General features: G+C 35.0%; 1 pseudogene; it reads right to left on the bottom strand.

Annotated features, from left to right (window-relative positions):
• Window positions 1-29,385: 29,385 nt before the first annotated feature.
• Window positions 29,386-121,236, bottom strand: LOC110596090 (annotated as a pseudogene).
• Window positions 121,237-144,179: the final 22,943 nt, after the last annotated feature.

Raw genomic sequence — 144,179 nt, 5'->3', positions numbered from 1 at the left:
TCAATTTGTTATTCATTTCATTCATAGTATTCTTTATTACTGTTATCTCAGATATCAGCTCCTTCCTAGTTTCTTCTTGTGTCTCCTCAATTCTTTTTAATCTCTCCATTATTGTTTTGATATCTACATTTGCAGTTTGAGACCCTTCAATCTGGGGACCTTTCATTGTTTGCATTCCAAAGTCAGTTTTCTCATTGTCTGCTCTCCCAGGCGTCTGGGAGAGACTCATACTCTTCTTTTGGTTTTTCTTCATTTCTGTAGATTTTTCTCCTTCTCCCCCTTTCCCTCCCCCTCTTCAATTCTGTTTTTGAGGGAAGGTGGGGTTGCTTTTATTTCTCTTCTGCAATGACCTGTTCTTCCTTATGAGGGTCTTCTGGCTTTGTTCACTTTTCCCTCTGCTTTACAGTCTGTCTACTCAGCAGTATGCAGTCTTGGTCCCCACTCACGGTGAACATTTCGGGGCGGTGGAGCTCCACGGTGACTTGAGTTCGAGGGTGGTGGGCGTGACAGGACGGCCCAGCGGGGCCCGCGTGAGGAGAGGGCTCCAAGCCGGGAAGGGGCACGTGCGGCGTGGGGTTGCAGGCACCCCGCTGGCATGGGCTGGAGGCTGCAGCGCGTCGGCCCAGAGGCGCCATGGCCCAGGAGTGAGAGGTGGCGGCGCTGCCCAGCACGGCGGGAGAGGAACTGGCTGCCTCGGGGCTCGGCCGAGAGGTCCCAGCCACTTCCTGGTGGTGCTTGGATTTGCATACTCAATACACAAATTTTTATAAATATATTCTGATTTTATTTTGGGTCTCTCTTCATACACAAAATTGACCCTTGAACAACACAGGTTTAAATTGTGCAGGTCCACTTATATGCAGTTTTTCTTCCACTTCTGCCAATCTAAAACAGCAAGAACAACCTCTTATCTTTCACCTCAGTGAATTCATTGTGAAGGAAAGGATGAAATGATTCACTTTCACTTAATGAATAGTAAATACATTACCTCCTCTTTATGCCTTTCTTAACATTTTCTTTTCTGTAAATAACTTAATTTTAAGAATGCAGTAATAATGCCTGTAACATACAAAATTTGTCTTAATTGAATTTTTATACTACAAGAAAGGCCTTGGTCAACAGTTGGTTATTATTAGTTAGGTTTTTTGAAGTAAAATATATATGTGAATTTTCAACTGTTCTGGGGGACAGTGTTCCTAACCCCTAGGTTGTTTAAGGTTATATATATATATATATATATATATATATATATATATATATATATGTAGATATAAGCAGAATATATATTTAAAAATAACAATTTTCAAATCTTTTTTAAAAAAAGTTTTTAACATATTCCTCTTCCAATTTGACGTTTTTAGAGGAAAGAATAAACTACTGAGAAAATAAGGAGTTGTGATGAATCATGTTTCTATTTAATTAAGGGGAAGAAAGTAATTTATATATATTATTACCATAACTTTATATAGTACCCCATAGTGTGCTTGGTACTATAAATAATAATGTTTTCTGAATCCTCTGTGTTTCTGGTTAAATAAGTAGAGGAAAATAAGTGTGTTTTTGCATCAAAGAAGTCACAATGTGAGAAGAAAAATGGATATAAATGAAAAATATTCATTGTATTAAAGTGTGTAGGATGGAGGCCAATTTTTCTGCAGAAATTCAGAAAAGGTATCACTCAACATGAACTGGGATAATGAGAAATCTTCATGAAGCATGTGTTAGAAGTTAGCATTAGGATGCAAAAAGAAATATGACAACAGAGAAGCTTAAGGAAAACAAGACCTTAGAAGGTTGGTGTAATAGTGCATGATAGATGGTTTGGAAGGAGCTCATCTAGAAGGCTGAGAGACCTGCTCAAAAGTTCCTATGATGGTCCGAGGGTGAACTGTTGAGTGTTGAGATCTTAATTAGGATAGAAGCCTTAAGAAGAAGAAGAAAGGGCCAAACCAAGTTCTCATCAGATTTGTAGAGGCAACACCCAAGTACCAAATACTAGTTTTCTTTCCCGCTGGCCTCTGTTGTCAGTCAAACTCTCAAAGTAAACATTTGAGAGCTCCAGGACATGTCATTTCCTCTGACTGGGAAAAAATTGCCTAGATATTCCTATGCCTTTCTCTGTCATTATATTCGTATCTTGGCAATTTACCTAAGAGGTCTTCTCTGTTGACACTGTCTAAATTAGCACCACCCATAGTATTCATTGCCACATGATGATATGACCTATGTCTTGTGTTAGTTTATTTGGGCTGCTATAACAAAATTTATTTTTCACATTTACTGCAAAGTCTAAGATCAGGATGCTATCATAGTTAGGTTCTAGCAAGGGCCCTTTTGGGGATGCAGACTGCTGACTTCTTGCTGTGTCCTCACGTAGCAGAAGGGATGAAGGATCACTCTGAAGTCTTTTTTACAAAGGCACTAATCTCATTCATGAGGGTTCCACCTTCATGACCTAATCACTTCCCAAAGACCCCGCCTAATACCATCATCTTGGAAATTAGATTTCAACATACTCACCTGGGGGGGGGCGGCGCATAAACAATTTAATCTCTTGCATCTCTCTTTGCTTACATATATAATTTCTGTTTCTCAACCAGCATATGAACTCTGTGAGAGCAAAGAATTCATTTTATTTTCTAGAATAAGAAGAAAGTTTAGAGACAGAAGTAGGCAGGTGAAAATGTGGAATTAGGATTCAGAAACAAAGCCAGATCTAGGATGTAGGGAAGGAAATCATTTGTACAGGAGAAGGTGGTGAAAGCTTGAAGGGGGAGCTATCTATAATAATTACATGTAGTTGAGAACCATTCAAAGTCTCTGAATCTTCATTCACACTATGATAAATATAATGAGGGATTGAATACTTCTTTGTTGAAAAAGAATAATAAAGTCTTAGGGTAATCATTTTGAATGTCAATTCCAATCATTAGTGCTCTAGATGAAGCAGGTACAAAAGAATGAGGTGTGTGCATACTGAGTCCAAGATACATTGAATTATTATAATTTGATAAATAAATAGCATAGACACATGTCATATGGTTTACCTGTTTTTCTCAAAAATATAGTAAGAAAAAACCTGGGTATCTGAGAATTGTGGTTATTGAGTTAGGGTTACTATGACTAAGATAGAGAAGATATTTTATATTAAATTTGGAATATTTCCTGGGTTTTATAGAAGCAAAATAATCTGGACTCTTTGAGGGCCATGCGTAACAGTTTGAACTTTGGAAAAATCAGAAAAATAAGACAAGTAAGTTGTTGGTAGACCACAATTGATAACCACTGTTTAGATTCTTTAAACTGTTGGAATCAGCATCACCATGGCCAGTATCTCCTGCCATTCTGCTGCGAGTGTTCACTACTTTGTCCAGATGTCATTCTTAAACACTTAATCAGATACATTTTCCCCAAACCAAGGTACTTGGACCATATGGTTGATGATTTATCCAGAACTACTGATTGACTTAATTTTTTAAACTTGTATAATGGAGGCGGCTGTTATACCAACTGACTAAAAAGGATAGACAGATGGTAAAAGCCAGATGAAACACAAAGGTTAAAATATTCATGACCATGATTTCTCATGCAACTGAACACAAGTCCAGATAGGATCTCCTGATAGATAGTACAAAGTTGGAAACTTCTCACAATCGCTTCTAAAATTATATTTATCATGTAATCTCCATTTTTCTCACAGCCAGAATACTTCCACTCCAATCAGATTTGTTCCCTGTCTGCTGATCATTCCTTATGTAGCCTATCTTTATGTTTTTGTCCATACTACTCTTATGATGGTATCCCTCAACATCTTCACTGATCCAGATCTGACCATCCCTTCAAGACCAAATTCAGGTTGTGGGTCTGTTGAATTCTTCTTTGATCACTATGGACCACTGCCAACCCTTCTCTCCTGTAAAACATTACAGTACTTGTTGCCTATATATACCACTTAGTGTTTTCATCATCTGTTTTATACAGATAATTTTTTTTATTCCCATGGCTTCTCTTTGCAAAAAATACCGCATTCTTTTCTGTTCTGTGTGTTATGCTTCCTAGAACTCACAATATGCCTAGCTCTTTGTCTTCAATAGAGCTGGTATTCAATAAATATTTGTTAAATGATGGAAAATATAGTTAATAATAGTTATTTCTAATGAAAACAAACTCATATTTAAGGGAATGTAATGATTTTTTTTTCTTAAACAAAACACCATGATGTGAATACCATTAACGGTGGCCCTAGGGGCTGCAGTTTTATACTGTATTATTTTTCTGTTTAAAAATTGATAATATTGTACCATAGCAGCTGCCTTTTTAAAATTTATTGTCACTGATTGGGATCCACTCTGGGCTATGATAGACAGCTTTGATTTGGAGCTTGGCACTACAATAGCAGTTAAGGGTTAGAAACAAAGTGAAGGCTTTGTCAATAGGTCAAAAGACTGAGAATATAAATAATAAACTGCTATTGTAATTTTTATCTTCAGAAAGAATAAGAGGACATATCAACAAAGGACTTCTCAAAAACTGGTGTGTGGTTGTTTTAAATAGAGAAGGCACTTTCTGAGACATAGACTTACATTACATGAAATCAGAATTAGTGCTTCTGAATATATGTTCCCTTGTGTATTTATTATGCTTACTGAAGTCTATTTAATATGCTTACCAAATATAAAATGTAGGAAAATTTGTCATACCTCCATATACCTGCTTCTCTATCCAGTGCCTCTCTCCCTAGTTCTAATTTTTCTGATCTTTTATTCCCAGTGCCTGCTGGGGACTGTCCTTTCTCCTCACAGATGATAGAGTTTTCTCCTCTCTGTGCATAAGTCCACGCACTCAGAGCAGCTACTTTTTCCAAACGTTTCCAGATCAATCTCTTCCATCATGGGGCTGCCCCATCCAACAGCCATATTCACAGACTATGAATATGCCAAATTTCCCAGCAGCATTTGTATTTTTTTTTTTATAACCCAGAGGCTACTCCATGAGCTATTGCTATTTTTGAATTGTAGAGTAGGAGGAGAGAATTTTTGGAAATTCTCAGATGTTTTCTATAGACCATGGTTTAACATTGATTGGAAATAAAGATATACCTCCTCATACACTAAGGATACAAGCCTCTGGGCTCATGCATATAATCCCAATACTTTGGGAAGCAGAGGCAGGAGGATTGTCTGAGCCCAGGAGGTCGATGCTGCAGTAAGTTGTGATTGTGCCACCATACTCCAACGTGTACAACAAGGTGACCCTGACTCAAGTAAATAAAAAAGAAAAATACAAAAGCATTTTCAATATACTTTCAATTAATTAATGATAAACAAACATTAGGAGTCATCATTGCATTAATTGTTACATTTCACATTTTCAAAGGATTCAGGCTCTAATGCTCTAACAATGTCATTTTTTACCTTAAGCTATTGGTCCAAATATACTACTATATTTGTGGCTTATTTATTGCATGCTAATGCATTAAATTCTTTCAACATTAAAATTACTTTTAAAAAAATAAATTCTTTCTGTATCAGTGTCTTTTTATTTTTTACCCATAATTTTTATTCCTATTGACTGTGGGACTGTGAGAATTTCCCATAGCTGGAACGCAGTGAATCTCTTTACTATTTGTCTAAAATGCTATTATTGCTGGTAATATTTTTAATATACATTTTCTGTGACATTGATAGTACTGACTTTGCTCCATGCTAAGCTGCCATGAACAGCTAGTTGGCTGATTCTTGCTGTTTCCTCTTCTCTACTCCTATTAATTCCTCATTTAACCCATTTGTTGAAGAAAGTGGTGTGGAATTTGTCAGAATAAGTAGTCCATGTGTCAGAAACATCAGATGAAGGGTATGACATTAGAGATGATTTGGTGGGATGCAAATACTGCAGAAGTTGGATGTTGGAAAATTTGTTTTCATGCTTTACAATCTTTAGAGAAGGGCCATAACTTCTCAGTTGGTTTGGCAGAAGACTGTCACAAAGAGAGAATCTGTTGGAACTGTTCTATTTATGCAGGATTCTCTGGTTGTGTCTTGGTCACCACCTAGCAAAACCTGCATATTCTTTTCCAGTGACTCTTTGGTCTCACTCTAAGCAGAATGAAGTCGTTATTGGGTCATAAACTTAAAAACTACAACCTATGGAATGTTTTGGTAAGATCAGCAATGAATAGCACTGTCCATGTGCCAACTTTCAACTCTGGAATCTGTGTTTTACTCCTGTGCCTAGATGTCTGCCTCTGTATCACTCCATAGCCATCACTGAAAACAAGGGTCTTGTGTTTTACTTATTACAGAAAGATTTTACAATTAAGCATCATAGTTATTGCCTCTGAAAAATAATTTATTTTATTGAAGAATAAGTTACTACAATCCATGAGTATCTATTTTTTAATGTTTGTTTTTATGTTATGTTTGAACAATTAATAGCATAATATTATCCTGCAAACAAGGATGATAAGTAGAATTATTTAAAATGACTACTAAGTCAGTTTTTCCTTAAATATATAAATAATCCTTTACTCAGCAAACATCCATCTATAGTTACCACATAGTTTGACATTTATTTCATGTTGTTTGTAAGACTGCTAGTAACTAAAGCTCTTAGAAAGTTTTTTTATACAAATTTTAATATGTATCTTCACTAGTATAGATCTGATGCAAATAGTTTATCTTAGATATTGAAATTTTTCAAAAACAAAATAGAAATAATACATATAAATAATAACAAAAAAACTTCTGTGCAGAGATTGGATTTTTAAAAATTATATGGGATGGTCGAGCATGGTGACTCACACATGTAATTCCAGTGTTTTGAGAGGCTAATGAGGGAGGATCACTTGAGGCCAGGAGTTCAAGACTAGCCTGGGCTACAAGCAAGACTTTGTCTCTACAAAAGATCAAAAAAATTAGCTGAACTTGGTGGTATGTGCCTGTAGTTCCAGCTATTTTGGAACTACAGGAGACTGAGGTTGCAGGGAACAGTGATGGTGCCACTGCACTCCAGCTTGGGTGACAGAGTGAGACTCTGACTCAAAAAAAAAAGCCAAAACCAACCCCCCTCCAAACCATGTCACTTGACTAAGTTCTATGCAGAGTGACAAAAACATAACAATGGTTGTGAGTGAGATGAGGCAGAACATGCTTGATTTTCTATGGTAGTTATGACAGAAATCCAGTAGAGCAAATGCAATAGAAATTGAAACACAAGCAATGGAAATAGTAGAAGGAACAATCTGGTATTGATGGAAAACCAGAATTGAATCATGAAAATCTAGATATCATTTTTTTCTTTATAAATTTACCATTGTCTATGTTAATTTTCCCCAATGCATGGGTATTAAATGCAATTTTTTTTTTTTTTTTGAGTTGGAGTCTCACTCTGTTGTCCAGACTGGAGTGCAGTGGCCGCTCCCGGCCACCGCAGCCTCGACCTGCTGGACTCCGGCGATCCTTCCGCCTCAGCCTTACGAGTAGCCAGAATTACAGGCATGCGCTACCACGCCCGGTTGATTTTTTGATTTATTGCAGAGATGAGGTCTCGCTACCCAGGCGGGTCTCGAACCCTCAGGCTCAGGCAATACACTCACCTCAGCCTCCCAAAGGGAGGGATTACAGGCTGAGCCACCGAGCCAGGCTGCAATTATTTTAAATATGCAAAAACTTAATGACAAAAGCAATTTTCAAGAGTTAATATCAAATAAAGGCAGTGATAGACAATATCTCTATGCCAAGAAGAATAAGTGAAGTGGCCAGGCTGACCTTCATAACATTATTAATTCTTGCACTCTGTGCTAGCTTGCCTCTTAACTTGCATATTTAGTCAAAAATATATTATATAAATTCACAGAAAAATATAACACATATACATTCATAGAAAAGGGTCAAATGAAAAGAGTCAAATTCTCCGTTTCTTGACCCCTCATTTCTCTCTCTTGCTCCACTTTTAATTGTTTTCAAATCTCCTGTCATTAGTGCTTCCTGACTTGTCACCTCTAGACACATAAACTCATCTATAAAATTTGATAAATTGTGTACACTTATCCTACCACCCTCTTCCTTCACCTCTTTCTTTTTTCTCCAACTTATTTTTAATTTTTCTCATGTTTATGCTTATAGCATTCAATACTATTCTTAACCCTCTATTTCTGGGTCCACTGTCTTGACTTGGTATTGAATTTCCACATTGTGAGATAAGAAAAATCACACACTCACTCCTCTATATCTTTTCTTCCTTACCTCCTGACTGTGTTATTTTATATTGCCAAGTTCTGGAACGTTTATATTCTCCCCTGTAAATATATCAAAATCTTCTGTCTCTTTAGTTTTATTCTAAATATTGAATAACATTTATTAGAATATATGATATAATCATGTAAGGGTTATTAATTGTAAAACCAAATAGTCTAATTGGATCTGTAGGAATTATAATCTTGTGTTAGAAAATCTGTTCCACTTGAAGACTGTTCCAAGCATCAAAAGTGGATTCTGTTGGTGTTCCACAAAAATTGCCAAAAATAGTTAAACATTTTGGTTTGCTTTATGCAAAAGCCATTTCACCACACTGTAACTTTTTACAGTTTTTTATTGTTGTTTCTTCCTATTTTTGGTAGAAGAGACACTAACACCATCCTTTTTCCCAATAATTAGAATTCATTTTATTCTTGAAGATATTACCCACTGTAATTTAAATCAAAGTTGTTGTTTTTTTTTTTTCCTGAACAATTATAATTCTGGAGGTTTATTGAACTCTAAGCTTACTTTGACTATTTATTAAATCCCATGTCTTTCTTGGGGTGAATTTTTTTATTTTTAACAGTAGTTTCCTAAGGTTTGCTGCTGTTGTTTCTAAGAAAGGAGTACTGTACATAGGGAATAAACTTTGTTACTCTTTATAAGTTTGAAAGTATCTTTTTGTCTGAAATGCATTGTTAGTTTGGTTATCATGAAGTACTTTATTTACACTCAGAGTTTCATATCAGCATCAAGTATGTTGATAAGAAAACTTATATAATAACTCAGATTCTTGTTTTTTCACAGGCAACCTGTATGCTTACTGTAATCCTTTAAGTATCATTTATTTATTCTTGATATTCACAATTATCTATCTAAATGTGGATATTTTATCTTTCTAGCCAATTTGTGACTAGATTTTTAGTCAATTTTTGACTAAGAGAATGGTCTCTCATTTAAGACTCTGTGTCCAAATGCTGAGCATGCCACTTATTAATTGTGGGACCTTATGTGAGTTAAAAAAGCAAACCTCATTTCACTTTATTCAATTATAAAATAATAAGAATGTTTAGCACTTATGGTTGAGTGAAGATTAAAAAATTCAATATGTTATACAGTTGTTTTAAAGATTGCTACAACACATATACCATAAACAACTCAATAACATTAGCTATTATTCTGTTTTGTTCAGCACTTAGTAGATCCTTTTCATCTGAACATTTTTGGGCCTTTCTTTATCAAAAAATATTTTCTTCTGTTATTTCTTTGGTAATTTTTAAAGATCTATTTCCACAGTTTTCCCTTCTGTGACCTCCTACTAAATAGATACTGCTCTTTCAAAATTGATTCTCCATTCCTATTATTTTCTTTTTCCAAAAAATGGAGAGTTTTTGTCTTTATCTGGAGATTTTACTTTTTTTGTGATCTGACAGTATACGAGATAACAGATTGTCTTTGTTTATTTGGATGCAATTTGTTTAGAATTTCTTTGGGGACACTAACATGACATTCCTTTTTCTTTAATGAAGTAAAGTTGTGCCCCTATGGTTGGTGGTTTCACTTGTTAATCTTGGTTCTGCGTTCTATTTTTTTTCCCCAAATGTGAGGTGTTCATTGAGTGTCTATTAATATTTATGAATGAAGAACTATATTGATTGATATTTGTTAATAGTCCTGGCTTTCTCTTCAGTTGATGAGTTCATTCTTCTCACCTTCCTGTCCCCCTCAACAGGAGGACTTACTATGGGCTTCATGTAAGAGGCTGGGTCTACTGAGAAGCAGGTTTCTCTTTGGAGTTTACCAGTGATAGCATGAAGAGAGACATGCTGTCTACCATATTGATAATAAACTTTTCACATATTGATATTATTCAGTCTACTTTCTCCTGGCATCAGAGTAGAATAGGCTTGTAGTTCAGGTCAGATTTAGTTTTGTTTTTAATATTTTAAATATTTTATAGTGTTCTTTCCTTAACCAACTAGAGCAAGATTTTATACTACTCTCCTGTCCATCTCTTTTCCCAAAACCTCATATTTAGGTGGCTCAGGACAACTATCTAATATGTGGAACTTTCCCTGAGGACTCATTGGGGTGATCTCTTGAAATAAGTACCTCTAGATTGTTTATTCTTTTTGCAGGTTTAGTTGCCATGATGGTAACCAGTGGAGTCCAGAAATTTGTCATTTTTGCTATGATTTTTCTCTTCCCCATCACCATGCTACCTTAATTTTCAGAATTTTTTTGCTTTTAAGTACACTACCCTGAAACATAGTCATATCTTCTTTTGACTTCCGTGGACAAACCTCCTGAATGAAAGCCACTGGCAGTTTGGTTTCCAGCCAATACTTTCCTCTAACCCATTCCCAGTCACTATCATTTGTCAATAATTTTTTGAGGCCCCAGACCCTTAAACTGCCAAAACCACATAAATAGTCAGATTCAATGCCTAGAGAACACAGAAGAGATTTTTCTGCTGGCTCACTACCCAGATCTCCCTCAGTCACTGTTGTGCTGCATTGTAAGTCTTGGGATATGAGTAATACCCCTGTCAGACCTCATTGCTTATCCAGTACTTTGATTGTACCAGCTTTCTTTCTAAAAATATTGAATGGTAAGGAAATAAAGTTTTTCTCCTGGGCATGGACTCAGAAATTTCCAGGAAAGTGGCACTAACTACTTGACCATCAAGCTGATTCCTGGAAAAAAAAACTTACTTCTGACATGCGCATATATTTTTTTATTTATTTTATTTTACTATTATTATTATTTTTTTTGAGTTGGAGTCTCACTCTGTCGCCCAGACTGGGGTGCAGTGGCCACTCCCGGTCACTGCAACCTCGACCTGCTGTGCTCTGGTCATCCTTCCGCCTCAGCCTTCCGAGTAGCTGGAATTACAGGCACGTGCTACCACGCCCAATTAATTTTTTTTTTTTTTTTGACTTATTGTAGAGATGAGGTCTCGCCTGCCTGGGCGAGTCTCGAACCTGCGGCCTCAGGCAATCCACTCATCTCAGCCTCCCAAAGGCACGGGATTACAGGCTGAGCCACCGAGCCCGGCTGACATGCGCATTTCTAACAAAAGAACTATGTTCTGGAGAGAGGGTCTCTAGCTCATTCTCATTGTGGAAAACATTTGCCATGAAGAAGTCAAACACAGAAGAATATTAGACTCAGAGTGACCTTATCAGTCATTTAACCCAAACCTTTCATCTTATGAAGAGAGGCCAGATGTGTTAAGAGACTAACTGAAGGAATTGCAGTTTTTTAGTGACAAAGTCAGAACCCAAATCTTCTGACTCATAACAGGTTATAGTCATATTTATAAATTTGTATTTTAAGTATACAATTTTTAACAAAAGTTATAAGCATGAAGATAGTTGACATTCTTTGATCTCTTACAATAAGGTTAGGGTGTCTACTAAGTATATATTCATTGTCTCCTTCAATTTTTGTGATAGGACTTATGAAGTAGGTACTATTATCATTACCATTTTACAGCTCAGGAAGTTGGTAGTTTGTGTGCTGCAATAATTGTGAGTGGAATTAAGGTTAAAGCCTAAATAACTCAAAATGAAAGTCTAGTTTTTGTTATCACAAAGGGAAAAGGAAGAACTAAAATGCAACCATTATACAAGTGGAATTTATATTTTATTCTAATTTATGTTTGTCATGACAACTCAGTAGGCTGTCATGCCATGAGCTAAAAAAGAAGTTGAAAATGCCTTTGGTGATCATATTTTTAAAACTATCTTTCTTCTCGGTTTTGTCTGGGTTAGATGAAGAGACAGATGACCTGGATTACTGCTTAACATTGCTAAGCCAGGGCATCCAGTTGTTCACATTCTTTTTCATGTCCCTACTTATTTTCTTATCTATAAGTTCCCAACTCTTCCTTCCCAGGCTCCCCTCTCAAGATTCTAAGGCCAAAAGAAGATTGACAGTGAGGAAGATTCATAACTGTGAGTCAACACTGTTATAACTAAGAACTAGTAAGTGGTCTTAGTTATGCATAACTAGTAAGTGCAGATGGGTGTGATTGCTCGATTTGAGTAAGTAATTGCAGATCATTGACAGGCAGTTCTTACATAACTAGTAAGTGCCAGGCTTAGTTCCAGCCTGTTCTTACATAACTAGGAAGTGCCAGGCTTAGTTTTGTTTTTCTGAGTTGGAGTCTCACTCTGTCGCCCAGACTGGAGTGCAGTGGCACCCTCCCGGCCACCGCATCCTGGACCTGCTGGGCCCCGGCGATCCTTCCACCTCCGACTTCCCATTACCTGGAACTACAGGCATGCACTACCTGATTTGGGTTCTGACTTTGTCACTAAAAAACTGCAGTTCCTTCAGTCAGTCTCTTAACACATCTGGCCTCACTTCATAAAATGAAAGATTAAGGTTAAATGACTGATAAGGTCACGGTGAGTCTAATATTCTTCTGTGTTTGACTTCTTCATGGCAAATGTTTTCCACAATGAGAATGAGCTAGAGACCCTCTCTCCAGAACATAGTTGTTTTGTTAGAAATGCGCATGTCAGAAGTAAGTTTATTTTCCCAGGAATCAGCTTGATGGTCAAGTAGTGAGTGCCACATAACTAGTAAGTGCCAGGCTTTATGTCTCAAGTTTTGGGAGAAGACACAGATAACTGTAGTCATTCTGAAGAAACCAACAGTATGTCTAGGACAACTCTACATGCACAATTAAATTTCTCTTCATCTGAAATTTTTTTTTAATTGGCAGCCTGAGTGTTCTGTGGGGAGAAGAGATAGGAGAAGGAATGTGACTTGAAATATGGTTGTGGGTGTTTTTTAACAAGTTCTCTAAAAAAACTTTAAAAAGACCTTTTAAAAAAGTCTCTATGAATTACCTTCTTTTGCCTTAAAAAAATACAATATTCACTGTTTCACACTAGTTTATGAGATACACCCTTTAGGGTAGAGAAGAGTGTTCTCGTTTTAGACTCCCAATAAAAAAACAAAATAATTTATTCCTTTAAAAAGAAACTTCTATGAAAATATATGTTAGGCCGGACTCAGTGGTTCAGCCTGTAATCCCAGCACTTTGGGAGGCTGCGGCAAGTGGACTGACTGAGCCCGCGGGTTCGAGACTCGCCTGGGCAACTTGGCGAGACCTCATCTCTACAATAAATCAAAAACTAGCCGGGCATGGTAGCGCATGCCTGTAGTTCTGGGTACTTGGAAGGCTGAGGCAGAAGGATCGCCGGAGCCCAGCTGGTCAAGGCTGCGGTGGCCGGGAGCGTGCCACTGCCCTCCAGTCTGGGCAACAGTGTGACTCCAACTCAAAAAAAAAAAAGAAAATATATGTTAGATACATTAACATAGGATAACAATTATCAACTTTTACAAAAATAAAGCTTTATGTAAAAAGTTTTGGAGAAAAATCCATTATAATTTCAAACTGACATCTTTAAATTTTCCAAGTTTAATTTTCTGGCCACCCTTTACTTTTTCTTCCAAGAACACTGGGAAGTTGTCGTTTTGAAAGTCAATTCCAAAACATCTTCAAGTTGTAAACCACAGCAAAAAAACAAGAATCTTTAAGCAGAGACCAGAAGACAGTGAAGAATATGTGACACTCACCATGGTGAAACTGCCTGTCAATGATCTGCATTTACTTACTCAAATCAAGCAATCATACCCATCTGTACCTCTTGCATACGTATTTAATGCCATCTTGACATTCAAAGGAGGAATATTGGGGTTTTCACGGCCTGTCCACAATATGGTGGGCTCAATTTTAAAAAATCAAAAATATGCTATTACAAAATCAACATATGGTTCCTCATAAGATAGATATGCCTGAACGTTGTGGTGAGCATATGGTAAAAGAATTTTGTAGACACGGTGCTAGAGTCAAGACAAGAAGTTGACTTTTGTATTGACTGCCTTTCCATTTTCTACTGCAGAAGGAAGTCGAGAGATAATTTGGTCTTAAACACACATGTGCACTAACTGACAAAAACTTTAAGCTGTGTTTCTGTTCACTTGCAGAGTGACATCCTAATTTCTTATTCAGAAACGTCAGAGAAAAATAAAAAAATATGCATGCCTCCTGATAAAATATGGCATTCTAGAAATTGTTCTTCTTCTACATTATTCAAATTGGCATAGTAAACACTTTAGGGTATCTTTACAACTCAAGGGCCATCTGCTCTTCTCCAATACTGAAATCTGAGTCACAGTTTTGCTCTTCACCAACCATAGTCACATTTATGTAATCTGATGCCCTGGCCATACCTGATTACTTATGCTGAGTCAATCTTATTTTCTCCCTTAGAGATTGAGAACTGGGATTGAACAAGAGCAGGTCATTCACTTCTGAGCTTCACCAGCATTGACATAGAAGCCTGAAATGTGTGGGGATGATCAGGAGTTCTCTATAAAGATAAAAAGGAAAGTGAATGGGGAGGGGGAGAGGGAAGATTTCTCCTTTTTTTCCAGATGGCCTTAATATTCCATCATACACTATTTTGTTTCTAGAATTCATTTTGTTTTTTTGCTTTACTAGTCTTCTTCTGGCTGAAAATCAATGCACATAGTATAGTGGTATTCCATGAAGGCATAAGTTATAATTATCAAGATGGGAGGAAGAAGAGGGAAAGTTGGGAGCCTCTGAGGATTGTCTCCTTCCCCACTCCCCAGCTTATTACATACTTCAAACTTCCAAAATTCTTTTCTTTAAACAGAGAGAGCTTCATTAGGGAAAAATATCTTCTTAAACTTCTTTTAAATCCTTTCCCAGCCCTATCAACATGGTCCTAGGGTTCATAGGAAGACAACTTATATTTACTATTTATTTATAAAATACTTTTTAAAATAATTGCTCATATTTCTTTTATTTAGTTAGTTCTTATATAGTTGGGGGGGTCTCACTATGTTGCCCAGGTTGGTCTCGAACACTTGATCTCAAGCAGTACCACTGCCTTAGTCCTCCAAAGTACTGAAACTACATGCATGAACCACTACATTAACCAATTTTCCATATTTGTGTGTGAGGTGATTTCCATTTTTCCCCTTTTTTTAGTTCTCCCACTTCTCCCCCCACCCTCCACCCCCCACCCAGATGAGGAGTTAGGGAACTATACAAAATCCAAAGAGAGGCAAATTTATCATTCACAAGGAATTTCTGCCTTCATAAGGAATATGTCACTGCAGTTTATTGCCCAATGATTGGCCATTCTTGAGAAAGTGCCTTTGCGATTATACAGTTTAGTAATCAATGAAAATAAAATGCTGAAAAACAAATTGTTTTAAAAGTAAGCGCAAAGATTTTAAATTTTGCAGAGTAAATTTATAAAATAAAACCACTTAATCACCTATACTTTATTTATCTAATAAAAAGTCTCCCAATGTCAGACTTCTTTGTGAAAATGAAAGTATTTCTACTTTCCCTTCCTGAAGGATGTGATTATACCACAGTCTAAACAGAGAAACTGCAGCACGAGTTTATCTTAGTGGGAGAAAGGTACCAGACAAAATTCAGAAAATTTAGTGAGAGTAGCAGAACAAATGTGATATACGAGTCACAACAATTTCAGTTTTCTCCGTAATATAAAAAAGACAGCTGGATTGAAGCACTTGGACCACCCACTACTGGGGAAAAAAAAATCTTGAATCCTCAATACCTTTGATTCACTAGTTTGTGGAGGTGAGAATGTAACTCTCACAGCATGTACTAGAGAAGTAAGTTGAATTTCGTCTGTTCATGCCTCCCCACCTTTCGCCTACAGAATATTTCTCATGGGAGCTCTTGCTTTTGCTAAGGAAATGTCAGCCTGATATCTACATAAAGACTTTGTTTATGTGGTGTTTTTGGACTTTTATTCTTCCCTTCAAGAAAGAGATGCATTTTATGGTTTTGTTGGGTTTATTGTGTGTGTGTGTATGTGTGTGTGTGTGTGTGTGTGTGTGTGTGTGTGTGTGTGTGTGTGTGTGTGTGTTTCGTTTTCTAAATCTATGATAGCAGTAGGTTACTGTGTGTTTCTTCCAAAAATATGTAACATAATTTCAGAAACAATAAAAAAACTATGATGTGTTTGCTAGATAACCTCAAACTATAATTCCTTAACCATTTGTTCATTCTATTTTGACTACAGTGGATGGTGCAAAGTACTTCATTTTTAAAACAAAGAATTAAACTTTCACATACATGGCTGCAATTCTTTGTTTTAGAAGTTCATCATTTGCCTCAGAAAAGTATTTTGCCACAAAATAAATTGACTACTGAAGGACTAGTTTCTTCTGCATATGATCAATAGATGAAATTCAGGACAACACCTTTGAGTTTTGCCTCCAAACCTAACTTTTCCTAACTACAAGTTACTCCTGAACATTTTATAAGAACACCATTTGGACAGTTATTTTTGTCTGACCCTTCAATTATTGCTTCTTGGCAGCTTTTTTTTTTTTTCAATCTTGACAACAACTTACTTTATACAGACCTAGGACCTGATATGTCTTTTGAGATGAAAACTCAGACTCTTCACACAGGAATGCAGTCAAGAGGAGAATGGAAGTTGGCATTCCCGGGGGAACAAGGCTCTAAACCAAGTAATTAGTGATGGGACATTACCTGATTCATTTCCTTCACATAAATGATCCATTGAGCCATGAGCCAACCTGTGGTATTTGGATTACAATAAATATATCCTGAGCAATAATGTTCTAAAATAAAATATCAATAATGCTCTAAAATAAAATAAAATATTATAAAATATTAATGCTCTAAAATGAAATATGGATATACTCAGTGAGTAAGCATTGGTATAGCTCCTTCTCCTCATCATTACGGCTTTGCTCAATCTGGGTCTAAGTATTTGCTTGCAATAACTTCTTTGTTAGTCTCCCAAGTCCAACATCCTTGCTAATCATTTATGATATTGTTGCCAGAATGGACTACTACCTAGTAGCAGATCATGTTTATCTCCTTTGATTCTAACTATGGACTGTCGTCATCATCTTCTTCACTTCTTCTCCATCTGTTCACTGGAGAAATCTCTAGCACTTTCATGAAACCGGAATTACACCTTACAGATTTTAGGAGTTCAAGAATTTTTCTAGCTTGCTTAAAAGTGCAAAATCCTTGAGTGGTCCCCATACAAGTAAGCAAGATATTCAAAAGTCCATTTTGCCTTCTTCTGAGCATCTTTTCCTTTTCTTTATGTGCTGGGGGGTTTTTCAGTGCTTATAAGTATGTCGAGAGATGAAAGAAAGTCCCACTAGATCATTGCAACCTCATTACAATAAGTGCGATGAATAAATGTTAGACGTTCTATGCAAATGGTTTGAATAATTGGAATCCCAAGTAAAGAAAATAAACTAAATCCTCATTTTCCATAGCAGTCACCTGTACTACAGCAGTGTCATAATCCATGATAGATACTAAGGAGAGGAATGCTCGTTCCCCAATGATTTGCTTAGTGGAAGGGCTCAAGACAAGTAGCTGAAGTGCTTTGAATTAAAATTATTTTGATTTCCTTAGCCTCATGGGGAGGAGGTAGCGGAGATAATCCACTATTGTACACTAGTGATGCTGCACCCAAGTGGTTCAGGAATGGTGAGTCTTTGTGGCAGAACAGAGAGAAAGATGGGTTTTTCTTTAGAAGATTTGGACTGTATAAAATGAGGCACTTGGCTGGGCTTGGTGGCTCAACCTGTAATCCCATGCTTTGGGAGGCCGAGGTGAGTGAATTGCCTGAGCCCGCGGGTTCGAGACCTGCCTGGGCACCTTGGCAAGACCTCATCTCTACAATAAATCAAAAAATTAGCTGGGCATGGTAGTGCATGCCTGTAATTCCGCTACTCGGAAGGCTGAGGTGGAAGGATCTCCGGAGCCCAGCGGGTTGAGGCTGCGGTGGCAGGGAGCGGTTACTGCACTCCAGTCTGGGTGACAGAGTGAGACTCCAACTCAAAAAAAAAAAAAAAAAATGAGGCACTTTTCAAAAAGATAAAACTGACCTTAAAGTTTTGGCACTTTTCAAAAAGATAAAACTGACCTTAAAGTTTTGGTCCAAAATTCAGGAGTGGAGGCAGGTTCTTTTTCTTCTGCAGCTATCACCTGTACTGCAGCCAACCTCTTTTGTGATAGTAATTGGAAAAGCAACTACTTGCCAGCAGTAGGGTCATTCATAGGCCCCCAAGAATGTACTATGGATTTGTAAATCTACTTATCATGCACATTATCTACAGGCATGCAAATCAGCCCCACGAAGGGGGAGGACTGGGCCCAATACTTGTTACATCACAGAGGTAGAACCTCTAACTAAGACCAGTGTTAAGCCCTCTCAGAAAGGGACCATCTCTTTCTCCCAAAAAGAGTGGAACTTTTCCTTACTCATTTACCCATCTAAGTAGGGCAAACTTCAGTGATTTAAAGGTGGTATCTAGTCCTTATTTGTTCTTTAGCAAGAGATGGCAATGTCTGTTGCTAAAGAAAAGAGCAAAACCAAACCAAAGCAATAACAATGTAGTAATAATGACACAAGCATGGCATACTATATCTTTTAAGAGTTTGCTACATCATGATTTTTATCTCTAGTCATTCCTCCAGCTAAATTCTACTCTTTAACAATGGCATTATCAGTAATTTCAAAAACTAAGTGCTTATCATTGTCAGAATTGCAGCTACTTCTACCTAGTTTGCCCTTTCTCACTCTAGATTCACCTGGTGACATCTCACTTATTTTTCAGGAGTCCGTTGAAGGATATTTTTAGCGTTTACTGAGGTCCAGGCAGATCTGAATATTTTTCTTGTTACTTTTGCATGGCCTCTGTCAATGCATTTTTGTTATATTGCATCTATTTAGCATGTCTGTAAATTCTGTTTGATGTGAATTTTTCAGGGCACAGGATGTAGCTAATTCATCTCTCTATGTCTGTTGTGAAAACAGTACCTGGAATGCAATGAATCTTTAAAAAGTAATGTTTATTCAATCAAATACTACTCATTGATTCAAAATGGTTGAATTGGGGAGAGATTCAGGATAATTGATATTATAATTAACTTAGTAACCTATACACCATAAAATTGATTACAGTGTTTGCTCAATTGCATATAATTATCCAAATACAACATTAAAACTACTTAAGACATAAATTTACATTTTATTAATATCAAGCATGTACTTCAATATATTGTGGGCCTTGGGTGAATACTTTAACTTTCATGCCATATCTGCAGTTGAAAACAAATCTTGCCACTGTTGGCTGTGGTCTATACTATAGTTATTTACACCAAGTATGGTAAAGATGTCTGCTAAGAACATTGGATTTCCATTGTCTCTTCTCATTTCTGGTTCCTCATTTGCTGACTCTATATTCTCTGTTTTGTTGAAAGGACCATGTAATCCCCACTCATCATGTTTCCTTGGGAGGAAAAGCATAGCATCCTCAACCCCACCCCAATTGTCCCCAATGTATCATGCACATTAGAAAAGAGATGTAAAGCACATATCTGATGAGTGAGTTTAGCACTGGTAAACTCAGCCCTGCTGAATTGTCTCTGGTCTGTTCTCCGAAATGCAGCAAGTGTCATGCAGCCATCTAACAGACTCAGGAGCTGGTTAGGTAAAGTTGTCTAATTCACAGATAAAGCATGAGTAAAAACCCTTGACTGCATCTTGTCTTCCATTCCAGATTTGGCTCTGTTAAAAAAATAACAATACTTGGGAGACTGAACCCAGTACCCTGGGTTCTTATATAAGCAAACCAAAACTCAACTCATTGTAAATGGTAAAACAAAACTCAACCAATTTGAAACTACCAACTGACCTCTAATTAAAGATTTTTCACTGGAATGAACCACATAAGGCTACTGCAAAAATTTTCTTTGCCAAAGCCTCTTTCCCTACCCCTATCTTCTTTGTCAGAGCCCAGGAACAGCTCTTGGTCTGGAGCTGACTGATTTTTAAATTTCTATCTGCTCATACTCTTTAAAATTTTAATGAACCTAAGTTTATCTTTAACCAGTTCATAATATAGGTGTTTTTGTTAAATGGTTTTCTGTCTCTTGTGTCTATTTTTAAATTAACTTTGAATTCTGGAGAGGGAAAAAGGTTATAATTCACTTACCCTTCCCTCCAAAATCCCAACAATTATTCCATAGAATTTGTAGTGAAGCAGTTTTAAAATTTTTTATTTTTGGTTTCTTCTCACTATATTTGTTTTCTTTCTAAATCTGCTTCACTAGAGAATTACAGACTCTGTAGTCTGCTTCCCAGTTGAACCTGGCCCATTGACATTGACGCAAACTGTTCCAGACTTATTTTCTTCCAAGAGATACTTAGTTTTTCATAAATGGAACACTGAAAGTTTTACTTGTAAATTCTCTACATATGCCCAATCTTTCTGAATCCTGTAGTTAGCATTCCAGTATTTAACTTTCGCTTATACACACACACACACACACACACAAAATACAAGTTATCAAACTTCTGAATGTTTGATCATGTTTGACTGAAGGAAGTGACAGATTCATTTTATTTTGTGAAAGAGATTTAGTTTATTATTATTAATTAATGATTATAAAGCAATTATTTATAGGGGGTAAATATGCTGAGCACCTTAGAAATAGAGAAGGCAATCAACATTTATCTTTCCCTCCATATTGGACTTTTTGGTCAAGTAAATCAGTCATTGGTGAATCTAATAACCAGTCATGAAAATCTAAGTGTGTAGTCACACTTTTATATACATTTTTATAGAACAGATGGCTAATCTAAATAATGTTAATCTCCCACCCATGGTCATGGAGTTCCTTATGTAGTCCCTAAATCATAGCTTTATTTTTCTTTTATGGAAGAGACCTAGTCTTTCACTAAGTCTGCTAATACATTCATCTCGATCTCATAGTCCTCATCTCGCTCTGCATGAGTGATTTTATTAAGGTAGCTCCTCGGGTCATGGCTGCTCATGGAGACATCAATGATCGAGAAGGTGGTTTTTCCAGAGTGACGTTACCATCATTTCCCAAACGCTGAAAACTCCACTGAACATTTGGTGGTAGAGAGAAACTATCTGTGTTCTTCCTTGGGGAAAAGTAAAGCCCTTTTATTTTTGGTTTATTTTAGGACATCCAAATGTGTCTCCCTCTAGTTGCCTTGGTGATTTCCTTGCTCATCTGTCATCACAGGTGGCCCTTACTTTTCACCTGCTTTCACTCCCCCCATTGTTGCTGAGTGACTTGAAGGGTGATGGTAGAAACACAAGCCGAGAGGCTTCAGAGGTTACACATGACTGTAGGACAAGGGTGATGAAAAACTTTTCTTTGAGAAATTTCACATCAACGAGAATATTCGCAGGAGAACTAGGTGGCAGTGGAGTGACTTTTGATCACACCACACTACTTCCTAAGCCTGCTGGTGGTTGATTGTCATTTGCTTTGGGATGAGAAGGCGGCTATCTATATTGAAGAAAAACATAAGCATTAAGGGCAAGTATTTTAGGCTGCCTTTGGAGTTGATTTTAAGGTTTTCTACATCAACATAACACATTCAAATTTTTTTTTCACTTGTAAGGACAGCCCTCCACTTCAGAGTTAGTATTCTCCCCTGAAAGCAGCATCTAAAATAGCATGTCACTCTTTATTCTCAATGACTGCCCAGTGCTCTTCACCCTCTAAGATAAAACTTGACATTTCTACCCAACATATTTCTCTCCCACATTTTGCTGGGAAGCTTTCCTCAGTTTGGTATTGTTTTCTCTCCCCATTGCTTAGCCAGTGACCAGGAAGAACATTTTTTTATATACAGATTTTCTAACTAGTCTTCCTTTCATCATCTATGCTTGCCTCTATTTCACAGTAATATCACATGAATACTACCAGGCATACCTACCTGGTTTTTAAGTTTTTAAATTTGTATGGGTTTTTAGTAGCTATGATATTCCTCTCTGACAATGTGCAATGGTTTAGGAGCTCTCTATTTGTGTGAATGCCTTTTCCTTTCAGGCCAAGCATTTGGAATATTTTCTTGAGGAAGAATGGATAAATGTTTTAAAAAGGTTGCCTGTAAGTGTCCTTGGCTAGTCTCTCGCTGCCATAATCAATTGAAGCTATCTTCATATATAATTCACCTGCTCCTTCATCTTACAGTGCATTCAACACTGCTTCTATTTCCTCTTGTGTGAAGGTCATTTATTTGGCCCACAAAATATCCCTTTCTTATTAGTTTTATTTTATTTGTTGGCATATATTAATATCCAGTACTTAGCTTGAAATCGACTCATGTTGGGGACTAGCCTAAGGTCTTGGTTTGTTCTTACCTATGAGTGAAAACCCAATCCAGGGTAGGGTCTTTCTGTTTTGAGGTGAACAAAACATGGAACACACTAAGAAAAAATGAGTTTTAATACAGGAATGTTATACCAGAATCAATTTTTCAGAGTTCTAGTTGGAGCCTCTAACTAGATATCTGACTTTATGTTAATCACTTTACCTGTTTTCTGAGCCCCTATTTCCTCCTGTGTAAAATAAGATCATTAGACTTCAAACATTCAGAATAGTCACAAGATTATTCTGATCCTAGTTGTCCGTTTCTAAGCATCTTTGTTGCTGGTGTGGCAAAGAGCCTTAATTTATTACATGTAAAAACTACTTTTGCAGAATAATAAAATCCTTTCATATACTGACTGCTTTTCTATCATATAGATTTTATTATCATGTGGGTCAAGTTGCCTTACAAGTATATAAAGCATAGTGCTGTCTCTAACATTCCAACAAAACCTAGCTCTAATAACATATTTACATCTGTAATCTCATCACTCTTCGCATATTCTCTTTTCACAAAAAGGTTTTCCACGTTGATTTCTTATGACTTTGATGAGAAAAATATCAGATTATCTACTTTAAGCAAAAGGGATAGGGAGACAAAAATTAATGCAAGTTGTTCTTTCAAGCAGTTAAATGATTTCCTATACTCTAGTTTTAACATAAATTCTACAGGTCAAAGTGCTTTTTTTTTTTCCAAGCAGTAATTTTATGAGGGCTTACAACATGCTGCTGGTTATCGAACTGTCCAAAAATATGTTACCCTATAAAAATTTTTAGTGTAGATAACGTTACATCTGAGTAAATTTTCAGAAGTCTCAAATTTTTCTACCAGTTTTAACCAGATATAAATTCAGTTAAGGGCAATTAAAAGAGGAGAATAACTGCAAGTTGGAATAGAAAAAGAAAGGAGTGAATAGAAAGTTTCACTTCATCTCCAACAACCTCAGGGAGTTTGAGAACAATAAAGGAAAGAGAAGAATTTTACTCCTGCTTCTCTAAGGAAAAAGACAGTATGCCTGCAATTACAATTATGGTGGGGGCACCGATAGCAAAGCCCTAAAAGCCCTGACAGCAAAAAAGACATTAATTCCAGATAGAGGACTAATATGGAAAAATATCCCTCAGAACATATGATATTTACAACAAACTCAGGTAGGTCTGCAAGTTCATAGTTCAAACTGAAGAAAAGAAAAATCTAAAAAATTTCCAGTGAACAGTGTCAGTGAATGGAAAATAACATAGAGTGGCTACTATTAATGAGTCAACCTATGTTAAATGCATTGAAAATATTCTTAGTTTTCTGTATATTTGATTTTATTTCTATAAACAAACAAAAATATTTGACTTAATAGATTCTCTCTCAACTACAATGGCCCTAGCACTTTTTTGTTGTTGTTATAAGGTTTTAAATTCAAGATTGGAAATGGAAGTTTATATTTTTAAAACAACAATAATATCTTATGAGTGTATTTGCCTTATGAATTTTCTATTTTGTTTGCTGTCACTTTTTGGGGGGGTGAAAAGTGTTCTGATTCTCATTTGGCCCATTGACACTCACAAGAAATGGGCTCTCTTTCTTTTCTCAAGCAAGGAAACTTATAACCACAGAAGATAAATGACTTGTCTAAGACTTGTCACAAAATCAAAGAATGGTAGGTGAAACCAACAACAAAAAAAGTTGCCTGCTTTCCAGATCATTGCTAGATACCTATATTTCTCCCATCATAATTTTAAAAATTAAAAAGAAAATTTTTCACTTAATTTTAAAAATTAAAAAGTAAAATTTAGAATAAACAAAATAGCTTTGCTCCCTACTTTTGCTATGTAGCTTCTTCATAATGTCTTGCTAATCATCTGTGTGGTGGTGAAAATTATACTGTTCTTTGATTTGAAGTCCTGAATCTAAATCACAACTATGCTACTAAGGTCCATGATCTCTTGGGCATGACATTTAAGATAAGTTTTAATTTTTTTACCTGCAAAATGGCAATTAATGTATTATTCCCCCAAGATTGGCGAGAATTGAATTAAGTAATCTATTTGGAAACACATTTGAACCATAGATTATAATGAATAATTTATTACATATGCTCAAGTCATTCTTTTTTCGGAAAATTTCTGTGACTTCCTTTTGCTCATGGAATAACATTTACACTTTTATGCAAAGCATTCAAAGTCCTCTTTGACGTTCATTTTCAATCTTTCTTTTTCTCCGCTAATAATATTTATTGAGGAAGTACTCCGTACCAGGGATATATTGAACATTTATTATCTTATGTACACCTCATATCAAGCATCCTAAAGGCATCATTATTATATAATTTTTATAGTTATTGATATTTAGAAAACTGAAGAAACTTGCCCAATTTCATGAAAGTGAAATCATGGCTGTCTGATTCCAGAGTAATCTTAACCATCATGTGGTATTTCTTCCAAATATAGAATTTTTTTCAATCATTCTGCCATAAATCACACTCGAGTCTATGACAAATACTTTATGATGTTATGGAAAATTATGGTGTAAAAATTCACATAGAGGTCAAGCAATTATAGCTGAGTCCCTGATCTGGGTGTGTAGTGATCAAGAGTGCAGTCTCTAGAAACAGATGGTCTAGGCTCAAACTGACTCTGCCACAAACTAACAAGCAACAGAGCCTGAGAGTTAATTTTGCTTCAGTTCTCCCCTGTTTAAAAGGTGATAGTTATTAATCCTACTTCAGAGTGTTGCTGTAAGAAATAAATGAGTAGCTACATATGCAGCTCTTAGCATGATGCCTGGCACGCAGATAATACTATACAAATTTTAGAGGTTACTGTTATCATTAAAATTCCATACCATGATATATCTATGACAGTTCTATTTGCCGTTGTACTTCACACCACAAAAGTATCTGACTTTTTCATTAGTTAATTGACCTAGTTTTCTCAGTTCTCAGCCCAAATGCTGTCTCATTAATGAATTTATCTTTGCTGTGTCTGCCATGCCCTCTTTTTTTTTGCCTCCCACTTATTTGATATCTTTTATGACACTCATTGTCCACTCTAACATCTCCTCTGTGCATTTTTAATAATCGTAGTTAAATAACGAATTGAGCTATTAGTCTTAAAATTTCTGCACTTCTCATTAGACAGTGCTATGAGGGTAGAGGTCATGTTCATTTGTATTTCTTGTACAGCAAATAGAAAGTGCTTGAAAAAAACCTATTGAATAAATGAATAATGAATGAATAAATCTCATGTTCCTTTGATTTATTTCTTGAATTTATGTACCATCTCGTGGTTTGAAGATCCATTTTTTGTCTTTTTCCCTATGTATTGTTCTGTTTGTATCAAGAATTTTCAAACTTCCTGGCCAACACTAATTGACTAAAAATATTTATAGGAATTTCCCATAGTTATATCTGTGCCAATGACAACTAAATTACCAGTTTCTTCCTCCTTAAATATTAGATTTCTGAAATATGAGAAGATTAACTCAACTAAGAAAACAAGAAATAGACATCTTTTCATGTTTTGCACACTGCTTTCAAACTGCATTTGAATGTGTTCCTTAAAATTTGCATAATCATTCATGAATCTTTTTCATTTGAATACCACAGTAATGACAACTTAAGATGAATTGTTTGTTGTTTATTCAAAATGAATTTTAATTATCAAAGTAGGTTTTTACACATGCACCTGTTTCTATATTTGCTATGGACTCCATTAGTAATATGATCATGTGTGCTGATGCAGTTTCAGAAATGTAACTTGAAATAAACCATGGTAACTTCAATATTAGGAGCAACTTTTTTTAGACTGTTAAATTATCCTGGATGAACTTTAAAACTAGAAATGTTAAGCATATGTCACACTAGATTTATAAATGTTTATGCTGTACATAACTTAATACATCAAGACTTCAAAACATGGTGGAAATAAGGTTAGCTAAGTGCCAATTCTAACCAAAAGTGAATTCTAATCCCTATGGAGGTCTTCCTCTCCCTATGAACTGAAAACACAGAAGTTGTTCCTTAATTGTGCGCTAACATATACAAATTTTTTAAAAAATTTATTTCACAGTGAATATATGTTGTTCTATTTATCATTTAATTATACCATCTTAGTGATGACCTAGACAAAAGTAACTTTTCCATTTTAGAGTATAATGAAGTTATGAACTCAGAAAACCAGTTCCATCTCTATCCCTTACCAGTTGGGTAAAGCAGCATGCATTATATAACCTCTTGAATCCTTCTCAACCTGCAAAATAAGGATAATAGTAGTTCATGTCTCACATAGCTGCTGCAAGGATTCAGTAATATAGTGCATGCAGAGTTTAGGTTTAGCACAGATTTTAGCATTTAGCAATTGGTCAATAAATATTAATCATCATAATTTTATGATTTTATTGTTGTTATATTGTTGGTGTCATTCACATGGGCACTTACTATTTATTCTTTCCACATGCATAAATTTATTCTTCTTCAGACAATATGGATATTGCTGACTGGCTGACAACACTGTTTTTTTCCTGCCCTTCTTATTGCCTTACACACAGTAAATGATCAGTTGATTGAGTGTTGGTTTACCTTTATCTGTTTTGTAACAGATGCACTTGCCTTGCAGAAATGTCAGTTGTGCACTTTTTTTCTGTGCAGCGCTGTGCTAGGAACTGGAGAAACAAAGATGAATAATGTAATATGACAGATGGCTTTTTAATTCCAAATTTATTCAAAAATCTAATATTTTTAAAACCATAACTAAGGCCAAATTCTAGAGAAATAAAGAAAAATAACTCTGTTTAATATTATACTTGACACATCTATGCCAAATGAGGTACTCTCAAGTTAATTATCTAATCTACTGTAGTCACAGTTGAATAACTTCAGGAATAATTGGGGAAACAATGCATTGATAAGATTTTGTGATTGTATGTGTGTGTGTGTGTGTGTGTGTGTATGTGTGTGTGTGTGTGTGTTTCCTTCAATAATAGCATTTACCATGGGTTATTATTTTTTTTTTAAACCTGGACTTTAAAAAATGCTGAGCCCAAATTTCAAGATAGAAACAATGTTAACTTTGTTGTACACTTATGATATTTTAAACAATTGATCTAGACGATCCAGTCACAATCAAGTTTGTGATGATGGAGATGTCTTAAAGTTTGGCACATTCCTTCTTTTAAAAAAATGGGAGGAGGGGGCACTTTATCAATTTTAGAATTAAAACAGTGGTCCTATTGGTTTCTCATTTCCTCAATAGACTCCCAAACAGTCTTTCCTAACCAAAAATGCACTACCAGCAAAGAAACTTGCATGCTTCAAACCTGATAGATGAGAGTGGCAAGGATAAGGCTGATAAGGTGGGCTGCTGTCAAATCATGAAGGACCATGAACACCCACCACACTAAGGAGATCAAAGGCAATGAGTATTTTAACAAGGTAATAGCACGATCAAATCTGCATGTGGAAATCACTTTCATGTCTTCGAAAATAGACTAGGTTAGGGAGATAACAGAGGTGGGAAGAACAATTGGAAGTCAGAACAGAATCGGAAGCAACTGGAACTAGGGTATGGCAGTTCTAATGAGAAAAAGTGATGAGGGATTGCAGGATCTATTATTAGTTATCTTTGCAAGACAAGAAAAAGGAAGGGGCACATCTTTCTAAAATCTTTTATATTTTAGTTATACAACATGGCCACTTATATTTAACTAAATTTTTGTATAATTAATAAAGTCTCATCCTAAGAAAGCAACACACACACACACACACACACACACACACACACACACACACACACAGCCTTAACAGAACCTCACCAAACAAGGAGCGAAAGGAATTTTGGGGAATCAGTTCACAGTCAGAATAAAGACTAAAGACTAAGAGGCAAGGGGGATAGAAAGAAGTAATTTGCATATATATATGGCTTCATCATACTAATTTGTTTAGACATGTCTATAATAGTAATAGCTATTATTATTTCCATCAATGTGCATTGTTATTATTTATTACAAATATATATATTTTTGAATATACATCATTGATTTTTAATTGATCCATTAAGTCACCAGCAAACTCTTTCCATTCTGACTTGACTGGTGTTTGTGAGAGCAGGTATCTTTTCCCAAGCATTGATAGAAAAGAGCTGGAAAAAAATTGAATTCCTTTTTTTTTAAGTAGAAGAAGGAATGCTTAATTTGAAAAAAGAATAAAGAGAAGCCCATTATCATGCTACTTTTTCAGAACAGCCAAATCCTGGAAAGTGTGATAGCAAAGAAAACACAATATCTCTTGTTGCATGTTTTGGAAAAAGAGAATTGATGCCTTAATACCATCCAACCTATAGTCTGATAATTTGGCTACACAATGAGTTTTTACTTTATTTATATGGAATCTGAACTTCTTATTTTAATTTATTGCATTTAATTCATCACATTTTTTTTTTTTTTGAGTTGGAGTCTCACTCTGTCACCCAGACTGGAGTACAGTGGCTGCTCTCAGCCACTGCAGCCTCCACCTGCTGGGCTCCAGCGATCCTTCCCCCTCAGCCTTCCAAGGAGCTGGAACTACAGGCACTCGCTACCACGCCCGGCTAATTTTTGATTTATTGTAGAGATAAGGGGTCGCCAAGTTGCCCAGGCAGGTCTCAAACCTGCGGGCTCAGGCAATCCACTCACCTCAGCCTCCCAAAGAGCTGGGATTACAGGCTGAGTCACCAAGCCCGGCTATCACATATTTTTAACGCACAAGTAGTGCCTGAAAATTATTATGTAACAGCTACAAAGAATACATCTATAAAGGGCATATCTAAGGCTCACCAATGTCAGGATAGTCTCTCTTTCTCTCTCTTTTTAGTTACATAAATTAAGCCACTTACTATAGGCTAGTTATGTCTCAAGTGGTGGAGCTTCTGGTCTTTCAATTCTTGCAGTCTTCTGATTGCAGACTTTACCGTGACAGAGGAAGTAATATTGTAGATCCACCAGCTACTGTTTTCATGCAGGAGTCACAGTGTCAGATGCCCACAGCTCCTATGTTCATCTTGGTTTTGCCACAGAAGGAACAAGTGGATTTGGCGTGCTGGCCGGTCTCAATCTTCTTCACTATTTTCCGGAGGGAGGTTCCATATTTACCAACGATTCCGACCTTCTCGGCGCATTTGGCAGTTTTGCCACCCACTAGGTCTGAGCTCAGAGAACCAGGGTAGTCTCTTTAAGTCCTCCTTTCCTCTTTTGCAACATGTCACATGGAGCATGCTCAGTATATTTTAGTGGTTGGAACCCACCATGTGCATGTACCCCAAATGTGATAAACTGTACATTGCACACCTACAACCTAAGGGTCAGAAACGTAATGCTATAAAGTTAGATGGTTAGACTGACTGAGAGAGAGAGAGAGAGAGAGAGAGAGAGAAAAACACAGGCAACTGAATCATGCAAAATAATATTTCATATACAGTACTGAAATTTTCCAGGCATATACAACATTGCACAAATTGAATTAAACTTGTTCAAGGAAGGGTTCAACAATTCAGCCCAGGTTCCACTAGTGACTCAAAATATGACCTGTACATGCCTTGCAGCAGTTTGTTCATCTACCTAAAAAGTAAAAGTTTTCTTGGAAACACAGAATATACCACACAAAAATCATTGGGTATTATAGTGCATTGTGGAGGTCTTTAGAGGTCAAGAGTTTTGAAATTCTACATGTAATAAAAAATCCAGAATAATGAAAAAAAATTATTTCTGCTGGTCTAGTTCAGTAATCTACATGTTTATCTCGCATCTAAATCTTTTTACAGTTATCTAAAGTTCATTATATGAAGACATTTTTCTCATTTTTCTGATAAAATTCATTTTATCAACTATTATAAAGTATGAAATTCTATGTCCTCTGCAATCTCAGCACCAAAGTAATGTTATTTTCAACTAGTCATAAACTGAGGAAGGCAAAAAGATTAGTGGTAGAAGAGAGAAGGGCTTCTCTGTAGAATTTATTATCTTAAATGCCAGTGGTTTAGTTCCCAGATAGCTTGAGTATGATGTGATTTATTATATTCGGTACCATGAGAAGTGTAGAGCTTTCACTAAATGCAGGGAGATAAGACAGAAAACAATAACTAAAATAACCACTGAAATTCAAACAATATTGGGGAACTGTAAATGCTATGGAGAGAAATGCAATGGATGAATCAGTTACTATAAGGGATGATCTTGGTATTTTTTGGATATTATCGTATATCTGTTTCAAGTGAAGAGGAGTCAGGGCTGATTTTCACTGACAACTTCACGTGTTCTTCAAATTTCAAATAAAATTCTGAATGTGTGGAAAGAAGAATGGGAAACTTTTCAGCTACATACACACAAACATCATAACTACTGACATTAACATTTTACTAGTTGAGTACAGATTCATTTCTTGTATTGAAGGCCAAAATAAAAATTCATGTCTCTCTTACATAGTAGTCCAAAAATAAATGCTCTAGGGCTGATGTGGTTTTATTGTATCAGGGAGCAAGAGTCTTTATTTATTGTTGCTAAGTCATCCTCATTACATATCTCTGTCAGTTTTAGGTAACTTTTCTTCAACTCCTGCAATACAATTCCCATTCAGTCAACAAGAGGAAAAGGGTGATGGAACAGGGAAAGAAAAAGGTATGCTTCTTCTTTTAAAGGCGTCGCCTAGAAGTTATGATTACTTTAACTTATAACCTGTTGGCCAGTGCATAGGTGCATCTAGATGGAAAGGAGGCTAGAAATTGTCTTTATAACTGTGCAACCATATGCCTCATAATTTCTGTTACTGAAGAAGAAGAGTAGAATGAACATCTAAGGAGAAATGATCAATCTTTGCCACAGTCCACTGCTTATCTCTTCCTCTCAAAGTTCAGATTTCTTCTTCCCCATCAAACTCCAACATGAGCAGCTACAACAACACCTAATGAAGTGAACTGAACATCACCCAGAGATGGACTTGGAGCTGGATGCAACTTTGGAATTCTCTCTTGCAGATAGAGTGCATGTTCCCCAAGAGACCATTCTAAAATTGAAGTGCATTTCTTTTGATGTGGCTCAGCATGTTTGAATATTAAAACATAAAAAGAAATTTTTTTCTTCCCTATAACAATATAAATTGGGAATAGCACAATAGACAATCTCTTTTGGAAAGAAGCATGGGAAAACGTAGTCACTGATCTGTAGCAACCCTCAAACCCCACTAGGCAAGAGTGGTGAAAAACATTTATTTGGTCGTTGAATTAAGTTCCTTGGTTAACTTATGGGGTAGCTCATGAGTATGCCCTCTGGAAACTGCCTCGTGATTTCTGGTTTACTCCTTTGGGAGACTTTTCTTGTCTTTATCCTTCATAATCAAAACATTGGAAAGTATATTCCCAGAGGCTGGATAGTTTGTGCAATACACATGATAGTACTGGTTTGGGGCCAAGGTTTTGCTTTAGGGTTAGAAAAATCACAAGCTTTTGTAAGTGGTGTGTGTTTCTTTGAAAATAAATTTTTTTTTAAATGGTAGGCTTCTAGTCAATTCTTTCTGCAACTACTCATAAGCAAAAGTCTCTCTGCAAGATACTTTATACTTAAACACACTGATCTTTAATTTACTGGCCTCTTTCACTCTTCCTTTAATGGATTGAGAGTACAAAATCTTAATCTAATTTTTGCCTCTGAGCCTGCCTTCATCGTCTAACTGGAAACTCTTAAGAGGAGCTGCTTGGGAAAGACTTGGGGCCACAATCTTATCGGCTGTTAAAGCTGTCTCTTCAGAGCATCCTGTTCTACTAACCTATGTTGCAATATCAACAGTAGGACTTTTTTTTTAAAAGTCAACAAAAAGAAGCTATCACAGAGCAATAATCTAAGGTTTTCTAACCAATTCTGTTAAAGTTATGTAAACTGTAATTGCAGGTCTGCTTTCCAAGGTATTTCAGACAACGTAATCAAATATTTGTCTGCACAACTAAGGTTTTCAACTATGTAGCTTGCAATAACCGTTTCCTTGCTGATTCAGCAATCATGAAGCAAGAGCTACATATTTTAGATTTTTTTTGTTAGCATTTCTCTTATACAAATTTGTAAATGCTATTAATAAGGAAAACTAAAGATTAGATATATTTGTTTTTCTCAATAACTGTCAGATATGTCATCCAAAATAATAACAAAGATGAAAATAATAAGAGACATGCATTAAGTAAAAAATAACTACAAGTAATAGAGAATATCAACGAAGTAAAAACTTATTTCTTATAAATAACTAGTAATATTGATGTCTCAGAAAAATTGATTAAATAAGGAAAAGAGAGAAATGACCACATAGCAGTATTTAATACTTAGACTAACAGATGTTGCGCATATTAAGAGATAATAAGAGCATGTTATGAAAAATGTCATGCCAGTAAATTTTAAACTCAAATATTATGACCAAATTTTTAGAAAAATATGACATACTGATTTAAGAAATAGAAAAATTTAAAAATCTATTAGCATGAAAGAAATTGAATTAGTCAAAAATATTTGCACAAAGAATAGTTAAGCCATAGGTGGATGTCCAGAAAATTCAGTCCAATATTTAAGAAAAAAAAAATCATATCTATGCAATCTCTAAAGAGTAGTGAGCTACAGTATAACTTTTGTTGTTAATGTGGTGGTAAAGACACACACCATGAAGTTTACCTTCTTAACAGTTTTTAAAAATATATAGTCAGTATTATTAACTATATGCATATTGTTAAACAACAAATATCTATTAATAGGACTTTTTCATCTTGCAAGGCTGAAGATCTGTATCTATTCGGCTTGCGTCATGAAGCTCCCATTACCTTAGTATCAAACATAACAAGATAATTATGTAAACAAAAATGGCATGCCAATTTTACTTATGAACCTAGATGAAAATAACTATGCATATTAGCAATATGTAAGTATAATAATGCATTATCAGTAACTCATGATTAGTTTAACATTATAAAATTATCAAATCCAATCCTCCTCAATCTGTATAAGCAAAGAATTCAAAATGTGGTGGAAAGACTACAGTTCTGCTCCACAATAGAAAATTAGAGGATCTCATCCAATTCTAAGACGTGAACCAGTTTTTAGACCTGTAATGTTGTTCACAAAGGGAAAACCAGATCCTGTTGCCATAGGTATATCTAGTAATTTCCTTTCTATCCTTCTGCTATGAGATCTGCAGTTATGTACCAAGCTGACTGGACTGAAGAAAGAGGGAAACACTCACTGTTCTTGAATGGAATGTTGACTTTAAACTGAGACAATCCTTGAAAAATGGAAACATCTCTGTGGTCTAACTATCAGAGAGGATGTTTATGGAAGTTAGAAGATAAGCATTTGGGGCTAAATCCATTGTACAATGAAACCAGTGAATCTAGAAAATCACCTACTAGTCATTTTCTCAATTACTGGAAATATCCAGATATACTCATTGATGGGAGAATCCCCACATCATTTTACAGGCCCAAGTAGTGAAGGCTGCTACACTAGAAAGGACCAAATGAAATGCTATGTTAGAAAGGACCAAGTGAAATATTCTAGAAGTAACCAATCTTTTTTTTTTTAAACAGAAACCAAAAAATCCCACTGGTACTATGTTCTTTTATGTCCATATTATAAAAGTAATACATGAAAGCATGCTTGTTTTTAAAAATTCAAGAAATCATTGTACATAAAGCAAAAAGTGAAAATATTTTTCATTGCAGTTTCTGATCTCTTCCTTCCACCATGCCACTTACTTCCTCATAGGTAACCACTGACAGTGGATAGACCTCAGTAGAGGTGGTGAACTACAGTATAACTTTTGTTGTTATTGTGATGTTAAAGACACATACCATGAAGCCTACTTTCTTAACAGTTTTATAAAATATACAGTACAGTATAATTAATTGCATGCATATTGTTGTACAGCAAATATCTAGTGCTTTTTACCTTGTAAGGTTGAAACTCTGTACCCATTGAACAACTCTCCACTTCCTTCTTCTCCATGTGCTGGCAACCTCATTTCCACTTCTATGAGTTTGACGACTTTAGACACCACATATTAAGTGAAATCATGCAGTATTTTTCTCTCTGTTACTGGCTTATTTCAGTTAGGTTAAGGTTCTCAAGGTTCATCTATGTTGTAGCATATACTAGGATTCCTTTTTCATTGCTGAATGATAGTCTATTGTATGTATATACCACAACTATATTTTGTTGAGGATTTTGCATTTACATTTATCATGTATATTAGCCAGTGTCTTTGTTTTCTTATAGAGTGACTGTCTTCATATCAGGTGATACTGGCTTCACACAGTAAATTAGAAGGTGTTCTTTTCTGTTCATTTTTTTAAAGCATTTTTGAAGGGTTGGTGTTAATTCTTATTTAAATGTTCAGTAAATTTTTCTAGTGAAGCCATCAGGTCCTGAACTTTTCTTGTTGAGAGATTTTTGATTATTGTTAGAATCTTCTTGCTAATTATTGTTCTATTCAGATTTTCTGTTTCTTCATTCTTCAGTCTTGGTAAGTTGTATGTCTCTAGAAACTTATCTATTTCTTTTAGATTATCCAATGTGATGGTGTACAATTATTCATAGTAGTTATTTATAATTCTTTTTTGTGATATCAATTTTCATGTCTCCTCTTTCATTTCTGATTTTGAGTTTTTTCTCTTTTTTTGTTGTCACTCTACCAAAAAGAGTAGAAACTCTTAGTATCTTTGATGGTTCTTTTTATATTCTCTATTTTGCTTACTTCTGCTCTAATCTTTATTATTTCCTTCCTTCTACTAACTTTGGACTTAGTTTAGGTTCCTCTTTTTCTAGTTCTTTGGGGCATAAAGTTACATTGTTTATTTTAGAACTTCTTTTATTAATGTAGGCAATTGCATCTATAAATTTCACTGTTTGTACTGGTTTTGTTATATCCCACAAATTTTGGTGTATTATGCCTTAATTTTTTATTTATCTCAAGATATTTTCTTTTTTTTAGATTTTAATTTAGAGTTGGGGATGCAAGTGAGGATTTACTAAAAAAATAAGTTTCATGCAGGTGAAGTTTGGGCTTCCAGCAGTCCCTCTCTACCCCGCAATAGTGGATCAAGTACCCAGTGTGTTGACACAGGCTACCCTTCACTATTCCTTCCATCCTTGTCCATGCAGTGTTCAGTGTCTGCCAATCCCACCCTTGTGCTCAGGTGATTGGGACCCATTCATGAGAATATTCAGTTCTTTGTAATATTGAATGTAACATTCAGTTCTTTGTTTCTGTGAGAGTTCACTTAGTATGATGATTTTCAACTGCATTCATGTTGCTGTGAAGGTCATGATTTTGCTCTTCTATATAACTGTATAATAATATTCCATCAAGTATATGTACCATATTTTCTTTATACATTTCACTTTTGATGGGCATATGGATCAGTTCCATGTTTTTGCTATTGTGAATAGTGCTGCAATGAACATACATGTACAGGTGTCTTCTTGGTAGAGTGATTTATGTTTCTCTGAGTATATTCCTATAAGAGGGGTTGCTGGGTCATATGGGAGCCTAATTTTTAGTTCTTTGAGAAATCACCACACTTTCCACAAAGGTTGAACTAGCTTACTTTCCCACAAAATGTGCTGGAAGCATTCCCTTTTTTCTGCAGCTGGGCTAGCACCTGTTTTCTTTTTTACTTGAATGGCAACCATCCTTATGGGTGTTAGGTGGTATTTTGTTGTAGTTTGGATTTGCATTTCTCTGATGATTAGCAAAGTTGAACATTTTTTCATAAGCTTGTTGGATGCTTGTATGTCTTCCTTTGAGAAGTGTCTGTTCATGTTCTTTGCCCTTTTTTTTTTTTGAGCTTGAGTCTCACTCTGTCACCCGGGCTGGAGTGCAGTGGCATGCTCATGGCCACACCAGCTTCAACCTGCTAGACTCCGGGGATCCTTCCACCTCAGCCTTCCCAGTAGCCAGAACTACAAGCACGCACTATCACACCCGGCTAATTTTTTGATTTGTTGTAAAGACAAGGTCTCACCAAGTTGCCCAGGCTGGTCTCAAACCCATGGACTCAAGCAATCCTCTCACCTTAAGGGCTTGAGCAACCACACCCAGCCCTTTGCCCATTTTTTAATGGGGTTGTTTGATTTTTTTCCCCCTTTCAATTCATTTGAGTTTCTTGTTGATCCTGGATGTTAACCTTTGTCAGATGCATGGCTTGCAAATATCTTTTCCCCCCATTCCACAGATTGTTTCATTATTGTCTTGATGGTTTCTTTTGCTGTGCAAAAACTTTTCAGTTTGATAAGGTCCCACATGTCAATACTAGATTTTGTTGCATTGCTTTTGAGGAATTGACCATGAACTCATTACCTACTCTGATGTCCAGGAAGATGTTCCCTAAGTTTTCTAAGATTCTTATAGTATGAGTTTTCACATTTAAGTCCTTGATCTATTTTGTTTTAATTTTTGAATATGGTGATAGTTGGGGGTACAATTTCATTCTTCTGCATGTAGTTAGTCCATTTTTCCAACATCATTTGTTAAATATGGTTTTCTTTCTCCAATGTTTGTTATCGATGGCTTTGTCAAAGATGAGTTGGTTGAGAGATGGTGGTTTTATTTCTGAATTCTCTATCCCGTTCCATTATTTATGTATCTATTCCTCCTCACTCTCTATGTGTCCCAAGAATTCTCTGCAGGATATGGGATACATACTATGTCTTAGCCTGTTCAACTAGATTAAGGTCATCAATTGCTAGGATTCTCTTCTTTGATCTGCTCTTCAAGAGAGATGCCAGTTGGCTACTCATTGGCGGCCATCTACATTTTCTTTTTAAAATTTTCTTTTAATTTAATTTAATCTTACTTTGAGTTGGAGTCTCACTCCATCACCCAGACTGGAGTGCAGTGGCACACTCACGGCCACCCCAGCGTCGACTTGCTAGGCTCTGGCGATCCCTCCACCTCAGACTTCCAAGTAGCTGGAACTACAGGCATGCACTATCACGCCCGGATAATTTTTTATTTATTGTAGAGACGAAGTCTCGCCAAGTTGCCTGGGCTGCTCTCCAACCCTCAGGTTCAGGCAATCCACTCGCCTAAGCCTCCCAAAGTGCTGGGATTATAGGCTGAACCACCGAGCCTGCCCATATTTTATTTTTTTAAGATGTCTTTTTTTTATTTTTGAATTGGAGTCTCACTCTGTCACCAGGCTGGAGGGCAATGGCTTGCTCCCAGCCACCGCAGCCTCAACCTGCTGGGCTCAGGCGATCCTTCTGCGTTAGCCTTCCAAGTAGTTGGAACTACAGACACAGGCCACCATGCCTGACAACCATCTATATGTTGTATTTTTTCTTTTAATTTTCTCTTTTACTCACTGGGTTTTTCATGAGTGTGTTATTTAATTTCCATGTTTTTGTAAATTTTCTAGTTTTGCTTCTTTCTAGCTTCATTCCATTGTAGTCAGAAAAGATACTTGGTATAAGTTTAATATTTAAAAAAATTTTAAAACATTTTGTGATTTAATGTGGCCTATTCTAGAAAATGTTCTATGAAGACTTGAGAAGAATTTGTACTCTGTTATTGTTGGGTAGAATGTTCTGAATTTATCTGTTAGGTCTATTTGGTCTATAATATTGTTCAAGTCCTCTATTCTTTTTTAATTAATCTTCTGTCTGGATGTCTTATCATTTACTGAAAGTTGGATATTGAAATATTCTACTATTATTGTGATGCTATTTCTTCCTTCCGTTCTCTCAATGCTTGCTTCATACATCTGGGTACTCTGATATTGGGTGTATATATAAATGCTATATCTTTCTGGTGAATTTATCCTTTTATTATAATGTTATTCTTTGTTTCTTGGATCAAACTTTGACTTAAAGTCTATTTTGTCTGATATAATTATGGCCACTTCTATCACTTGGTTACCATTTTCATGGAATATCTTTCTTTCCATCCCTTCACTTTCAGCCTATATGTGTACTAAATCTAAAGTGAGCCTCTTATAGACAGCATTGGTTAGATCTTGTTTCTTTATCTATTCAGTCATTCTATATATTTTGCTTGGGGCATTTAATCCACTTATATTTAAGGTAATTACTGACTAGGGTGGATTTACTATTGTTATTTTGTTGATTGTTTTCTGTTTCATAGCTTTTTGTTCCTCTTTTCTTTCTTCTTGTCTTTCATTATGTTTTATTAATTTTTTTATGACATGATTTGATTCTTTCTCATTTTCTTTTGTGTATCTTCTATAGCTTTTTTTTTAATAGTTACCACGGTTCTTGTATTAAACTTCTTGTATTAAACTTTGTATAGTTGTAATAATCTATCTTATTTTAATTTATAAGTACATAACTTTAATTGCATACAAAACTCAACTTTTTTGCTTCTCCCCATGTACACATTGTTATTGTCACAAATTGCACCTTTTATATTATGTGTCCATTAACACATTTTTGTTGTTATTTTTATGCTTTTTCATTTAATGTCTCTAACAATTGAGGGTGATTTAAGTACCACTTTTACAATATTAAAGTATTCCCTGTTTGTCTATATATTTAACTTTACCAGTGAACATTATACTTTTTATATACTTTTGTGTTGCTATCATTCTATTTCAACTTGAAGAACTCCTTTTAGAGTTTCTTGTTAGATAAGTATAGTAGTGATGACCTCTCAGATCTTGTTTATCTGCGAAAGTCTTTATTTCTTCATTTTTGAAGGTAGTTTTGTCAGGAATAGCATTTTTGTTTACAAGTTTTTGTTTGTTATTTTGAATATAATCACATTTCTTTCTAGACTGCAATATTTCTGCTAAGAAATTTGCTAGTAGTTTTATGTGTTGCCTATATGTGATGAATTGCTTTTTCTCTTGCATCTTCAATTTTTTTTTTTTACTTTGATTTTAGCAAAATTGTTATAACATTTTTCAGTGTGGATTTATATGGATTCATTTTAGTCATAGTCCATGAATTTCTTAAATTGATGTCTTTTCCTTCCTCATATTTGGGGAGTTTTCAGCTATTATTTCTTCACATAAGTTTTCTTCACTATTCTTTCAACTTTCTAATTTTAGGACTTCTGTCCTAAAATAAATATATTAGTCTGCTTGATGGTATAATGTAAGTCCATTATACCTTCTTTTCTTTTTTTGGTTTTTGTTTCTCTCACTGAATAATTACAAATGACCTGTCTTCAAGTTTGCTGATTATTTTTAAATCTTCCATTTAGCCACTCTTACAATTATTTTCTATTTGCTGAAATTTTTGTTTTGTTCTTCAAAGGTTTTCTGAGTTTATTGAGTACTTCTCGACAGTTACAGTGAATTCTTCATCAGGTAATTCATATGCCTTCCTTTCTTTAAGATTAGTTTCTAGAGATTTATATTATTTACTTTAAATGTCTCTTTGTTTCTTTGTTTGTCTTTAAACTTTGTGTTGGGATCTACATATCTGAAAAACAGCCAGCTCTCTCCATCTTTATGGACTGACTTCATAAAGAGAAAGATTTGTATCAGTCTAGTTAGAGACTATGGGGGCTGTTCCTACCTTTTCTGAGATATTTCTTTGAACTTGTGTATTTAAATTGCTCAATTCTTGTAATGGCAGGAAGTTGCTAGTTTCTTTTTTTAGGAACTCACAAAATCTTGCTATCTCTGGTGTCTGTAGTACTACAGATCCTCTGGAGTTGCTATAAGCTGCTTAGCTCTCTTTCATTCTCAGTGGTTCCCAGGTTTCTAAAATATACCAGGTCCTTTATCAGTACTCCGAGTTGAATAAGACAGAAATCAGTTCCTCTGGCAGTCCCTGCCAAATCCAGATTGTTGAATGCTCACTCTACTCTTCTCTTTCCCTGAGGAGGGAGAGGATGTCTACCAAGCTGTATTGCTATACTGTTTGTCTCCTGAAGCAACAACAAACTGGCCAGTTCTCTTTTGTTCTCAGTGACCCTTAGGCATCTAGAATTTCCTGGGTTACATCAATTCTCTGAGATAGGTACGATAGAAACCAGTCCCTTTGGCATCCTCAAAACACCAAACATTGGATGTACACTCCTACCGTTTCCCTCTCCATGTTGAAGATGAAAGTTAGGGGTTTTCTTCCTCAAATTGTGTGCTGAGTCAAGAGAAGAGACTATAGTGAGTGGGTGTGTGTTAACTTAAACCATTGCCTTTGTTTTTAGTGGCATTCTACCTGGCACCCTTTCCTGTCAGTGCTTAAATATTGACAATACAAGCTAGTTCATCTACAAACACCACCCCTCCCACTACACACACACACACACACACACACACACACACACACACACACACACACACACACACAGAGTCAGAATGAATGTTGGACATAACGGTTGTCTTCTCTACTCATCTTGAGCAATAAGCCAGGAGCTGGGTGATTCCCAATGGCACATGGTGTCAGGAGAAGGGACTATGGTAAGTACCATGAATTTTTCTACTTGCTCATTGTGACTGGTTTCATGTTTGTCTGGGGTACAGGAAACTCTTAACGGTTTTTTGATGTCTCCCAAATGGAATTGGTCTATGTATTGTTTTTGAGTCCATATCTCTTTGGGGAGTACAAAGGCCTGGGCTTCCTACTCTACCATTTTGCTGACATTATCCCCTGAGATAACCCATCTTATTACAATTGTCTACTCGAATTAGTTTTTGTCCCTGAAAGTATTGAGGGAGGAGATAGTCAGAAAATGGTTAGCAGACAGAGAGGGAGGGTCTCAAGAAGACTCAACACCTTAGGAACGTCCCCTGCACCAGTCTCATTATATGATTGTTGGCTTAAAATGTGGTTAATAACATCCTGTCAACCCAGGGTGTACTGCTAAAAGGGGCTTTTTGCAGCTTAAATGCAGGTGCAGTAGCTTAACTAAATGTCCTAACTTGACTTTAGCATATTATAATATTATCATTTATTTATTTATCTTATTTGAAAATGCCTTTTTGTTGTTTTTCTTTATTTTAAAGATGTGGGGTACAATTCAGGGTTAGGTATACAAATATTCATTATGCAGGTACCCCTGTTGATGAGGTGTGCCCCTCCCTACCCTGGCAGTTTACCCTAGCTGCCAATCTCATCCCCTCTACCCTGGCAGTTTCCCACTACTGCCAATACTTTTCTTATAATATTATGATAATTAGTCAAGGTCCACTTATGAGTGAGAACATATGGTACTCTGTTCTTTGTTTCTGTGATAGATCACTGAGTATGATACACTCTAAATCCATCCAAGTTGCTGCAAAGTCCATATGTTTTTCCTTCCTTATGGCTGCATAATATTCCATTGTGTATATGTACCACATTTCTTTTATCCAGTCCAGCTTCAATGGGCAACATGGTTGGTTCCATGTCTTTGCTATTGTGTACAGAGTTGCAACAAACATGTGTGTGAGGTATCATTTTGGTAGAATTATTAACATAGCATTAGCATTGAGATTTTACACCCTGAGTGGGCTTTTCTGTGGTAATTATGGGTAATATTCAAGATGGAGTCATTTTGGTCAAGGACTCACATGCACAATAAGAATTGGGTCTCAGGAAGTAAGGGGCATATGAGATGTAAATGAGAGAAATGCCTCCAGAAAAGATAATATAAAAACCACAAAAAAACCCTCCTAGCTTCAGGTTACCCCCTCTTCTCCAGAGAGCTTTGTTGCTTAATAAATTCCTTCTTTCACTCATCCTTTTGGGATACACGTTCCTTAATCTTCTCGGTTGTGGGACAAGAACCTGAGGTTTCTGGTTTAAGCTGGCAGTGGAGTTCAAAACTCCTGCAACAGTTTTTTTTTTATAAAAAACTTTGCAGATGCTGGTGATTCCTCAAACATTTTTATCAAATATGCTCATGTGTCCTGTGCATAAAACAAATGGATCTTAAATAATACAGTTTATCTTAAACTTTATTGAAAAATTCCTCCAATTGAAGTTATTGTCTACATCTGCAAACGCATTTTTTCTTTATACTAATTAGAAAAATACCTACCTGGAGCAATTTGCTATTAACTGTCAGAAGCAGCTGTTTACTTTTCTTTCTTTCTTTTTTTTACCTCAGAGTAAGATCAGCTCTCCAACTCTATGTGGCAATCAGTTTCAAAGGGATCTTTGTCATCATCCAAAAGACATCATCATTATCCACTGCATTGGTGATATGCTGATTGAACCTGGTAAGAAAGACATAACAAATATTTTAGATGTCTTTGCAAGACATGTGATGTCATATGCAAGCCATAAAAACTCAAGGGTCTGCTGTTTTAGTAATGTTTCTATATATCCAAGGGTACGGCTTTTATGTAACTATTTTAGGCTTTGTAGTTCATATGATCTATGCCATAACCTCTCAACTCTTCCCTTATAACATGCAGGTAGGCAAATCAACCAATAAACAAATGAGACAGGTTATGTCCTAATGATATTTTATTTACAGAAATAGGTAGGAAGCCAGATTTGGACTTAGTATACTGACCCCTAGTCAAGGGCATTTCAGGATAACTCTACAAAGTAAAAGATCTCATGTTATACCTTGCACTAATTTTTTTCTTATTTATATTGTGTAATATATTTGTCAAAGACTAAATGAGCGAGTCTATATCCCACAAGTACATTTGTAACGTTTTTTTCTATTTCCTTAAATATTCACTAAATTTTTCTTTTTTGATTTAATGTTCTCTCATATAATAATTTTCTTTTAATGTAGCCAATACAGTTTTAATTCTATTTGTTTTTGGCTTCCTCGCATTATTTTTTGTCTCTGACAATTACATTTTAATCTAAGTTTTGTGTTTCATTTTTAAAGCTATATTGTTTTCTGTATTTCATTGAGAACAGAAAGCATATGCAATCTAAAATTCTTTTTTGTATTGAACCTTTTCTACAGCATACTTATCCTATACAAATTCTCTTTTTAAAATTATAACATCTCTCACATGCTCAGTGTTGATTCTTTCCTCTTGACTCTTTCTTGAAGAACAAAATATCTATTTATGTATGCAGGTTCTATTTGAAACTTCATGGTGAATGTATTCTCTTTGATCCTTGTAACTAGTCACCTGGATGCATCAAATAACCTCATTTTTAGACCTTAAGTTTGAAGACAAGTTGATGTGCACAGGCTCTCATTACATTTCCATTGTCTGAAAAGCATTTACCTAGTGTGGCTTTGCTGAAATGTGATGAGATGATGAGATGTTCACCTATTTCCATTTCCTCTTTCTTGAAGTACAGTAAAGAAATTATTCTTGGATGACTTGAAATTATTTGAAATTCGTAATTTTTAAAAGCAGTTTATAAATGCTAAGTTTCAGAATATAGTGCTCCATATACTTTTTGTGAATCAACCACAAAATCCTAGCAGGCCATAGTCTTATGCCACCTCTAGGAATTGATGACTCCAGAATGTATATTTTAAAAAGTAAGATATTGAGAGACAGAGAGGGAACCTTGTAGGTGAGCTCTAGCAGTCTCAGAAGGCAATTTGTGTGTAATATTGTATTATTGGTATGTTTTTATTTTCATCTTCACAGGTTTCAAAGCTCTGACGTAGTAATTAACCATATTGATGTGTGGAAGCCTTCTATTATGTTTCTTTAGTCTACTAGTGTCTCTATTTCATAAGCATGAATTTTCTGTGGAGCCCTTTTCCAATTTGGTTTATCTGCAAGGTAGTTAGGAGGTCATTGCTACCTGAACAATGTTGTAAATGTATTAGACATTCAAGAAATATTATTTGCTTGCTATTGGCATAAAATTACTGATATCTATAGTTACCATACTATTTGAATTTTCCAATTATTTTCTAAAATTTATAATTAAAGAAAATAAATTTTAGTTTCCTGTTTTCCACATTTAAAGTGCCTTATTTAGTAAATATGAAATGAAACCTAGTAACTAGTATTTTTAGCCATTTTTCCAAATTATTCTGCTACGGGAGGTCAGAGGTTTCCACTTTGAAAGCTATCTTAATTTGAAGATATTTTAAAGTTTATGGGTGTTCGCTACAATAAAGAAAACATCTGCTTCATCAAATATGTTTTCCAGATTGCTTCAAGATCTGGGGTTGTCATGTAGCACAGCTTGAGTGTAGACAGGTCTGAGAACTTCCTACCTTGCGGCGAGGAAGTAAGTTCTGCCAGTCATTTTAGCCACTGGCAAGGCTGTCAAAAGATTAGATATGGTAATATTATTCCCCTAGTCTGAAATAGCCTTTATCTACAGCTGAGTAGCTCTTACAAAGAGGTAGAATTGTCACCATTTATTGAAAATAACCAAAAAATTAAAAAATGTTCCTGTTTGATTTTTAGTGGTGAACTTCCATGAATCCTTAGAATCAAAGGGCAAGTATATTAGCACCTGGTACTTTCCTTCACAAAGTGGTGATTTGAGATACATAGAAATGGGAGATAATGATAAGCAATGATCCCTGAACTAAATCTCATTCAATTGCCATATGTCTCTAAGTATGCTGCTCTAGTGGATCAAATTAAGTCTTTTAAAATATTTTTCCTTTAATATTCAGTCTTAAATTACTTTTTTTTTTTTTTGAGTTGGAATCTCACTCTGTCGCCTGGACTGGTGTGCAGTGGCCGCTCCCGGCCACCGCAGCCTTGACCTGCTGGGCTCTGGCGATCCTTCCGCCTCAGCCTTCCAAGTAGCTGGAACTACAGGCATGCATTACCACGCTCAGCTAATTTTTTATTTATTGTAGAGATGAGGTCTCACCAAGTTGCCCAGGCGGGTCTCGAACCTGAGGGCTCAGGCAATCCACTCACCTCAGCCTCCCAAAGGCACGGGATTACAGGCTGAGCCACCAAGCCCGGCTTAGTCTTAAATTACTAAATTTCACATATTTGCTAATTCCTGTTAGATGGCATTTTCTTTCTTTTTTTTTTTTTCTTTTTTGCCATTTAAACTACCTGCATTTGAGAAAAGTTTCAGATTTAATACTGTGGAAATTGGAGTCGTTCCTGTACTAAGTTCAATAAATTTCATTTTCTAAACAGACAACAGCCCATAATTTTTTTAGAATTCAAGACTACTTTAAAGTGATTTTATATATTAAAAATGACCTTACAAGTTAAATTTATTTCTGAAGGATTAAAACAATCCTCATATTTTGCCACTATTCTACTCCACAATCCTGCGCATCGCTTTGGAAAAGATTACTCAGCTAATAATGATTACCTAATCATTGTAACTTGACTACATTTTATTCATTTAGTATGATGTTGTGCCTCTTACCACATAAATTCCATCATAAATTATGTCATAGTTATTTATCTCCCAGATTTTTCTTTCCTACTGTGGTCTTTCCTGTTGTATTTTCTCTTAATAGTCTTACATTTTTCCTGCACATACATAGTCTTTTGCATATGGTAAATGCTCAAACTATGTTAAATGATTGGAATGTTTATATATGCAATTATTTTATTGGTATAATGATGACATGTCTAAAAAAATGTTATAGAATCTTCCTTTTTTTACCATTACAGCTTATCTCTAAAAGAAAAATTAACTAATATTTTGATTAACTAGATAAGTGGTAGCTAAGATTATTATACGTAACTACAAATCTCTAAAGAACTAGGTATTTGTAACTAGATGTCCAATTAAAGCCAAACTATATCTGAGATATATAAGAATATCTGTGAGAGGAGATGAGGTCAGATTATTTTAGTTTATTGGCAATTAAATTATAATTGATGAAAGAATCAAGAATTAGAAATTAATAAATTGTTTTTCATCTATTTCATATTTTAAATCTCTCATTGCATATCTATTCAGTATGCCATTGTCTCATTGAAAATAATGCTGTAGATAAAGTTTATTATCCATTTATATGATGGGTTATAAAAGAGATCAATAAACTATCATCCATAAACATTTATTAAGCAGCTTGATTCAGGCACAACAGTGCACAAAACCATGATATAAAGCGATGTCCCTTTACCAGATTTCAGAATACTAATATTTTCAAATACTATCAAAATGTGCCTAATAATCTAATGTTCTGTGTGTCCAATTTGTTTTTCAAATTGTATCTTGCACAGAGACACAGCATAAATCTTAACTTCAGGTTCAAGAGGTCTGACACATCATCGTCCCTCAAAAAGTTTAAACTAGAGTTAACTGAAAAAGGAAAATAAGAGCCAATGAAAACAAGCTGAAGTCTCATAGAATTGAGTCAGTGAGTGATCTCAAAATATCACATGCATGGCAAGGTTGGTTTTCCTTAGCCTGGCAGATCTCATTTTGAGATTTGGGCTTTGCGTTAGTGCCTTTCCTTTCCTCCCTAGGTAAGTCAGCTTTCTACTGTTGCTATGTGCACAGTGGCTCTGCCCTGTGTGTAATTGGACTGTAGCAGGCACTTAATAAAGAGTCCCTCCTGCTGCCTTTGAGCCTATCAGTCAGCAGTTGTTTAGGTAGTTTGTTATCATCCATCTCCTCATATATCTTACCCTGAAGAGTTATGCTGCAATATGCATTGCTTCGAAGTGAATAGGTTGACTGTCCTCCAGGATCTCATTGTTGGTGATCCCACCACACTATTTAATTCAATAGGACTTCCCGAAGCAGCTTCTTTGGAAACCATTTATAGAGTCTGTGCCACATGAGCTCTCATCACTCTGTGCACAATGACAGATTCATAGACTCAGTTGCATTCAGAGTTGGAGCAAACTGAGCTAGGCATCCCTCTCCCAATTGATCCAAATACACCATGCTATATTTGACTCCTTTGTCTGAATAATCCCTATACATTTACTAAACACCAGTCTGTGTTGGACATGTGCTCTATGTGAGGGATACACATTTAAATATAATTAAAGTCTGTGCCTCAAGGACCACATCATCTTGTAATTAGAGTCAGTGTAATAAATGCTATAGCAGAGGTTTGTAACACGTATTTTGCAATTACAGGGGAAGAAGGAGCTATGCCTAACACACAGTCAGGAGAAAAGTAAATCAAAGATAAAACAAGCATTTAGAAGGTAGGCAGTAAAAAAGGTTTTCTAAATGGCCCATTTTCACTGAGTGACTGTAAGAAAGAATATATGTACTTCATGAAAATGTAGTACAGAAGGTCAGTAAAAAGCAAGACTTAGCTCTTCCAGATCATAGTTTATCTCAATCTCTTTATATTAGGAGATACCAATTCCATAAATATGCTCACTAACAAAAATGTCCTAAGAAAGTAAATTATTTCCCCAGCATACTTAACAATTTAGTAACATAATTAGGTCCAAAAAGTAGATTTCCTAACTGCCTGTCAGACTGAAGTATAGTTATGAAAAATAGGTGGGGGATATCCTAATATCCTAGTGTTAGAATGTGTTAAATTGTGCAAGTCCTTTTCTCAGCATTTACAGAGACCTTTTTAAAATACATAATACATAGGAATCAGGGATTGGAATTATCATGTAGTTTCTCACATGCCAACCAACACTGGAATACTAAGCATTTGTTAAAAGTTTTCCAGATTATGATGAATTAAGCAAAGTAATATTTTTAGTCATAAAGACCATTATACATAGCAGACTAAAGGCAATCAATATTTGAATTATACACCTATAAACTTTTTATATGAACCAAGCAAATAGTTAACAGATATTTCAATGACGAATAGTTTTAACCATAACTTGCTTCACCTCTCTGTGGACTCTGACACTGCTGATTATGCTACTCATGTCTTCCATTTTCAGAATTGTTTTTCTATTTATTTTTTTATAGCATTCTATCACACTTTTCTAGTCTTTCCTTACTTCTGTTTATGCATTCTTATTTCTCATTTAGAGTTGTTCTTTCTCTTCTCTTTCCTTCTATCTTGGTATTCATCAGGTCTCCATTGTTAGCCTTTTTTTTTCCTTTTCACTTTGGTTGATCGTATTTAAATGCATAGCTTCTCAATGAATGATTTTTAATTTAACTACTTGGTCAACACTAATAATTATCTAGCTACAGTTTCTACTTGAATGCCCTTAGGGACTGAGTCTGAACAAGTTTAAAACCTACCTCATCTTCCTCAAACCTGCTCCTCTTACTGTGTCCCCTGCTTTTTGAAATAGCACCAGCTGCTCAAGCAAGAAACTTGAAATCATTTAAACACCTCCCATGTACTCCTAGAAAGCAAGTGCTCCAAGTGCTTTGGCTTGGTTCCCTTTCTTTTATACCCATTATCACTTCTTTTAGCCACATCCCAATCTTTTCTTGCCTGTATAATTGCAACTGCCACATAAATTTCTTCTCTCTACCATATTTTCTTCCTTTTCTTCCTCTCCTTGGCATCTGTTGAAGTTTTCCTAATGCATAAACGTGATGACAATTTTTCAATATCCTCCCGATTTCTTCCAGCCCAAAATTCGAATATCTTAATTTAATCACAAAATTAATCAGTGTTTATTTCTGACCTAATATTCCTGTACATTCTTATGTGTGCCCTTCATCCCAGACATACCACTTGGTTTAAGATTTTGAAATACATTGAGCTGTCCCCTTCCACCACCACTTTCACTAAATGCCCTTCTCAGATGATTCTTTCTCCATGTGCAATGTCCATCACCTCCATCCTTAGTTAGATATTTTCCATCTAGCCTTCAAATCCCAGCACCTGTGTCATCCTCTCAGAAAAAAAACTCCTTGATGAAAGAACTTTGCCTTGTTCTCTAGAAGCTTGTGGTGCTTAACTATACCACAGTATATGTGGCTTCCTCTATATAATCTTTTATTAGACTACAAACTCCTCAAAGTCAGGGATTGATTTTTCTATACTCAGCTTCTAACATAGGACCTAGAACAAAGATTTAAGTAAGCACAATGGAAGAATGCTGAATATTGGGTTATATTTAAGATGCCTGTTGTATATTCAGGTAGAAATTTAAAAACTTCATAAAAAAGCGGGCACTTCAAATAAACATTGAAATATAATTAGGCCTTTACCAGTTAATTATGGGAAAAAGCAAAAGAAACTGCAAGAGGGAAGGCACTAAGGTCTATATAGTCATTCAGTGTGTTTAGGAAATAAGTAGCTTAGTAATATTAAAACTCAACTTATTGTGATGGAAATGGCTGGGATTTCCTCTTTTACAGTTTCTGGAAAATTAGTAAGGGTCATACCAGGGAGCCCTTAGCATGACTTGCTAAGAAGCTTGTACTTAACATATAAAGAGTAGGTAGCCATGAGAGTGTTGTGACTCAGTGACCATCCTGTTAGAGTGAAATGGATATATTAGAGGTAGGAAGAAGGAGTTCAACAGAAGAAGGAGAGAGAGGCTAACTGGAATTCTTGAGACTGGATACAAATAGTAGGTAGAAAGTCTGCTTTTCAAAAATATTGGGAAGTAAAACTAGCAAAAACTGCAAACTGAAATTTTTAACTTGAATTTATTTCAACATCACAACTTTAGCTGAGAGATTTCTTTTTTTTGAAAGGAAACTTAATCTTTTAAAATAAAATGATATAATTCTAACCATTTACTCGTAAACACGAATATATAGTTCTGTTCTCAGATAGGATTTAAACCTCGAGAAAAAAATGCATTGTATAAACCAATTATGAAGCATTTACAACACATCGCAGCCATACGGTGGCTTCACTCAGAACTGACACTCTTTGGGGGCCCCTAATTAGATGCACCTGACATGGATTTATTTTTTTAAATGAAAAAGTATGAGTGTGCCTCTCTGCTAAATGGTCCTAGGATTTGGTGCAGGAACAGCTCTAGTGAGGCACCAAAACAATGTATGCTTTGATAATTTAGTCCTGTAAGTCCAGATTTGTTTAATGAGAAATATAAGTTATTTTTTAAAAGGTTAAATATGTAATGCACAAAATATAAATATATTAAATATATATTTAATTATTGGTCAGCTTAACAGGGAGTCTATAGCAAAGGTTTTGCACCTCAAAGTATTTTAAATAGTCTTAATCCAAAAATAAGAAATTTATTTCTGTCATTATCATACTTTCATGCCTAAATTGTTTTATTTCTTCATATACAATTTTAATAACTTTATGCTTTTGAATATTTTTAGATTTACCAAAATTTTATAAAAACAGTACAGAGTTACCATATATCCAGTTTCTCTAGTTTTAATATCTTATATTAACTATGATACATCTGTGAAATTGATAAATTACTTTCAAATAATTGGTACATTACTGTTAATCAAACTGTAACCTTTAATCAGATTTCTCTAGTTTCTCACAAATATCCTTTTTCTATTCCTGGATACAATTCAGGATATCACACTGAATGTAATCATCATGTCTCCTTTACTTTGTGACAGTTCTTTCTTTACTATTTTCTTGACTTTGACTATGGTGAGGCAGAGTCAGGTATTTTCTAGAATATTCCTTCATTTGAGTTTGTTTGATGCTTCTCTTAGGATAAGACTGGAGTTATGGTTTTAGGGGAGAAAGATCACAGAGATAAAGTGTCCATCTCATCTTATCCTATCAGGGAACATGTGATAGCAACATGACTTGTCACTGGTGATGTTTACCATAATTACTTGGTGAAGGTGATGTGTGCCACAGTTCCCACTGTAAAGTAATTTTTTTCATGTTCTATTCTTTGGAAAGAGTCACTTAATGCAGCCCACACCCAAAGTGAGGGAAGTGATGCTCTACCTATGAAGGAGGAAAGAGTTGTATACATAATTTGAAATTTTACTGTAAAGGAGATTGGTTTCGTTGCCCTGATTTTTAGTTATTCAAACATTTGTATCTGTATGGACTCATAAATATTGTCTTAGTCCATTTGGGATCTAAAGCAAAATACTATAAACAGGATGGCTTCTAAACAGCAAACATTTATTTCTCACAATTCTAGAGGTTGAGAAATCCAAGATGGGGCATGGGCAGATTTGGTGTCTGGTGAAGGCCTGCATCCTGGTTCACAGATGGTCATCTTTTTTATGTGTTCTCACGTGCTGAAGGGGGATGAGGAAGTACCCTGAAGTCATAGAGCTATACCTCATGACCTAATCACCTCCCAAAGGCCTACCTCTAATACCATGACATTGAGTATTAGGTTTCAATATATGAAGCTGGGGGAAGGGGGAACAATCTATAGTAGATAATTATTTTATACTTTGGCTTAAGATCCAATACTATGTTATTTGTTATATTGCTCAAATTGATTTATATGTGGTTATTAGAAACTCTTTCAGGATGGCTCCTGATCCTTTTTGGCATGCCTGCATGATTTATTGTTTTGAACATTTCCTTATTTTCTGACTCTAAAATATGTTCCAAGTTCATCCTATATAATTTCTTCCTCAGCCCTAGAATTAGCATTTATTCAAGAATTTCTGGTTCCTTTTATTGGAGAATAATATTTAGCAATCAAAACCTAGACTACACTGGTTTTTTAGACATATTTTATTTTCTCATTACTTATGTAATGTATTACATAATTGTATTCTTAGAGCCGAACACAAAGGTCATCCTCTCTTGTTACTCTTGTCCAAAGAGCAGTTTTGTGACTTGGAAAGGATTTTTTTTCTTTCTTTCTTCCTAGTTATCTTTATTATTATTATTATTCCTGGTCGCCACTATTGGAGGCTCTGATTCAGTATGCCTGTAGTTGGGCACTGGACTGTTGTTTCTGGTGTTGCTATGTGTGCATGTAATGTTGGTATGAAAAATAGCTCAGGAATTACTATATATGTGATGAACTCCCTTCATGTCATAGTGGAACCAAAAGAAGCCTGGAGAAGGAAGCACATGCCCAAAGACACAGCAAAGGAAGCTACTTCTCTACTTCTAATAAGTTAGTTATTTCCCATGTTTACAGTCTCAGTGTATGTTTACTCGTACCCTTTAAGTCAATGATTCTCAATCCTGGCTCTTTCTGGGGAACTTAAAAAATCTCTATGATCAGTCTCTAATTTCAGAAATTGTGATTTAAATGGTCTAGGGTGACACCTTGCAAAAAGGCTTTAAGAAAAGCCTTTCAGATGATACAATGAGCAACCAGGACTGAGAGCTACTATGTTAAGTAAATAAACTCAATCTCATCCAGCTCAGATATTACATATTAAATATATTTTTTTCCTTTGGACATTTCTGAGTAACATTTAATTTATAATGTATAATCTTACAGTTCAGGTTTATCAATTTAATTTGACAAACATGTATAACATTTACATTGTGCTTAGCCTAATGCTGGACTCTCTGAGGATGGAGAGATTAGGGACCTGAATCAGTTATAGTTTCTTTCATCCAAGAGTTTTCACTATTTTAGAGGAGCATTGGTATTGATGCAAATTAATCAAATAACAAGTAAAGACAGGTGTGTGAATAGGAACATAAAGTTCCAGCATAGAAAATGGGGATTCAAAGGAATTAGATCACCTTGACTTCAAATAGATAATTTTGTTGTCTGACTGAAGCAAGTAGTGCCTTCTTTATGAGAGTTTATTATCCTCTGTGGGTGGCCTTTATCAAAGCTGTAGCTTTTCAGGGAATCCAGAAGTCATATTATTTTGTCTGAATAGTCTATTAAAATCACATGTTAGCTAACATGGTTATCACCCAGGTCTTGATTAAGCTCTTTCAAGGAGGAAGCTAAGCAAACCATCTTAACAATGAATCCAGCTGTAAGAAAACTTACGTTATTTTTAGGCATCTTGACTGAAAATTGTTTTGTCCTATCATTGGGCAATGTTTTTATTACTGTTTTTACTGTTGGTAAATTAGATGTTGTAGAAATTATGCATAACTGCACTGTTTTTAATATTTGTTACTGTAATCATTTCTGTAATTATCATACAGAAGCAACTGCTGCAAGCTGTTCTGTGGATGGCTATTTTACTGACTTCTAATGATGGTATCTGCTGAAAATTCTATCCACAAAGGCCCTGCTAGCAAGTGCCTCCCTGGTGATGTGAGGCAGATAAGCTTTATCAGATGCTGTTAATGAGCTTGATTTATGATGGTGGTGGTTCAATCTGACACATGATTTGGGGTTTTAAACATTTAGATTCAATCCTTTGCTATGTCCTCCCCCATCCCTTGGGAAAAAGAATGAAACCTGTTAGAATTTGGAACCAGCAGGCATTGTAAAGTAATATCGTTGGGATACCACATTTTCTTGTAAAAACTTTTCCTAAGTGCAATGTCAAGTCGTGTAATACATACCAAGGACAAGATGCATGAAGCTGTTAATTGAATAAAAGCTAATTATTAATCAGGGAATGGCTTTCAAATTAGCTTTGGGAGTTGCCTAAAACACCACAATTAATGGGTCCATTACCAGTTTTCACAAAGTGAGGTGATGCCCCAGCAGCTGTTGCTTTCCTGGTTGAGCTTGTGTCTCATCATCAACTCCTATTCTGCCTGATTCATACTTTGCCAGAAAAGGAATGCATACACAGTGTGTAAATGCACTCCTCCAATCAAGCCCAAACAAGCCCAAACAAGCCTTAGAAATAAATAAAAAGAGCAGTGTCACCAAACAGTGTGATTTGTGGGATCTCCAAGAGAGTTTCCTCTTCCCCAAGCCTATCCTCCCACCACTAGCCTAAGTGATATGGTGCCTGCAGCTCTGCCACTTGAACTTTTGGAAAAAACTTTACTCTTTCCATGGTCCTATTATAAAATGGAAATACCATGGGAGACGAATACATTAAATTCTCATAGGTTTATATAATCGCACTGTCCTCAAAGGATTATGTCAACTTGGTGAAAATGAATGGGCTGCTTCCAGATGTAATGAATTCCTGTATACTGCAGTGTAAGACTGAGAGGTCAGAAGATATTAGCAAAGATTCAGGCCTTAAATTTATATTAGGCCAAAAAGTGATATGTACTCTGAGTATTTTCCCAAATTCACAGAGGTATAATTGACAAATAAAAATTACATATGTTTAAGGTATACACATAATGACTTTTTCATAAACTAGCTCCTGCATGAATAATATACATATACAATGTGATATACATATACCTTGTGAAGTGATTACCACAATCAAGGGAATCAATATCACCCCACTTAGCTCCCCCCTTTTTTGTGGTGAGAACAGAGAAGATCTACTCTCTTAGCAAATTTCAAGTGTACAATACTATATATACACATTTTTTTTTTTTTTTTGAGTTGGAGTCTTACTCTGTCACCCAGACTGGAGTGCAGTGGCTGCGCCCGGCCACCGCAACCTCGACCTGCTGGGCTCCGGCGATCCTTCCGCCTCAGCCTTCCAAGTAGCTGGAATTACCGGCATGCACTCCACGCCCGGCTGATTTTTTGATTTATTGTAGAGATGAGGTCTCGCTGCCCGGGCGGGTCTCGAACCCGCAGGCTCAAGCAATCCACTCACCTCAACCTCCCAAAGTTGCGGGATTACAGGCTGAGCCACCGAGCCCGGCTGTACAATACAATATTATTAACCACAGTCATTATTCTCTGGACTTTTTTCTTAATTATAAAATATACTACTAAAATTTATCTATTCTATTCAAATTTCATAATTCAATCCATATTGCATGAAAGATCAGGGTGAGCTAATATGTAGGAGAGTATACCAGAACACAAGAAGAGAGAAAGAGATCTCTAAAGAAATGATTCACCACCTTCATAAAGGAGATGCTGGTATGGGTTTTCTTTGGTGAGTAGTAATTCACCTACAGTCATTAGTGCATGGTTGGCTATAGAATCCTCTTAACTCAAAAGACATTTCCGAAAGGATCAGATCAGAAACCTGTCCTATCTCTTGGGAACAATTTGTACAACCTTACCTGTTTGGTAAGCTTGGAGGGTGTCATGTTATGTATCTCTGAAAACATCTAAAAGTTCTTTAGATGAGACAAACAGCACTGACCACAGGGCAAACACCTCCCAACGTGCCTATTGAAGTTTGACAAACTTTTGAAACTCTCATCCACTCTTCTTGCTGCCTCCTTTTTTTTCTTTCTGATTCCTCTTTCATCATATTCTGAAAAGTGACCTGAAACCCTATTTCTGATCTTTTCTGCTGTTTTCTCCATCTAATTTCCTATTTCCTTCTCTTCCTCTATGTTCCTCTCCATATCTCTTTGTATATAGGTCTGTGTTTGAGAATTAGATCATGGCAAAAATAAAAGTTCATAGTTTTGTTTTGTTTTGTATAAGCATGAGATCCACTGAAGAGATAGGGGAAAATATATTTTAAACAGGATGTCATTTCCACCATTCTTCCAGTAGAACACCTTGCTATCTTTTTATTTTGTTGACATATGCAATCTTTCTTCCTTTTCTTTCAGATTTGTGAAATGCTGATGAGGGTATTGACCTAACTAAAAGCAAAGATAATTGGGGAAATTTGCTTTAGCATTTATCTTCTAATTCTTGTTTGTGAGCACCCTATGCATTAAGAAGAGCAGCCGTCTTCTGGGCCTTTTGATTTGGTATCACTAGTCAGTTTTCTCTCTGCCTATCCATAACGAAAACTAAAAATGTTTCATGAGTTAGATCACTTTAACAATGACATCATTCAAACACTGTCACCTAGGTAATGGAATAATTACCATAGCAACAGAGCCTTTATCTTGCAGCAGCTATCCAATTTTGACAGATGGAAAAGACTGATTGAAGATTTAAAGCAGGACATAAATGTAACACATCTTAGTGGCCAAAGTCACATTAATATCGTATAAATTGCTATCTTTACATAAAGATTAAATTGAATATGAGACATATATACTGCTATTTACTTCCAAAGTTAATTTTGCTTTTGACCAAAAGAATATTCCCCTCCTTAAAGTAATAAGATTAGATTATTAAATGCAGGGACATTAATCATACAATGTTTAAAAAATTATAACATTTTAAGAAAGGAATAAAAAGAAGTCTGTTTTAGAATGATTGTTCTTATTAAATGAACTTAGACATCTGTAGTTCTTGTACCTACAACTTGTATCAAATTAAAAATTCTATTAAAATAAGTTCTTCATTTTTGACTAAGGTTTTTTTTTATTGCTTCTATGCACATTTTTTAAAGTTTTTTTATTTTAAGGATGTGGGATACAATTCCAGATTAGGTATACAAGTGGCCATAGTACAAATAAAGTTTCGGCCTCCCTTTGGTACCCCCTTCGCCTAGTTTGAGATCCAATAACCTCATCGATGTTGTGTTTCCCCCTCTCTCCTCCCCTGGCAGTATCCCGCTATTGCCAAGCCCTTTCTTATAGTATTTTGGTAAATGTTCAGGGTCTGCTAATGCATGAGAACATATGGTACTCAGTTCTTAGTTTCTGTAATAGATCACTGAGTATGATAGACTCTAAATCCATCCAAGTTGCTGCAAAATTCATATGCTTGTCCTTCTTTATGACTGCATAATATTCCATCATGTATGTGTACCAAATTTTTTATCCAGTCCAGTTTTGATGGGCAGCACAGTTGGTTCCAGGTTTTTGCTATTGTGAATAGTGCTGCAATAAACGTGTGTGTAGGTATCTTTTTTGTAGAGTGATTTGAGTTCCTCCAGGTATATTCCCAGTAGGGGGATTACTGGATCATATGGAAGGTCAATTCCTACTTCTTTTAGAAATTGCCACACTTGTTTACCATAGAGGTTGAACTATTTTCCAAATTAAATTAAATATTAGGCATATTTATGTCTGTGCATTTTGAATCTGGGCATAGGGGCTACATATATGTTTTTCTTCATAGATATACAAGATGAAATCAATGTTCCTTTTTTTAGGTGATACATTATTAGGTATAAAGTTTAAATTCACCACTTAATTAAAGGGGAGAAAGGTCAAATGGTCATTTATGCATTTCTTATACCTCTACCAAAACATAATCTCAAGTTTATTGTTCGCAACTCTCTTATCTCTGAGGAATTATTACTTAATAGGAGAAGCAAGCCCAGTAAATTGTTTTTTGTGGGACCTGTTTAAATTTCTACAAATACAACAGTTTTCAAAGGCCAAGGATGTACAGAGAATTAAGGCAGAGATTTGAATAAAGAGAGAATGGTTATTTAATAATGTGTTCCTTGGCCTTTCCAGGAGTTGGGGTGCAGGTTTACTAATAAAATTATCCAGGCTATTAGAATAATAATTTCTACTAATACTTAATATGCATATATATATATTTCCATGTATTCATTTACCCAAGAATGGGTTGCCACAATATCCAGTCTAAGCCTTGAGACAAATAGATTAGTGAATATTTATTTGACGATATTTATGAAAAACACTCTTTCCTTTTTTTCTTTTTCTTTTTTTTGTCTCCTCTGGTCACTGAAATTGATGTAGCAACTTGGAGATGAATTACTTTATCAAGATCTTTCATGATTTAAACCCAAACAGAGAATACAAGTCTAATCTACACACCTATTTGCAAACAGAAAATGGTGATTAGAAGATAAATTCCTTTGGTCATAGCCAAAATCTGCTGTCTGCCTTTATTTTTAGCCCTTAGGACTGATAGTAGATCCATTCAAATCCATTATAATGCAATTGCTTTGTGGGATAAAATGTGTGTGTGTGTGTGTGTGTGTGTGTGTGTGTGTCTGTGTGTGTGTGTGTGTGTTAGCATTTTTTTTTTTTAGTTCTCTGACAATCTTTACAAATTGAATTATAACTTTTGTATCTGCTCAGGCAAGAAAATTAAGGTTCATTTCATTCATAGAGGATCGAGCTCTCCCAAAAGAAGTCATGAGCAGGTTGTACAAATTAGTCAGACCTCAAGAGGTTACCTGTGAAATAGGAGCATCTTTTACTCTAAGCTGACCTTGGTACAAAGCTATATAAAGCACGGAGCATGGGATTTGAAGGAGAGAAACATATTTTTGTATTTGAACCTCAACTTCCTTGTTAGAAATCCTTCTCTTCAAGCCTTCAGATCCTCATTAAAAATGGTAGAAAATTTTAGAAATTAGAAGAATAATATCTACTTCTTAGGTCTGTTTAAAAATTACTTTATTTACAATGGATTTAAAGTACCTAGCCTATTGCCTGAAACATAGCAGATATGCAGTAAATACTGACTCCTTTCATTTATATTTATCCTAATTTTGAAATCCATGATTCTAGCTATCATTAAAGTTAGACTTGGAGTGAGTTAGAGGAGAAAATGATCAATTTAAACCCAGTCTGAAATACACATCTCCAGGGAAGACCAAAGCAATGAAAGACTAATGAGCTAATACATGTGGCAGCCCCTTTGTGAGATGTGCAAATGAAATCCCCCTAAGCTTATTTCACAAATCAACGCTGAATATAAGAATCAGTGTCTTCTTTGTTTCAAGAAGTGTTTTCTAAAGAAATTATGGAAAATAAAATAGAAATTTCCCAGTTGAAACTACTGTAGATAAAGCTTTGGCAGAACCATTGCAAGTCCTGTTATGTGGGTCACATAAATCTACTTTGCCAGTAGATACTTAAAACACATTACATTCAAAATGCAGTCAAATGATTCCAGACAACTGACAATGTGTCAGTATGAAAATCTGTGCATTAAGGCATAACTGGTCAGACACTTTAGGAAATGAGATTATGATAAAGAGGAATACATTTTATTCAAAAGTAGAAAGCTAATATACTATCTTTATTGAAGAGTATAGGTGGCTACTCAACTCTACCTTGGACAAAATTATTTTGATAAATTAAAGAAGGAATGAAACCTTTAACATGGAATTGTATAACCAGTTATCTTGTAAATGAGTTGAGCTACTGTCTGAAATGGTCAAATTAGAACAGAGATTGATCCCGCACCTTGGGAGGCTGAGGTGAGTGGATTGCCTGAGCCTGCGGGTTTGAGACCTGCCTGGGCAACTTGGTGAGACCTCATCTCTACAATAAATTAAAAAATTAGCGCGCACCTGTAGTTCCAGCTACTTGGAAGACTGAGGCAAAAGGATTGCCAGAGCCCAGCAGGTGGAGGCTGCGGTGGCCAGGAGCAGCCACTGCACTCCAGTCTGGTCGACAGAGTGAGACTCCAATTCAAAAAAAAAAAGAACAGAGATTGAGAGAGTGGTAGCCCATTGACCATGTCTTGTGTAGAGGCAGCAGTTTGATGGTACCAGATCCTCTAAAGGTGGAATAAGGGATAAACAATTGGTTAAGAGTCAGTTTAAAGAACAATTGTTGCTTTATGTGTTTTCCTCAACAGGTCACAGCAAAATAAAAATCTTTCTCTTACTGTTGTAGAAGAAAAGAGTTTGCTCTCTGAAAAACCTACATTTTAAGAGACCACAGATCATGGAACATCAGCGAATAATAAACCAAACAGAGCTGTCATATTGAAGTTATAAGAATCATGTGAGAGTCTCCATATAATTAAAGAAGGAATAAAACTGTCAGTATCAAAGTGGATTTTTCTCTGCCCTAAACTCGATCATGAAGGGAAAACACAAAAGAGTGGAATTCACAACAACCAAGAATCAAAACCAAATTGAAATCTAAGATAAGAAAAACAAGGTAATAAATCTCTGGATAATATGAAAAGATGCAGGACTCTGTCAGAGTGTATCTGTAGGCAATTTTTCCCATTATTTTTTCTTCATTTTTTGAATAATAATTTATTTGAGAGATAAAGGAGAAGGCAACATGATCTCAAATTAAGATTCTGTTTCAGTTTCGTCTGAGACTTTAGATGCCTGGACAAAAACTGTATCCAGTAGCAAGGTGTTGACCACTTAAGCAAGATTTCGAAAGGAAGTGGATAGAAATCTAGTTTGTTTTCCTTAGCTTGACTTTTACCTTGAGGACTATACAATATTTGAATGCCAAGAAGGAGTTTTACTTTCAGAGAAAAAAAATCTTTGCAGTGTTTCTCCCACGGGAAAAGGAAAGAGACTGCTTAACAATCACCCTAGGATGAGTGAAAGGAGCTCCAGAAATCTCCTTAAAATACTCTGGACTTTTCAATAAGCAGAGACTGGTGCCAGACTAGAAAAGTGGAGAATTGTGTTGGAAAGTAGACACATATCCTGAAATGGCGGGTCAAAGGAGTCTGTTACCATGACAATATGAGTATCCCACAGTAGGAACAGGCCTGAGAGTTTTTTAAAATTAGATTATTTTTAATTAGATGATGAGATCCACAGGGAGGATTTGCATGACCAGAAATACAGTGTTTGAGAAAAGAAGTAAAAGGAGCCACTAGAAAGCAGTGCACTGCACAATACAGTTTAAAAAAATACAGATTCCAAGTGAGAGAATTTGTATCACTGTACTCTATTGACTCTTATGCTTTCAGAATAACTGTCTCATTTATAATGAGTCATGAGACAACTTCTATAAGCTGTTTTTTTTTTTAACTATATGCAGGCGTACAATCGGTCCCCTGCCCAGGCAGAATATAGCAGGATTATCTAAAATATATATAATTACTTCAGAATTATTGCTTCAGAGGTATTGAGATTCTGACATTTGGAAAATTTCAGTGAAATATCAGAGTCTTTGCCAGATCACTGTCTACTAAACTTCTCTGATCAAGTATCCTAGTCATGCATACAGAGTTTCCAATAAAAATTTTGGTGCTTTGGTCCCATTCTTAGATATGAAAAGCAGGCAAGAATGACAGATATATAAGGAAACAATTAGTGTAAAAGAAAGAGCAAAACAAGTAAAGTGGGAAAACCAAAAGAAATAGAAGCAATGTAACAGAAACTTTTAAAAAGAACTGCAATTAATATCATTAGAAATAAGAGAAGATATTTTATACATAAAACACAGGATGCCAAAATCAAATGGACAATTATCGAAAAAGAAATCACTCTTGAGAACCAAAATATATATATAAAATATAATAGATTGTTTAGGCAATAGTGTTAAGTAAATTTTCAAAACATTAGAGGGAGATCAAAATTAAAGGACTATTCCTAGAGATTCAACTTTCAAATAAAAAATATTTTTTGAAACAGCAAGAGAAGATAAAATGTAGGTAATTATAAAATGAATACATCAAAATATTTCTTGAGTTTCTAGAGTGAAATGTCCTCTAAGTATCTAGCATTATGAATAAAAGAAAACAAATATATAAAATCCCAATTAATATGCATAATGTTGAAATCTCAGAATTCTACTACTAAAGAAAAGACCCTAAAATACTCTGGATGTGAGAATAAAACTAGGTTACAGAGAAAAAGAATTAAGATTCACATTGCCTTCAGAATTCTCAGTAGTAACAGCTAAAACGAGAAGGTAAGAGAATAATGCCTTCAAAAATTGGAGTAAAAATTGTTTCCAACTCAAAATTCTTATGCTTAACTAATATGTCAATCAATTGTAAGATACAATAAAGATATTTTTTGACTTGTAAAGTACAAACATTTTATCTCCCCTGAAGCCTAAAAATTATGCTCAAAAACTTAAATTAAAAAAAAGAATAAATCAAGGATATAAAATAATAGGACCCAGGAAACAGGGACTCTAATGCAGAAGAGAAGGAAAAGTATAAAGGTAAAGACAAAGGGAAGAGCCAGGATGTCAGCTGTGCACCAGACCTAGAAAACAGCCATATAAGCTAGGAACAAGAAGAGAGAAGAGTCCAGGAAATATGATCCAAAAGAAAAAAAGAGAATTAGAAAAACTGATAGATTACTTGATGTTTGGCCATATTTGCAATATTTTAATAAATGTTACTTCCCCCAAACTGATACAACTGTTTGGGGAGAATGGGAGAGGTGATATTGACATATGGTACTGTGGAGTTTGTATAAGTAAAATAGAAATGTTGAAAATTGGTGACAGAAGAAATTTTTTTGGTCTTTGAAAAACACGTTTCTGGATTATAAAGGATTTATATCTAAAAGAGACAAATAAAGAATTTACAATTGCAAGTTTTTTAAAGTAACTGCTCTAAGAAATGAGTTCAGAGACTTATATACAAAACTAAACTTTCTTAAAGTGTAGTCAAACTGAGGGCAATATGAGATGGTTTTGGTCACTGAGAATAAGAAGAAGGAGAATCTCCTAGTTATTCAAGGTTATTATGACATTGACACCCAAACAGTAGAATTTAAAAGGAAAATTATAGATCAATATCACTCATGTAAAATTCCTAAACAAAATATTAGCTACTGAATCTATAAATTAACTGGAAAATTAACATGCATCATCTCTATGTTGTTTTTACATTGGGAATAAAGAGTTGACTTTAGATTTTTAAATCTATTAATATAATTAATCACATGAAAAGATGGAGAAAATTCACGTTATCATCTTACCAGTTGCTTAAAAAGCATTCAATAGAATCAACAACAATTCGTTAATTTAAAAAAAAAAACCTTAAAAAACTATTGAAATAGAGGAATTTTCCTTTTCTGATAACGGTTATCTACATATCCTACAGAAAGATCATAATAATGAAAAACATTAGAAGGATGTCTATTAACAGCAAGAACGAGACAGACATTTGCTATCATTACTTCTATTTCGTAATGTACCAGGTATCCTTACCAATATAGTAAAAAATAAAAAACTAAAAAAGGCAAAATATATGGTCAGAAAAAAAAGAAGGAAGCAAAGATGCTATTATTTGGAGACGTTATTATGATTGCCTACATGGAAAACTTGAGAGAATCCACAGACAAATGATTAGAATTAATGAGAAGTCGACAGGGTATATATAATCCATATAAAAAGTAAATTGCATTTCTATACACCAGTAACAACAGTAAATATATTTTTAAATATATATCTGTCATTGGTTGCAATATCAAATATAAAGAATCCTAAGAATAAGTATAAACAAAGATGCTCATAATTTTTTATAAAGAAAACTATAAAACTTTATTGAAAAACATTAAAGTTGACCTACATGAAAAAGAAATATCATACTCATTAACAGTCTCAATATCACAGAGATAGCAATTCTCATTAAAAATAATCTATATTTTCAATGAAAACCCAAAGAGATTCTGACAGGGATTTTAATGAAATTTGACAAGTTGATTCTAAAGTTAACATGGGAAAACAAAAAGTCATAAATAACAAGACATTTCTGAAAAATAATTTGCTTTATAATAAATCTTGTAAACCTCTTTTGATGAAGAAAGTTAGGACTGGTATAGGAGCAGATTAATAAACAAATAAAAAAGAAAGCCCACAAAGATATTCACACATATGAAATATCTTTGTACATGAGAGAAGTATCATTGCAAGTCAATGGGAAAAGGATTCTAGAAATTGTTCTGAAACAAAGTACTATATATCAGGAAAATAAAATTTGATATCCATATAATATCTAGAATCAGTTTAAAGCAATTGCATAATATAAATATTAATCTTAGAATATAAAACTATGTCTCTGTGATTTAAGGATTGGAAAGAATTTCTTTAAAAGACCCATAAAATACAATCTATAAATAAAAAGTGGTAAGAACAAGCATATTAAAATTATTTTTGTCCATTCAAATGCAACATTTAACAAGTGAGGGATAAAAAGCAAAAATAGTAAGAAGATATTTGCAAAACTTAATTATAAAATGACTAGAATTCAGAGTATATAAAGTGTTTCTACAAATACATGAGAAATATACCAGGAAACCAACTGAAAATCATAATTGGTTTTAAAAGATACATACCAACAGCTTACAGAAAAGCAAACCCTATTGGCTAATAAATGTATTAAAAAATGACAAAGCAAAACTTTTCATAGTCATGAAATGAAGTCAAAATGAGGTATTATTTCACAAATTTTAATGGAAAAAAGTCTCACAATAGAAATTAATGGTGAACATATAATAACTGGAACTCTTACTTTCTTGTGTTAGGAATGTAATTGGTAGAATCACTTTGAAAATTCCTTGTCAATTCTAGCACCTTGGGAGGCGGAGGCGAGAGGATTGCCTGAACCCAGGGTTCAAGACTAGTCTGGGCAACTTGGTGAGATCTCTTCTCTACAATAAATCAAAAATTAGCCAGCCATAGTGGTGTGCGCCTATGGTGCCAGCTCCTTGGAAGGCTGAGGTGGAAGGATCGCCTGAGCCCACTAAGTCGAGGCGGTAATGGCTGTGAACATGCCACTGCACTCCAGTCTGGGTGACAGAGTGAGACTCCAAGTCAAAAAAAGGAAGGAAAACTTCTTGTGAATACCTATATGAAATTAAAGATGTCTGTACAGCAAGTCTTCACATAATGTTGTCAAGAGGTTCTTGGAAACCATGACAGTATGTGAAATGAAGTATAACAAAATCAATTTTACCAAAGACTAATTGATACAAACAAGAGGTAAGTTTCTACAGCATGTTTCTGGCTACAAAACATCACCAAATTTCTATGTATAGATCCCAGACACTTCTAATATTAAACATTGAAATAAATGTGAATCATGCATACATTTTAAAAAGACTAATAAAAACAAATAAGATAATTACTTACTCAGTTGTTGCACTTCAAGGTTGTGGGTGACCAGAGCCTATCTCAGCCGCTCAGGACACAAAGTGCCATTGCATTGCAGGGCACACTCTTACAAATAAACACACACACTCAGACTGGGACAATTTAGAAACACCAGTAAAGCTAATGTTCACATCTCTGGGGTGTGGGAGGAAACTAGAGTACCTGAAGAAAGCCCACACAGACATGAGGAGAATGTACAAGCTTCATAAAGAGAGTGGCTCCAGCCAGGAATTTTTTTCATCATATCATAATGAAACAACATTATTTAAGGACTTCATGCACTCTGTATAGCAAATCTACCCCCAAGAACCTAAGATATACCATAAATTCCACTGATAAAAAAGTTTAGAAACATGTTTAGGAATACATAGTTACATTTCAAAAATATATAAAGAAAAGCACATGAGAGATAAACATTAAAGATAGTAGATACCCATAAAAAGGAGTGACAGTATGCAGCATAAGGATCCACACAGACTTCAATGATAATGGAAACGATATCATTTTCTTATAATTTTTAAATTTGAAACATTTAAAAATAAGCTTGGCTTGTTTGTGTTTATGCATAACACATGGCTCAAATTCCAAAAGCAGAATATTGCACCCAAAATGCATGTATGGATAGAATGGGCAAAAACCATACAATGGGATATAAACATAAACAAACGAAACTAACTGTATTAACGACTTTACTACATTAAATGGGAAAGAAAAGAAATAATCCTAGTAATTTTAACACTGTATTTCACCTACAAACAATACACAGCTATTAAACTTAGATGGTAGGCATTTCTTCTTTTTTTTTTTTTCTGAGTTGGAGTCTCACTCTGTTGCCCAGGCTGGAGTGCAGTTGGCATGCTCACAGTCACCCCAGCATGGAGCTGCTGGGCTCAGACGATCCTTCCACTTCAGCCTTCCAAGTAGCCAGAACTATAGGAGTACGCTACCACAGTCAGCTAATTTCTGGATTTATTGTAGAGACGAGGTCTTGCCAAGTTGTCCGGGCTGGTCTCAGTAGGAATTTCTTACATGAAAGGGTGAAAATTGTTGAAACTACTGTCTGTATACTCAATGACTAAGTAAAAATCTTTATTAAAAACAATAGGAGCCAGATTTTTTTACTGTTAGAGGCGTTACAAATATGAAAATGGAGGAGACTAGAATGAACTTTGTGATGCTGGTCTATAATGGAGGAAGAAACAAATTCAAGTTTCAAGAAATTAACCAATTCTAAATTTATTGATTTAGAGATAGATGTAGGGGTGTCTGTGCGTGTGTGTACACATAACATTGGTAATAAACATTCCTGAAGCCCCTATCTTGATTTCTGAATTTCATTCTTCACTAAAATAAATTAGAGTTGCTTGGGGAATTGACTGGTTCTAAAGCAGAGAAATGTCTGGAACATCCTATTGTGCCATAACATTAGAAAGCACTCAAAGATGGGATCATGTCAAAAGGACAAAGGAGGGCTAACATTAAGTGGTATAACCACTCTAAGAAATAGATTGGTAGTTTCTTATAAGTTCAACATGCCCTTGCCATATGACCCAGCAATTGTTATTAATATGATTCATTGGGTAGTTCCCAGGCAAAATTATAATGCATGTTTACACATACAACTGTACATGAATTTTCATAGAAGAACATTTGAAAGAGCCCCAAACCAGAAACAGAGCACAAATGCCCTCAAATGATGAATGGATAAGCAAAATGTAATATATCCATAAAGTGAAATGCTACTCAATAATGAAAAATACAAAATATTGGTACATGAGCCCATTTGATGGATTTCTTGGGCATTATGTGAATAAAATAAAAATTAAATTTAAGAAGATATGGACCATGTTTTAATTTATATATTAAAATGGCCACATCATGGTGATAGAGAAAATATCAGTGGTTCCAGTGACTAGGGTTGAAATGAGATTGTAACTCCAAAGGGGTAGCCCCAGGAAGTTTCTTTGAGGAGATTGAACAGCTCTGTATTTTTATTATGGTAGTGGTCCAACAAAACATTATTTCACAGAGTTAGAGCTATATACACACACACGGTGAATGCGTAGAAAAATGGAAAATCTAAAAAATGTATACAGATTATGTTTCAAATGTTCATATTTTCATTTTAATAACTGCATTACGGTTATATATGTTACATATATATAACATTATATATGTTATTGAAAGAAGCTGGGTATAGGATACACCGCAGTAACTTTCCCTGTTATTTTGTTAGCTTCTATGTTAATCTAAAATTATTTCAAAATAAAAGTGAAGAAAGGACACAGACGCCAGTTTGAAGCGACTCCTACTGGCCAAATCTGGAACAATTTGAACATCAAAATAAATAATATAGCAGAACATGTCAGTTTGTGACCTCCAAAAAGCACGCCCCATGACAGAATCAGAAGTACGATAGATTTACTGGAGAAAATGCCTATAGCCGGACTCGGTGGCTCAGCCTGTAATCCCGCACCTTGAGAGGCTGAGGTGAGTGAATTGCCTGAGTCTGAGGGTTCGAGACCCACCTGGGCAACTTGGCGAGACCTCATCTCTATAATAAATTAAAAAAAAAAAATTAGCTGGGCGTGGTAGCACGCGCCAGTAGTTCCAGCTACTTGGGAGGCTGAGGCAGAAGGATCGCCGGAGCCCAGCAGGTCGAGGCTGCGGTGGCCGAGAGCGGCCACTGCATTCCAGTCTGGGCGACAGAGTGAGACTCCAACTCAAAAAAAAAAAAAAAAAAAGAAAGAAAGAAAGAAAAGAAAAGAAAATGCCTATAAAGAATAAAGAGGAGACGGAGTCGAAGTAGGAGAGCCACATATGCAATGAGGGGACTGACTCCTGTAAAGGGAGAGGAGGAAGGAAGCAGGATTGAATGGGAAGAGCTACAGTCTGCAGTGCAACTCTGAGAAAGAAAGTCTTGCGCAAGCTAATGGAAGTCCTAGAGAAGATTTCTCTCTACACCAGGCCTGGGCTGAGTGCAAATGGCCCAACTCTAAGACATCTGCCATTCCTGAGCACTAACTAGGGGCAACTTTGGGGACCATGACCTTGGTGTGAACACTGAAATGGATCTTAAGTGTCAGACAACCACATCCTGATTCTCTTGGAGCAGTGTATCTCCATCATTGTACAAACCATAAGCCGTTCAATTAAGATGAGTCCACAAACCTATAGTATAATTATACAAATAAACAAATGGAGAAGAAAAAGCTCTTTTTGTAGCAAAATACCAATTCATAAATGTTGAAAAAAATTATCACATGGCCACCATCATAGTAAAGATTGAGTCAGGCAAGACTTATCAACGGATGCTAAAACTAGTAATTAAAAGTTAGATGAAGAACAGCATATTTACATAGATTTAATGTATCTCCTTACAGAGTATTTAATAACAACAAAGAAAAGAAATATGAATGTTTCAATGGTGACACCTGGCAGACATTACATTAACCAAGTGACTCTAGGATAATCTCACCAAACATGGGATAAATTCATGTTCTGCTCCTTTTGAAGAAAGGATATGACATTATTTCTGTGCTATTCCTGCCCATAGAATTTGTTTCCTGAAATTAATCATGTGGACACCTCAGAAAAACCCAAAGTACAAAATAATTAGCCTGTACTTAAAAAAAAAAATGTAAAGGTCATAAAAGAAAAAATAAATGACCAAAGAAATGTACCAGATTAAAGGGCCAAAAGAGACATAACAAGATAATTAGTGATCTTGGATTTGCTCTTTGACTGAAACTTGGGAGGAAGGAGGTGACTATAAAATACATGATTGAGAGAAATGTGGCAAAATTTAAGAGATTATGAAAGAGTATTGTATTGATATTGATTCCCTGATGTTAATAAGTCTGTAGTTGTATAAGAGTGTGTCCTTGTTCTCAGAAATTATACACTGAAGCATTTAGGGACCGCAACATAAATACTTCAGAAAAAATTTAGTAATTTATATTCAATATAGGTTACTCGTTAATTTATCATCACTAATGTGATGCTGTTTTACCAGTCACAGTTAAGTGAAGTGATTTAGCTGCAAGAGGCAATATTAACAATGGTAAGAAACAGTGAAATACAATAGAGGAGAAAGATAAAGGGAAAAACTTAGCTTAAATTTTCACTAAGGGATACCCAAGTACTTTGTCTGAAATAAAAGTTTTAGAAATAATTGGCTAGGAGTTCCTGACTAAACTTCCTTGCTTACGTTCTGTATGCACACAACATTTCAACAGGGGCTGAGTTCTAGGTCAGAGATCCTAACACAGTGTGCTTATGCTTAAAGAACCATTTTGATGGGCATGTGTTCCTAACAGAAGAGAAGCACCTGTCAAAGGCAAGCTAAGGACATAACTCTGCTGATTGCCGATCTCCGTTCAGTTACACATAAGAATAAATCAGGCTAAGAATAATCTCTGTGGCCTAAACTAACTTTATACAAAATTGTTACTCCTATCAGGTACTCCCAGTAGCAAACCAGTCTAGAAAACTCTGACATGTATGTTGGGGTGGAGTTGGGGGTTCATGACCTTTATTAAATAACATCCATAAATCAGTGTGAAAAGTATCATTAGCCCTCCAACTTGGTGGCACTTAGTCCACAAAGATATTTGGATAGTTGATTAACAAAATCCTCCTCATTTATGAGATGTTTTAGTAATATGAAGACACAACCTTTTGCTTCATGCTTTTATTTTCTCCCAGTGTCTATTAAAAAAAAACCGCAGACATTGGTATGTTTTTGACTACAACCAGAGTGGCTTTTGGTCTCAAGAGCTACCTTTTAATGACTTAAAAAAGTACAGCTTACAGTTTTTAGCAACTGAAAAATTTAACAAAACTTAAGTGGCCTATATAAAAATGTACAGATGGTTTCTTAGTGATGCAGTTCATAAAATGTGCTTAGCTGTTATTTAAAATATAAATATAAAAACCAAACTTCAGGATTGAAATTACCATAATCTTGAAGCTTGGTAAGCAGCTCTTAGTCAAACAGTGCATAGAGCTCAAGATCTTTGTTCCTTCTGAATTTTCTTTAAAGCATTAGAAACAGTTTTTATTTCTGAAATCATTGAAGTTTTTTTAAAAATACGTTTTCATGCTAGCATTTGAAAAACTTTCAATATACCTTTCACATACCTCCAGATCATTTTTTTTAAATAATTTTTTCTACACAATATTTACTAAGACATTGATTAATGTATCTCTGTTGAAATAAATTGTTTCCCACATTTCTGCCAGACTATAATAGTAATTTTATGTGAAAAAAAAAATTCCAAATGTTACTCCTACCTTCCCAGAGTGATGTAGAAGCATTGACATATGAACAACACTCTTTGGTACAGCACGTTATGCTTAGATAATATACAATTAAAATTAAATTGTATGTATTGGGTGATATTTTTGATAAAACATAAAATAATGAAAGTAAGTCTGTTTAAATTGACTGTGATGAGTGAACCATAAGTAATATATTGCTAGCAATTGAGACACATTAAGAAGTTATGATGTTTTAATTACAGTTTGAGACAATCTTCTCTTCCAAGAAGATTACAGTCAATTTAAATTAAAAATTAGATGTCTTATTGTCAGTGACCCAATACATGTTGAACAAATTAAAATCACTAATAAGGAAAAGGGCAGTTTGGGCATCTAGAATCAAAGCTATTATAAGGTTAATTATCTTTTATGTATTAGAAAATTTGAAATGGAAAAATTCAGGCAACTTCATAATATAGACATATAATTTAGTGCAGCACAGAAGAAACAAGAGAAAAAAGAAATCTAAGCAGCTATAGATGACGAGTTTTGATCATCATAGAATCTTTGCATCTCTGAGTTGAGATTCCTCCCATCTCCAAGTATTTATTTAGAATCACATATCCATTAATCTAATGTTTTCTTTTCTGGCTACTATCAAAATTATAGTTCCACTTCACACTTTGTAAGGAGCTGTTAGATTCTTAAGGCAAACTTAAGATTTACGATGAGAGAGAAAGCTAGAATGTTACGGTGGGAAAGGAGCTTTAGGCATTGTCACTTATTTAACTGCTTTTCAGGTTATTTAAATAAATGGAATGATTACAAACTATTCAAGCAAAAGTAAAACCTTGAAGTCAACTTAGTCAAGTAGATCATTATATATTGTTGATATTTATGCTCAAGATCCTGGGGATCAGGTACAATGGAGCCAAATGGAATAATTCCTAGGAAGAAGAATGCAGGGTTTGATTGTAACAGATGATATTGACCAATTCTCTATGGCTTAAATCATGTGCAGTTCTATTGCTGCATGCTTTCTGCCCAAATGTTAGGACAGAGGTCAAATACTGCATTTTTCAGAAGCAAGATTAGCCCTTAGCCAGTGAAAATAATCCCTTTCTTCTTTAAAGTCCTATAACCCTTTATTTCTATTTGTCTTATAATGATCATCAGTCTCTATGATACAATCATGCTTTGATCTTATATGTTAGACTATACATAGTTGACGGTAATAACAATATCTTTGCCATTTCTTGTCCCCTCACAATACTTTGTGAAAGTATAGCACAAGGCTTTGTGAAAAAAAGGCAGTCAGTAACAATTATTGAACGAAGTTCTTTATAAACCATGATGAACTGGAGCCAAATCATCTCTCAGCTTCATTCTGGTACAGCTGTATGGACAGAAAAACTCACTTGACTTGGTTCTCCAGTGTCTGCATTGTCTCTTTTCCTTGAAAGAAGCATTTTAGTAGTCAACTGCCAGATCTGTGACATTATGTCATAGATTTTTATATTCATGAGATGTATATTTGTTCTGAACTAGAAAACAAATCCAGATAACAAAACTGAAGATAATAATAAGGGGTTGCTTGATGTAAGAATTGTCCTAGTCCAAGTGAAAATAAATGGAGGAAAGACTAATTAAGGATGATCTTAGTGCTAGCAATTGGTAGAGATGGGAAGAAATCCTCCCAGGTTTATAATAATATAGACCGTGAGCTCACCCACATTTCTTCAGAAAAGAGAACTGATGTCCAAGAGAGATTTCACTTCTTTCCTGGCCATATTTGGGGAAAAAAGTTTTTTAAAAACTGTAAACATAATTCTTTGGAATAACACATAATTTATTGAAGGGGTAAAGCAATGAGAGATTAAGAAAGAAATGGGGTGGACAGCAGGCATATTTTCTTCTGAAAAGTACAGAATGGTATAATGTGTCATTTATAAAATGTCGTGTTGTCACACGAACAGACATCATCACATATGAAGAAAAATGGCATTTAGTCATGATAATTCAACCCTTAAAAATGTAAATTGTAGAACTGCCATTTTGAAGTTTTGATTCCAAAATAAGCACTTGTGTTATTTCCCATTACTCACTGATCTTCCACTAAAGGTCAGACATTCTTCACGTACATTAAAGGCAAAACAGAAATGAGGGCCACTGTATCTTTGCATCTTTTTTTTTTCCTGACCCATCCATACATCTCTACATGTCTTACTTTTCCCCCAATGCTTTGCCTTTAGACATGCTATTCTTCATAACTGGAATTTTATCTCTTGTTTTTATGAAACCTATAGCTATTTTTTATAACTAAAAATTGTAACTTCTTGGAAAACATTTTCAGATTGATGCATAATAATTGTGTGTTTATGTACACTTATGGTGTACATGTGATAATTTGACACATGCAGACAATGTGTAATGATCAAATCAGGGTACTTAGAATATTCATTGCCTCAAACATTTACCATTTCTTTGGGTTGAGAACACTTCAAATATTCTCTCTAGCTATTTTGAAATATACAATATGTTATTGTTTTGTTTTGTTTTATAATCAACATTTTTTATTATGATATTGTGGGGTACAGTTAAGGGTTAGATATACAAATATGCTTTGTTCAGGCACCCTTGTTGATAAGAGGTGTCTCCCTGTCCCCAGACAGATGCTTACTACCATTAATCCCATCTCCCTTCCCCACTCCCCCACCATAGTTTCCCACCACTATCAGTCATTTTCTTATGGTAATACGATGGATGATCAAGATCCACTAGATGAGTGAGAACATGTGAAACTCAGATCTTTGTTTCTGTGAGAGGTCACTCAGTATTATAGACTCTAGTTCCATCCAGGTTGCTGCAAAATTCATGATTTTGTTCTTTTTTATGGGTGTGTAGTATTCCATCATGTATATGTACCACATTTTTTAAATCCAGTCCTCTTTTGATGGGCAGCATGGTTGCTTCCAGGTTCTTGCTATTGTGAACAATGCTGTGATAAACATATGTGTGCAGATACCTTTTTGATAGAGTGATTTGAGTTATTCAGGATATATTCCCAGTACGGGGATTGCGGGGTCACATGGGAGGTTGATATTTAGAGCTTTTAGGAATCGCCACACTGCTTTCCACAGAGGTTGCACTATCAGTCATTTTCTTATGGTAATACGTTGGATGATCAAGATCTACTAGATGAGTGAGAACATGTGATACTCAGATCTTTGTTTCTGTGAGAGGTCACTCAGTATTATAGACTCTAGTTCCATCTAGGTTGCTGCAAAATTCAATATTTTGTTCTTTTTTATGGCTGCATAGTATTCCATCATGTATATGTACCACATTTTTTTTAATCCAGTACTCTTTTGATGGGCAGCATGGTTGCTTCCAGGTTCTTGCTATTGTGAACAATGCTGCGATAAACATTCGTGTACAGGTATCTTTTTGATAGAGTGATTTGAGTTCTTCAGGGTATATTCCCAGTGGGGGAATTGCACGGTCATATGGGAGGTTGATATTTAGAGCTTTTAGGAATTGCCACACTGCTTTCCACAGAGGTTGCAATAGTTTACATTCCACCAACAGTGTAGAAGTGTTCCCTTTTTGTCACACCCTCTCCAGCAACTGTTATTTTTGAATTATTGATAATTGCCATTGTGACTGGAGTTAGGTGGTATCTCAGTGTAGTTTTGATTTGCATCTCCCTGGTGATTAGTGAGGTTGAACATTTCTTCATGTGTCTGTTGGCTGCTCAGATGTCTTCCTTTATGAAGTTTCTGTTCATATCTTTTGCCCATTTTATAATGGGGTTGTTTATTTTTTTCTTTTCAGCACGTTTGAGTTCCTTGTAGATACAAGGTGTTAAGCCTCTGTCAGACCTGGAGTTGGCAAATACTTTTTCCCAGTCTGTAGGCTGTCTCCCTGCTCTCTTGATGGTTTCTTTGGCTTTGCAGAAGCTTGTCAGTTTAATGAGGTCCCACTTGTCTATCTTATCTCTTATGGCCTGTGGGTTTTGGGTTTTGTTCAGGAATTGGATGCCAATTCCAATTTCCATGAGGGTATGTCCTTCATTTTCTAAGGTTCTTATGGTTTGAGGTTTTACATTTAGGTCTCTGATGCATTTGGAGTTAATTTTTGTGTATGGGGATAGATAGGGGTCCTGTTTCAATCTTCTGCATGTGGTCAGCCAGTTTTCCCAGTACCATTTACTGAATAGGTTCTCCTCTACCCAGTGGTATGTGGTGGAGGCTTTGTCAAAGATGAGTTGTTTGAGAAATTGAGGTTTTGCTTCTGGAATCTCAATTCTATTCCATTGATCTATATGCCTGTTCCTATAACTGTACCAGTTGTTTTGATTATTGTAGCTTTATAATAAAGTTTGAAGTCTGGTAATGTGATACTGCCTGCTTTGTGTTTTTTGCTAAGGATTGTTTTGGCTATTCTTGGTCATTTCTGTTTCCATATGAATTCCTGTGTTGTTTTTTCTAGGTCTGAAAAGAATGTTGCTGGTTAATTGATGGATATTGCATTGAATCTGTAGATTGCCTTAGGTAAGATGGACATCTTCACAATGTTGATCTTCCAACCCATGAGCATGGGATATTTTTCCATTTGTTTGTGTCATCTTTGATTTCTTTGAGCAGAGTTTTGTAGTTTTCATTGTAAAGATCTTTCATGTCTCTGGTTAGAAAGATGCCAAGGTATTTCATTTTTTTTGTGGCTATTGTGAATGGAATTGTGCTTTTTATTTGAGTTTCTGTTTGTTTATTCTTGGTGTAAAGAAATGTGATTGTCTTTTGCACATTTGTTTTATATCCTGAGATTTTGCCAAAGGCCTTTATCAGTGTAAGGAGGTTTTTGATAGTTTCTCTTGGGTTTTCAAGGTACACAATCATGTCATCTCCAAAGAGAGATAACTTGACTTCCTCTTTTCCTATTTGGATACCCCTGATTGTCTTCTCTTCTCTTCTCTGATTGCTCTAGCCACGACTTCCAATACTATATTGAATAGGAGGGGTGAGAGTGGGCATCCTTGTCTTGTTCCAATTTTAAGGGAAAAGGTTCCAATTTTTGTTCATTTAGGAGTATGCTGGCTGTGGGTTTTTCATAGATAGCTTTTACTATTTTGAGACATGTTCCCGGTATGCCCAGATGTTCGAGGGTTTTTATCAATAAGGGGTGCTGGATTTTATCAAAAGCTTTTTCTGCATCTAATGATAAAATCATATGGTTTTTGTTTTGACATCTGTTGATGTATTTAATTACATTTATGGTTTTACAAATGCTGAACCAGCCTTGCATCCCAGGGGAAGCCTACTTGGTCATGATGGATGATTTTTGATATGTGTTGTTGAATCCAGTTTGCTAAGATCTTGCTGAGAATTTTAGCATCTATGTTCATCAAAGATATTGGCCTATAGTTCTCTTTCTTTCTTGGGTCATTACCTGGCTTGGGTATCAATGTGATGTTAGCTTTGTAAAATGATTTGGGGAGAGTTCCATCTTTCTCAATCACTTGAAATACCTTCAGTAGGATTGGAATCAGCTCCTCCTTAAATGTCTTGTAGAATTCTGCTGGAAAGTCATCTGGTCCAGGGCTTTTTTTTTTTTTGGTAGGTTGTTTTCTTATTCTGTAGTCAATTTCCTTGATTGTTACTGGTCTATTTAGGGTCTCAATTTCTTCTTGTTTCAACCTAGGCAGGTTGTGTGATGACAGAAAGTCCTCCATTTCCTTGAGGTTTTCAAGTTTGTTTCCATACAAGTGTACATAGTAGTCTCTAATGATCTTTTGTATTTCTTCAGAGTCAGATGTGACTTCATCTTTTGTGTTTCTGATTGTACTTATTTGGGTTTTTTCTCTCTTTTTCTTGGTCAGTCTAGCTAGGGGACTATCAGTCTTGTTTATCCTTTCGAAGAACTAGCTTTTTTTTTCATTGATTTTTTTGTATTATCTTTTTGTCTTCTATGTCCTGGATTTGGGCTTTTATTTTGGTGATCAGGTTTCTTCTGCTGAAATTAGGGTTTTGGTGGTCTTGCTTTTCCAGCTTCCTTAGGTGGCTTGTTAGGCTGTTAATCTGTGATCCTTCCATTTTCTTCATGTGTTGGGAGCCAGTCACGGAGGCCCACTGAGCATTAGGGATCAGGAAGGGTCATTGACTCCGAGACCACTGGGATGTGTTCGGGAGCTATTGACCTCATTTCCTCCCCCTTTCTACTCAGCACTAACCAGATTAAGCTCCTGTGATCACAAAACATAAAAACTCTGAGACCGGGATGAACACAAGCTAACTTTAGAAGCTCATTGCTCCCATTCTTCCGCAAACTGCAGTTTTGGCTTTCACACAACTTGTAATTCAAACTCGTGTCACATCTAAGAGCCTTAGTATTGGTCACAGGCTTCTGGGTCATTATCTTACGATTTGTTGAAGGTGTAAATTGTAGAATATAGTTTTAGAAGACAGCCATTTTATTGAAAGAATGTGACTGGGTTACTTATAGGTAGCCCACTGTGAAATTTGGACTGGGCCACATTCTAAACATTCTGGGACTGGGCCACATTCCAAACATTCTGGGATGGCTTAAGCTTCTATAAAATGGTTTAACTTAGCATAAATCAATCAGCTTAGGATGAAAAAGGTTTATAGAATATGTCAGTCACGGATTAGGTTATCCTTTGTTATGGGATTTTAAGATTATCATATGAAAAGGGTTTAAAGGCAAATATTGATTTTTTCATGGATTAAGGTTTCTGGTGGGTGGGGAACGCCCCTCCCACATCTGACTTTGTGTATAAAAGGCCTATTGTAATTACCAATAACACACATCGCTTCTGCACTAGACCGGAATCCAGTCTCTTTCTCTCTCTCTCTCTCTCTTTCTCTCTTCTTCCCCCCAATCGCTGATGCTGTCTCCACTTTTGGGGTACCCTGAACCCAGCTGGAGCTGGTCCCCAGCATTCATGTGCATTTGTAGGGATATAAATTCCCCTCTTACTACAGCTTTCATGGCATCCCAGAGATTTTGATAAGATGTTTCTTCATTTTGATTTGTTTCCAGATATCTTTTTAACTCTGTTTTGATTTCATCATTGACCCAGGAGTTGTTTAGCATCATGCTGTTTAGTGTCCATGTCTTTGTGGGTTTTGGGGGTACCTTGTTGGTGTTAATGTTTATTTTTATTCCACTGTAATCCGAGAAGGTTCATGGTAGAATTTCGGTCCTTTTAAATTTGCTTATGCTTGATTTATGGCCAATTATGTGGTGGATCCTAGAATACGCTCCATGTGGTGATGAGTAGAATGTGTATTCTGTGGTCTTTGGATGGAGTGTTCTATAGGTATCAATTAAGTCCATTTGGTCAAGAGTCACATTGAGGTTCCAGATCTCATTGGTGATATTTTTGCCCTGATGATCTGTCTAGGGTTGTGAGTGGGGTATTAAAGTCCCCAGTTATGATGGTGTTAGAGTCCATATCTTTCTTTAGTTTTCCTAGTAGTTGCTTTATGAAAGTTGGCGCATCCATGTTGGGTGCATATATGTTTAGGATAGATATTTCTTGTTGATGGAGTGAACTTTTTATCATTATGTAGTGGCCCTCTGTATCTTTTTTAATTTTTGATAGCTTAAATGGTATTTTGTCTGAAATTAGGATCGCGACTCCTCCTTTCTTTTGTGTTCCATTCGTCTGAAAATTTGTTTCCCATCCTCTTACTTTGAGTCCTTTCTAGTGAGATGGGTCCTTAGCATGTCCTTTCTAGTGAGATGGGTCTCTTAAAGGCAGTATATTGTTGCCTGGTGATATTTTATCCTTTTTGCCATTCTATGTCTTTTCAGTGGTGCATTTAGTCCATTCACGTTCAGGCTAATTATTGAAATGTGAGAGTTCATCCCTATCATAGAGTTCTTATAGAGTTGTTGTTCTTCCACTTGTTTTTTTGTCTTTCTTTTGGTTTTGGGGTTGGTATGTGTATTTTGTTCTTTTTCCTGTACTCTTGTGAAGAATATTGTTCTTTTTTCCTTTTCTTCTGTGTTTAGTACTTTCTTAAGTGTTTCATGCAGAGGTGGTTTGGTTGCAGCGTAAGTTCTTAGGGATTGGATATCTGGGAAATATTTCAATTCTCCCTCACTGATGAAGCTTAACCTGGCCGGGTAGGTTATTCTTGGTTGAAATTGTTTATCTTTTAGGACTTTGAAGATAGGGCTCCAAGCTCTCCTAGCCTGCAGGGTTTCTGTAGATAAATCTGCTGCTATTCTAATTGGTCTTCCATGGTAGGTGATCTGGCCTTTTTCTCTTGCTGCCTTTAGAATTTTTTCTTTTATGCCTACTTTGTTTAGGCAAATTATTATGTGTCTAGGAGTTGGTCTTCTCATTTGTTGTCTTGCAGGGGTTCTCTGAATCACTTATGTTTGGATTTTTGCATCACTGATTAGATAAGGGAAGTTTTCTTAATTGATCTCCTGGAATGTTTGTTCCAGTGTGGTCTCTGTCTCTCTTTCTGCCTCAGGAAGGCCAATTACTCTTAGGTTCGGTCTCTTGAAGTAATCGCTCATCTTTTGAAGCTTTTGTTCAGTCTTTTTGAGCTTGTTTTTGGTGTTCTTAAGAGTTTGGGTTAGTTCTGTATTTTGGTCCTCAAGTTCTGAGATTCTTTCTTCTGCTTAGGTAATTCTGCTTTCCATGTTTATCAGTTTATTATTCATTTATTCACAGTATTGTTTATTACTGTTATCTCAAATATCAGCTCCTTCCTAGTTTCTTCTTGTCTCTCCTCAATTCTTTATTTTTTATTTTAGTTTTTTTTTAGTTGGAGTCTCACTCTGTCACCCATACTGGAGTGCAGTGGCCACTTCCAGCCACTGCAGCCTCAACCTCCAGGGCTCTGGTGATCCTTCCACCTCAACCTTCCAAGTAGCTGGAACTACAGGTGCACACTACCATGCCCGGCTAATTTTTTTGATTTATTGTAGAGATGAGGTCTCACATGCCCAGGTGGGTCTCGAACCTGCGGGCTCAGGCAATGTACTCATCTCAACCTCCCAAAGGCATGGGATTACAGGCTGAGCCACTGAGCCCAGGTCCTCAATTATTTTTAATCTCTCCATTAATGTCTTGATATCTAGGTTTGTAGTTTGGGACCAGTCATTCTGTGGGCTCTTAATTGATTGCATTCCAAAGTCAGTTTCTCAGTATCTGCCCTCCCAGGGTTCTGGGAGAGACCCATATCCTTTTTTTGGTTTTCTTCATTTGTGTAGATTTCTCTCTCTCTCCTCCTTTCCCTTCCCTTCTTTAATTCTGTTTTTCAGGGAAGGTAGTGTTGCTTTTGTTTCACTTGTGCAATTTCCTGTTCTTCCTTATGAGGGTCCTCTGGCTTTGTGCACTTTTGAGGTTGGAGTGTGTTTCTGCAGGCTGTACTTATTGCAGTTTTGAGGTTTAATTGAGGGGGAGGCTGAGATTCAGAATCTATATGCTGATTCCAGCATCCATCAACAGGTATATGAGCACACTGGAACCTATTTCCCACTGCTTTACAATCTGTCTGTGCAGTGGTAAGTAGATTTGGTCCCTGGATCAAAAGGAGGTACTAAAGAGGAAAATAATGGAGGAAGGGGAGGTCAATAGTAAGTTAGAATGAGAGGAGAGGGAAAACAGACATACATACCAACTAACAGGTGAAAAAGAGACACAAGGCCGGAGAGAAGCGAAAAAAACATGTGAGCCCAATTCCCTAAAGGATAGTGGTAGCTACACAGAGACAGACCAATAAAATCATGAAACAGTATAAGTCAGAAAGCAAACAAAAGTGAACAAAACAAATAGTCAAAATGATAAAATCAAAAGTCAAAGTAAGAGATCAGACTAGCTCTGGAATCTTTCCTGCGTGTCTAAAGTCTCTTCAGCTCTGATCTCCAGCCTCTTCCCTTTGTTTTCCTTGCAGGCAGCTAGATTTACTGGCAGCTTGGGTTTGTTTTTTTTTAGTCTGCTGCCTGGGAGGTCTGCAACGTTGCCTTTGTCTGATTCAGCAGTGGAGGGGCTTTGTCTCCTGTTTAGTGATGTTATCTTAGGAACCGAGGCAGAGGCTGTTGATAGGTGGGCGGGGCAATGCAAATCTCTGCATGGAGAATGGCTGAGGTGCAGCTTCACTTTCACAGATCTTTTCTCTCTGTTAGTCTGGGTCCCTGTGTGTTCCACTGTAATGGACTATGCTGGAGTGGGAGGCACTGAGGATCAGCTGCACAGCTGGGAGCTGGATCCAGTGTGCCACAAGCAGGCTGGGATGGAGGAGGGGGTCAGGAGTTCCTTCCTCTGGAGCTGAGAGCCTCCAATCAGCACCTCCTTAAGATTTTCTGTTCCCTTACACAAACATGGGATTGCGCACTGAGTGCCTCAGCCAGGGTAGGCCCAGAGCTCCAGGGCTCCAAAGCTCCAAAGGGCAGGCAGTGGGTGGCATGATTGGCCCTAGGTCCCTCACAGAGTACTTCAGCCAGAAATAGGGCTGGTATCCCTGAGTGGCAGGCACCTAGAGACTCCCTGGGTGACCGGCAGCTGAGTGCTGGGTGCTGGGCAATACGATGTAGCCAGGGAGGGAGCCGAGACCTGGGACTCCCGCACAGGCAGAAGTCACATATAGTGAAGCAGCAGCTGGGGGTTGCAATATCCGGCCCTGCATGGGACCGAAGTTCCCCGGGTCTCAGACCAGTGTGGCTGGCATTGGGCAGGGGGATGGGGGAAGAAAAGTAAGAGTTTTTGTTTGTTTGTTTGTTTTTGAGTTGGAGTCTCACTCTGTTGCCCAGATTGGAGTGCAGTGGCCACTCCCGGCCACCGCAGCCTCGACCTGCTGGGCTCTGGCGATCCTTCCACCTCAGCCTTCCGAGTAGCCGGAATTACAGGCATGCGCTACCATGCCTGGCTGATTTTTTGATTTATTGTAGAGATGAGGTCTCGCTGCCCAGGCGGGTCTCGAACCCGCGGGCTCAGGCAATCCACTCACCTCAACCTCCCAAAGGCGTGAGATTACAGGCTGAGCCACCAAGCACGGCTAAAAGTAAGAGTCTTTTTGGGAACTCACATTCGGAGAATCTCACAAATCCACCTATGCCATCGCCATCTTCTGTTATTGTTAACTACAGGTACTATATAGTGCTATCAGACACTAGAATTTATTTCTTTTATCTTCTTATCCATTGTTAGCTATTAACCAAATGCTCTTAATCCCCCACACCCTTCATAGTCACTGGTATATGTATGTCATTTTAATCTGTACCTAAATGAGATCAATTGTTTAACTCCCATATGTGAGTGAGACTATGAAATATTTGTCTTTCTATGTCTGGCTTATTTCACTTAACATAATGTCCTCCAGTTTTGCCCATGATGTTACAAATTACAGGATTTCATTCTTTTTTATGGATTACTAGCATACCATTGTATATATATAAATTACATTTTAAAAATCTATTCATCCATCAATAGACATTTATGTCGATTCTACATCTTGGCTATGTAGAATACATGCATTCATGTATTGCAGTGTATAGTACTGCAATAAACATGCAGTGCCGGTATCTCTTTTGATGTACTGATTTTCTTTTCTGTGAATAGATACCCAGTAGTGGGATTCCTAGATCATACGGTAGTTCTATTTTTAGTTTTTTGAGAAACCTCCATACTGTTTTCCAAAATAGATATGCTAATTTACATTCTTACACTGTATGAGCTGCCGTTTCTTCAAATCCTTACCAGCATCTGTTGTGTCTTGTCTTTTTGATAATAGCCATTCTAACTGGGGTAAGAGAATATTCTCACTGAGATTTGGTTTCGATTTGCATATTCCTGATGATATGTGATATTGAGCATGTTTTCATCTACCTGTTAGTCATCTGTATACCTTCACTTAGGAAATGTCTATTCAGATCCTTTACTGATATTTTAATGGGATAATTTGAGTTTTTGTATTTGTGATATGTGGGTTTCTTATACATTCAGGATACTAGTCCCTTGTTGAATTAAGAGTTTGCAAAAATTTTCTCCTAGGCTAGTGATTGTCTCTTCACTCTGTTGTTTTCTTCACTGTGCAGAAGACTTTTGGTTTAATATAGTCCCATTTGTCTATACTGGGTCTTGTTGCCTGTGGTTTTGAATTCTTAGCCATAAAATCTTTTGCTGAGACCAATGTCCTGAGGTATTTCTCCTATGTTTTAGTCTAGTAGTCTTATAACTTCAAGCTTTTATTCATTTTTAGTTGATTTTTTTTTAAGTGGTGAAAGGCAGGGGTATAGTTTCATTCTTTTGCATGTGGATCTCCAGTTTTTCTCAGACCATTTATTGAAGAGGGTGTCCTTTCTCCAATGTATATTCTTGATGTGTTTCTCGAAAGATTAGTTGATTGTAAATGGATGAATTTACTTCTTGGTTTTTTACTTTGTTACATTGGTTTATACCAATACTATGTAGTTTGGGTTTCTATAGGTTTGCAGTATATTTTGAAGTCAGGTAAAGTGATACCTCCAGCTTTGTTCTTTTTGCTCACAATTGCTTTGGCTATTTGGACTCTTTTGTGGTTCCATATAAGATTAAGGAACTGTTTTTACTGTCTCTGTGAAAAATATAGACATTTTTATAGGGATTGCATTGTAGTTTGAATAGTATGATCATTCTAACAATACTAATTATTTCAATTCATGATCATGGGATGTGCTTAAATTTGCATCCTCTTAAATTTCTTTCATTGGTGTCCTGTAATTTTTATTGTAGAAGTCTTTCACCTTTTTGGTTAAATTTATATTTAGGCTTTTCTTTTTAGCTATTGTAAATAAAACTGCTTTTTTATTTCTTTTACTACTAGTTCATTGTTTGTGTATAGACATACCACCGATTTTTGTGCACTGATTTTGTAGGCTTCAAATTTACTGAATTGAAGATGGTGGTGAAATCAGTTAGAGTGTGTGAGTCTATGCATGGGTGAGTATGCATAAGGATGAATCTGCATGCATGTGTGTACAAGTGGGTGAGTGAATATCCAACTGCAGGTAGATGCAGGATCAAGCAACTGGGGGTCTCCTGCAGAAGCAGCTGCAATTTACCACTGCTCTCAAGTTTGTGCCCCAGAGCACAGAAACATCTGCCACTCTTGGGGCATCTCTTGGGAAAAGGCAGCAGAGATCAGCCACCTCTCAGCACATGGCACCTGGCCAGACTCTGGCAGCTGGGACTGTGGAGAAAGCAGAGGAAGGAAATCTGGAGCTGACCACTGGAGGATAAGACATGTGCCAATGCCTTTTTCTCTGTCTCAGAACTTGGGCAGAGAGACCTGCTTTAGCTCACCCAATTCTGAGCAGCCTGTATCCTGAGATTGAGGGGCAATCTCCGAAATCCTCTGGGATCACCCATCGTTGGCCTAAAGAGGATACTGCAAGTACACAATACTGGAGAAGCAGATGCCCCACACCCTGCACTGGACCAAACACAGATGTGTGCAATTGGAGTAGAAGACCTAGAAGCATAAAAGTTGTGATGAGTCCTGTTCTGATTCACCCCCTTTTCCTCAGCAGTCTGTAGAACGTCTGAGCCACATGGGCAGTACTGAGCCTGACTGGTCTACACTGAGAGCAGAGGGGAGGGTCTAGAGCCTGGAGCCCACTCTCCCGACTGTGGCAAGCCAAAAGCTGCAGGGCTTGGGACAGACCAGTTGAAGAAAAAAAAAAAAAAAGAGAGAAAACTGAAGTTCCATAAATGGCCACAAGAGGGAGCGTTCTCTCTCTAGTTTTTTGGTGTTTTTCTTCTGATTTGATTTGCCCCTTTTCCTCCTTTTTTTTTTTTTTTTTTTTTTTTGCATACGGGTATTTTTTTTTTTGAGGGTGAGTGTATCTTCAATTTTTTTGTTTGTTTATTTTTGTTTGTCTATTATTCTCCTTTTCCTTTTTCTTCATCTTCCCTTCTTCTGGCTTCTTTCTTTCTCTGTTCTTTTCCTTTCTCTTATCTCATTTTGGTTTCAGGGGCAAGCATACACAGCCACCACATGAACATACTGTAAGGTGCTGGGAAGTAGGTTCCAAGGGACCTGCACTTCAGTCAGCACATACTGTGATCTGCAGGTAGATCCTGAACCATAGCTCTACCCATCACTCCTTAATCCAATCTCAAAACTGTGAAAAGACAGCATAACCCTCAGCCCCAACCCAGCTTCAAATTTGAACAAATCCAGAGACATACCTAAGGAAGAATAAGAAGTTGAGCAAACAGAAGTAAAAACTATCCCCCATCACTGTGTAACAGAATTAAAGAGGGAAGAAAAGAGGGAGGAATCCATCACAAATTAGGAAGAATCAATGAAAGAACAAAGGTACCCCCTCCCCAGCCCATAGAAAGATAGTGCCTCAGAATACAGACTTCAGAACTCAAACAATGAGGAGCCCCCAGAACAACTGGTCTCAAACCACAAATCCAGATATCAAAGTATCAATGGAGAGGGTGAATAGAAACAAAGTAAGGCAAGAACAAAGGATGAAAAAATTGATAACTGAGATGAGAGCAATAAAGAATGCAGTAAACAAAATAAGTGACTAACAAGCATGGAAAGCAGAATTAACCAAGCAGAAGAAATACTCTCAGAACTTGAAGACTGAAATATGAACTAACCCAAACTGTTAAAACCATAGAAAGGAAGCATAAAAAGACAATAAAACAGAAAACCTCCAAGATGCCAGTGTTTCTCAGGCAGAAAGGAAGACAGAGACCACCCTGGAACAAATATTCCATGAATTTCACCAAGAAAATTTCCCTCATCTCATCAGACACAACCATCCCAAAAAAAGAGATTCAGAGAACTCTTGCAAGGTGTCAAATGAGAAGTCCAACTCCTAGACACATAGTAATTCACTTACACAAAGTATAAAAGGAAAAGTCCTAAAGGCAGTAAGAGAGAAAGATCAGGGTAGCTACCAGAGAAGACCAATTAGAATAGCATCTGACTTATCAACAGAAATACTAAAGGCTAGAAGAGACTGGAGTACAACCCTCAAAGTTCTCAAGGATGAATAATTCCAACAAAGAATTTTCTACCCAGTTAAGCTTCATCAGTGAGGGAGAGTTAATATCCTTCCTAGACATTCAATCCCTAAGAATTTATGCTGCCTCCAGACCAGCTCTACAAGAGACACTTAAGAAGGTATTAACCACAGAAGAAAGAAAAAAAGAATGACCACACTCTTCCCAAGAATGCAGGAAAACAAAGAATCAATGCATCATGACTGCAAAACTGAAAATATATACATATAAACACCAAAATCAAAAGGATACCAACAAACAAATGAAACCAAAGAACTTTATAAGAGCCCCATAACAGGAATAAACTCTCACATCTTAATAATCAGCCTGAACGTGACTGGACTAAATACACTACTGAAAAGACAGAAAATGGCAAGCCATATTTTAAAAAACAGGACCCAACAATATGCTGCCACCAGGACAATCACAGATTCAAAGCTAGAGCATGGGAAAAAAATTTCAGGTGAATGGAACACAAAAAAGGCAGGAGTCACTTTAATATCAGACAAAACAATCTTTAAGCTATCAAAAATATTTGCCAACTGTATGACTGACAAAGGCTTAATGTCTAGGATCTACAAGGAACTCAAATGTGCCAAAAAGAAAAAAACAAACAGCCCCATTACAAAGTGGGCAAAATATATAAATAGACACTTCTCAAAAGATGATACACGAGCAGCCAACAGATACATGAAGAAATGTTCAGCCTCACTAGTCATCAAACAAATGCAAATTAAAACTACACGGAGATAAAACCTAACTCCAGTCAGCATGGCTATCACCAATAACTCAAAAAACAACAGATGCTGGAGAGGATGCAGTGAAAAGGAAACACTTCTACACTGTTGGTGAGAGTGTAAACTAGTACAGACTCTGAGGAAAACAGTGTGGTGATTCCTTTATCACAGCATTGTTCACAGTAGCAAAAACATGGGACCAATCATGCTGCCCATCAAAAGAGGACTGGATAAAAAAATGTGGTACATAAACACAATTGACTATTACACAGTCATAAAGAAGAACAATATCATGAACTTCACAGCAACCTGGATGGACTTATAGTCTATAATATTGAGTGATCTATCAGAGAAACAAAGAACTGAGTACCACATGTTCTCACTCATAAGTGGACCTTGAACAATGATCATAATATTATAAGAAAAGGATTGGCAGTAGCCAGAAACTGCCAGAAGGGGAGCGGGAAAGCAGGATTGGCAGTAATGGGAATCTGCCTGGGGAAGAGGGGAGGTACACCTCATCAACAAGGGTAACTACATAATAAACATTTGTATATCTAACCCTGAATTGTATCCCACATCTTTAAAATTAGAAAAATTAAAAGATACAGGAAACTGCATAATGGCAAAGTTTCAATCCATCAACAAGAAATATCCATCCTAAACATATGCACCTAACACACGAGAACCAGCTTTCATAAAACAGCTACTAGTAAACTATAAAAAGATACTGACTCTAACACTATTTTAGCTGGGGACTTAAATACCACACTAACAACCCTAGATAGATCATAAAAGGAAAAAAAATCAACAAGGAGATCTAAAACCTCAACTTGTGTCTTGACCAAATGGACTTAATAGATACCTACAGAACACTCCACCCAACAACTGTGGAATATACAATCTACTCCTCACTGCATAGAATTTACTCCAAGATTGACTACATCCTCAGCCATAACAAGCATAAACAAATTTCATAAGTTCAAAATACTGCCATATGTTTTCTCAGACCATAGTGGAATAAAAATAAATATCAACACTAACAAAATTCCCCCCAAACCCACAAAGACATTGACACTAAACAGCATGATGCTGAACAACTCCTGGGTCAACACAGAAATCAAAACAGAAATTGAGATTCCTGGAAACAAATGTAAATGAAGAGCCATCTTACCAAAACCTCTAGGATGCCATGAAAGCAATACTAAGAGGAGAATTCATACCTCTATGAACACACATCAAGAAAATAGAAAGAACACATAATAACAGCCTGGAAATCACCTAAGGGAGGTGGAAAGGCAGGACCACCAAAACCGTAACTTCAGTCGAAGAATTCAGATCACCAAAGTAAAGAGCCCAAATATGAGATGCAGAAGAGAAAAATATAGAAAAAAATCAATATAGCAGCAAGCTGGTTATTTGAAAGGATAAACAAGATTGATGGACCCCTAGCCAGATTGACCACTAAAACAGAGAAAAAGTCCAAATAAAAACAATCAAATGCAAAAGATCAAGTCACAACTGACATTGAAGAAATACAAAAGATTATCAGAGATTACTATGTACGCCTGTATGGAAACAAACGCAAAAACCTAAATGAAATAGAGGAATTTCTGCCATCATACAACTTTCCAAGGTTGAAACAGAAAGAAATTGAGATCCTAACTAGACCAACAAAAACCCAAAAAATTAACTTTGTTATAAGGAAAAAAACCTACCAGAAAGAAGTTCTGGACCAGATGACGTTTCAGTGGAAAACTACAAAACATACAAAGAGGAAGTGATACCAATGCTACTGAAAGTATTCTGAGCAATCAAGAAAGATGGAACTCTCCCCAAATAATTTTATGAAGCTAACATCACATTGATATCAAAACCAAGTAAAGATCCAACAAAGAAAGAGAAGTACAGGCTAATATCCCTGAGGAACATGGATGCAAAAATTTTCAACAAGATTCTAGCAAATCGCATTAACAACACATCTCAAAAATCATCCACCATGACCAAATAGGCTTCCTCCCTAGGATGCAAGGCTGGTTCAACATCTGCAAGACCTTAAACATAATTAAATGCATCAATAGATGTAAAAACAAGAACTCCATAATTATATCATTAGACACAGAAAAAACTTTTTGGCAAAATTCAGAATCCCTTTTTGATTAAAAAAAAAAAACAAAAAACCCTGAACACCTAAGCACAGAGGGAACATACCTCAAAATAGTAGAGCCATCTATGATAAACCCATAGCCAAAATATTGCTAACTGGACAGAAGTTGGAAGAATTTTCCTTGAAGACTGGAACAGACAAGCTGCTACTCTCATCCCTCCTGTTCCACACAATGTTGGAAGTCCTAACGACAGCAATCAGAAAACAGAAGGAAATCAGGGGAAGCAAATAGAAAAAGAGGAAATTGTTATCGCTCTTTGCAGATGATATGATCCTATACTTTGAAAACCCAAGAGAATCTATCAAAAATCTCCTTGCAATGATAAAGAACTTTAGCAAAGACTCAAAATCAACATGCAAAAGACAGTTGCATACTTATACACCAACAACAAATAGGCAGAGAACAAAATAAAAAGCACAATCCCATTCACAAAGTCTTAAAAAGAATGAAATACCTGAGCATCTTCCTAACCATGGAAGTGAAAGACCTTTACAACAAAAACTATAAAACACTGCTCAAAGAAATCAAAGTAGACACAGCCAAATGGAAAAGTATTCCATGCTCACAGGTTGGAAAAATCAAGTGTTAAGATGTACATACTACCCAAGTCAATCTATAGATTAGAGGCAATACCCATTAAATTACCAACATCATTCTTCTCAGATCAGGAAATGACAGTGCAGAAATTCAAATTGAAACATAAATAACCATGAATTCCCAAAACAATCCTTAGCAAAAGAAAGAAAGTGGGAGTTATCACACTTCCAGACTTTAAACTTTACTGTAAGACTACAATAATCAAAACAGTCTGGTATTGGTACAAGAACAGGCATATGGACCAATGGAACAGGATAGAGATTCCAGAAGCAAAACCTCAATTTCTCAACCAACTCATCTTTAACAAAACTTCCATCAACAACCACTGGGGAGAGGAGAACCTATTCAGTAAATGGTGCAGAGAAAACTGGCTGATCACAAACAGAAGATTGAAATAGGAATCCTACCTATCACCATACACAAAAAATTATCTCTAAATGGATCAAAGACAGAACCATGAAACCTCAAACTATAACTATCTTAGAAAATGCAGGAGATACCCTTATGGAAATTGGAACTGGCAACAAATTCCTGATCAAAACCCAAAGTACCCATACCATAAGAGATAAGTTAGACAAGTGGAACCTCATCAAACTGAAAAACTTCTGCAAAGCAAAAGAAAACATCAAGAGAGCAGGGAGAAAGCCCACAGAATGGGAAAAAATATTTGCCAACTGTATATCAGACAAAGGCCTAACATCTAGGATCTAAAAGGAACTCGAACATGTTAAAAGGGTAAAAACATACAGCCCTATTAAAAAGTGGGCAAAAGACATGAATAGACACTTCTCAAAAGAAGATATATGGGCAGCTAACAGACACATTAAAAGTGCTCAGCCTCACTAATCATCAGGGAAATGCAAATCACAACCACATTGAGATACCACCTAACCCCAGTAAGAATGGCCATCATTAATAACACAAAACACAACGGATGCTGGCAAGAATGCAGAGAAAAAGGAATGCTTCTACACTAATGGTAGTAATGTAACTAATGCAACCTCTTTGGAAAACAGTGTGGCGATTTCTGAAAGAACTAGAAATTGACCTTACACATGACCCAGCAATCCACCTATTGAGAATATATCTGGAGGAACTCAAATCATTCTACAAAAAAGATACCTGCACACACGTGTTTATTGCACAATAGGAAAATCATGGAACCAATTATGCTGCCCATCAAAACTGGACTGGATTAAAAAAAAAGTGGTGCATATACACAATGAAATACCACACAGCCATAAAGAAGAACAAACATATGGACTTTGCAGGAACTTGGATGGATTTAGAGTCTATCATACTCAGTGATCTATCACAGAAACAGAAAACTGAGCACCACATGTTCTCACTCATAAGTGGACCTTGAACAATTATAATACTATAAGAAAGTGAGAAACTGCCAAGGGATGTAGGGTGGGATTGGCAGGAGTGGGAACCTGCCCAAGGAGGGGGGAGCACACCTCATAAACAAGGGTATCTGCATAATGAACATTTATATACCTAACCCTGAATTGTACCCTGCATCTTTAAAATAAAGAATTTTTTAAAAAGAATTTTAAAATATACAGGAGACATCCTTACAGAAATAGAAATAGGTAACCAATTCCTGATCAAAACATTAAGTACCCATGGCATAAGAGATAAGATGGACAAGGGGACCTCATCATACTGAAAAGCTGCTGCAAAGCAAAATAAACTATCAAGAGAGTGGGGAGGCAGCCCACAGAATGGGAAAAAATATTTGCCAACTGTATATCTGACAAAGGCCAAATACCCAGGATCTACAAGTAACTCAAACCAGCTGAAAGGAAAAAAACTAAAGAGCCCTATTAAAAAAGTGGGCAAAAGATATGAACAGACACTTCTGAAAAGAAGACATATGAGCAGCTAACAGATACATGAAAAAATGCTCAGTCTCACTAAGCATCAAAGAAATGCAAATTAAAATCACACCAACTCCAGTCAGGATGGCTATCATCAATAATTCAGAAATAACAGATGCTGGCAAGGATGTGGAGAAAAGGGACCACTTCTACACTGCTGATGGGAGTATAAAATAATACAATCTCTGTGTAAAACAGTGTGGTGACTCCTAAAAGTTCTAAAAATTGACATTCCATATGACCCAGAAATCCCCTTTCTGGGAATATTCCTGGAGGAACTCAAATTATTCTATAAAAAAAAGATACCTGCACACATGTGTTTATTCCAGCATTATTCACAATAGCACATACTTGGAACCATTCATGCTGCCCATCAAAAGTGGACAGATAAAAAAATGTGATACATATACATGATGGAATATTATGCAGCCAAAAAGAAGTACAAAATTATGGACTTTGCAGCAACATGGATGGATTTAGAGTCTATCGCACTCAATGATCTATCACAGAAACAAAGAACTGAGTACCACATGTTCTCACTCATAAGCAGACCCTGAACATTTATCTTGACACTGTAAGAAAGAGTTTGTCAGTAACTTGACACTGATAGTGGAGAGGGAACACATAACATCGATAAGAATACCTGATCTGAAACTAGGCAAAGTGGGGAACCAAAGGGAGGCCCAAATTTTACCTGTGCAAAGTATCCACCTAATTTATCTACCTAATTCTGAGTTGTACTTCACATCTTTAAAATAGAAATAAAAAATTACTAAATTTGTCTATCAGTTCTGAGTTTTTTGGTGGGATCTTTTGGTTTTTCTATATATATGAGTTAATGTCATCCATAAGAAAGGACAATTTGATTTTTTCTTTTCTAATTCAGATGTCTTTTATCTTTTCCTCTTGTCTGACTTCTCTGGCTAGAATTTCCATTACTATGTTCAATAAAAGTGGTAAAAATGGGAATCTTTTTTTGTTTCAGTTCTTTGAGGAAAGACTTTCAGTTTTTCCCCCATTCAGTTATCTGAGAGTTTTCCATATATGGAATTTATTATGTTGAGGTACATTCATTCTATACTTAATTTGTTGAGAGCTTTTATCTTGAAGGGATATTACATTTTATCAACTGCTTTTTCTGCATCTATTGAAAAAATCATATGGTTTTTGTCCTTCATTTTTTTGATGTGATGTATCACATTTATTGATTTGTGTATTTCAAACCATCCTTGAATCCCTGGGTTAACTTCCACTTGGTCACAGTGTATTATCCCTGTGATGTTCTGTTGAATTTGATAATATTTTGTTAAAGATTTTTGCATTTATGTTCATCAGGGATATTGATATTCCATCTCTCTCTCTCTCTCTCTCTCTCTCTCTCTCTCTCTCTCTCTCTCTTTCTTTCTTTCCCAGATTTGGTGTTAGGATAATTTTGGCCTTGTGAAATGAGTTAGGAAGAATTCTCTCTTCTTCAAATTTTTGGAACAGTTTGAGAAAAATTGTGTTTGTTTTTTATATCTTTGATAGAAATTAGTAGTAAAGTCATTTGATCCTAGGCTTCTCTTTGTTGGAAAACTTTATACTATTAACTGAGTCTCATTATTAATCTACTCAGATTTTTTAATTTTTTTTTTTCTGGTTCAACTTTGTATGGCTATATGTATATGCATCCAGAAATTTATTTATTTCTTCTAGGTCTTCCAATTTTTAGTGTATAGTTGTTTATAATAGTCTCTATTGATTTTTTGTATTTCTTAGAATCAGTTGTAAGGTGTCTTTTTTCAGTTCTGGAATTATATATTTGGTTCTTATTTTTTTCTTGACTAGTCTAGCTATTGGCTTATCAATTTTGCTTATCTTTGGAAAAGAAACAATATTTTCTTTTGTTGATTCTTTGTATGTTTTAAGTCTATTTTGTCTAGTTTTGCTCTAATCTTTGTTATTCCTTTTCTTCTACTACTGTGGATTTTATTGTTTCTCATTTTTCTAATTCCTTGAGGTGCATTGTTAGGCTGCTTATTTGAAATCTTTCTACTTTTTAAATGTATGTGTTTATAGCTATAAACTTACCTCTTAGCACTATTTTTGCTAAATTCTATAAGATTTGGTCTATTGAATTTCTATTTTAATTTGTTTTTTTTTTAATGAATTATTTTCTTCTTAATTTCTGTGTTGACCCAATGGTCTTTCAGGAGCATGTTGTTTAATTTCCATGTATTTGTACATTTTCTAAAATTTCTCGTTATTGATTTCTAGTTTTATTTCTAAAATATTTTGATATAATGAAAATATTTTGATATAATTGTGATTTGTTTAAGTTTATTGTTAATTGTTTTGTGGCCTAATATTTGGCCTATCCTAAAGAATGTCCATGTGCTCATGAAAAGAATGCGTATTTTGCTGTTGTTGCATAAAATGTTCTATAAATATCTGAAAGCTCTTTTTGTTTTAAAATGCAGTTCAAGTCGCCCATTTGTTTGTTAATTTTTCTGTATAGATAATCTGTCCAATGCTGAGAGTAGGATGTTGAAGTTCCCAATTAGTATTGTACTGGAGTCTATCTCTCCCTTGAAATCTAATAATATCTGCATTATATGTCAGGGTGCTTAAGGGTTGGGTACATATATATTTAGAATTGTTATTTTCTCTTGATGAAATGATCTCTTTATTGTTATGTAATGACTTTCTTTTTACAGTTTGGGATTTGAAGTCTGTTTAACTGATATAAGTATAGGTACCTCTGCTTGCTTTTGATTTTTATGGAATATCTTTTTCCATCCCTTCTCTTTCAATCTACATGTTTTCTTATAGGTGAAGTAAAACCCTTGCTGGATCGGATGGGATGTAATGTGTAGGATTCATTTAGACTTCAGAGTTTTCCTGTCATTGCTGAATACCATTTTTCGTTCTTGGATGCTCTATTTGATGTTTGATTATTTACCTGCTGTTTTGGTCTTTCCTTGTGGAGGAGGTGAGTGCTAGTCATCACTATCCAGTCATCATGCCCTTTTTGAAAATCTTTTTTAAAAAATTTAAACATTTCTTACTTGAATACATTATATGCATCATGGCTTTGATAAGTATCAATGATATATATTATATGTTTCATGGTCTCCTTACAGTGGATCTTGAACTCTTTGTAGGAAATGGACTTTACTTTCTAAATTATATGTGCATCAAGATTATAATCCCCTTAACTGTCCTGTTGAAAGTTAAAAATAAAAAAGGTCATTTTTAATACTTCATTGCTAAACGTATTCTCATAATACTTGATTGTCAGGAAATAATCTCCTAGCCAAACTTTTTTACATTACACATTGTGCTCAGCCAAGATTTGGTGATTATGTAGTTGGGAGATAATAGACTTTTGGATTTGGATTTGGTGAGGAACCAGAGCTGCAGCTACCAACAGTGCCTGGTCAATTCACTAGGCACAAAGGCAAGTGGATAGATAGCACAGAATCCTGGACATATTTCTTCTCAGCATTGATTGAGTTTTACAACATGCATACAGTTAAACTAAACCCTGGTGGAAACACAAAAATGATTATATGCTCTTAAGATATTCTTATCTAAATGGTGAATCTATCAAAAATGCAGATGAACTCCGACAAGGTGCATGTAGAAAAAGAGAATCTGGAAGACATAGGTTCCAAGGGGTTTGATGAATAGGTTTTCATGATCACTGTAAGTTTTACTGAGTCTGGTAATTCTTTTTACTCTGTAAGTGTCCAGTAAGTTGAATTTCTACTGTGTGCCAGACATCAAGATATGCATCAATATGCTTGAATTTTTGAGTTAAATGTCCAAAGTTAAACCTTGCTTGCAATAATAGCCAAGCAATGTATATGTCAAGTTGCTTGCCCTCTTTAAGCTTTAATTTCCTATCTGTAAAATGAGGATAATCACAGTAATGAGTTTGCAACAAACTAAGAAACGATTTTAATAATTTGTGTGATATTTTAAAATGCTTAATAAAATAACTATTGTTTTTATTATTACTCTTACCATTATTGTGATTATCATTAACTTGGAATTTCTATATTATAGATGCATATACTTCTCTAAATAGTAAGTATTTGTAGAACCATGTAACCAAAATTAAGTCCTTAAAAGAGCCAATTAAAAGATAAGCAAAGGAATAGAAAATCTTAATAGTGATTAAAAAGCCTGTAATCCTGCGCCTTTGGGAGGCTGAGCTGAGTGAATTGCCTGAGCCCGCGGGTTCGAGACCTGCCTGGGCAGCGAGACCTCATCTCTACAATAAATAAAAAAAAATCAGCCAGGTGTGGTAGCACATACCTGTAATTCTGGCTACTTGGAAGGCTGAGACGGAAGGATCGCCGGAGCCCAACAGGTTGAAGCTGCGGTGGCCAGAAGCGGCCACTGCACTACAGTCTGGGTGACAGAGTGAGACTCCAACTCAAAAAAAAAAAAAATTAAATCTAAATAAATAAAAAAAAGTCTGATTTATAGCAGATTAGCTTCCTTGGCTGGTTATTATAGATAATGGATTGGTTTTCTAGGCACATCACTGCAGGTTGTAGGTCAGAGTTCTCCTTTTATATATGGTCTGACCATTGTCTATTTGCATATTCAGTCTCTGAGGAGTGTGCACCGTCTTATGAAGTGTGTAGCTTTGGGAAACTTAGTAAATCTCTCAGTTTACTGACCTGTCAAAAGAGATCAGAATAATTGTGAATTATTATAGAATTATTATTAAATAATTAAATGAGTTAATGTACATAAATCATTTAAAACAGTATCTAGCACATAGTATTATATTTTATTCTTATTATATGATTGAGATAGAACATCTATGGGATGTAATGTGTAGGATTCATTTAGACTGAATGTGAGAAACAATTGAAGAAATATATCAAATTGTAATGATGCCAACATTTGTACCAACACAAATTCTACTTTCACTTAAACCACATTGTTATTTCTAGTAAATTTTCATGAAAGAACACATTTTTTTAAAAATCTATGCAGATTCTCAATCCTTTACTCATTTTCCATCTTGTGACTGTAGTGCTCTATAGTGGCTGAAGTATATTTCCCTTCCCCAGCCACAATGAGTTTGACCATGCAACTTGCTTTCACTAAAAAAAAGGCTTGTGGACATGATGTGAGAAGAGGCCTTAAATGTAATTTGACTTGGTCTCTTATGTTTCTGTGATTGCCATGAAAAGTGCAGGTCCAGAAAGTCACTGTCCTTTTGCCTGAACTCCTAAACAAGTAATATGAAGCAGATCCAAACCTGACCAAAACCCAGAGCCAAGCTCAGCCTACCTGAAGCAACACCTCAGCTGATCCTTAGATCTGTAAGTAAGAAACATAAATGTTTATTGTCTTAAACCAATAGGGTCAAGAAGTAGTTTGTTATGCAACATTGTCATAACAATTGCAGGCTACAAAAGAACAATAGGTTAAATCTTTTACCCACAATTTTTTCATTACTGGATAAAATGTGCTGTTTGTCCTTTTAATATGAGGGGAGTCTTGAGAAGAAAAAACAAAGAATAACAATCTTTCAGTAAAGCAATATTAACTGGGAAAGTTGAGGTTCATGAGGCACTGCTAGTAACTGTTAGTTGGGGATAGAGGAGGATTGAGCAATTGAGGACATTAAGTACATAGAGTCATACTGAAAGAGATGGGGAAGCATACAAGGGAGAAAATAAATGTATATTTCACTTCATTGTTTACAGTGGGATAAGTGAGAGTTAATTTGTCTCCCCAAAGCAAGTATTTCCTAGCAGCATGGAGAAACCTGTACTTATAAATAAAAATTATTCATGAAAAATAATAGTCAGTCAGAAAAGTATAGACCTTTGAAAAAATTCAATTTCATGGGAAAAATTCAACCAATTGAATCATGCTGGTTGTTAGCATTGCATATTTATGACTACACAAGCATAGTCTTTAGAAATATTGTACATATTTAAATTGCTTTTGCAGTTCTGGCATCAGATTGAAATTTAATTCCATGCAACTCCTGATGATTCTGTTTAGAATATCACTCTTTGCAGTGAATTCTGTCAGCATGGTGCAGCAAAACCCTTCTTATGTTTTTGCAAGCCACATGCAGGTAAAGCTTCTGACTGAAACATCAGAATACATGCAGACAGAAACATTATTTTCTTGGCAATGCAGAACCACTGCCATATGCTCTGAAACAGGCAAGGTATGCAGTATTATTCATAATTATCTTTATTCATCAGAAATTCCTAGATTTCAGGTGGTGGTCACATTTGCCCAGTGGGTGGGCCTGGCTGTACTCCCACCAATCCTGATTCAGTGTGTTTCTCTTAACCATCATTTTTATTTGCCAAAGAAATGGACCTAGAAGACTCACTGTCAGCACAATATAGAGCTTAAAATAAAATTTGTACTGTCCTAATTATTCTTCTACTTGCTTAGATAAAGAAACATTAATGAAAGTGAGAACATGATCAAGGTAAACACCAGAAGATTAGTCATAATTACAGTCAAGCATACTCATGTGTCAGAAAGAAATCAAATGCATTGTGTGATAATGCAGAAAGTAGAAATACTATGACCAAAATATATATAAAAATGCTTTCCTATGTTCACCAATATCACCTCCCTTTCACTTGCCATTTTTTTCCATCTAATGTTCTATGCTTCTTGAAAAGAAATTTATAAACAAATATCCACTATAGCCCCAATAGCTGATAACAACTTAATATGTGGTTCCACTCAGGTTTATTTGAGCTTTAACACAGATTACTGTTTTAAATTGCAGGGAATAAAGCTAAATTAGTTGTACTCCTGCTAACTGTGAGGAATTGCTGGATCGGATATTCTTAGATGAAACACTGGGGCAGGAAAGATCTTTCTATCATATTTTCAATCAGTCTACAGGGCTGGTCACTCATGCATATTGTCACATCTAGGTATGAGTGCAGAGTATCTTTTCATGACTTTTTCATAAAAACATTGGTAAAATTAAATAAAATCTGTGCCTTAGATTTAGTCATTTTAAGCAAAGTCATCTAATAATATTGAACATACTATCTCCCATGGCCCCATATTCCATTTTTGTGTGGGTATTGTCAGGGTTTACAGATATGTACTGTTCAAGTAGATAGTTGCCATCATTTCTTACCATACAAGATTGAGCTATGATGTTGATTATTCTTTTGTATGTTATGTATTTTTAAAATATTATGGTTCTATTAATGGGATTCTATGCTGATGCTATTTTCTTTTTCCTAGTTTTTTTTTCTTGCTGCCGTTTTATTTTTAATAATGAGAATATATTTTTAGGCATAAAAAACAATAAATGTATTTCCATATTTATAACACATTAACTTTGTAAAGACAGGGAAAAAAAAGACACAATAACAGCCCTTAAAACACACAAATAATATCACTGGAATTTTTTTTTTTTTTTTAGTTGGAGTCTCACTCTGTCACCCAGGTTGGAGTGCAGTGGCACACTCATGGCCACCCCAGCATCAACCTGCTGGCTCTGGCAATCCTTCTGCTTCAGCCTTCCATGTTGCCAGAACTACAGATGCACGCTACCATGCCCAGCTAATTTTTTTTTTAATTGTAGATACATCTCACCAAGTTGCCTGGGCTGGTCTCAAACCCGTGGGCTCAGGTAATCCAATCACCTTGGTCTCCCAAAGTGCTGGGATTACAGACTGAGCCATTGAGCCCAGCCCTACTGGTATTTTTTAAATAAAATTAATGCTTTAAATTTTTTAAAACGTTCTTACAGTTTAAAGTTTTACATTTAGGTCTTTGATCCTTTTAGAGTTGATTTTTGTGTATGTTGATAGGAATACTGTTTCATTCTTCTGCATGTGGTCAGCCAGTTTTCCCAGTACTGTTAACTGAAAAGGTTCTGTAAAAATCTCAAACTATAAGAATTTTAGAAAACACAGGAGATACCCTTACAGAAATTGGAATAGGGAACCCACTCCTGATCAGAATCCCAAAAGCCCATGCCATAAGAGATAAGATAGAAAAGTGGGAACTCATCAAAGTGAAAAGCTTCTGCAAAGCAAAAGAAATCATCAAGAGAGTGGGGAGATGACCATAGAATGGGAAAAAAACATTTGTCAAGTGTATATGGGACAAAGGCCTAACATCCAGATCTACAAGGAATTCAAACATGCTGAAAGGAAAAAAAACCAAACAGCCCCATTAGAAAGTTGGCAAAGGACATTAATAGACACTTCTCAAAAGAAGACATATAAGCAGCCAACAGACACATGAAAAAGTGCTCAGCCTCACTAATCATCAGAGAAATGCAAATCAAAACCATATTGAGATACCATCTAACCCAAGTAAAAATGACCATCATTAATAAAACAAAAAACTACAGATGCTGGCATGGATGTGGAGAAAAGGAAACATATCTACACTGTTGGTGGGAGTGCAAACTAGTACAATCTCTTTGGAAAACAGTGTGGTGATTTCGAAAAGAACTAGAAATTGGCTTTCCATATGACCCCTGTTATCCCCCTACTGGGAATATACCCAGAGGAACTCAAATCACTGGGCCAAAAAGATACTTGCACACGCATGTTTATTGCAGCACTATTCACAATAGCCAAACCATGAAACCAAATGTACTGCCCATTGAAAGTGGACTAGCTAAAAAAAATCTGGTATATCTACACAATGGAATATTTCACAGTCATAAAGAAGACCACATTATGGACTTTGTGGCAACTTGGATGGATTTAGAGTCTATCATATACAGTGATCTATCACAGAAGCAAAAGACTGACTACCACATGCTCTCACTCATAAACAGACTGCATATTTACCATAATACTATAAGAAAGGGATTGGCAGTAGCTGGATGCTGCCAGGGGAGGAAGGGGGCACATAACATCAATAAAGTTACCTCAAACCAGGTGAAATGGGGAAAAAAAGGGAGGCCCAAAATTTACCTGTACAATGATCACTTGTATACCTAATCCTGAATTATATCCCACATCTTTAAAATAAAAAATAAAGTATAAGAAAAAAATGAAAAGAAAAGCCATATTTCAGTGAACTTTGGAGGAAATGTTAGCTTTCAATAATTCCCTTTGTTGGTCTAACTTCCCAGTATCTATTTTCTATTTTACTTGATGTGCTTTATATTTTGTGCTTTTAATATATATACATTTTGTTGTGTTTTACTGATAATGGAAACATTTTATCCTTTGGTTTTTGATATTTCAGTTGCTTTCAGTGAATCCTTCAAAAGAAGTAGAGTAAAAATGTCTTTATTCCCTCCTGTGAAGAACTTGTCTTTTAACTTTTCTGTAGGAATCATTGTGTAATTTATTTCCTCTCCTGATGATTTAAAAATACAACTAGTTTCTTAAAGGATGTATCCAGTTTTTAAAATAAACCTATAAAAAAGACAAAAAGAAGACAAATAAAATACTTTTGGGTACCATCTTTCATTTTATCTTTTATGTTTTTCTTAACCACATAAACATTCAACTAACATTCACTGGCAATTAACAAATTCAAGTAAGTGCTGAGTCTTCATCTGTATACATCCTACTTTTTTCTTGGTTCATAGGAGATAGGCAAAAAAAAAAATTGTACAATCATTGCTGGCTGTCTGAGCAGTTATTAGTTTTAGGAATCCCAATGGATATCATAATCAGTACATACTCAGGTCCTACAGTCAGCCCTTCTGATGCTACTGTGCAAAAACTTAGCCTTCTGTATCTGCGGGTTTTACATCTCACAAATACTGTTTGTTTGTTTGTTTGCTTGCTTGCTTGCTTGCTTGCTTGTTTGTGATGGGGTCTTGCTCTGTCACCCAGGCTGAAGTGCAGTGGCAGGACCATAGCCCACTGTAGCCTTGAACTCCTGCCAGAGACTTCCAGTTTAGCCTCCTGAGCATGCTACTATGACGAGCTAATTTTTAAAAAAATTTTTTTTTTCTTTTGGAGACCAAGTCTTACTATGTTTCTCAGGTTGGTCTTGACTACTGGACTCAAACCATCCTTGGTCTTCAGCCTTCAAAGTAGTTGACTATATTTTTATATATGTTCAGTTGTTAATGTAGAACCTGCAGGTACAAAAGGTCAACTGTATTTATTGAAAAAAATTCACATATAAGTAGTTCTACACAGTTCAAACCCATATAGTTCAAGGGTCAAATGCATCTATATTCAAGAAACCAAAAATCTAGCTATTGTTTTCTGGCCGTTCACTAATAATTTTTAAAAAGGTATCTGCTCCCTTTCTGAAAAGGTAAAGTTTCCTTTACTTAATATTAAGCACTTCTATCTTTTTTCCCTAGTCAGATTATTAATGTTTGAGAATGGTGGGTGTTTTCATTGCAAGACTTCAGTTTATGTGGAAATAGTTGCAATAAATGTAAGGAATAAGAACTATTAAATAGTTTATTTGATCCATTTTGAGTTGATTTCTGTAAATGGTGAGAGACAGTGATCTAGTTTCATTCCTCAGCATCCGAATATTCAGTTTTCCTAGCACTATGTATTCAAGACACTTCTTTCCCCAATGTAAGTTCTTGGCACTTATGCTGAAAATCAGTTGGCTGTAAATGTGTGAATTTATTTCTGGGTTCTCTGTTCTGTTCTGTTGGTCTATATGTCTGTTTTTATGCTAGTAGCATGCTGCTTTGGTTACTATTGCTTGATATTATATTTTAAAGTCAGGTAATATTATGCCCCCAGCTTTTTGTTCAGTATTACTTTGGCTATTCAGGGTCTTTTGTGGTTCTATACAAGATTTTCTATCTCTGTGAAAAATATTTCAGGTATTTTGATATTTTGATAGGGACTGTATTGATTATTTAGATTAGTCTGACTAGTATGATCATTTTAACAATACTAATTCTTCCAGTTTATAAGTATGGGATAGCTTTCCATTTGTTTACAGTCTCTTCAATTTCTTTCATCAGTGCTTTGCAATTTTTCTTGTAGAAGTCTTTTACCTCCTTAGTTAAATTATTCTTAGGCCTTTTTTTAAAAAACTATTGTTAATAGAATTTATTATTTTCTGCTAGTTTATTGTTGGTATATAGAAACACTACTAATTTGTGTGCATTTATTTTGTACCCTACAACTTTATAGAATTTGTTCATTTGTTCTAACAGTTTTTTATGGAGTTTGTAGGGTTTATATATATAAGATTATGTTACCATCCACATATAAGATCATGTTTTATATGATTGTGTTACCATGTTTTTGCTGTTGTGAATACTGCTGCAATGAACATGTGTGTGCAGGTGTCTTTTTGGTAGAGTAATTTAAGTTCCCAGAAGAGGGATTGCTGACTCATATGGTAGCTCAATTTTTAGTTCTTTCAGAAAATGCCACACTACTTTCCACAAGGTTGAACTAGTTTACATTCCCACCGATGGTATAGAAGCATTCACTTTTCTCCATAGGCTCACCAACACCGGTTATTTTATGACTTTTTAATGATAGTCATCCTTATCAACGTTAAGTGATATCTCATTATAGTTTTTATTTGAATTTCTCTGATGATTAGTGAAACTCAGCATTTTTCTAAGTTTGTTGTCTGCTCGAATGTCTTGCTTTGAGAACTGTTTGTTCATGTTCTTTGCCCACTTTTTAATGGGGTTATATGTTTGGGGTTTTTGCCCCATCGATTCATTTGAGTTCCTTGTAGATTCTGGATTTTATCATACACTTGTAATTCTATTTGCTTTCCCAAACAGCAATCCTATGCATGGTTCCCAAGCACAATTACTAGCTACACTCCTGTGTCCATGTAGAGATGAACTCATAGACCACAAGTTTCCATTCCACTCTTTTCTCCATTTACCCCACCATTCTAATGGCCTAATTGTCTTTTCTAGGTCTGTGAAAAGTGATGTTGGCATTTTGATAGGGATTGCAATGAATCTGTAGATTGTCTTGGGTAGGATAAACATCTTGACAATATTGATTCTTCTAATCCATGAATATGGGATGTTTTTCTATTTGTTTTTATCATCTTTGATTTCTTAGTGCATATGGTATGTTTTTCTATTTGTTTTTATCATCTTTGATTTCTTAGTTCTCACTGTATAAGTCTTTTACTTCTTTGGTTAGGTGAATGACAAAGTATTTCATTTTTCTCTAGCTATTATGAATGGAATTATGTTTTTTTATTTGGTTCTCAACTTGCTTGCTGTTGATGTATAGAAAAGCAACTGTCTTTTGCATGTTGATTTTGTTTCCTGAGACATTACTGAAGTCATTTATCAGTGCAAGGAGGTTTTTGACAGACTCTGTAGGATTTCTAGTTATAGAATTATATCATCTGCAAAGAGGGATACTTAACTTCCTCTTATCTATTTGGATACCCCCGATTTCTTTCTCCTGCCTGTCTGCTCCATCTAGGACTTCTAGTACTATGTTGAATAGGAATGATGAGAGTGGGCATTCCTGTCTTGCTCCAGTTATTGAGGGATGCTTCCAGTTTCTGCCCATTAAGCATGATGTCAGCTGCAGGTTTGTCATAAATGGCTCTTACTGGTTTGAGGAATGTTCCTGTGATGCCTAGTTGTCCAAGAGTTTTTATCCAGAAGGGTTGCTGGAATTCAGTGAATGCTTTTTCTGAGTCTAGTGGGACTTCGTTTTGCATCTGCTAATAATTCATCATAATTCATCATGTTTTATACACTTACAAGTGTATTTGCATGTTTATACACTTACAAGTGTATTTATATGTTTATACACTTACAAGTGTTAAACCAGTCCTGCTCCTAGGAATGGAGCCCACCCGGTCATGATGGATGATCCTTGAAATGTGTTGTTGGGTACAATTTGCTAGGATATTGTTGAGAATCTTTGCATCAATTTTTATCAGGGAAATTTTCTTGTAGCTCTCTTTCCTTATTGGGTCATTGCCAATTTGAGGTATCAGAATGATATTTGCTTCATATAATAGAATGAGCTAAGGAGAATTACTTTTTAATGGTGTAGAATACTTTCAATAGAATTGGTATCAGTTCTTTCATATATGTCTTGTAGAATTCAGCTGAGGAAACCATCTGGCACAGAGCTTTCTTTAGTGGGGCAGTTTCTTATAACTGAGTCGATTTCTTGGATTTTTATAAGTCTATTGAGGGTTTCAATGTTTTTGTGTTTCAACCATGGAGGGTTATGTGATGCCAGGAATTCTTCTATTTCCTCTAGATTTTTCAGTTTATTTGCATACAGATATTCATAGTAATCCCTGATAATCTTTTGAATTTCTTCAGGGTCAATTTTGAAATCACCATCTCCTTTTCTAATTGTGTTTATTTGGGTTTTCTCTTTTTTCAGTCAATCTCTCAAAGAACCAGCTTTTTGCCTTGCTGATCCTTACTTTGATTTTTTTATTCTGTTTCATGCAATTGTGACTTTATTTTAGTAATTTGAATTTTTCTACTAAATTCAGGATTTAATTGTTCTAGCTCCCTTAAGTATAACATTAGGCTGCTTGCTTGAGATGCCTCTATTTTCATGATATGCATGTGTAATGTTATAAATTTTCCTAGCACCCCTGTCATGGTTTCCCAGAGGTTTTGACATGTTGTGTCTTTGTCTTTGTTGGTTTCCAGGAATTCTTTTATTTCTACCTTAATTCTATGCTAACCCACAAGTAATCAGAAGCATGTTGCTTAATTTCCATGTATTTGTGTGTTATGAGGGCTTCTTGTTGGTGATGATTTTTATTGCACTGTGTTCTGAGAAATGCTTGGTATTATTTCAACCTTTTGAAATTTTTTGATGCTTGATTTATGCCTGAGAATGTGACCAATTTTCTTGGTGTCTGTTCCCTGTGCTGATGAGTAGAATATATACTCTGTGGTTGTTGGGTGAATTGTTCTCTAGAAGTCTATTAGGTCTAATTGTTTGAGTGTTGAGTTAAGGTTCCAGATTTTCTTTTATCTTTTCTTTCTTTCTTTTTTTTTTTTTTTTGCCATGATTATCTGTCTAGAACTATCATTGAAGCATTAAAGTCTCAAACTATGATTGTATGGATCTCTATGTTCTATCTTAGTTTAAGTAGCAATTGTTTTTTTAAATCTAAGTGTTCCTTGGTTGGGTGCATCCAGATTTATGGTGGATATTTTTTTGCTGGTAGATTGAACTCTGTATCATTATGTAGTATCTTTTAGTGTCCTTTTAAACTTTTATTAGTTTGAAGTCTGTTTTGTCTTATATATACCTACCCCTACTCTTTTTAGTTTTCCATTTTCCTGGAAGATCTTTCTCTGATCCCTTACTTTGAGCCCGTGAGTGTTCTTTGCAGTAAGATGGATTTCCTGGAGGCTTTAGAATGTTGGATCATGTTTCCTTATCCTATTTTCTATGCTATGCTTTTTTAGTGGCATGTTCAGTCCATTCACATTCAAGTTTGTTGTTGATATGCAAGAGTCCCTCTCTGTCATAATGCTCTTAAGTGATTGCTTTGTTTTCTTTTCAAGTTTTGTAGTTGATTTGTATGATCTGTTAACTCTGTGCTTGCCTGTGCTTTTGCAATGGGTGAAACAGGTTTTTCATTTCTGTGCTCAGAACTTTCTTAAGCATCTCCTACAGGGCTGGTCTGGAGGTGGCATATTCTCTTAGGGACTGGATGTATGGAAGGATTTTAATTCTCTTTCATTGATAAAGCTTAGCTTGGTGGGATAGAAAATTCTTGGCTGGAATTGCTGTTCTTTAGGAACATTAAAGATGGGACCCCAGTCCCTTCTGACTTGGAACGTTTCTGTTGAGAAATCTGCTGCAATTCTGATGGATCTTCCACATTAGGTGATATGTCCCTACTCTCTAGTTGCCTTTAGGATTTTTTCTTTCATGGTTATCTTGTGAAGATGTATTACTATGTGTCTTGTGGATAGTCTCTCATGTATTACTTTGTAGAAATTTCCTGGATCTCTTGTGTTTGGATGGTCACTTCTTTAGCAAGATAGAGGAAATTTTCCTGGATGATTTCTTAAAAGACTTATTTTAAGGTGTTCTCAGTTTCCCCTTCTGTCTCAGGGATGCCAGTACACCATAGGTTTGGTCTTTGTATAGAATCTTACACCTCTTGTAGGCTTTGCTCATTCTTTTAGAGTCTTTTCTCCTTGTTTTTTTGTTGTTGTTTGTCCGACTTGGTTAATTCTATATTTTGACCCATAAGCTCTGAGATTTTTTTCCTCTGCCTGGAAAATTCTAATGCCTATGTCTGTCACTGTGCTTTGAAATTCCAAGATGAAACTCTTTATGATCAGGATTTCAAATTGGACCTTTCCTATATTGGTCAGTTCAGCTTTTATTTCCAGCACTGCTGTTGTTGCCTGGGTGATCTTTGCTTCTCTCTCTCTTCATGGCTTCCCTTGGCTATTTTTATCATCCATAGTCTCAATTTTATGTCTGTCATCAAGGATGGGTTCTATTGCTTGGGATCTGGGGGTAGTTTTTGTAGCTGATTGCTCTTTTAGGTTTGGGGTATTACTCATTTTTTGTTTTGTTATGTTTTGTTTTCTGGTTCTACCTCATCTGTGAGAACCAGCTCTTCTCTTTTTCATTATTTTATTTTTTGTTTTGTTGTTTTGAAGTTAGATACAGCCTACCTGCCCTAGGGCCTTTTCTACCATTCAAAAGAGTTCCTACAGGGAGAAAAGGGACTGCCAGGACTGCAGGAGATTTCACCTGCCATCTCCAGCTCTGCCTCTCTGAGTAGACAGTGATCAAAACTCAAAGTGACTTTCTACTGCAAAGTTTTTTTTTCCCATTGCCAGACTGTTTTCCAGTATTGAGGTGTAAACTCTGTGGGGATTGGGAGGGTGATTCCCCTGGCTGCTGTGGCAGCACTGCCAGAATGACAGCAGTGCTCATTGCTCAGAAGTGCTCCCATGGAAAGATAGGGGCTACCTGGTGTTCCTCTTAGTTCTTCCTCTCCCATTAAAGGCTGATCTGCATTCAGAACTCAAAAACAGCAGAATCTGCTAAAGCTTGCTCCAAACTGGTATATGCTGTGTTGGAGCAACTTGCCCTTGGGGTGAATAAAACTGGTAGGTGATCTTTCCTGGTCTAGGGGCTGGCCACCAAGCACTGCTAGTAGAAGCTCTTAGGGATTGATTGGCCATAGGCATTCAGAACTTGATTGGGTTCTCAGAACTATGTGGGATCTGGCAGCATATCTGTGCCATATGCAGGCCACCTCCCATATGGGACTGGAAATCTGTGCAGTTGAAGAGAAGAGAACCATCTCAGACCATGTCAGTAGCATTCACTCTCTCTCATGTATAAGGCAGTACTGAAAATCCGATATGAGCCTGGTATCTGTCAGGGATGAGGCCTCTCCAAAGCCAGCCACCTGCTCTCTCTCTCCTTATTTCCTGTGTGTCCCAAGAGTCCTTTGCAGGATGTGGGATGTGCCTTTCATCTTAGCCTGCTTAAGATGCTGGAGGCCACTGGCTGCTGGGATTTTCTTCCTTGATCTGCTCTGCAAGAGATGTGCCAGTCAGCTACTACTAGGTGGCCACCCTGGAAGTATCTATTATTTTCCTGTCAGGTGTATGTCTAAATCCCCGTGTCCTGTCCCCACCCCAGTCAGAGGACAAGGAAAGGCAGAGCCCTTACTGAGGATTCTGCAGCTAGAGAAGCTTAGCATGATAACTCCTATGTTATTTTAATATCTGGAATATATGAGGAACTCAAACACCTCAATAACAAAAAATCTGATTAAAAAATGGGTTAAAGTTCTGTGTAGACATTTCTCAAAAGAAGCTGTCAAATGGCAACAAGTGTATGAAAAAAATGCTCAACATCACAGATTATCAGGGAAATGCAAATCAAAATCACAATGAGGTATATTACTTCTCTTCAGTTAGAATGGTTATTATCAAAAAGACAAAAAATAGCAAATGGTGGCTGGGATGTGAAGAAAAGGGAACTCTAATACCCTATTGGTAGGAATGTAAATGAGTATAGTCATTTTGAACAACAGTATTAAAGTCTCTAAAAAAAACTTTAAATAGAATTATCTAGCCATTGCCAGAACATCATTATCATTGCCTTGCTAGACTCTGATGTGGCCATGTGCTCTTTGAGCTGTGGTTGTCACCATGCTTCCTGGCTTTGGCCCCCTCCCCTACCTTGGGAAAGTAAATCTTCTCTCTCTCTCTCTCTCTCCCTCGCTCTCTCTCTAATTTACTTTCAAAATAAACCATATTGTCTAGTCTAAAGAAAAAAAAGAATTACCTTATGATCTAATAATCCTGCTACAGTGTGTGTAGCCAAAGAAAGTGAAATCAGTATGTCAGACTCCCATGTTTATTGTAGCACTATGCACAAAGGTCAAGATATGGAATCAACCTAAATGTCCATAAACAAATGAATAGATAAAGAAAACGTGGTATATATATATATACAATGGAATAAAGTACGGCCATTAAAAAGAGTAAAATCTTGTCATTTGCAACCATGTGGAAAGCATTAGGTTGAACCTAGAGTATATTATGTTAATTAAAATAAGACAAGCACAGAAGAACTATTATTGCATGATTTCACACATATGTGAAATCTTACAAAATTGATCCCATAGAAGAAGCGAGTATAGTAGTGGTTACCAGTAGCTAGGGAGAGTAGTAAGTGGGGAATGGAGAGAGATTGATCAATGCCTACAAAATTACAGTTAAATAGGAGGAATAATTTCTGATGTTCTATGGGCTACAATAATGTATCATATAGTCCAAAATAGCTAGAAGAGAGAATTTTGAATGTTCTTATCACAAAGAAATGATATTTTAGGTGATGGATATGCTAATTATCCCAATTACATTATTATATTACACAATGTATATGTGTATGAAGACATCACACTGTATCCCATAAATATGTACAATTATCATGTATCTATTAAAAAAGAAAAAAGAAAAATATGTTTATATAGATAAATTCATTTTGGGCCTTTCTTCTGTTAATCTAATAGTATTTCTTCTTTCGTTGAAATTTTTCCAGTTAAACAATTTGGTTATATCAGAACAAATTTAAAAGGAAAATTTGATTAAAGAAGTGAATTTGAACTAAATGGAAGAATAGAATAGTGAAACTTTACATTTTTTTAAAAAGAGTTAAAAATACAGGAACTTAGGGCATTAAAGCATTCTGTTCCCTGTTCCCTGTTTCTTATGTATAAACTTGGGTCACATCTTCACCAAGTAAGTTTTGGTAGTTGTAGTGTAAACTGGAGCGATGAGCATGATTGCTTCTACCTTTGGTAAATAATGAAAAATAACATTCAATAGACTTGATAAGAGATTGTTTCATCTCTAAAGTTCTGTTTAAGTAATTTGGAATTTATCCTAATTAAAAACCTGAGGTTTTCTAAACAAAGAGTATATCTTCCATTTGGAATCAATATGTAGAGGTAATTATGAGTGAAATGTGTGAGCATTTCGGAGAATATTTATTACAATATTCCAAATGAAACTTGGTAATGCTGATTTAAAAGGTTGACTAAAAAAATAAAAAGCAAGATCAGGAAGAAAAATAAAAGCAAAAAAAGAGTACTAGTAATTCTCATTCCATTTTATGTATTGGATAGAAGTTTTAGCTTAATAAGAATTCTTAAAAATTTCCAATTTGAATCTTTCAGATACAATGTCTACCATCTGGGGCACTTCTTTGGCAACATCTGAGTAGTGATTAAATATTGTGGTCCCTGTGTAAATGTCTAGCATAGTATACATACAACCTTGGAGTAAAATTGCAATCAATTTCAAAGGAGACTAAAACTAACAATCCCCAGTAATATTTAGAGTTATGAAATTAAATAACTATCTCACAATTTTTCACTTTAATACAGATGTGGTGGAAATATATGTATATGTAATGATATCCAATCATCCTGTGCTTTAAGAAAAATTTTTCCCTAACTTGTGGTTGTCTTACTTTTTTTCTTAACTAGAAACTGTCATTTTTGTGGCTATTGGTGTGTGTGTGTGTGTGTGTGTGTGTGTGTGTGTGTGTGTGTGTGTGTGGTTAGAAATTTGATTCAAACCTTTGAGTTGGGAGCAGAGAGTCCAGCTTTAGAACTTGTATTCTGCTTGAATCTCGAACTTTCTCCATCCTTTCAGTATTATCCGCAAAACTGTCACTTGGGCTCATCAAAAAATTTGCAAGAATATGAGCTATGCATTATTCCGGAATTCAAGCAGAGGTGGGAAGCATTACATACCTTGAGTAAAGCAATAAATAATCTTCTTCATGAAGTTTACATGAGGAACTAATGAGATCACACATAAAGCTTCTAGAATAGTGCCTGAGCTACTTAACACTCTTGTGTTATTCTTATTGCTACAAAAGCCATGAGTATATACTTTGGCTAGGTTTTTTCCTCATCAAAAATTCTTATACATGTAGAGGGGAAAAAAGAATCCATGAATTCATGGCTCAGCAGCTTTCACTACCCCAGACAGAGAGTAGGAAGACATTTCAACTCCAAAGCTTTCAACTTCCATAATGTCAAGACTTCCATAACTATGAGAGTCATATAAGTAAATCTGGTTTCTTAAATACAACCTAAAAGGAGGAAAAAGAACAGAAATTTCTGGAAAGAAAGCAATGAGAAATCATGAGAAGGAAATCTTGGATTATACCTATAGTTAGAAAACAAATTAAAGATGAAGAGTCAGTAAAGGAACAATAACAACAAAATATATATAGATAGTAGGAATTACACAGTATTCTAGAAAGAGATTGCCTGGCATAAAAATTTCCTTCCTCTCTCTATTCCTTCCTTCTTGTTCTTCCCTCCTCTTCTCCTTTCTTCCTTTCTTCTTTCTTCTTTTCTTCCTCCTTTCCACAAATTTTAGTTGAAATATCCCACGTGCCATCACTACAGTAACCACTAGAGATACAGCTATGAACAGAACAAAGCCTGTTCTTCTGAAGTGATCATCATTGTAAGGGGAAAAAACAACAAACAAACAAACAAAATCCCACACATACAGATATGTAACATACTGGCAGAGAGTAAGTCTTAAAAATAATGCTAGAGAATAGGAAAAATTTGTTATTTTAGAGGAGATATTGAGGAAATTCCTCTCATTTGAGCACAGGCTTGAATGAAGTAAGGAACTGAGCCAAGCAAATACATAAGAGCAAATTGGCTCGGACAGATTTTGAGCAGAAGTATAACATCTGACTCATGTTTAAGAATGCTATATGTGTGGCTCTGGATTCAGAAGCCTGTGTTTGAAGTTTTAGCCCTGGAATGTTAGTTAAGTTACTTAATTTCTCTGAGTCTCAGTTTCTTCGTGTGTAGAAAGGGACTAATTATGATAACGCTATAATGATATTGTGAAAGTTTTACAAAAGATATTCAAGTAGAGCTCTTAGCACAATCCCAGAGACATTTTAAGTGTTCAATAAATGTTATTACTGTCATTTTACTAGAATTGTTGGATCATTATAATAATTATTAAGTAAGCCTATTAAAAGCCTCATAAGGGAAATGACAACTGTGTCAGAGGCTGAAGTAGAGGAAAAAAGTAGGGGAAAAAGATTGAGAAATTGTTGGATTATATGATAGGAGGAAGTTTCTAATTGTTGAAATAATAATTTCAAAAATGAGTAAAGGCAACAACTTAAAAACTTGAGTTACTTTCTTCTTTTTTTTTTACTATATCAATAGACATTTTGCATCTGATTTGACTTTTACTACTTTAGTTTATCTTATCTTGTAAACTAGAGCAAAGCAAAAACCAAGTGGGGTAATATGTGATCTTTGACATAACTCCCATAACACATTTAGTAGTCTTGTCTTATTTGCTGCAAAAGTGTTAAAAACAGAAATATGTGTGAAGCAATTAACCAAAAATATGTGATTACTTGCCCTCACATAGTCCTGTAGTTAGAGTACTGAATGCTATTTTAGTTAGAACTGTTTCTCTCACTTTATTTGTTAAACTTTTTATCACAATAAATTTAATGATATGTAGTCAGTGAAGTATGAAAATGGAAGTTCTTTTCAGCCATTGTCAATAAAGACAGTCCTATTTATCTCATTTTTAGTTCAGATTCTAACATTTATTTTATGTCTAAGACTGTATGAGCCAAGAGTAATAAATTTAGAGAATGCATAGTACCGCTGAATAATTTAGTAGACTGAAAGCCTTTTCTCATTTTCATACGAAGACCAGTTGGAATTCCTTTTTAGCTATGTTGTACATTATTATGTTACTGTGGAGCCAAGTTGGGCTGTGAGGTTGTCCATAGAAATTTTTCGCAAATTAAAATGTAAGTAGTTTCAAGTAGGATCATAATGCTTTTAAATATTTGGGTTTGGTAACGTACGTTCAGAGTCAGTGGTGGACAGTGGAATGGAGGGAGAAAGTGTAGCTCAGAGGAGCAGAGTGATATGAAAGCCCATTAACTAAAATTACCTTGTAATAGGCTGAAAGAGGTTTTCATACCTGAAGTCATCTGGCCAGCCCATCATGCAGTTTTAGATTATCATTTGAGAAGTCAGAGAAGCATATTCTCAGAGAGTGAATACTGTTGCTGACTTGCAGAGGCACCAGCTCTAAATGGAAACCATATGAGGAAATGAATAGTGCCTAATATTTAGCCAGAGCATGTTAGCATGTTAATCAATAAAGATACCTTTTATTACAGGACTATTTTTTAGGCTGTATACTAGAAAGCATACCAGAAGAGAGTCAAATTTATTATTTTCTTTATTTTTTAAATTACACATTAGGAAAACAAAGTGTAAGACTCTATTCTATAATAGTACTTACACATACTTTGACACCCTCTATGCATGAATATGCAGGCTTTTGCCAGGTCTTTTTTTCAAACTCAGAATAGGTGAATGAACTCACAGTAATAGTAGAGTCCAAATCCTAATCTTTCCAAAACCTAAAGGATGTCTTCTATTGAAATCAGTCTTGCAATTGTTTTTTTTTTTTTTGAGAATTAAATCGTTTATTGATTACACATGATAATGGATACACAAGCTTCATTCCCATCTATAATTTTAACAATTGTTAAAGAGAAAATACCATAAACAATAAATCAAAACCAATGTTTTCTAGACTAATAGTAGATATGTATACATGTGTATGCACGTGTGTGCATTTATATTTACAGTATGCATATTTGATGCATGTTTACCAATATATGGAGGAAAAAAGGTGGAAAACTTTAAATAAGAAATTTATATGTACTTGACAAGGTTACATACAACAGCAATGATCTTTTTAAGGAAACCTGTGAAGAATAATGATTATGCTTTCAAAATGCCTAGGAAGTAAACAAAAGGAATAAGCTCTGAAGCTTGAAATGGTGGCGTAGGAAGGGAGATACTTTCACTTTCAGACAAATCTGCTTTCCTCCTTTCTGAGTAGACCCATAGGTTGAATTCCCCAGAAATCAAAGAACTATATATATTATTATTCAGGCTGTCATAAACAACCTTGTAATCTATGTATACCATTAAAAGATTCATTAATAAGAGAAGCCCATAGATGCAAACTATAAATACAACACATTTTGCAATTTTCATGGTTATGAGAATTATTCACTTATCAGGATTCAGTGACGCTGCAGAAACATACACTGAAAAAAACTGAATTGTTACAACTCCATTAGGTGCCGTATGAGACACAGAAAGTTGGGTAAGGTCAAGGAGGCTTAGCGTAATGAGTATTGATTATCGTATCTGGACATCTTTGAATATTCTTTGAGAATCTTGAGCAATCGTAAAATAAATCTGTGTAACTTTTGTTGGGCAAATTTTGCTTATTCCACTTGAGACTTTGGCAATGAATTGCAGGTAGCTTTGTAAGGTAATTTATAATGACTGATTTAGCAAGATTGATCTTCACTACCAAATATATTAAACCTGCAATTGCCTCTGTGTACAGCAAAGCATATTATCTCATACACAATATGAGGTTCATTTGGAAATTAACTCACTATTTTATTATTAATATATATAGCACATCTTAGACCACAGAATTCCATATTGAAGCACTAAAATCTTTATTGAAAATTCCCTGTATAAAACTTTAAAGACAAAACCTACATATACACAGCAAAGATAAAATAAAAACCACAAAACATATCTGATCATCAACAGCTAGCTTTATTATATGTCGATTTGTTTCCCCATCATCTCCCCCAACTGAATTGTCATCATCCATCAACCTCATCTTTTGCTTTTTATTGATATCTTCAGTTGTTGATGCCAATCCAATTAGTTTTTTTAAATTTATACTTTAATAATAATTTTTGCTATACCAATGCTGCTAAATTCTTTCATTCAAATAAGCGTATGTTCAACTACTGTACTTTCTTTCTGGAATGGTGAGAATACTTGAGTCAAGTAGAATATATTCGTCATAAGTCAGATTTTAGAGTTTGTTTATTGAAACCTAAGTCAGAAAGTCCATTGCTTGAAAGCTTTCTCTGATTAGGCCTATAATTTGAGAAATGTATATTCCATATAAATTTGTTATTATTCAAACGTTACAATAAAAAATAGGAAATAGAGAATTGCAAATATAATGAAAATAATGAACATCTCATTTTAGATCCTTACTTAAAAATGTCTTTCGTAATATAAAAAATATTTAAGCCGGGCTCGCCTTTGGGAGGCTGAGGTGAGTGGATTGCCTGAGCCCGCGAGTTCTAGACCCAGCTGGGCAGCGAGACCTCATCTCTACAATAAATCAAAATATCAGCCAGGTGTGGTAGCTCGCGCCTGTAATTCCGGCTACTCGGAAGGCTGAGGTAGAAGGATCGCCAGAGCCCAGCAGGTCGAGGCTGCGGTGGCCGGGAGCAGCCACTGCACTCCAGTCTGGGCGACAGAGTGAGACTCCAACTAAAAAATATATATATATATTTAAGCTGTTATTTCATGAGTTTCTACCTATTTCCTCAATTTGTTATCTTGTTAAAAATCTCAGGATCACAAGTATCTTGAAGAAATTGATGGTGCTATCATATAAAATTATTTTGGGATACCAGCCTTAACTTGCTAGAAAACAAACTTGTTGTACATTGCCTTCTAGATTTACCAATTATTTTCAGTATTCTGTTAACTTTTTATTTATGTTCTAACATTTTAATCTAAATATAGAAATGTATGGTCTTCTCTTGAATTGCTCACAGTTGCAGAATTAAGCAAATATTCAATTAATCATTAGTGGAGGTAGGACCAACTTTAAGAAAACCTACAACATGCAAAATTAAACTTGCCTAAAATGTGTAAGAAAGGCTAGGCATTTATAATATGATAGAATTTTTAACTTTGTAAAATGATTCATCCTAACGTTTCATTAATATAAAACACTGATGAAAGAAATTGTAGATGACACCAACAAACTGAAAAACATTCCATGTTCATGGACTGAAAGAATGAATATTGTTAAAATGGCCATATTGCCCAGAGCAATCTACAGATTCATTGCAATCCCTATTAAATTATCAACATCATTTTTTACAGAATTAGAAAAAAAATATAAAATTCATGTGGTATCAAGGAGTCCAAATAGCTAAAGTAATCCTAAACAAAGACAAGAAAGGTGGAGGTATCACATTATCTGATTTTAAGGTTATATAATTATACCACAAGGTTATAATTACCAAAATAGCATGGCACTGGTATGAAAATAGACAAACAGATCAATAGAACAGATTAGAGAACCCAAAAATAAAGCCACATACCTACAACCAACTGATATTTGAAAAAAATCAACAAAATTATATATTGGGGAAATGACACCCTATTCAATAAATGGTGCTGGGAAAATTGGATAGTAATATTCAGAAGAATGAAATTCGGCCCTTTCCTTTCACCATATATAAAAGTTAACTCAAGATGAATTTTAAAGACGTAAATGTAAAACCTAAGACTATAAAAATTCTAGAAGAAAACCTAAAAATACTTTTCTGGACATTGGACTAGGGAAAGAATTTATGATAAAGTCCTGAAAAGCAAACAAGAAAATAAAAATAGACAAATGAGACTTAATTAAACTAAAAGACTTCTGCACAGCAAAATAAACAATCAACAGAGTAAACAGACAACCTACCTAATGGGAAAAAAAATTTGCACACTATGCACCATCCAACAAACAGAATCTATAACTATCTCAAAATCTACAAGGAACTTAAACAATTCAACCAGAAGAGAACAAATAATCCCAATAAAAAGTGAGCAAAGGACATGAACAGACATGTTTCAAAAGAAGGCATACAAGTGTCCAATAAACATGAAAAAATGTTCAAAATACCTAATTATCAGAGAAATGTAAATTAAAACCACAATGAGATACCATCTCACACCAGTCAGAATGCTATTATTAAAAAGTCTAAAAACAACAGATGTTGGCAAGGATGTGGTAAAGGGAATGTTTATACACTGTCATCTATGGAAAGCAGTATGGAGATGTTTCAGGGAACAAAAAGTAGATTTATTAATACAATGCAATCCAGCAATCCCATTTCTGGGAATCTACCCAAAGGAAAAAAAATACTATATTAAAAAAATACCTGCACTCATATGTACATCGCAGCAATATTTACATGGAATCCATCTTATTCTTCATCATTGGAAGACTGAATAAAGAAAATGTGTACACACACACACACACACACACACACCACCTTGGAATAGTACTCAGTCATAAAAAAAGAGTGAAATCATGTCTTTTGCAGCAACATGGATGGAACTGGAGGCCATCATCCTAAGTAAAATAACTCAGAAACAGTAAATAAAATACTGCATGTTCTCACTTATAAGTGAGGGCTTAAACAACGGGTACACATGGACATTCAGAGTGGAATAATGGGCACTGGAGAGTACAAAAGGTGGTAATATAGGAGGGGAATAAGGTATAAAAAGTTACCTGGTGAGTACAATGTTCACTAATTGGGTGACGGGTACACTAAAAGCCCAGACTTCATCACTTCAAAATATATGTATGTAGGGAACCCGCAGTTAGAGCCCTTAAATCTATTTTTTAAAAATTAACGATGGTTTCTTAAATGAGCTTGAATAACTAAAGAAATAAATTACAGTATCTACCAGTGCATATTTATATGCACATTTGTAAGTACATGAATACTTTTCAAGCCAGGGAGTTTAATTATTAATTAGATGAGTGGTCAGCAAGTATTAAAGTTACATGGAAACACCTTTTGCCCCCATTATGTGATTGTTTAGACAGGTGCATACTTTTCTATGTGTCTAACTTTTCATATTTTGTTTATACATTTTAAATATACAGACTAATATACATATGCAATGCTTGAAATTTAGCAGACAGAACAATATAAAAAGTCATTTTAATTTAACATAGTTTTATTTCTATGTTTTAAATTCTTTAAACTTCCAGCTTACCTGGTATAGATACCACAAAATATTTGTGTATTTCCAAGGCTTTACAGTAGTACCTGACAAAGAGTAGATACCTAGTAAGAGCTTTTTTAAAAAATTGTTGTTGTTTTAAATTTATGATCCTTTTCTTGAAGGTGATACATGAAGGGTTAACAGTCAGCTTTTCTTTGCTAGTAAAGTAGATTAATTACTAAACAGAAGGGCAGGCAGGTTTTTTTTGATCGAAGTTCTTTTGAAAAAATATTTTCCCTAGTATGTGATTCTTGGGGTAAAACATCTTTTGTTGTATACTTACTTTTAGAAAATCTTTTGTTGTATACTTACTTTTCCATACAAGTATTTAATATGCAATATGAGCTACTTTGGTTGAAGTTCTGAGAGTCTCTGTCGTATTAGAATTTCAGACTACAGCCTCTTATTCATACTTTCACTAATTCAGTGCTACATTTTTTATTCAATTTTACCTGGAACCAAGGATGGTGCAGTAACTGAGCCCAAAATACAAGCTTGTCAATTTTCCAGCTCTTTCATGAATTAGCTTGTCACTATCCATATCTATCTAATGACAAATTTTTTTAAAGGAATCATTGTACAAGTTCCATGTAACTTTAAGTTTGTAATTACTTTTCAGCTGAAAAATTCCTGTGGAATGTTTTAAACATCACAAAATAGAATAGTTCAGCTAACCTATATATCCTTAACCCAGATGTAACAATTATCAAGATTTTGTCATATCTGTTTAATTTGTCCTTTTGCTTCTTTTTTCTTTACTAAAGTAAATTCAAATAAATGCCAGACTTAATGACATTTCACCCCACCCATGCATTCTTCAGTATACATCTATATGGACATTTTCTTATATAACCACGACGTCATTGTCAAACATATAACAAATGTCTTGTTGTTCCAGTATGTAATTCATGCTCATATTTTAATAACATTTTTAAAAAGCAACATGTTTTATTGTTTGTTCACACATTGCTTTTGAGTGTACTGTGTCCTAAGACTTTCTAACCAAGAGCTGATGCCCTCCTTTGTTAATGTCATTAATTTTTCACAGAAGCTGAATCAACTCCCCTATTGAATGTCTTCTGTTTAGATTTATCTGTTAACTACCTTTTAGTGGATTTTAATTCATTGCTCTATTTCTTATATTTCCCATAAACAGAAGTTAATGATAGAATCTTGATTAGACTCGATTTAAATTTTTTTTCAAGAATGCTTATAAAATGGTGTTCTGTATTTTATGTTGTCTCACATAAAGAGAAAAGTGATCTGATTGTCTCACTTTCAGTGATGCTAAGATTGATCAGAGGATTCAGGTGATAACTGATTGATCCAAACATTATGAAGTTCCTTGTCAATTTTTTAACATTTTTTTTACCCACTGATAATAATTGACTCAATCAATTATTTCATAAGAGGTTGAACATGGTATTTTCTAGTTGTATTATTCTTTTCACATAATGCAGAAAGCAAACACAAATCCTTCATAAGCTTGGTTAGTTGGTCACTAAAAGGTACAATTTATAAAGAAAAGACATGCTAAGTGTTTAAAGCTCTCTATTTGTCAATTTTCTGGGTAAGGAATTGATGCCCTAGTTACTTTTTATTGTGTCCTGGGTAGTTTTGTTTTCTGTTTTATCTACCTCAACCCTTTATGGTTTTGAATAACGTTATAATTACATGGTTTTAAAAATATTCAATATATTACAATTAGTTGCATTCATTATTATTTTTCATGTGAGAATTTTCTCAAATTTTGCCAAGAGATTTTTTTCTATGCTTATTCCTGTGCCCCTTTAATAGAATTCATTTTAAATAGTTTTCTTGATTTCTACTACAACTAGGTATTCCAAGTTTATCTTGTATAGTTTCCATTCCAGATATGGAATTTTTCATTACCCCCCACCAAGAGCTCTGGCACTGAGTTGGATTGCTTCAAGGAATTACCTAGGAATAAGTATTTTTCTTAAATCCATAGTTCATAATATATTCCAATTCAAATATATGTTGCTTTATTCAAAATTTGCATTATACAATTGTATCTTTTTTTTCTCTTAAGTTGAATTGTATTTCTTAACAAAATTACTTATTGGTATTAATCTACAATATATAAAAATTAATTTCAAAATGATAATATCAATATTACCACTTTCAACTAGACTGCTGACCAAAGTTCAAGATTTCTTTGTAGTTCTAGTTGTTCATAGAATATTTTCTACTAAGTATAGTCAACATAATGTGTTTCAAAGTTGCTTTCAAAAATTTTGCTTGAGTGCGCTGGCATACACCTGGAATCTCAGTGCATGGAGAGGCTAAGGTAGGAGGATCACTTGAGGCTAGGAGCTCTAGACTAGTCTGGGCAGCATACAAGACTCTCTCTATACAAAAATCAAAAAATTAACCAGGTGTGATGGCACTTGCCTGTAGTCTCAGCTACTTGGGAGACTGAGGCAGGAGGATCACATGAGCCCAGGAGATTGATATTACAGTGAGCTATGATTATGTCACTGTACTCCAGCCTGGGCTCTGTGTGGTTTATATCAAAGTACAGGTTTTGACTGTACTTGATAACCTGATATAGTCAAAAGTTAAGTTCTTGGGCAACCTCTTTCAGGTCCCCTCCCACTGTGGGAGCTTTTCTGTCTTCTTAATAAATCCTACTTTCAAAAAAAAAAAGTTCTTTTTTTGCCTTGGTTTTAACATTTAGATATTGCCTTCTATTTCTTTAATTAAATTTTACTTTGTATCTTTTAAAATGTTTAAGGAAGAAAAGCTGTATAACAAGTAGTAGTAAAAATAATCTTTCCTTTTTACTTATCTCTTCCATTTCTTCTTAATCTCTAGGTAATCATTTTTATTACTTTTTGGCTCATACTTTTACTGTTTCTTTTTTTAAAACTAAGCATACATATCTTTATATATATATATATATATTATAATCATATAATTTCTTTCACCAGATGTAACATATTTCATATACTATTCTATGCCTTGATTTTTTTCCATTAACAATTTATAGTGGAAAACACTCTATATCTGTGATAGTGATCCATCTTTATTTTTATATACTGTTGCATGCTATTCCAATGTGTTGATGTACCATAATTTGCTGTCATATATTTTATGCTTTGATTTGTTTTCAATCTTCCACTATTATAATGCCAGAATAAAATATTTGAGCGTGAATCTTTTCATATATTTCCTAGAGTGACTTGATATAGAGACTTCGATGTGCTAAGTTAAAAAGTAAAGGCATGTTCTTCTAAATATTGCCAAGTTCTCCTCAATAGGAGTTGAATTGTTTGTATTCCCAAGAACATTATTTTAACTGTAATGCTCACTGCATGATAAAGAACGAATTGAATGCCATGAAGTGGCTTATTCAAGCTTCCTTTTGTGGAACTTTTATTACTTTCAATGTGGTAGAATCACAATTGTACGGTTTTCATTAACATTTGGTTCAATAGACAGATTTTACATTTGAAGCAACTTTCCAGGGCCTTGGCTTGAATGGCATTTGGTTGGTTCAAAAATTGATGTCCAAGAATTAATCTTATTTATTTAGTGGCCAATTCAAGCCCTTCTTTATTTTTCAACTTCCCTTCAGATGACTGGCTGAGCAAAAGTCCTTCCTATCATTTCAAAAGGTTTTATTGTGGGTTATATATGATGAATGGCTTTGCCCTCCCTGTTATTTCTAAGGCATTAAACAAAGGTTGATATTGAATTCCTATTCCTTGAAATAACACTCTATTTTTCTATTACTCTGCTAAGAAAGATAGAGTTTATGAATGACTCTAAAGGGAAAATATTAATTTCTCTCCAAGCTTCCGTTTAATTCTATCTTTCAATTACCCAGCATTTCTTCCTCCAAAAAATATATTTTAAGTCTGACATAAGATAAGTAGGAGATAAATCATTTTGAGGATGCATTTTTTTATAAGGTTTAAACTGGGAAGTACTTTTATAAGAAACAAGAGGAAGATACTCTAGTCGATTGAACCTGATCTCAATTTGTATTTGAGGTCTTTATTTTGCTTTGTTTTCTAATATCTCTCTTTGTTGTCCTTGTTAAAAAGAAATGGAGGTGAGAAGCAATTAATTATTTTCATTTTCTCATTAGAAAACCCTTATCTTGTAACAAACATGCTTCTTGAAAATAAAGAAAAAAAAATACCATTTATTTTCACAGATAATAAGACAAAGCCTTAAGTCTGTTTTGTGCTCACAGCTTCATTAGCAACAGGCAGAAAACCTGAACAGAGCGGAGCACAGAGGAAGATGCTGATAAACAGAATTGTCATGACTGCAGGATGAGTTCTAACCCGACATCTCTTCGAAGACAAAATAAATGAATTTACTGTGTATTTCAAATTTGTCTTTCTCATAAGTTTGATATCAAGGATTAATCCTAGGAAGAATAGTTGATAATCAAAGCATGAAAAATAACATATGTTTCTTTACCATTTAAGAAACATGGTATTTGAGAAGACTAAAGTGCATTTATTTCTTATCCACATGTGGTTTTGTTTTGTATAATTATTATTTTTTTAAAAATTGACCAATCCCCTTTTTAAAAATAACTGAAAAACATATTGCTATAAAATATACCTCAATTAGGTAGAGTTTATGTTCAATAATTGAACTATAAATATTAAGAATATCTATCCAAAGAAAGTTAACCATTAAGAATTAATTTCAGGCCGGGCTTGACAGCTCAGCCTGTCATCCCAGCACTTTGTAAGGCTGAGGCAAGTGGATTGCCTGAGCCCGCCAGGTTTGAGACCCGCCCAGGGAATTGGTGAATCCTCATCTCTACAATAAATCAAAAACTAGTCGGCTGTGGTAGCACGCGCCTGTAGTTCCAGCTACTTGGAAGGCTGAGATAGAAAAATCGCCGGAGCCCAGCAGGTTGAGGCTGCGGTGACCGGGAACAGCCACTGCACTCCAGTCTGGGCGACAGAGTGAGACTCCAACTCAAAAAAAAAAAAAAAAAAGAATTAATTTCAAATAGTAAATTACTTAAAAACACATGATAGTATGTGTTATAGTGTAATTTTATAGTATGAAAACCACTTATGTATTAGGAAAGAGTTACCTTTTAAAAAGATTTATTGATAACTTATTGGATTACTTTTTTCGAACTCATTCTTGTTATTTTACACTTTGCATATAAAATCTATGTATATATTCCTTGGTTGATATTAATTTTTAAGTAATTTTTTATTAATAATGAATGTATTTTATTCCACTGCTTGAATTGTTGAGACCATTATATGTGTCTTAAACAAACACTAAAAACCAGAAACATTGATTATTAAGCAGTTACATGTCTATCAAAACTGACTTCCTCAACTGACTCTCCCCACCAACTACATTAGTCAGTTGACCTTGGCTGTAAGACTAGTTACATTGATTTTATGGAGAAAATGTTAGCATCAGAAAGAAATTCACACCCTGAATTGGCACTAGCAATTTGTCAACTGACAGATAACAAAACCACCAATTGTTAGGTTAAAGTCCACTGCAACACAGAGAACTGACACTGAATTAAACTACAAGTTTTTCATTACATCTTGAAAAATTAGTATTCCTACAAAAGGAAGTTCTTTTGCAACTCACTTCTTGTATTTGTCACTCTGTCTCCACGACAGCCATCCATAACCTGATTTTTACAAGGCAAGATTATCAGGACATGTCTCCAATCTGTAAGACTTGTCAAATGTCAGGATCGCTTTCATTCTATTTAACTCAGATATTTATATTTGCAATACTAAAAAAGTCACACCTGAGATAGTATTTATAAGAAGCATTTTGTGAACTGGAATGCTGTATATAAAATTAGTTAATATAAAATGAATCTACTTTGTGTCAATTTTTTTAAAAATTTCAACTTCTGCATATTGAACTTTGTTTTAAGGTTCACGTCTAATCTCTGATAAGTAGAATTAGAGAAGCCTTTAGTCTGGGCTGATTTGTCTCCACTACTGAGTACTCTACCTCATACCCTGAATATTAGCAGGTTTTTTCCCCTTTTTGTGAACATGAATTAGTTCCATTTCCTTGTGAATTTTAGACATTGTTCCACCACTCCTTCCAGGAGCTTTTCCCTTCTGCTTTGTGCATATTCTAATCAGTACACAACCGACTACATGTCACCAGAGCTCTTTCAGGGTGCAACTTTCTCTTCCCCAGTTCTCTGCCTGTGAATTCTAGCTGCTTTGTCTTCCCTGAATATACTCAGCTGGTTTCCTTACCCCAGGGAAGCCACCAGGCTTTCTTTGATTTCCTCTCCCTGCTTTGTATCCTGAAAACTCTCTGCCGCCAATAGAAACTGTAGGGCTCATCTCAAAATGTTCTCTTCTTTCAGGGATCACTCTTTTGTGTAACTTGTCCAATGTCTAAATACTATTGCTTCTTATATTTTCTCTATTTTGTAAAATCTGTTTAAAATGGTAGGGCAATTCTAGTCCCTATACGTCATTATAACTAAAGGTTGCCAGTTTCCTTTTAATGTTTTATCTAGTAAGATATAAACATAACCAAATTTGTCAATATATATGTATTTTATGATTTTTGCCTTTATGTCATAGGTAGAAATCTTTCCTCTTGTCAAATTACATAAATACTGTTCTCTTTTTCTTTTAGGGTTTTCTTGATTCCATTTTTTAAAATACAGTCCTTAAGCCACTAGGAATTTGTTGTAAAGTACAGGATAGGATGAAATTTTTATATATATTTGTATGTGTGTTTATGTAGTTACCTAATTAGTTTAAAACCATTTTTAAATAATTCCTTAGTTCCTCGCTGTTAGAAATATAACTTTTATCTTTTAATTTATTTCCTACAAGAACATTTAAGTCTGTTTCAACATCCACAATTTTTATTCACTAGTTAAGTTTGCATTTTCTGATATCTCTTATATTCAGTGTTTATTATAAAATTATAATATACTCTGACATTGGAGTTTTAGTCTGTATCCTGTGACTTTTTTGTAAAATTTTCCAAATAACTCTCAGATTTATTGTTTTATAAATTTTAAATAGCTATTTTCCTTTATTGATCTACCACTGTTGAATATTTTATATTAGATAAATACTAGCTTTACAAAAATAAATTCTGAAGTTTTCATTCTTTTCCTATTACCTTAACTATTAAATTGATTAAAATGTGAAGTGCTTTTCATTAGCAACATCATCAGGAACCATCATATTGAGGAAGTGGAAAAGATGAGAAGGTGGTCTTCTTTTGGCCATCTCTAACACTCACCCCACTACTCGGTCTCTGGTGTTTACCTTTCTATCCTCTGTTTCTATGAGATTGGCTTTTTCTAGATTCCACATATAAGTGAGATAATACATATTTGTCTTTCTGTATCTGGCTTATTTCACCTAATATAATGTCCTTCAGGTTTATCTGTGTTACCATAAATGACAGAATTTCCTTATTTTGGAAGATGTATAGTATTGAATTGTGTACATTATACCATTTTAAAAATTTCATTCATCCATTGATGAACACTGAAGTTGATTCCATGTCTTGGCTGTTGTGAATAATGATACAGTGAACACAGAAGTGCATATATCTCTTCAACATACTGATTTTGTATTCTTTGGATATAACAATTTATTGTATGCTTTAAAATTGCCAAAACAGTAGGTTTTAAGTGTGCTTACCACAAAAATGATAAGTATATGGGAGAAATCACATGCTAATTAGTTTGATTTAGTCGTTCCACAATGTATACACATATCCAAACATCATGTTGTACACCATAATATATGTAATTGTATGTAATATACCTATTAAATCAAATTAAATTGTTAAAATAGGCTTTTCTGTTTTTTCTTTTCATTTTTCAGAATGTTTATAATTATTTTCATTTTATTTTTATTTTTTTGAGTTGGAGTCTCACTCTGTCGCCCAGACTGGAGTGCAGTGGCCGCTCCCAGCCACCGCATCCTCTACCTGCTGGGCTCTGGCGATCCTTCTGCCTCAGCCTTCCAAGTACCTGGAACTACAGGCGCACACTACCATGCCCGGCTGTTTTTTTTTTTTTAATTTATTGTAGAGATGAGGTCTCGCCAAGTTGCCCAGGCGGGTCTGAAATCTGCGGGCTCAGGCAATCCACTTACGTCAGCCTGCAAAGCGCCGGATTACAGGCTGAGCCACCGAGCCCAGCTAATTATTTTAAAGGTTATTCCTATTTTTACTTTTCTACTCCTTGAGTTAATCTTAACGATTTGTATTTTTGTAAAAATAAATTTACATTATCTACATATTAAAAGTTAATTGTAAACATAAAAAAGTTATCATGAATTTTAAAAATTTTGCATACATTGAGTGTTATAACTGTCATTCTTTTCCAAATCAAAAAAGTTTCATTTTGCTTATTTTTGAACTAGATAGTTGATTTTTGCATTGTGTTTAAAGTGAATATTTAAATTGAATCTATCCTTTTTTTCTCTGCTTCTTGAGGGCATTTATTACTCCATTACCTGAATTTGAATATGAAATTTCATCCTTTTACTCATTACTGTGTTTGAGGACTTTTTTCTATTTTTCTTTCTTTTATTTTGCAAATTTTTTTCTTGCCTCCTTCTCTTTTATCTTTTTTTCCTGCTTTTAAATCTACTTTTTTTCCTGCAATGGGTAAGTATATGGTACCAGATTTGTCTTCCATCGTAAATAAACATATAACTGGACGAAGTGAGTGAAAACTGTTTTCAAACATTGGACAACAGGAGTAAATGCTAGGAGGAAAGCAAAGGAAGTAGGGTAAGTCCCAGGTTACTGCATGGAGGTACTACCCAGCTCACAACACAAATGGAAAGCCCAATCAGAGTATGACCAACTTGCTGAGGTGAGCAGAGAATAATCAGAGCTTGGACAAACTGAGGCAGCTGAAATTTGAGGGGAAGAGTGGAGGAAACCACATAGGAAAAGAGCTTCAGAAATCACAGAAATTTCCTTGGTCAATAAATAGACCAACTTTGCTTATTACTTTGTTTCCTCAAAAAAATAACTATTGAATTTATCAGCAGGTTAGTGTCTGTCTTATAATTAATCAGTCTCTGATTTTTACCTTCATCAATTACTTTTCATATCTTCCTTAAGTGTATTATATTACTCTATTTCTAATATCTGGAGACAATATTATTTCATTTATTTTTATCTTTATTTCTTTGAACAAATATGAATAATTGGATTGTCAAATAAGATTCACCAAAAAATCTTTGATTTTTTGGGGGGATCAAACTCTGTCAATAATTTCAAGGATACAGGGGCTCTAAATGGCTCAGACAAAGTAGAAAAAGATCTGCAGCACTGAGCGTGATTTCTCAGATAACTTTCTTCCAGCATCAAACATGCATTTTCTAGTTCAGAATAAGAGATGAGATCTCTAAAGAGAGATCCAAGTTACTTCACATAACAGGAGGGGCACTGAAGTTAGATAAAAATCTCTACTTTATACCCAGGAAGTTGTGTAGCTTATTTACCATTTTCACATGAGCCATGCTTCAAATTTCCATAGTATTTTTTTTTTCTTTAAGTAACACTTCAGCTACTGATATTTTGCTAAGGGAATCCTGATGGTGCGATCTCTCGCTCCCAGCAAATATTTTAATCTGTTTGCCCAGAACTCTAGTTGACAAAGAGATTAACAAGATCATCTTTTTTCATCTTCTGGATGTGTCTCTCCTCTAAAGGAAGTGAATGAATCACAAGCCAGCTGTTTTAATTCTTTCCTTTCCACTCTCTATCTCATTTAGGAATAAAATAATTAAGCAGTATTAATTTTTCTTTGAGGAAAACTTCAGCCATATATTTTATATATACTTTTAATAATTACAATAATTATATAAAGATATAAAGAAGAAATTTTAATATCAAGGAGGGTAATTGTTAAAATCATTATAATAATCACTATTCTATTTTCTAAATATTGTATAGTAGTTTGATTTTTGCTTTGAACTGCGTTGTAAAAATGTATTTTATATTTTATTTTCCATTTTGTTTCATCATATTGCTATTAGAGAATATAAATTATATCTTTTACATTATAGATTTTACTAAAGATTCTTTATTACTTTGTATGTGAGTAATATAATTTGTAGGTGTTCTTTTACAAAGAGATTCTCTGTAGGATCAGAGTTTAATATACAATGTGATATTAACTTCATTAAAATAACTTTCAGATTTTCTAGTTCATTAGCTCTTCCTTCTGACTGCATATTGCAGTCTCCTGGTAGGCTTTTATAAACCAACAATGCCTGGGACCCACTCCAAACCAACTAACACTAAACCAGTGAAGGTTGGGCCAGACATCTGCATATTTAGAGCTCCTGATACACTCTAATACACTCTGAAGTTTTACAATCACCGCTCCACATTCTTTTTGTGTGTGTGTTAATCTTTTGTTTTTATCCTAAAAGAGAGAAAAGCATGTTAAAAGTCTCCCACTAATTTTATGTTACTGTTAATTTTTTTCTTACCTGTCATATATTTTTCCTTAAATGTTTCAACATAGTTATATGATTTGATAGTTATATCTTTGTCTTAGTCACTTTTAGTCAGTTTGTGGTGCTAGAACAAATTACCATAGACTGGGTGGCTTATACAACAAATACTTTTCACAGTTCTGGAGACTGGAATTTCAAGATCAGGGTACCAGCATGGTCGGGTTCTGGTAAGGATTCTCCTCCAAGTTGCATACTGCTGATTTCTCTTTATATTCTCACATGGCAGAAAGAGATCAAGAACTAATTTCATTCCCAAGGGATCCATTTACATAAAATAATCACATCCCAAATACCTCACTTCTTAATAGCAATACATTGGGGCTTAGAGCTTCAGTATAAAAATTTCAGGGGGTTACAATAATTTATCACAATCTTTGCTGCAAATTATAAACGAAATATATGCAAATATTTAATTATTTCAATGTTTTCATTTTAATCATTTTATTTTGAGAGAAAATACTTCAAATTCTCTTTTGAATGGCAGTGTATGCTTTATATTTCTTCAGTTTTTCTTTTAAGCTTTCTGAATTACTCTTCTTTATGAGACTTTTCTGGAAATAATATTTATATGGATTTAATTTTTTAATCCTATGTGTTCATCTTTTATCTTCTTATATATTTTTCAGTTTATATTGATTATTCTATTATATATGCTTTTTCCACCTCAACTAGCTTACTTTATGCTTTGTTCTTGTGTTGTCCTATTTCTGTGGCTTTTCCACTGTTGATGTTTGCATTCTGTGTTTATTTCACACTGTATTGATTTGGAATGAATACATTATAATAACAAGGAATGTAATTGTCACGTTTCAAACATACATAAAACATTTTTGGAATGGCAAACTTTGTAAATTTAGGTTAAACTGACTGCAGAAAACACCTAGAAAAGATGGATCACATTTTTTTTATTTATTTATTTTTAGATAAGAAATTATAGTTTATTTCGAAAGTAAATTGGAGAGAAAGAGAGAGAGGGAAGGAGGGAGGGAGAGAATTCATCTCCCCAAGGGAAGGGAGGGGGCCAAAGCTTAAGAAAACATGGCCTGACCATAGCTCAAAGAGCACATGGCCACACAATAGCTTAGCAAGGCAATGGCCAGGCAATGGTCAATGGACCACATTAGAAAAATGTTTTTAAATAGAGAATCTAGACAGTAACTGAAACAGTAGAGATCTGTAGCATATAGAACCACTTTCCTTTTTAGAGCACCTGCTCATCCTAGAAGAGGTGGCTGAGACAAAGGAAGAGAGTTTTCAACAAATTCGGGGGCATAAAGAGACAAAAAGTAGAGTGCAGTGCTCATTAAGAACAGGAGGTGCTGAAGGGGTATGCACCAGACATAGAAATAAAGAAGAAATAACTATCTCAGGATCTAAGGACCAGTTTCATTTCAGGAATAATAATGGATTATATAATTTTAATTCTCTTTATGTTTTAAATTTCACAGCACTATTATTACTATTGATATAATTTTATATATTGAATATTATTTTTAAATTATCCAAATTTACTCTTAGTGCTTTTTATTAATTCTTGTACCTCCAAGTTTCTAGCGGGGATCATTTATCTTCTTCCTGAAGTATATTTTCTTTGTTGCAGGTTTTTTGATGATTAACTCTAAAATATTTAGTCTATAAAAATATCACTTTCATTTTTATAGGATATGCTTGCTGGGCAGTTATTTTCTATTAGCCACTTTTAGAATATCATCTTATTATAACCTGCCTTCTACTGTTCCCTTTGAGAAGCCAACTGATAGGCTTATTACTTCTTTTTAAGTAGTCATACTTTTATCTAGTCTTATTAAGAATTTTCCTTATACTTTGACTTTTTGGTAGTTTTACTATGCTCTGCTCAAGTGATCTTTTCACTGTATTTATCTTGCTTGGGGTTTTTAGTTCTTGACTCTGTGGTTGGATGCCTTTTTCAAGGTTTAGGCAGAAATAACAGTTGTTATTTCTTCAAATATTGGTCTTTCTATTATTTCTCTGTCATCATTCTGAGACTCTAGTTACATATATATCAGACCTTTTCACCATGACCAATATATCTCTTAAGTTTTTCTTTGTATTTTAATGTGTTTGTGTGTGTGTGTGTGTGTGTGTGTGTGTGTGTGTGTGTGTGTGTTCATGCTAATAATGTGTTTTATATCTTATATGAAAGTTAGAGATAAGTTGTGGCTTAATGTAATATTATTTTGCAGAGAGAAATAATATTAGTCCTGGCAAACAACTACAAGTTCTAGACAATGCTAGATCAACCTCATAAAACCTAGGAATTAAAATGAATCAATATTTGAACCAGGACATATGGTTTTAAACTCATGCTTTAATGTTGATACTGTACCCCTGTACTACCCGCCCTTCAAGTGCTTGTTTCAGAATATGATGTTCATTGGTGGTCTTTAAATATTTGAAAATTTCTTTGGGAATGCCTCATATGAGAACAACTTGTTTCCATCTCAAATTCTTGGCACTGCTTTTGTTTGCTAAACTCTAAATAGATGCTCATAAATGAATCAAATGTTAGGAAAGGTCTTACCAAAGACCAATGTCTTCATCTATATAAGCCAACTTAAAAAAGAACCCTGACAGAGATGTTGCTGTAATGCCACTATCTTTTTAAAATTTCATAACTTTATTCATATCTATAAACATAGCTAAGTATTTCATTTTATAAAACTTGTTTCTCATAAAGAGTAAGCCGTTTTTGTCTTTTGATTGAGAGTTTTATCAAGTATGAAAAATCAACTCCAAATGGACCAAAGACCTAAGCATAAAACCTCAAACTATAAGAACTTTAGAAAATGCAGGAAACGAGACATGCTTATGGAAATTGGAACTGGCAACCAATTCCTGATCAAAACCCCAAGTGCCTATGCCATAAGAGATAAGATAGACAAGCGGGACCTCATCAAACTGACAAGCTTCTGCAAAACCAAAGAAACCATTCAGAGAGCTGAGAGACAGCCCACAGACTGGCCAAAATACCTGCCAACTGTATATCTGACAAAGGCCTAACATCTAGGATCTACAAGGAACACAAACGTGTCGAAAAGAAAAAAACAAACAACTCCATTACAAAGTGGGCAAAAGATATGAACAGATACTTCACAAAAGAAGACATATGAGCAGCCAACAGAAACATGAAAAAATGCTCAGCCTCACTAGTCATCAAAGAAATGCAAATTAAAACCACACTGAGATATCACCGAATGCCAGTCAGAATGGCCATCATCAATAACTCAAAAAACAACAGATGCTAGAGAGGGTGTGACGAAAAGGGAAAACTTCTACACTATTGGTGGGAGTGTAAACTAGTACAGTCTGTGGAAAACAGTGTGGCAATTCCTAAATGATCTAAAAATTGACCTCCAATATGACCCTGCAATCCCCCTGCTGGGAATATACCCAGAGGAAGTCAAATCACTCTATGAAAAAAATACCTGCACACGCATGTTTATTGCAGCATTATTCACAAAATCAAATACATGGAACCAACCATGCTGCCCATCGAAAGAGGACTGGATAAAAAAAAAATGTGGTACATATACATGATGGAATATTATGCAGTCATAAATAAGGACAAAATTATGAACTTTGCAGCAACTTGGATGGACTTAGAGGTTATAATACTAAGTGATCTATCAGAGAAAGAAAGAATCGAGTATCACACGTTTTCACTTATAAGCAGACTTGAACAATTATCGTAATTCTATAAGAAAGGGATTGGCAGTAGTGGGAAACTGTCAGGGGAAGGGGGGGTACACCACATCAACAAGGATAACTACATAATGAATATTTGTATACCTAACCCTGAATTGTACCCCACTTATTTAAAATTTTTTTAAAAACTTTTTTAAGAAAAGTTTTTTTATCTTTGAATACAACTTTTCGTTTACTTCTATCATTTATTGTCATTCATTTAGGCACACCAGTTAAGCAGAGGTAGCATTTCTATTTTCTGATCTTCATATTCACCATGTTTTTCACTACTTTCAATAATTTAACTTTTAATTGGCATCCTGGCAGATTTTTACCAATTTTATATTGTGGGATACATTTCTTGAAGTGGTAATTCTGCCATCTCAGATTTCTATTGTAATTCTTAAAGGTATACATTTCAACCAATATATTTCATGCACATGATTAAATAAATGTATTGCTACGGTATGGTTTAAAATATATATATAACAGTTATTGGTCCTATACATTTTTAATCCTGCTTCCTCAAAGACCATCCATTTAACAGTTTATACTTCAGTTCTTTTTATGACTATAAATTTCCTTTCAGTACTTAAGCAATATACTAAAGTATTTGTTTCATAATGAGTATCTTTTTATTTCATTCTTTGTCAGATGTGGATGTTAATGCACCTACTTTCTTTTTGCCTGTTTCCCCCCTTTGCCTCCTAAATTCTGCTATCTACATTTTACATTGTCAATGTTGCCAATATTTTATTCTTCTCATAACCATAGTTAAAGCTTCTATGCTTTGTTCACATATTGATGCTAAGTTAGAAATCATTAAGCAACATCAAAATATTATCAGTTTAGGAAGGTTCACCGCATAGCCAATGAGTGTTATGTGATCTCATTTCCTTTCTTATAGAAGCTATAGTTTTTCTAATTGCCTTTCTCTTTTTTCTTCGGTAGAGTAGCTTTATTATATTTTTAAATGATTCCACTATCTCCAGATTCTTTTGAAACTGTCCATGGGACATGAATTTTTGTTTCAGCCATCTTGCTAAGACCTTGGTGATTCTTTAGCAGTCTAGACTGGCTGACCGCTAGTACCTCAGCTGTCTGCTCTTTGGGGGAAGTCTCTTCTTTGTGCTTTCAATAAACTTTTAAAAAGTTTTATTATTAATCACTATGGGTATATAATGGATGTATATATTTATGAAGTACATACAACATTTTGATAAAGGCATGTAATGTGAAATAATCAAATCAGGGTAACTGGGAAATGTATCACCTCAAACCTTTATCATTTCTTTGTGTTTAAGAACATTCCAATTTTACTTTAAATTGTTTTAAAATATACAATTAATTTTTGTTAACAATAGTCAACCTACGGTGCTATTAAACACTGAATCGTATTCATTCTAATTGTATTTTTGTACCATGAGCTATACCCACTTTATCCCTTCCTCTTAGCCTTCCCAGACTCTGTTAACCATCATTCTACTCTCCAACTCCATATAAAAAAATACTTTTGTTCCCATGTATAAGTGAAAACATGATATTGTCTTTCTGTGCCCGACTTATTTCACTTGACATAATGTCCTTTAGTCCCATCCATGGTGCTAAAAATTATAGAATTTTATTCTTTTTTATGGCTGAATAATACTCTATTGTGTATATGCACCACATTTTATTTATCCATTGATTAACATTTAGATTGATTACACATCTTGGCAATGTGCTACAATAAACATGGGAGTACAACTATCTCTTAGATATACTGATTTCCTTTCTTTTGGGCATATATCTGGCAGTGGGATTTCTGAATTATATGGTAGGTTTATTTTTAGTTGTTTTTAGGAACCTTCATATTGTTCTCCATCATGGCTGCACTAACTTACATTCTCACTAACAGTGTGCCAAATCTTCCCTTTCTTGACAGCCTCACAAGCATTTGTTGTGTCCTGGCTTTTGGACAAAAGCCATTTTCTCTGTGGTCAGATGATATTTGATTGTAGTTTTGATTTACATTCATTTGTTGATTAGTGATGTTGAGTATTTTTTTATAAACCTGTTGGTCATTTGTTGATCTTCTTTTCAGAAATGTCTGTTCAGATCTCTTGCCCTTTTAAATCAAATTATCTTTTTATTCCTATTGAATTAAGCTCCTTGTCTATTCTGATTATTAATCCATTGTCAGATGGGTAGTTTGTAAATATTTTCTCCTGTTCTGTGAATTGTCTGTTCTTTTCTTTTGCTGATTGTTTCTTTTGTTATACAAAAACTTCTTTTTACCTTGATGAAATCCCATTTGTTCATTTTTGCTTTGATCACATGTGCTTATGAGGTCTTACTTAAGAGATCTTTGCCCAAACCAATATCTGGAGTGTTTTTAAATGTTTTCTTCTGGTAGTTTCATAGTTTCAGGTCTTAGATTTAACATTTTTAGTCACATTTTTGTATATGGTGAGAGATTGGGTCTAGTTTCATTTCTCCACCTGTGAATTTCCAGCTTTCCCAGGACCATTTATTGAAGAGACTGTCCTTTTCTTAATGTAAGTTCTTGGCACTTTTGTTGAAAATGAGCTTATTTTAAATGCTTGGATTTATTTCTAGTTCCCTATTGTCTCATTGGTCTACGTGTCTGTCTTTATGTCAGTACTGTTTCTTTGGTTATCATAGCTTTGTTGTATAATTTAAAATTATTATTATTATTATTTTTCAGTTGGAGTCCTGCCCAGACAGGAGTGCAGTGGCCGCTCCCGGCCACCGCAGCCTCGACCTGGTGGGCTCCGGCGATCCTTCTGCCTCAGCCTTCCAAGTAGCTGGAACTACAGGCGCGCGCTACCACGCCCGGCTAATTTTTGATTTATTGTGGAGATGAGATCTCGCCAAGTTGCCCAGGCAGGTCTCGGACCCTCGGGCTCAGGCAGTTCACTCACCTCAGCCTCCCAAAGCGGGGGATTACAGGCTGAGCCACCGAGCCCGGCTAATTTAAAATTATTAATAGGTAATGTGATTGCTCCAGTTCTTTTGCTCTGGATTGCTTTTGTTAATCTGGGTCTTTCACAGTTCCATATAAGTTTTAGTATTATTTTTTCTATTTCTGTGAAATTTTGTATTTTGGCAGATATTGTATTGAATGTGTAGATTACTCTCAGTAGTGTGGACATTTTAACAATATTAATTTGTCCAATCCATGAACATGCAATATCTTTTCCATTTTTTCATGTGTCCTCTTCAATTTCTTTCATCAATGTTTTATAGTTTTTACTCTAGATATTTTTCAGTTCATTGATTAAGTTTATTCTTAGGTATTTTATGTATCATTATTGTAAATGGGATAACTTTCTTGGATTCTTTTTAGATGATTCTCTGTCAACATAGAAAAATGCTATTGATTTTTGCATGTTGATTTTGTATCCCTCAACTTTAGTGAATTTATTTATCTGTTCTAATAAGTTTTTGGTTGAGTTTTTAAGGTTTTCTAAAAATAGGATTATATTGTCTGCAAACAAAGATGAACTGACTTATTTCTTTCTAGTTTGTATGTTTTTTATAGCTTTCTCTTGTCTAATTGCTTTGGCTAGGACTTCTAGTACTTTGTTGAATAAAAGTGGTAGAAGTGGTCATCTTTGTCTTGTTCCTGATTTTAGAGGAAAGGTTTTCAGTTTTCTCCCTATTCAGTATACTAGCATAGATTCGTCATAAATGGCTTTTATTGTGTTGAGATAGGTTATTTCTATATCCAGTTCTTTGAGAACTTTTATTATGAAGGAATGTTAAATTTTATCAAATGCTGTTTTGGCATCAGTTGAAATGATCATATGGTTTTTTGTCCTTATTATGTTGGTAAGATGAATCACATTTATTGATTTGTGTATATTGGACTATCCTTGCATTTCTGAGAGGGATCCCACTTGGTCATAATGAATGATCTCTTTAGTGTGTTGTTGCATTGGTTTTCTAGTATTTTGTTTAGAATTTTTGCATCAATGTTCATCAGAGATATTGGCCTATAGTTTTGTTTTTTCTTGTGCTTGTAAAGTTACTGCACTATTTTCTGTATCTTAAAACTTCTTCATTCATTTTATTTTATTTTTCCTCACTGGAGGAAAACTTTATGACATTTCTTTACATAGAATATAAGAAAGGTAAATTTTCTGAATAATTTTATGTCAAAAAATGCCTTTATCCTTCTTCATACTTGATTTAAATTTAGATGTGTATCAGTTGCAATATAAGATTCAGAGAGATAATTATTTCAAGTCACTTCAGAACACAATATTTGTACTATACAATCTTATGGGATACTTTTTTCCTATTTTATATTATTAATAGTAGCTATACTAAATTTTCTTATTACTATAATTAGCAGTTACATTAATATTATCATTTTATGTAGAATATAGAAAAATAATATTTTATGTCTATTATAGAAAAATACAAATTAGAAGTTGTTACTGTTTTTAAAAGCCAAGCACTTTATACTAAAATAGATATAAGGATAATATCAAAGAACTCATTAAAAAACACTGTAATATTACATATAAATTTAATATACCAGCATAGACTCTCAATTATTTTGTTTTATTTTACATATTTTCTAACTTTGTCTACTTAAAAAACCTAGAATCAATGACAAAACATTAGCAATGAGTAACCTACAACCCAAGGGCTTCTTGAAGAAATGACTGTTTCCAGGTCTGGGCTGGAATACATTGAATTAGGCTGAGATCTCTTGTGCCAGAAAGCAAATAAATTTTCAAGAATAATGGGTTATGTCAAGAAAATAGGAAACAAACTGAAAGGGCCCTTTTGGTTAAAGGAAAAGCAATTTGAGCATCAAAAATCTAATGACTGCAACTGACTAAAACTAAATACATAAAACATATGAGGTAAAAATGATACTCAAAAAAAAAAGAAAGAAATCCCTCAATGGGAATCACTGAAAGTAACTAAGGAGACAACTCTGAACGATTAAAAGGAAAGGCATTATCCTGTCTTTCCTGTAATCATTATATTCCAAGATAGTCAAATATTTCTAGTTGCTGAGGGAAAGTTCTTTCCTAAAGAATTCTAGCTAGAAATGTGTAGGAAATGTCAAAATAGAAAATCTGTTTTGCAACTCCTAATGAAAAAAAAATCGTGAACTGAGGCAATGATCATAAATTAATGGAAACATTAGATGAAAGTTTTAAAAAATTCACAATTATAAGATTAGATTGCCAGGTTCTGTCTCCACTGTTGAGATTTAGCATCACAAAAGGTAAATTAATCAGTCATTGTGGTCCTGAGATGTAATATAATATGAAATGTAATACAATATGATACACTTGACCTTTGATGCACTCTGGCAAAACAAACAGAATAAAGACCTTGAAATTAAATCTAATCAAGATCCATAGCTAACTCCATTTATAGTAGATAAGGGGAATTTAGTTATATAACACTGAAAAGAAGCAAATAAATCCGGAATGTGAAAATCACTAACTCAGTTTTTACAAAAATGCAATAGCATGAGGGAACAAAAAATTCAGAATTGGGTGGGCTACAGAAAGAATAAAAGAAATTCATGACATGTAAAGACCACAGGCAATGAGTGGAACTTGTTTGAATCTTGATTCAATCAAACCAACTTAAATAAAGCATTTTTTACATAATCATGGAAATTTGATTATAGACTGGATATTGGATGACACCAAAAATATTGTTTACTTTGTCAGGTACAATAACGACAGTAGAATTTTGTAAGAAAATGTTTATATTAAAAAAATTCTGATAGATGCAAAAGTGAAATGACCTGCCAACTCTGATTTGCTTTAATATTCTTCAGCAAAGAAAAAAATATTTTAAAAGATAAAGCAAATATTGCAAGATCTTTATAACTGTTGTATCTGGGTGATGGATGTCTGAAGGTTTGGCGTACTTTTAAAAAACCTTATGAAAAATTTTCATGCTAAACATTTTTAAAGAGACATTCTTTTTTGGTATTTATTCTGTGCTTTCTGGATTTTGAAGTTGAATACTCAATTTTGTCTTTTTGTACTTTTTGTCTAGGTTTTAATGTTAACACAACTCTGATCCATTTGTTTTATTGTGTGTGTGTGTGTGTGTGTGTGTGTGTGTGAAGAGGAGTAAGTTACATTAGGGGAAAATCTATATGCATCTATTTAATTCAATTTACCAATATTTATTAAGCACCTAATCTTTGGTAGATAGTTGGAATACAAAGATGTATATGAAGATATAGTTGATATAATATCAGTTCGCACCTGGTAAATAGAAATGAATGATTACTTCTGTCAAGAAGAAATGAGAACTAGCTTCAAATAGAATTTATAATTTGAGCTGAGGCTTTAAGAATGAATAAAAGCTTGTCAGAAAATGTGTGGAAAATTCCTCACAGAGGAAATGCAAGTGTAAAGAATTGTGGTACTAATTTGGGCAACTATTATTGACCCTGCTGAAAGATTAATGCAAGAGGGGGAAAAGGTGAGATAAAATAGGAATGTAAGTAATAGCCCTACTTCTGATATGCAGGAACTGGGCCATAATTTGTAAGAATTGGAGGGACTAAAACAAGGAACTTATTATTCTGGTAAAAGCGTGAAAGGAAGAGAAAACAAATAGTAGGTGGTTGAAATAATCTAGGAAGAGATGACATGGGTCTGGACTGTTAATGGCAATGATAATGAAGAAAATAATACAAATTTGTGAGATTGTTAATGACTGATTCGAAGAAAGAAGTTAGAAAATAACTTCATAAACATACTTTTGTCTTTCCTTTAGACTATGTTCCCTGGGAGTGCCATATGAGAAGCAAGGCTATCGGGTCTGATATTTACCATCATTTGCCATCTAGAGAGGCTGGTAGTTTTCTAGGCCAGCAAGGAAATACAAGTTGACCATTGGAATAGAATAGAGAAACTAAAAAGAGACCTACACAAATGTACTGGATTGATGAAAACAATTGTAATGCAGTACATTGGTAAGATTATGACTTTATAAATAATTGATGTTTGGACTGGACACAGTGGCTCAAGCCTGTAATTCCAGCACTTTGGGAGGTTGAGGTGAGAGGACTGCCTGAGTTCAGGGGTTTGAGACCAGCCTGGGCAATTTGGTGAGACCTCATCTCTACAATAAATAAAAAACAAGCTGTCTATGGTAACTTGTGCCTGTAGTTCCAGCTACTTGGAAGGCTGAGGCAGAAGGATCACCTGAACCCAGCAGGTCAAGTCTGCAGTGGCCGTGAGCGTGCCACTGCACTTCCAGCCTGGACAACAGAGTGAGACTCCAACTCAAAAAGAAATAAAATAAAAATAAACTGATGTTTGGTCAATTAGATAATTGTGTTTTAACAAAACATGCATATACATATACACACCAACACATTCCATGAAGCACAAAAAAAGTAATAAATTGAACTGAGTAAAATTAAAATATTTGTTAAAAGATAGCTAAGAGAATAAAAAGATAAGTAGAAAATATTTCTAATACAGATATATATTATATATTTATGATTAAAAAGTTTATAAAATAAGTTATTTTAGCTCAGGGCCTTATTACAAAAATCAAAAGATTATTTGAGAAAAACTGAATCCACCCATAAAATGAGCTATATACATTTTACTAAGTAACTAACTCACTAGTCATGTGTATCTTATCTTGAATGAAGACATATTTATACTTGCTAATGTAAGAGTACCTTTCCACATATACATACCCACATGCACATATTGACATATAAGCAGTATGTAATAAATATTATTCATATTTCAAAGTCCATTTCAAATCAGTACATTTTATATAAAACCTCTTAACTGTTTCAATTACTTAAGTCTATTTTGATCACTTAATCTTTTCCAAGATTCATCACCCATTACTAACTGTATCAATCATTGCAAAACTTAATATATGCTGTTATATAGTATTCCTTAGATATTTCATTTGAGCTAATCTCACCTACTAGATTACACATTCAATGAAAAAGAAAATATTTTGCATACAACAGTATTATGTATTTAGCGTCTATTCAATAAATACCTATACAATCAATACATAAGATATTTAAACAATGTCATTGATAGCATAATTTTATACATAGCAAAATAATAGATGCAATCTAAGCACATATGCACACAGACACACACACACACACAACGCACACATGCAAATCTGTCAATCTAAGTTTCTTTCTCTTTTTGAGGGACAAGTCTTTTGTGTATAAGATGGTTGTCTCTTATTATTGAAGTCAGATAGCTCCTTTGTTTCCCTGATAGCCAGGGTGAGGATCCAACATGTAGGTTTGGTCAATCAGATATGACACGAAGAAGCCAGGACAGAGAAAAATCTTTTCCATCAATGGCAGTGATCTATTTATATCAGAATAGTTTTCTTGTAGTTGCAACTAAAAACCTTAGGGATATATATGTTTGTGCGTATTTGTGTGTTTGAGTGTGCATACTTGTATACATACATGCACATATATACCCATATATTCTAAAACATATTTCTTCAAAAGAAAAAGTATCTGTATGTATGTATATTTCATGTCAATGCCTGATAGTTTAGATTTTTAGCAACTAAAAAGCAGAGTTTATAAACGATTTTAACTTTCACAATCATCTATAGAAAGCAGGTTTTTTCCTGTGTTTTCTAAATACACGTTATTGATTTTTGTTTGTTCGCTTTTAAAAAAAAATTTACTAGCTCTTTGGAGAAATTGAGTCATTCTCAGAATGCCATTTTCCTTACCAGAAATGTATAAATATTTTTCTATATTTTCTTCTTAGCAATTTATGTATTTATTTTTAAAGTCTAATTGGTTACTCCACATGATATATGGTGTAGGAAAATAGCCAAACTGTATTGTTCTAACTGATCTGAATTGTTATTTTCATAAAGTAGCAAATGTATATGTGGCTTCTGTTGGATATATTTTCCATTTGTATTAGTCTGTACTTTTGTTCCTATGCTGATATGTCCCCATTTAATTATTACAACTTCATAATTTGATTTATTTTCTAGTTGAGCAGATGGTATCATATTTTTATTTAAATAAACTCTTTTGTATCTGTGATTGTTATGTATTTTTTCACTTCTAATGTTATTTTTTGTGTCTTTTCCCCAATTATTTTTGTAATAGTTTTACCTACAGTATTGTTCTTCTCAAAGAATCAGTTATTGAATTTAATAATTAATTTACAGTTTTACTACCTACTAAATGATTTGAATGATTTTTATTTGAATAACTAATATCATCTATTTCAATCAATTCTGTCTACTCTCATATTTGGAGTGGCTCTAATTTGTTCATCTTTAAATTTGGTATTTTATAACTTTTTCTTTGGCTTATATTAATTCTGTCTCATAAACTATCCTCCCCCAAATTCAGCTAACCAACATTAACCCTTCTTCATGATTCATTTTTCATGTCACGGTGAAGCCATCTTTCTCTTCTTAGGCTGAATATGTTTAGTACAATAACCTGTTCTTATAAATATATTATTGTTTTTCAGTTAGAATTTTTATATGTCTCTAGCACTATCTCTTGGTACATTGAATTCGTAGGAAACAGGAGCCAAATTCCCAAACAATTTAGCATGATAGTCAGCAATTTTTTTTATGAACCATTGGCAAGCATATATTAACTTTTTACTTTATTTATTTTACTTATCTAGTCATCTATCACTTGATACAAAAGATATACTATAATGAAATATGTTAAGAGTAGGTTACAAATTAGGTCCAGGAAAAATACACATTAGTCAGATCTAAAAGAAAAGATTGAATGGAATTTTAGAGGTGAGGAAGACTATATTTTTCAAAGACATAAATTTAGTTTACAGCATCTCAATAACTGAAGCAAAAATTAATGCATGACTGACACTTTCTGTGAGAAGACTGTGTGGTATATTTAGTGTATGTTGCTTTAGACGAGGAAAAGAACATGGTACAAGTTGAAATTCTTCTTAAGGATCTTATTGTAAGTTAGAACTGCAGGGAACATAGAGAAAAAAAAAACACAACAGTATCTAAAATAAGGACAAGAAAGTAACCTAGGCATCAAAGAGAGCAAGCCATTACTAGCTAAGGTGGCAGGAAAGGTACGATATAGCTCAAGCAAGTACAGTTTCACATGGATCTCTAGGGAAGGTCAGACCTTAGAGAAGTTGAATATCATTGTAAAAATATTCTTGATGGAGCAATAGTAACGGTCCTATTTAGAAGATGTATTGTCTCTTTTATACTCAGAAAAGCAGGAGTAGTTACATCAATCACTAAGGCTGAACATAGTTAAGATAAACAAAGCTATAACATCATCCCTTTCTTTCTCATTCCAGAAATATTATAAGACCATGGAGGAAGAGGGCAGTTGTTACAGGTTTAACTGCTGTGGGGTTCGTCATGATATGCCACTGACTTGACTTGACAATCTCTCTGTAAAACTTTTCATTTTTTATAAGCGTGCTCTATGTCAACCTAACAGTGAATAAAACATCTAACTTTGATTTTCCAAATGATTTCCAAGAGAAATGAAAGTATTAGGCGGAGCCAAACAATTAAGTTACCACCACACGCAAGACCAGTTTATTCTCAAAGTATGTGTAATTTATCTGTATTCAACAAAAGATCACAAAACATTCACATCTATAAATAATCTTGTATGCAAAGATTTCGTTTAGCTTTGAAATCAGATCAGATTCCAAGGTATTTAAAACCCAGATGTAAAATAGTCTGTAAAATCTGAATGGAAACACTTTGAGAATAGTCAAAACATGTCGTTTAGCAATGTAAATCCGGGTAATAAGATGCTAAATCTGGATGACAAAACTTTTGCCTGAGTATACTGGTTTCCTATTCTTGAATAAAGTATCTTCATTGTTTGCTTCTTCTTCATGGGATGTTAAGCATTCAGAACAATTTATGAAGCCATAAACCTGCAAGATTTTCCTGCTTAAGCTAAGTCAAGGCAATCTTTATTTTTATTTGCCTAGATAACACCACTAAAGTCAGTTTATCATTGACTGAAGTGACCATAGTCATTTCCTCTAGGATATCATTATAATGATTCTTTTTATTTTTATTCCCTACTTTATTGTTTTGCTAAAATCAATATTTGAGGCTTCATTAAATTGACAACTAAATCTGAAATGCATTTACTATCATTCAAAATGCAAATGACTACTTGGTGCTTTTAATTCTAAAACAAAAAGTAAACATGTCAGTGATAATATAAATATATATGTTTATTTTGAAATTTTCTACTCAGCAGGTTTCTTTATACTTCAGTAGATAAATCTTTCTTTCATATGAATATAAATTTGAAACTATATTCTTTTCCTGATTTAGTTTGTTACCATTATTTTTATCAAAAGTAAAAAAAAAATTAAATTAGAAAAGAGTCACTACTGATGATATATGAATTATGTTTCTTACAGAGTCATGCACATCTCTTGAATTTATTCTCAGATTTTCTGCTACCCATGTGAATTTGAACAAAAAAAAAATCTGAAGAATACAAGGTGAGAACTTGCCTTATTTGTCACCACACAGCTTGGTTCTGTCACTTTCCACATTAATAGGATTTTGTGACTGAGTGACCTTGTTAATATAGCAATATGTTTTCTGCCATATCATCAGTAACAATCTTCTAAATAGGAAAAGCTAGCATTAAAAAAATCACGGTTGGTTTCACTTCATTTTTTTCTCTTACTTTAGTAAAAGCAAACAACTTCCATTATATCATAATACAACCACCAACATTAAAATAAAAGAAGAAGAAAGAAAAAACTACTTTGAGTGTTAAAAATCCAACATGTTAAAATAGAGGGCTAAAAATCTGCTATCCAACAGCATGATCAGATGGAGACATCTGGATCGACAAAATGTTTAAAAAAGAGAGACAGAAGATAATGTAAGAAAAATGTTTTATACTAAACATAGAAAAATGGAATTAGGAGGCCTCTAGAGTACGATGAAAAAATGAGTTGCATTAAGATGGGCTAAAAGGCATTTTATTTCTTCTTTAAATCTTTGAACTTATGTCATATATGTCAGCTTTTGTTAATTCCTCAGTATCACATCAGTCAATTCTGGCTCTATGATCTAGTATTAAAGAGGTTGTCTCTCAACAAAAAAAAATGTGCTAAAGCAGAAAAAAAAAAAACACACTTTGCCAAAGGAAGACAAGAATCCCAGTGAATCCCAGTAATTTGACTTTATTGGCAGCTGGTAATTTTTGCCCTTGAAAGAAGTAAATAATCTTTATAGAAAATATGAAACATGAGTGTTAGGTCAGATGCAGGGGGTGTGTGGGGGGATGCGGGGGTGTTGTGATCCAGTGCAGCACAAAGGATGCAAAGAATTACACAGAAATTAGATTGGAAAATATAGTTTATTTAGAAAGTAAATTAGAGTGAGAGAGCAAGAGAGAGAGAAGATTCACTTTCCCAAGGTAGGGGAGGGAGCCAAAGCTTGGGGAAATACGGCAGCCATAGCTCAAACTGCCACGTGGCCAGACCAGAGTTTAGCAAAGCAATAACAGATGGCTGCTGGATATTGAATGCTTTTAAATCTCCCCTTTGATGGAGGGCAGGTCATTAAGGTGATTGGGTAGTGGTCTGTTTCACATCATCACCGAGGGGAAAAGTAAGCACAGGTACTAACATCAGGTAATGGACAGCAGGCAAATGGGTGGGCTAGTCACATGTTGGTAGCCATGGTGATGGGGTCTGTGTCTTGAAGGTCCTGAAAGGTTGATTAGGCTAACTTGTTTCTTATGCAAATACTTGGATTAGAAAAGCTGATCAGTACAAAACAAGCTGGGAGAGGCTTGTAAGACAATCATCAATAGCTATCTCTGAAAAACTGGTTCTGTCCTTGACTAGTGATTAGAGGGTAAATTAAAGAGAACTGCTAGAAAAAAACCTAAGCAGTGTTAAAATGATTGCTCTTTGCCTATATTGACTCCCTCTTGGCCTTTCAATGGGTTTCACTAGCTGATCTCTGGTTTCCCAACCCTGACCAGTCTCCACCATAAGCTGTTTTCTGGCAACT

The sequence above is a fragment of the Carlito syrichta genome, unplaced genomic scaffold (assembly GCF_000164805.1).
Source record: "Carlito syrichta isolate Samal-C Ts95f unplaced genomic scaffold, Tarsius_syrichta-2.0.1 Scaffold306721, whole genome shotgun sequence".
NCBI classification, from domain to species: domain Eukaryota; kingdom Metazoa; phylum Chordata; class Mammalia; order Primates; family Tarsiidae; genus Carlito; species Carlito syrichta.
Note: the sequence above shows the minus strand (reverse complement) of the source record. Positions and strands in the feature narration are given on the sequence as shown.